Source organism: Temnothorax nylanderi, unplaced genomic scaffold (assembly GCF_030848795.1).
Source record: "Temnothorax nylanderi isolate EJ_2023f unplaced genomic scaffold, tnyl_v1.0 TNYL_tig0173_pilon, whole genome shotgun sequence".
In the NCBI taxonomy this organism is placed as follows: Eukaryota; Metazoa; Arthropoda; class Insecta; order Hymenoptera; family Formicidae; genus Temnothorax; species Temnothorax nylanderi.
In genome coordinates, this window is record NW_027249235.1 from 180478 (window position 1) to 324656 (window position 144179).

The 144179-nt window shown below is 41.9% G+C and overlaps 3 protein-coding genes, 2 long non-coding RNA genes and 1 pseudogene across 7 annotated transcripts in view; 3 read left to right on the forward strand and 3 right to left on the reverse strand.

Annotated features, from left to right (window-relative positions):
- Positions 1 to 175, forward strand: part of LOC139778138 (uncharacterized) — a 1730-nt gene extending 1555 nt beyond the window's left edge. The window contains exon 4 of the long non-coding RNA XR_011719493.1: positions 1 to 175. This exon is cut by the window's left edge and continues 733 nt beyond it. This is a non-coding gene — a long non-coding RNA (uncharacterized lncRNA).
- Positions 176 to 62193: 62018 nt separating this feature from the next.
- LOC139778132 (uncharacterized) lies at positions 62194 to 67223 on the forward strand. 3 transcript variants are annotated; one of them, XM_071715946.1, is made up of 7 exons: positions 62194 to 62429; positions 62683 to 62800; positions 62895 to 63131; positions 63444 to 63539; positions 63690 to 63794; positions 64170 to 64241; positions 64487 to 67223. In XM_071715946.1, exons 1-7 carry the CDS (start codon positions 62279 to 62281, stop codon positions 67029 to 67031), a joined length of 3324 nt encoding a protein of 1107 aa, XP_071572047.1. In that variant the 5' UTR covers positions 62194 to 62278; the 3' UTR covers positions 67032 to 67223. The 3 variants fall into 3 exon arrangements, with proteins under 3 accessions (XP_071572047.1, XP_071572048.1, XP_071572049.1); XM_071715947.1 differs by having other exon boundaries at positions 62961 to 63131; XM_071715948.1 differs by lacking the exon at positions 62194 to 62429 and having other exon boundaries at positions 62693 to 62800; positions 63038 to 63131.
- Positions 67224 to 86716: 19493 nt separating this feature from the next.
- Positions 86717 to 87559, reverse strand: LOC139778126 (uncharacterized). The gene has a single exon (XM_071715941.1). The coding sequence runs from the start codon at positions 87557 to 87559 to the stop codon at positions 86717 to 86719; it is 843 nt and encodes a 280-aa protein (XP_071572042.1).
- Positions 87560 to 92335: 4776 nt separating this feature from the next.
- LOC139778127 (putative nuclease HARBI1) lies at positions 92336 to 94029 on the forward strand (annotated as a pseudogene).
- A 1468-nt stretch (positions 94030 to 95497) lies between these two features.
- On the reverse strand, positions 95498 to 96087 carry LOC139778135 (uncharacterized). Its single transcript, XR_011719491.1, has 2 exons — positions 95943 to 96087; positions 95498 to 95749 (listed from the first exon to the last, which is right to left on the reverse strand). It is a non-coding gene; the product is annotated as an uncharacterized lncRNA (long non-coding RNA).
- Positions 96088 to 96421: 334 nt separating this feature from the next.
- On the reverse strand, positions 96422 to 103284 carry LOC139778128 (uncharacterized). Its single transcript, XM_071715942.1, has 5 exons — positions 103161 to 103284; positions 102594 to 102698; positions 102241 to 102497; positions 96664 to 96772; positions 96422 to 96588 (listed from the first exon to the last, which is right to left on the reverse strand). The coding sequence occupies exons 1-5, from the start codon at positions 103282 to 103284 to the stop codon at positions 96422 to 96424; spliced, it is 762 nt and encodes a 253-aa protein (XP_071572043.1).
- Positions 103285 to 144179: the final 40895 nt, after the last annotated feature.

Here is a 144179-nt window from a genome sequence, read left to right on the forward strand (position 1 = left end):
TTATTTGTGAACGAAATAGAATAGACATATGATATATTAATATTGTTTGCGAAGATTGCTAAACTTGTGCTATTATATATTGTGTGCTGTTATGTATTGCATATGTGTTGCGCAAAGTATTTTTCGTACTTTATTATTATTACTATGTTAATAAACTTTAAACTTTAAACATAAACTTATAAGCTGTGACTGATTTTTAGACAAATGGTAAATAATAACGACTCAGCCATGGTACATAATATCAACGTCAATAATAAACAAATCAAAATTATTTATTATTGACGTTGATATTATGTACCGCTGAGTCATTATTATGCCATTTTTTAGCCCCGGTTATCCTAATGTAATCCTGTACCGCACCAGTATTGTTTGCCGACGTTGGGACCAGTTGTTACCCGATGCTGAGACCAGTACTAAACCAGTAGTTCTACCAATGGTGCGCCGGTATGGAAATCTGGCACTCAGTAGTGGCTCAGTACTGAGCCGATAGTAATACCTATACTGGGGCAGTACCAATAGACAACGGCTGGGCCAGTACTGTCTGTCAGTATTGGGCCGAAGTTATCATCCGGTGCTGCGCCAGTACCGCGCCAGTAGTGTTGCAAGTACAGCGCCAGTACCTAAACTACCACAACCAGTACTGGCCCAATACTGGGCCGATTGTAAAACCCTGTATGGGATCTGGTTTCCTGTCTTTTAAGATATTATACGTCACTTTGGCTTTTTCTATTACTGGTAGAGGTGGTAATTTTCCTTTACGTAAATACTTTGAAAAATGCGTTTTTGCGTCTGTTATCTCTTCATTCGTCCATCGTATTTTCTTGTGATACGTTTTATGGCCTGAAATGCAAATATAGTCATTCATAAAAAAATGGTCGAATAAAATTATAATGTATATAATCTAATGATTATATCACAAGAAAATACGATGATCTCCGTTATCTCAAAATTTGCAAAAGTTATAGCAAACACGAACATTTCTAAAAAAATTCAAAAATTTTTTTTAAAAAGAATCTCTTTATCAATCATCGCCAAATTCAATACCAACCTTCCTTGAACGATACTCTATCGATTAAAAAAAAAACAGCTCGATATCTCAATATTTGCGGAAGTTAGAGCAACCACGGACATTTTTAAAATTATGTTATTAAAAAAAAATGGCAATTTTACCATTTAATAGAGCAAAGTTTTAGCTTTAAGAATCTGTTTTTAGAATTGCTGTACGAGGATTTTTTTGGAATTATAAGCAATCAAAGTCAAAATGTTTATTTCTTCTTCAATCCGCGTTAACTTAATTAAAAAAAAAATTTTTTTTTCAAGGAAAGCTTCAAGCTTTTACGTTAGGAAATCGAAAATTATTGCATTTTTTTTGTGCACGTAACAGGCCTACAAATAAGTGAGAGAAAGATTTTTTATTTTGTCAAACTCAAAGTTTTTTATATATAAAAATTATCAAACTCACAGAAACTAGAAAATAATAGTAACCTTTCGAAAATAGAGATTTTAATTTTTAAAATCATTTTTTAAAATTTAAATTTTGTTTCATTTTGTTTAATTCCTTCGCATAAACGGAATTTTGTCGAAACTTACGATAATTTACTCCGCGTAAACGAATGAATTATTGTTAGTTACCAGAAATAACACTCGCATAAACGTAGTATATAAACTTATATAAAATATATAAAACATAGATACTATTAGTTAATTGTTTGAAAGATATCTGGTCATTTTGTCATTTATCAGAAAATTCAAGTTTTGTAGTAGATTCTTTAATATAATGTTATAATCGTTCTCATTTATATGGTCAAATGTATAAAAATCTTTATTTTGACATTTCAGTTGTTCTCATATCTAGCTAGAATTATAATGAGAACATAATCCTATATATAACACATACCTTAAGGCACACAAACACGGTTAATCACAAACACACGGTTAAAAACCACAACAATAAATCGTATTAAAAACATAAATATTTAATATTTTTTATAAATCTGAAAGTTAGAAGGCAGAATAAATACTATAATTATATTAATGACTACGTTTATTGAATTAATCTCTTTTGATATATATATATATATATATATATATATATATATATATATATATTGTTGCGGCCCCAAGTAGTATTACGAAATAGATTAAGAAATACTGTTTAAAGAAAAGAATTTAATAATAAAGAAGAAAGACCGAGAATAACAATAAGGAACGCGACCGCGAAAGTCCGACAGAATTACGCAAGCCGAATCAGAACGAGATGAGTTGCGCGATCGGCCCACATACGATCGAGCAACTCAGCGATAACGAAGGACAGGACGAGGATACAAAAGGAAGCGACAAAAGGAGACGAGAGGGCAATGTGAGTCAGGGAGCAGACCAGTAACGGGCATCAAACGCGAATAACGATTGTAACGCAGAGTGACTATTAAACGTTATCCTTTATTCAAAAAGTGCTATTTAATTCCATCGACCCCGTACCCTCCGTGGACCAAAAGAATCCAAGTGACCCCTCGCAAAAAGGGGGCACAACAAATGGTGGCAGCGGTCGGATCCATTGGCAGGAAGACGGGAACGACAGCTGAAAAAGAAAAACAAGTGAATCAGTGAGGCAGTGCAACATCCTCAACGGAGACACGGCAGCCAGATTCAAAAGCAGCGGACAACACGGTAGCGGCCGACGAGGGACAAGCAAGCAGCGTAACCCGAGACGGCACCGACCTACCTCAACGAGGGCTCACCGACTGATAAAGCGGCACGAGCACCGACCAGCAACATGCGACTAGCGACCGTAATGTAAGTCGATTAAGCAAATTATGTAAAACGCAATTACCGTAGATGTCGGAAAACGAAAATCCACCTGCGGAACTAAACCAATCGTGGCTCCATAGCGGGACGTCACGACGAGCGCGTAGAAATAGACCGTTAAGCCCCGTGCAAACGACCGAAGAAGTCGTAAGCGATAATCGCGAAACCGTGCGTAGAAATTTAGACGCGTACTACTCAAGCGAAAGCGAATCGGAACCGGAATTACACCCGAACAGCGTAATCGAACGCGAACAATTCGACGATTCCGTTGTAATTTTAGACGCGAGAGTAATAGGACAAAATAACTGCCCCGACGAAGATAGACTCCACCCCTCACACGCGCACACACAATCCGAAGACGCGGACAGTACGACCAGTAGGCTAACACACAGACGAGAGTTTTCATTAACCTCGTATGATAGCAGCGTATTTAATCCGCACGAGTATTATTCTGCCTCGAGAAACGTGAACGTACTCGAGATGGCGGAAGCAACTAATAGCAACCACGACGCGAATAACGTAAATGACAACGCGCCGATAACTCCAGAAGACGTAGACGCAGAAATCAACCGCCTTAATAGAGTGTTATCTCAGAGGAGAACACCGGCGAATAATCGTAACCGAATTCCCGGATTACAACCGGACGATAGAGATGCCATTCTCGACGAGATATTAAATGGAATCCGCAACTTACAAGACCGCGTAAATCAACTAGAAACGGCGAATCCTGAACGCCGCGAATTTGTCGCGAGACGCGAGCCAAGTAACCTCCCGTTCGAAGTAACGTACGGACGAACGTCATACGATATCCGGAACCAAGCGGAACGCGCTATCGGATATCTACGCTTAAAAGAGGCACGAGATATGATACCCGAGTTCGACGGATCCTCGAGTAAGTTACAAGAATTCTTAAGCGCCGCGTCATATGCAATAAAAAACATAAATCCTATGGAAGAAGGAACGCTATTAGAAGCAGTATTATGCACAAAGCTAAAAGGAAGAGCGATGATAGATTTTCAAACGCGAGAAATAAGAGATTTCGCACAACTAAAGAAAGAATTAGAAGTTTGCTATCTGAGCCGCAAAAGCACAACACACTTACAACTAGAGTTCAATACACTCAAGCAAAAACCCGGAGAAAATGCAAGAGCATTCGGATTAAGAGCAGATAAACTAGCAATGGAGCTATACGACTCCATGATAGAGGGAAGAAATCACACGATAGAAAGCAAGCGAACTATATTAGAAACGATTCAACAACAGGCATTACAGAATTTCCAATTAGGATTGAGAGACGAGATCAAGTTACTTGTCCGAGCTCAACATTTCGCAACCTTGCAAGAAGCGATTGCCGGAGCAAGCGCCGAAGAAAAAGTAAACGGGCCAAGCGGAATTCCGCCGCGTCCCAAAAATAATTATGCGTACTCGCCGCAACCGCGCGATAACCGAGCGATAGTACAATGCCAAAAATGCGGAAAATACGGGCATCACGGAAGGGAATGTCGTACCAGTAGATACGCGAACCGTTTCCCCTTACCGAAACCCGATAGGACACCCCGCGTAAACGCGATAGATAAAGTCTGCAATTATTGTAAGAAAGCAGGACACATGCGCGAAGAATGTTGGCTGTTAAATGGTCGACCAAATAAAGAAAGAACAAACCACCACAAACCTAATAATCCGAGAGGACAAAACAAAAACTTTCATCCGAAAACGAACGGACCGAGAAAAAAAGACAGCAATTCAGCCGCGAATAGCGATGAAGAAGACAAAGAGGACACAAAGCACCGCCGACCGGCATTAGAGTATCAGGTGTCACACATGACGAACAAGCCGCGGAAGCATGCAGGACTGGACTTAATCACTCTGCCCATGCGAGAAGCGAAGCGCGAAAAAATAAATTTACTGTTTGATACCGGAGCGGCCGTATCAATAATAAAAGTAAAACATTTGAAAGGCGAAACAATGATAGAAGAGGATAAAATGGCCCTTACCGGAGTAACAGGTCACAAAGCCCATACGATTGGAAAATTTACAGCGACCATAGATTTGAAAGATAGAAAGATCAAGCACACGATATATGTCGTCAAGGATGATTTTCCGATTGAATACGACGGGATACTAGGCGTAGATTTTATAAAGAAGCATCAAGCGTCATATAGTTACGAGTCAAGCTCAATACGCATAGGGAAAAGCATATTAAAATTATATCCGTATAAGAAAATGGTTTCAAAACCGCGAAGCGAGACAATAGTACAAGTCGCGACCGATAAAAATTCACTAGGAATAATACAGGCAGAAGAGACAATGCCAGGAGTGTTCATAGGAAATTGCCTAGTGATGCCAGAAAACTTTCTATGTCCAGCAAGCATATTGAATACGACTGAGAAGACAGTCGAAATGCTAATGCCGCAAGTGACATTAGAGGAGTTAGAGCAAGAAGAAGCAGAAGAGATAGAAGTAAACCAAGTAAACAAGGCAGAAGAAACAATGCCGCGTAGCGAAAGAGTCGAAAAATTGATACGCACGCAACACTTAAATGAAGAAGAAAAGAAAGCCATTATGGAAATTTGCAGAGATTACAGCGATGTATTGCATGTGGAAGGAGAGCCACTGACATGCACTGATATCGTCGCGCATAAGATTACCACGAAGGCGGGCAGCGTACCGGTCAACGTCCGACCGTACCGCTTGCCAGAAAAGCACAAGGAAGAAGTAAATAGACAAGTGAAAGAGATGTTAAAAAACGGAATAATTAGACCTAGCACGAGCCCGTGGAATGCGCCGTTGCTAGTAGTACCGAAGAAAAGAGACGCATCAGGAAAATTAAAACTGAGAGTGGTAATAGATTTTCGGTTTGTAAACGATCTAACGGAGGGAGATTCCTTCCCGTTGCCAAACATAACCGATATCCTTGACCAACTGGGAAAAGCAAAATATTTTACCACGCTAGACCTCGCCTCGGGATATCATCAAATCCCGATGGAAGAAGAAGATAAAGAAAAAACAGCGTTCTCTACACAATACGGACATTACGAGCATAATCGAATGCCTTTTGGACTGAAAAATGCCCCAGCGACATTTCAACGAGCAATAATAGCCGTTCTAGCAGGACTAGTAGGATTACAATGCTTAGTATATCTAGACGATATAATAGTATACGGAGCAAGTTTACAAGAGCACAATAAAAGGTTAGTAGAAGTACTAAAAAGACTGAGAAAGTACAATTTGAAATTACAGCCCGATAAATGCGAATTCCTTCGGAAAGAAGTGACGTATCTCGGACATGTAATAACAGAAAACGGAATCTCGCCAGATCCTTCAAAACTAGAAGCAGTAAAAAGCTTCCCGACACCAACAAAGGTAAAAGACATCCAGGCTTTCGTAGGATTAGCCGGATATTACCGAAGATTTATTAAAGATTTCTCAGCAATCGCCAAGCCACTCACAAAAATGACCAGAAAGAATATCAAATTCGAGTGGAACGCAGAACAACAAAACGCATTTAAAATACTTAAAGAAAAATTAACTACAGCACCGGTATTAAAATACCCGGACTTCTCCCAAGAATTTGTAGTGACGACCGACGCGTCAGACTACGCAATCGGAGCCATACTGTCACAGGGAAAGATAGGTCAAGATCAACCCGTGGCGTATGCGAGCAGAGTACTGTCAAAGGCCGAGCAAAATTACAACACTACTGAGAAAGAATTATTAGCGATAGTATGGGCGGTGAAACACTTCCGACCATACGTTTATGGAACAAAATTTACTATAGTGACAGACCATAAATCATTGGTTTGGCTATTTAACGTAAAAGACCCCGGATCCCGATTAATCCGATGGAGGTTAAAATTAGAGGAATACGACTACACTATCGTACACAAGGCCGGTCAAGAGAATAGAAACGCCGATGCGCTGAGTCGACATGTGCCGACAGATATCAACAAGATAGAGAAGGAAGAGAACAACGAAGAGGAGAGCGAAAGAAAATACACAGAAGAAGAGAAGCAACGTATATTATACGAATACCATGATGCACCTGTAGGAGGACATCAAGGTGTGGAACGCACCATAAACCGAATAAGGTTGACGCATAATTGGAGAGGATTAACTCGAGACGTCGAAGAGTACATTAATAAATGCGAATTGTGTCAGAAGAACAAATTATCGCGGAAAAATAAAGCACCCTTAGTAATCACAGACACCGCAGACAGACCATTCGAAAAATGTGCTCTAGATATAGTAGGACCACTGACGGTGACCGAAAACGGAAATAAATATATCCTCACGTTTCAGGATAATTTATCAAAATTCAGTAAAGCGATACCCGTACCTAATCAAGAAGCGAATACAATCGCGAAAGAATTTGTCACAAAGATCATCTTTGAATACGGTATCCCCGACAAAGTACTGACAGACCGAGGAACGAATTTCCTTAGCGAGATATTTAAAAGCACGTGTAAATTACTGAAGATCGAAAAAATTCAAACAACGGCGTACCATCCTGAGAGCAATGGAGCATTAGAACGCTCTCATAGGACGTTAGCAGAATACTTGAGACATTATATTAACGCGGACCAGACAGACTGGGACGAATGGACGCCATACGCAATGTTCGCGTACAACACGACGCCACACACGGCGACCGGGTTTACACCCTTTGAATTGGTATACGGGCACCGAGCGACACTACCGACGGCACTGTCGCAACCACCAAAACCAACGTACACTTATGACGATTACGCGCAAGAGCTGAAAGAAAAATTAAGAGCGACACAAAGAGTTGCAAAGGAACATTTGCGGAACGAAAAATCTAAGGCCAAGGAGACGTATGATAAGAAGACAAAAGAAATCAATTTCCGAGTGGGAGACAAAGTTCTCTTGCACGACGAAACGGTGCGTAGAGGGAGATCGAAAAAATTAGAATCCCCGTGGATAGGACCGTACGAAGTAATTGAAAAACACTCAGACGTCAATTACACGATCAAAAAGGGACGGAAAACCACGCGAGTACACGTAAACCGACTAAAGCCCTTTATAGAACAGTAAAAAGCGCAAAAGAGCAAGCAATAGAAAGTAGGCGATAGAAAGTAGAAGATATTAAAAAATAAGATAAATAAGATAATAAGTACTTACCGAACATCAAGCACGGCGAACCATCCGCACCACCCGTCGACCGGTGGCCACATCCACCGAGACTTCCAAGGGCATGATGGGCACCCATGTGCCCGGAGGTGTTAATAACACTTCCGCGTAGGAGGGAGGGGGCGACGTCGGCCCCGAACCTAAATTCGCAGCCACCCGCGCACTAGGCGCACGAGGCGCGGCACTCACGCTCACGGCGCCCGCACGAGCGGCGCGTAGCCAATACGTGCGCCAACACGCATCACACGTTGATGGAGCAAAATAGAGGTCACACCGTATGCACCTCATTTTAGATGGTCAGCTCTAAGCGTCAAGAGCGACTAAACGCGCGATGAAAAATTAAGGAGAAGGCATAACAAGGCCAAGAAAAAATTCGAAGAAAAGTAACACGAGTCCTTATCTTACAGGACGCTGATCGTCGTCCAGCACTTCGCGAAAAAAGCGAAACTTGAGACAGCACCATCGTACGAGATACGACAATTCAGCAGCGAGCCGGGAATATACTTTGAGAGAACCGGACAATTACAACAGGTAGAAGCTACATGGAAATTAGCGATCAAAATAGACATAGCAACCCTAGGAAACCGATATCACCAACTTCAGGAATTTCTACGGCAAACCGAAGAGTTATGCGAAACGATAATCGCAAAGGACACGCAACAGGCGTGCAAAAACATCCTCCATACAATAGAGAAAGATAACGAAAAATTAACGCAATTACTAACGCGATTACAGTCAATATATAGAACAACCGATAATAAACGTGGTTTAATAGATGCGATCGGCACGATCAGCAAAACGCTGTTCGGCACTATGGATGCCGACGACGCAAAACACATACAGGAGCAGCTTGAACTGATACAAAATCAGCAACAGACTCTACGGCACACCGCAAAAAGTCAATTAAAGGTGATAAATGCCACAATAGGCCACATGGAGGCCTTAGAAAAATCGTTATATCATAACGAGCAACTGCTGACGAACGTCACGACACGGATACAGGTGGACACAGCACTGTACGCCAAAAGAGAAAAAGTAGACGAACAGTTATTAGTACTAACCACAATTACTGAAGACCTAATAGAAGACGTGAAAGACACGATAGATTACCTCACATATTCGCGAGAAGGAATCATACTCACTCGCTTGTTACCGATAGAAAAAATAATAACGGAATTAAAAGAGGCGACGTCACAATTGACGCGAGGATCTCATTTCCCATTTAAAGTTAGACTGGAGAATTGGAACGACATACAAAACTACGTAGAAATTAACGCGTATTACGATAACCCGAACATTTATACGATAATCAAATTTCCCGTGGTAGCATACCCCGTGTACGAAATAATAAAAACGACACCACTACCTATCCACAACCACGCGAATATTTTTACATTTCTAAGAATTACTCATAACATATTAGCGATAGATAGAGAGAATCATAATTATATAACGCTAGGGGAACGCGAGCTAAATGATTGTAAACGAAACGGAATGAAATATGTATGTAACCGAAACTACCCGGTATACTTCATAAAAGCCGACGCACCATGCGAGGTGCAAGTTTATGTAAAAACGCCAGGATATGTAAATACCTGCGAGAAACGTCAGATACTATCCAATGTAACCCTATGGATAACATTAAGCGAACCACAAACGTGGCTATTCTCAACGCCAAAAAAGCAAAAGCTAACGATTCAATGTAACGATCAGGCGGAACAGAAAGTAGAAATCGAACGAACAGGAAAACTAATTATAAACGAAAATTGTAAACTAACCACACCCGACATTATTATAAAAACAAAAAGACAAACTATGAAACAAATAGAAATGCACTTAGCAGATTTTAACCTAACACTAACAAACGAAATAAAAATACTAACGGACAAGCGAAAAAAGAAATTAGATTAGAACCTGTAATCAGAAATCCGAACGAATTAATGGAATTAAGCCTAGACATAAGCGACATAAATAAAGAGTTGGAAAAACCCCAAGACACCCTAATAAAAAATCCCTACATCATATACCCCGTAGGCTCGACACTCACGATAATAATAATACTAAGCGTAATAGGAATAAGTATCTATATAATAAAAAGAAACAAGAAACGAGCAAGAGCCCAACCGCACATACAGGGCGACCCAGCGATATTATACTAGAAAATAAGAAAAATGTAAACCATAAAGAAGATAAACCACCCTAATAGAAAGAGGAGTAGGATATAAGCAACAAAACATTGTCACGAAAACTACAGACCGTAGTTTCCTTCTCTCAAAGGGGGAGGGATGTTGCGGCCCCAAGTAGTATTACGAAATAGATTAAGAAATACTGTTTAAACAAAAGGAAGCGACAAAAGGAGACGAGAGGGCAATGTGAGTCAGGGAGCAGACCAGTAACGGGCATCAAACGCGAATAACGATTGTAACGCAGAGTGACTATTAAACGTTATCCTTTATTCAAAAAGTGCTATTTAATTCCATCGACCCCGTACCCTCCGTGGACCAAAAGAATCCAAGTGACCCCTCGCAAAAAGGGGGCACAACAATATATATATATATATATATATATATATATATATTGTGACGTTGCAGTTTCGCTGCATCGTGGCAGCGCCCCGCCGCCGTCACAAGGCGCGGGTTTTCGATAATTATTCGTTTCGCGCCCGAGGACGGTTCACAGAGTCAGAGCGAGAGATCTCCAGGGGCATAATTATAATTGCGTTTCCGTATTTTGATCCTTTTTTTTGTTATTTTGTATTGATACGTGGCGCCTCACCGAGCCGAGACTGGAGTTCCTGAGGAGATGCAGCGGATCGTAAAATGCGGAATGATTCGACCGAGAGGAATCGAGCCAGGATATCGATCGACGCGGGCGGACCGCGGCGAGACTCGCAGGCCGGCGGGCGCAAGGGAGCGCGGAAGGACACGCGCGTGGCGCATGATACGGCGAAGGACGGACCCGTAGAGGTTGGGCCCCGGGACGCCGGGGCGGAATAAACTTCGCCTGCCCTTCTTCTTCTTCTTCTTAACTCCCTTATGGATCTCCGGTTATGAGAACCGTAGTACCACGCTTTTTTTACAAGACAACGGAACCAGCGCAGGGGGACGCTGGGGCCCTCTTGTGTATTTTGCAGAAGGCTTCAAGCCATTATATTCTCGCTGAGATCGATAACCAATATAAACGCGTGTAAAAATCTATAGCTTAATTTTACATTCTTTTATGAAAGAAAGAATAGCCTTAACTATCTTATAATTTAAATTGCTAAACAAGTACAAACATAAAAAAGGGGCCAAAAGCTTAAGTTCAAATAGAGATTGCAAAAACTTTTTTCTATTATCTTCAAGTAAACTACATGACCAAAAAACATGCTCAATGTCCTGGAACTCGGAACCGCATGGGCATGAGGGAGTTTCGCCGATACCAAACTTGTATTTAATAACATTAGTATAAGGGTAACCAGCAAGCAGACGAGCCATTATTCCGAAATCGCCTCTGGAGATTCTAAATTTAGAAAGAAATATCAGGTTCAAGTTTAAGTCAGCCAGATTATCCATATAAAACCTGCCCGAACCATTATTAATATGATCCATAAACTTAGCGTCTATATCGATGTATGTTTGCAAAAGATGCGAGGACATGTCTTTATGAGAGACTTTATTATTAAGTAAAGTGCCGTTTATTGAGGCCTCCTTGGCAGCCGAGTCGGCCTGCTCGTTACCCAATATTCCCCGATGTGCAGGGCACCAAGAGAATCTGATCGTACTTCCGCATGATGCGGCAAGACTAAGCTTCGTCTTGATATTCGGAATTAAAGGACTAAGCTTACCGTTACTGAAAGGTTTAACATTAGCAATGGTCTGTAACACGCTCAACGAGTCCGTACATATATTTACATAGTCCCAAGAATTAGAAAGTGTTAGGTCTAAGGCAGTAATGATTGCCAAGGCTTCGGCGGAAAAGGAGCTCGAAAATTTGTTCAACTTGAACCGTAAAGTGATGTCCTGTTGAGGGATCCTTATCGAGCAACCCGCAATCGGTACTCCATTTCTCTCCGATTTAGAGCCGTCAGTGAAAATATCTATCTCCGAAGAGGAAGATCTTTTCAACGAAATTAGATTCGTGAAGGCGAGATTAGGGTTACCATTATCTTTAGCGAATTGCCCAGAGGTACTATCAATGGAAGGATCAACAGCAAAAATATGTTGAGGAAAGGAGAAAACCGGATGTATATCCCAGGTGTATAAATGACTGCAAAACGGGGCGATCATAGGCCATCGAGACACTATGAAAGGAATATTCCTAGGAGCTATGTTTTGGCGATCACTCAGCCAATGCAAATTGGAAACCTTGTTTATCAACCTATTATTACGTAACTGAATAGATCTACCCAGAAACTGATCACATTTGTACGATATCCTCCTAATAAGCGATTTCTGCCCCGAAAACGCCCAGCATACCCTATTGGATGAAGACTTTGGGATATTCACTGCCACTTTATAAGCTGAACATAATAAGCTTTCGACGGTCTTGAGATGAGACCGAGCGGCACTTATGTACCACATAGAGCCCCACTCACAGATAGCTCGGATAGTAGCGTTTATGAAGTTAATAGCTAAGATGGGGCTAATACCCCATGTTCCTCCGGCAAGCCATCTCAAGATATTCACGAATGTAAAAGTTTTTGTTCGCAGAGAAGATATATGCTCCTTCCATCTAAGACCACCATCCAGAACTAAGCCCAGATATTTAGTAAGACGGCTCAGAGGTATGGTGCCACCAGGCAAATCCAGACCCTCTGGGAGGGTCAAAGATCTTTTTCGGTGGAAAACAGTGAACTGAGTCTTCGGGAGAGAGATAGACAGATCTAAGTCGTTTAACCATTCCTCCACCCTGATAAAAGTCAATCTCAGACTAGAGATAATATTGTCCAATCGTTCATCCGAGCACAAGATCGCGATATCATCGGCATACTGTACTGTAATCACGTTATGGGGAATATGAAGTAGAATAGCCCTGACGTATAAATTAAATAATATCGGGCTCAGAACTGATCCCTGAGGCAAGCCTTTTTTCAGAAGCCTGCTGCCATACGAGCAACCTGATTCATAGAAACAGGCTGTCCTAGGGGAAAGAAAGCATTTAAAAAATCTCTTATATCCGGAAGGGATGTTGAGTTTGTTTATCATACTAAACAAAATGCAAGGGTTGACATTGTCATAAGCCGCTTTAATGTCCAAAAAGAGAGCCCCCGTCATATTGCGATGAGCAAAAGCTTTATAGATCACCAGATTGATAAGAGCCAAACAATCGTCACATGATTTCCCCCTTCTAAATCCGAATTGGCAGTTAGGTAGAAGCATCTCCAATTCAATATACTTCTCGAATCGGCCCTTGATCAATTTTTCTAATATTTTAAGGACATTAGAGGCCAAGGAGATAGGTCTAAAATCAACTTTATTAGGTTTAGGTATAAGCACCACATCAAAACATTGCCATTGAGAAGGATAAGATCCATCACGCATAATTAAATTAAAAATTTCCAAGAGAATTGATTTAGCAGAGACAGGTAGTAGCTTCATAAGGTGATAACCGATAAGGTCCGGACCGGGGGAACTAGAACTCTTAGAAGAGGTAATAACAGCATCAAGTTCATATAGAGAAAATTCATCATCAAACAGAGAACGGAACGAAGTATCCGATATGTTTTCAAATTGATTACTCACCCAAGGAGGTGATATGGTATCAATGTATCTGCGAATATTTTGCAATTTACTACTTGAAGGTAAAGTGTTTGGTTTGAAGAAAGTGGAATTTTTAAAAGAATTGATCGTTTTCCAGAAAGTCTTAATGTTAAAATTTTCATTCAGATCATTAACAAAGTTGACAAAGTTCTCTCTCTTTCTGCGACGAATTGTCTTTCTAGCCTCATCAGAACTTTTCCTGTATAGTTCCAAGTTTTCTCTGGTAAAATGTGCTCGGCAGTTCTGAAAAGCTCCTCTTCTACGAGCAATGGCCTCCTCACATTCCGAGTCCCACCTTGGTTTACAGCTTTTTACCTTGAATTTGGGTTTGTAGGATTTACAAGTTTTAGATTTCTGGTCGAAATATTGGATGAGTCCAGAAGCGTCAGAGATTGATGCGCCAGCTTTGAGGGCACAATCTAAGACCGTTGAAGACCATCGGTCGTAAGCATGTGCACCAGATATGTCGGACAAAGTTAGGTCTTTTATAGATTCGTCAATCAATTCACTGAAGTAATCCTTGTTCATTTTAATCAAACTCATCCTAGGTCTTTTATTGGGATTTGTAGAGTTGTGATCAGAGGAAAACTGAATATATATTTGGAAGTGATCACTACCAAAGGGTTCCTCAGAAATAGACCATGAGCAATCATGACATAAAGAGCTAGAAACAAAGGTAATATCAGGTCAACTCTGGAAATGCGGATTCTCAGAAACTCTAGTGGGGTCTCCGTTGTTAAGAAGAACTAAATCGTATCCTGAAATCGCTTCCACAAAAGAAATTCCATCCCTATTGTTCTTAGAAGAGCCCCATGTCTCATGTTGTGAATTAAAGTCTCCACAGAATATCACTGATTCCGAAGAGGCGTCCACGAAACATTGTATGAATTCCCTCCAACCGGCTTGATTGATATGCACGTCCGGAGGCTTATAGACCGAAACGACTAGGATTCGCTGATCGGATAACTTACTTTTCAGAAGCGAAATGCACGTAAATTCAATGCCCGGATTATTATAAAAATCAATATTTATAAGAATAGGATCCAGATTAGATCTGCATAAAATGGCTGTACCGCCACCATTAAAGGCATCTGGTCTATCGTTTCTGAAAGAGTGGAAGTCTTTAAAGGAAAAATAGGATTTTCCGTGAAGCCAAGTTTCCTGGAGACATACTATATCAAATTCAGTAATCATATTAGAAAATTCATGGAATTTACCCGTAATGCCCCTGCTGTTCCATTGCATTATCCTCATACTGAAAGCTTAATCAAGGTTCAAGTTTGCTAAACAAAACGCGCAAATACTGTGATACAGTATGAGCCCTTACGTGTTCGGAGTTTTCATTATTATATAACATTCTAATATCATTTAAAATAATTTCAGGAGCCGGGTATAAGCCAGACAACGAAGGTAATACATAATCAGAGATCAAGTTCGAAGAAGCAGAATCAATCTGGTAATCCATATTTTCTCCAGGCGTAGGCCCCTCGCCGGATGGGCGAATAGTAGTTTCCTGATCAGGGGGAGGAGGGGATAAGTCGGATCTGTTGCTAACACTAACCGAGCGATTCGATCTCTTACTCTTACGATGAGACCCAATACCCTCGACAATGCAATTAGGAACCACTTTGATCCAGGCGTAATAAGCCTGGGATTTAAGTTCGTTAATGGCCTGTTGGCAAGATTCCAACCCTCTGGATCTAACCAATCTCTTAGCCTGAGAGAAAGAAGAGTTCGTGTAAGCCATAACAGTGTTGATAATCAAGTGTGATGTATATGAGAGACAGGACGGATCAGTTGAATTATGTTTGCCCCTGCAATTAATACAACAGGGGGTTATAGTACATGGTTCAGTCGCAGGATGCGACACACCACATTCAGCACACAAAGATTCCCCTCTGCAAGCAGCCGCAGAGTGTCCCCATCTATGACAATTAGCACAGTTACGAACCCGGTTAACAAATGGGAAAACTCTACATTTGACTCTCCATATATAAACGAATTCCGGAAGGAGATTGGATGCAAAAGTGGCTTTAATTGATAGTGAGTCTTTAATTTCATCACTTGTCTTGTCTCTATATTTCATCCTCTCTAAGGAGAGAATTTTAACCGAGCCGTCAGGCCATGAAATCCCGTCCAGAATCTCCTCGCAGGAGAGACTAGCATCCACGTTTCTAATGACACCAGTCCTCAATATCCTATAATTAGGTATATAAACACACAAATCCGGGGGAAGAAGATTCTTATTTTCTACAAACGCATTCGCCTCTAAATATTCCTCAAATTCAACCTTTATTAGATTTTTCCCAAGTCTTTGCATAGTATTGATGTTGTTTTTTCTGCATAATAATTTACCGATTTTCATTGGGTGAGCGTTACCAATGTTGTCAGTGTTGGAGACGCTCTCAATATGTACCGAGAAAGGAGAAAGGGATCCAACTGTATATCTATTCTCCAATTGAGATCGAATAAAACGAAGTCTGGGGGAGATGGTATCATTAACTGGAACCTTCTCGTTCGCGGCTTGTAACCCCACATTGTCGTTCTTCCTAAATCTCTTGGGTGAAATGCCGTTTTTATCCTCTTTAGGAGAGGACGAAGAGCGGTTCCCCTTATTCCCTCCTTTAGTCATCATGAAACAGATGAAAGACACCTAAATTCAAGTGTAAGCAATATTGAATATTATACGAGAATTATATTATAAACTTTTAATTCCAACTGTACACACTCAAGAGTATTATGCTTCCGAGTGTACTCGAGCAATGTATGCACACAATAACACCGCCGTCCGTAACATAGAGACACACAGAGACCAATATGTAAACAAGCCGACCGGCTTTCAAGGCGAGCTCGAGAGCGTGAACAGATCAGACGTACTCATACCGACAAATAACATTATTATTATTATAGTATTAAACCCCCCCAGTTGTAGGAGGAGTAAATTTTGTCTTTAAATTCCAAAGCAACACGAAAGTCAACGCATGTGATAATTAAATAAGACTATCGGCGCATAAATATAATGTTATAGGATCATGAGTGCCCCCGTGAGCGCGCCCGAATCTGTGTACATAAACCAGCGGACCCAAGGGAACAATCCGACCAAACAAACTCCTCCCAGCAAACAGTCTTATGATATTAAACCCCTCAGTTTAAGGGAAAATAAATTTTAAACTTTAAGATCTAACGCAACATACAAGATAAAGCATGTGTTAAATAGGTAACCCATTCAATGCTGAGACAGCATATAATAAATAGGTAGCCCATTTAATGCTGAAATTTCCTTAGACACATAAATTCTGGAATGATATCCGAAGGACGTGAAAGAATATAAACATACATAACAAGCTAAAGGAAAGCTGCCTGTAGGAGAGAGCAAGAATCGTTATGTATGTAAACAAAACGAACGGTCTCTCAAAGTAACATACTCGTTAATTTTACATTATTCAGCCCTCGGGTATAATGTTCTCCGTAAATAATGTAATAAAAAAAATAAATTAATTATAAATAACTCTATATAATAATAACACGTGCGAACTATGTTATAAGATCGTGAAATTTCATTAAATAACGCATACAATAATGAAAATTCACTAAAACCAGAAAATACTTAGGTATCTAACGAAAATATAATATTATAAAACACCAAGTAATCTAGAATAATTATACGCGTGTATAATTGAAAGTTTGGTAACAGCGCAACCGTACCATACCAAAATCCGAATATGAAAAATATAACTAAAGAGAAAGGTAAGGCATAAGATTGAGAAGAGCAAAGACAATAGGATGTGGTTATCTCACTCAATTAGCAAACGGATATTTTCACAGAGTTCAGCTGTATGATCCTTGTGGTTTTCAGTTAATCTTCTCAATGGTATTTGTAAGTGTGGCTTCCAATTATATATTTCTAGGCTCTCCTACGACTCAAGTTTTCCTGTTGCGTATAAAGCCCTCCATCGCACACGTGACGACTTCCAAATTTGTTATGGATCACAGTAGATGACGGCTGACTGTCGCTTCGTAAATATTTAGCAATAAATATTTGATAAATGTTGAGATCGTCACTTTCCCGACATTCGGATAGATTCCGCCCGAAGAGAGTACATAGGATTCACGTCTGACCCAGACGGTGTCCCAAGACGGAATCCCTTCGCCTGCCCTCCTCACCTGCAAAAAGGACTCCGGGGTGGATGGCCACCACTCCCGGGCCGAAACGAGAAACACGGGGACGTTAGCGTCTCGTCCGCTACCGGAAAGGATCCCGGCGAAATCGTCGTACGCGCGAGGAAACCTTAAGCGCCCTGCGGGAGCCGGAATTGTCGGCCCTGCGCAAGGATACGTCGCGAGCTTGCGGGCTCGCCCCTAATTGGTCCGCGCGTTAACGTCGAGCGGCTGCGTACGCCCGGGGTGGGGCGCGCAATCGATTCCGCCATCGAGCGAAATTTCGGGAGCACTCCTGGATCGTCCTCGATAGCCTTCGCACGCGTAAAAGTTGTCGCGATAATACTTCTTGGCGATTCTGTTGGTCGATTTGGCGATTCTCCTGACCCTTGGGGCGACGGCAAGGAGCTTCCAGGGAGAGCAGAAGAACGGTGAGGTTGCCTCGGTAATATTCAGCATGTAAAGCCACGATGCCGCCCTCCGGGTTGCGCTCTCGCTCGGGAATAATTCAATGTCGACGTTGCTCGCCGACCAGGCGTAGATTTCGCGATTGAGAACGATAGCGAGGGGCACCGGAATGGTCTCTCGTGGCCACGGGATCTTGACCGAAGTTTGCGGGCCTCTGGAGATCACGGTCGATGCGTCGATGACGAGTTCCGATATCGGGAATTCGCCCCGTCTCGCGACCTTCGCGTTCGCGTCCGCGCGTTTTCTTTATGCGTCGCAATTCGTACGGTCGGGACTTAGATTCCACCCGCGGCAGTAATGGCGTTCGAATATTTCATGTTCGGCAATTTCATGCATTAGGATATTCGCGTCAGAGTAACATTTAATTCGCATTCGGTTATTTTTCGCGTTGAAGTAATTGCGTTCCGCTGGTAATTGCGTCGAGATATTATTTGCGTTAGATTAATAATTGCATTTGGTCGTTTCTCGCGCTGGAATGAGTGCGTTCAGAGATTATTCGCGTTGGAATGTTACTCGCGTTCGGTGGATCTTGGCGTTGGGATGTCAAGTGCGTTAGAAAATAATCGTTGGGCTGTTTCCGGCGTTAACGTATGATTCGCGGTGACTTATTATTGCGTCCCGTTTGATTTTCGCGTACGAATGACTGCGTTCAGCCCGTGTTTGCGTTAGGATACGATTCGCGTTAGAATGGCATTCGCGTTCATTATTGCGTTCCTCCGTCGCTCGCGGTAATTTCGTGTTTTCGCGTTAGTTATAGTATTTTGCGTTGTTACTCGCGGTAATTTCGTGTTCTCGCGTTAGTTCTAGCACCTTGCGTTGTTACTTGCGAGAATTCCGTATTTTCGCGTTAGCTACAGTATTTTGCGTTAGGTCAAGGGCCTCTGCCTCTCATTCTTCGCGTTAAAGTATTGCTGGCAATAACGTGTTGCGCTTGGACGTGGCTTGCGCTACAATTATCGCTCGCGTTAGATTAAGATATTCGCGTTAGATTAAGATACTTGCGTTAGAGTAGGATACTTTGGAGACAGAATTCCTGTGCGGTTTTGGACGTGGCGTTCACGCACTCCGAGCGTGGCCCACGACACTTTCGCGATACTTCGTGTTATTGATACTATGATTTCGCGTTTATCCCGGTTATGTCATATTCGGCTGTGTCGTTTTGCCGATATTCTATGTTAGTTGTAAGTTTAATTTTCTGGATCACGACGCATCCCTCGCGTCTGCTGTGAATTAACGTATGATTTAATCTGTTCCGTTACTGTATCTTATCCAAGCTCGAGACTAAAATCTTTCATGCTACGCTATCTAACTGCGTTCATTTACAATCGGAACAATTTATCTAAGGTCTGAGTTTGATATTCTCATCTTCCTTTTTCTTATTAATTATAAAATTAATGTCTGCCTTTCATAATTGCATTCTTCTTTTGTTCAACAATTACACGACTCGTTACAATAAACCTTGTTTTCTCAATTCATTAACTATGTGAGTATGATTTACGCGTCACCCCGCCGAATGTTGCGCTGCCCTTTTATCATCCCCGCCCACACTCAGTAGTCGAGCTGGCCGCTCTCTCGCACGCCGGATCTCTTGCGTTTTGGTGTTTCCGGATTTTTCGCGGTTTTGGAGTATTTCGTGGACGCGTGTCTACGCGTCTGGCGCCCAATCTTAAAGTTTCGCGTCGGGTTACCGAGCCGTGCGAGGAGTCGTCGGAGAGGCCCATCACCCTTTCTCCCCGGACCCCTTTTGATCCGTCGCACGCCCCGGGTACGACCGGGAGTGAAAAAGACGTGACAATATATGTAGATTTACACACACACACACACACACACACACACACACACACACACACACACACACACACACACACACACACACGCACGCACGCACGCACGCACGCACGCACGCACGCACGCACATATATATATATATATACAGGGTGTATCAGAATGTTTGGTACTTTTTTCATATTTAGATAGAGCGAGCCAAACTGAGTCGAAAAGTCATGTACCATTTTGCAATTTTCGCAATAGTTGATGAGTTATTAATGATTAAAAATCGCCGTATTGGCCCGGACCACCGCCAAATCCAAGCGCGCGGCGAGATGCGGCCGCTTCGCGGTCGGCGCGCGGGCAGTTGTTTACTTCAAGCGGCACGAGCGGCGCGTAACGCCGGGCCCCCGTCCTGAGCGATGATAGTTTCTCGCCTTTTTTAAATAGAAATAAAATTTTCTAACAACATAGAAAAATTTTTTGTGCGTACTTATGTACATACGTGTGTACATGCATACACAGTAAAATATCAATTGTACTGCTTAAAAAAGCGATTACTCAATTTACTTTTTTTTCTGTTAGTAAGTAACGGTTGTCTTTAAGAAAGAATATTTTCTTGATAATAGTCTTAAAATGTACAAATTTTAGAAAGAGTCTTTATCATGTACTCGAAAGAAGAATTTATACTCCTTCAAAGAACATAATAAAATTTTATTAAAGAAAAATCAAAATAATAAATAAAGTAATATGAGGACCCTCGAGATTAAAATAGGAGAAGTCAAGGCTATGAGGGTCAGACGCAGATCACAGTGCGTAATATCAGAAATAACTGATTTATTCGTCGTTTTGATACATTACATCGATTTGTACGTTTCGGCTCAGTTTTGAGCCATCTTCAGCGGCAGTTACAGAAATTAAGTTACACGTTCTCCGTACCGTATGGTGAGTTTACTGATTCAAAGTATCAGAAACATAGACCAATTGATCCATATCTGTAAATTTGTTCAATTAATGTTGAGATATTAAAAAGATTCCTTAGGAAACTCACCATTCGGTCTGAATAACGTGGAATACAGAGCCACGTACATAATGAATACTCTCTGGGAGAAGACTTGACGATCTTGTCGACACGACACACAATGATATGAAAGGTCTTGCAAGAAGAGGCATGTCGTAGGTCAACACATCGGCGAGGATTATAACAAAGCACGATTTGACACCGTCACAATATTGCATGTACCAATAGTAAAACTCCGATTTGCCAACGACCAAGTTCATGAGCATGGATTACAATTTGCTTAAAACCGTGACATATGCATGATGCAAAAAGCCGTGTTATTTTGAGACGGTGTCAAATCGTGCTATGTTATAATCCTCGCCGGTGTGTTGACCTACGACATGCCTCTTCTTGCAAGACCTTTCATATCATTGTGTGTCGTGTCGACAAGATCGTCAAGTCTTCTCGCAGAGAGTATTCATTATGTACATGGCTCTGTATTCCACGTTTTTCAGACCGAATGGTGAGTTTCCTAAGAGATCTTTTTAATATCTCAACATTAATTGAACAAATTTACAGATATGGATCAATTGGTCTATGTTTCTGATACTTTGAATCAGTAAACTCACCATACGGTACGGAGAACGTGTAACTTAACTTCTGTAACTACCGCTGAAGATGGCTCAAAGCTGAGCCGAAACGTACGGATCGATGTAATGTATCAAAACGACGAATAAATCAGTTATTTCTGATATTACGCACTGTGATCTGCGTCTGACCCTCATAGCCTTGACTTCTCCTATTTTAATCTCGAGGGTCCTCATATTACTTTATTTATTATTTTGACTTTTTTTAAATAAAATTTTATTATGTTCTTTGAAGGAGTATAAATTCTTCTTTCGAGTACATGATAAAGACTCTTTCTAAAATTTGTACATTAAGACTATTATCAAGAAAATATTATTTCTTAAAGACAACCGTTACTTACTAACAGAAAAAAAGTAAATTGAGTAATCGCTTTTTTAAGCAGTACAATTGATATTTTACTGTGTATGCATGTACACACGTATGTACATAAGTACGCACAAAAAATTTTTCTATGTTGTTAAAAAATTTTATTTCTATTTAAAAAAGGCGAGAAACTATCATCGCTCAGGACGGGGGCCCGGCGTTACGCGCCGCTCGTGTCGCTTGAAGTAAACAACTGCCCGCGCGCCGACCGCGGGGCGGCCGCATCTCGCCGCGCGCTTGGATTTGGCGGTGGGCCGGGCCAATACGGCGATTTTTAATCATTAATAACTCATCAGCTATTGCGAAAATTGCAAAATGGTACATGACTTTTCGACTCAGTTTGGCTCGCTCTATCTAAATATGAAAAAAGTACCAAACATTCTGATACACCCTGTATAGGTATATACACACACACACATATATACACACACAAGAAAGAAATTGTAGTTTAAGTATAATAAAATCAATTGGATCAGATAGTATACAGATTATTAAACCGGATTATATGCCGCTGTGTAAACATGGTCATTATTAATATTTATTCCTTATCAAGACCGACAAATGATCGGCGCGCAGTTAAATAAAGTTGAAAAAATATATGTATGTAATGTTTGAAAAAAATTATATATACACACACAGAAACTGACACAAACACTTTGTTACGGCTTTATGCCCCTTATTCATACGTTTATTTAATCTTTAGAGCCTTATAAGATTTTTATCCTTACTAAATCGAAATACTTGCTCATTTGCTTCTCCTTTTGTCTGTATTGTAATTCTCTTTGATCGCGCGATCCTTTTATTTACGCATCCTCGACCATTAACCCAAAAGATTATGATAATACCATAAATAATTCCAGTCAATAATCATGTATTGATAATACGTACTATCGATTTTATAAGAAGGGAAGTTGTGCATATTGCAATAAACCGTGGAAAACAAAAAAAACGGTAAACCTGGCGTTAAGGGGACCCACTTCCGATGACCTTGAATTTGACATATATTGTCAAAGACACCCTTCCGAAATTCTTCATATAATTCCTCATCTCCGCATCTCTCAATCTGCAAATTTTTTGGCTTCAATAGGATGAATGTAAGTACACATTTATATTTATAACATTTTACGAGTATAACATTTAACGAGATAACATTTAACGTTTTTTATGTTATAGGTTGATGTCGTTGATAATGACAACAGCATCTCAGAGAAAGATGCGAAAATAATCAAAATGGAGGCTGAGATTGTTAAATTACGGCGGCGACTCGCTGCAGCAACTCAGCCACCGCCGTCGCTGCCGCCGCTGTCGCCGCTGCCGCCGCTGCCGCCGCTGCCGCCGCTGCCGCCGCTGCCGCCGCTGCCGCCGCTGCCGCCGCCGCCGCCGCCGCCGCCACCTCCACCACCACCACCACCAGCAGGCCAACCACTACCATCATTAGCGGCACAAGCAGCACCAACAACAATGGCAACATTATTATCAGCGGCACAAGCAGCACTGACAACAACGGCAACAAGAATGGTGCCACTAGGAACATTACCTAAGTACAATCAATTAACCATTTAATCATTAATCATCGTGTAATTTCAAAGTTACTTATACTTTCAATTATATCCATTCAGTCATTTATTGAAAACTCACAATCTCGAGTACTCGCAACTCGTCGCGTCGCGTAAAAGAGTCACGGCCGGTCTCGTTCTGCGCGTACTTGATATACAGTCTGTTTATTTAATATTTCAACAAGTAAAGTTAATATTTCTACAATAAATTTATGTTTATGTTACAGCGAAAAGATGGCAAAGAGCGGGGCGAAAACAATTTAGCGGAAGAGGAAATAACCGCGGAAGAGGAAATAGCCGCGGAAGAGGAAAAACTTTCGTGCAAACTATTTATTTTTAAAAAATAAATAGTTTTCATGATCGATTGAAAAATATTCATGATAGAAATAAAATGTTAAAATAATACAAGTTAAGAATTTTTCGTTATAATTAAACTAATTATTACATATAATTAAACAATATAATTAAACTAATTATACAATATTATTATACAAATTATAAATTATACAATATAATTAAACTAATTACGTAATAATTAACCTTCCACGATGAGCGCAAACACGCGTAAGTGTGTGTGTGTGTTTGTGTTATATTATAATTTTAATAAATTATAATTTAATAAATTATGATTATAATTCAAATAAATTTTTTTACTTACTGTAAATAAATTCTTCCATTTTCTGTCAATTACGTCACCAATCTGTTACTTATGTGTCGTAGAACGTATTAATATTCTGTTAAAATGACAATTATTATTTAAAACTATAAGCTTCGTGTATAATTATCGTATATAATCATTTTTTATTTAAAAAATACGATAATTGTGTAAAGCAACGTCCACATCTAATTCCTTCCCAGCATATTATAATTGGTCTTCAGTAATATAATGGGCAGAATACTAATTGATGTTTGAATGTTATATCGGCTAATATAAATGCGTTTCTATATTCCTGTGTCACGACTAGTAATTTCATCCGTCGATAACCGAAATAGAGGGGGCAATTACATATACAATATTTATACTTACATATAGAAGAAATAAATGTACTCAGGGCAATAATTTGTAAATTATATAAGAAATAAGATATATAAGGCATTAAAACTATACAATAACACATGTAAAACGAGAGTATAAAAAAATAGAAGTGTCTCCTTTATACTAGAGTTATCTATATATATATATATATATATATACATATCCTTATCAAGATATTGATAATACGTACTATCGATTTTATAAGAAGGGAAATTGGTAGAGATTTTATAAGAAGGGTAGTGGTTGGCCTGCTGGTGGTGGTGGTGGTGGAGGCGGCAGCGGCGGCAGCGGCGGCAGCGGCGGCAGCGGCGGCAGCGGCGGCAGCGGCGACAGCGGCGGCAGCGGCGGCAGCGACGGCAGCGACGGCGGTGGCTGAGTTGCTGCAGCGAGTCTCCGCCGTAATTTAACAATCTCAGCCTCCATTTTGATTATTTTCGCATCTTTCTCTGAGATGCTGTTGTCATTATCAACGACATCAACCTATAACATAAAAAACGTTAAATGTTATCTCGTTAAATATTATACTCGTAAAATGTTATAAATATAAATGTGTACTTACATTCATCCTATTGAAGCCAAAAAATTTGCAGATTGAGAGATGCGGAGATGAGGAAATATATGAAGAATTTCGGAAGGGTGTCTTTGACAATATATGTCAAATTCAAGGTCATCGGAAGTGGGTCCCCTTAACGCCAGGTTTACCGTTTTTTGTTTTCCACGGTTTATTGCAATATGCACAACTTCCCTTCTTATTTCATATATAAATCATTAAAATTTGGTTGATTAGCTCTGGAATTATAGAAATTTCGGTAAATTTGGCTTGTTTTTAAAAAGAAATCGGTAACCCCTTTATTATTAACAATTTTTATTAATTCTATTATATTCTCCAGTCTTTTCTACCCCTATTTCATATATAACTTATTAAAATTTGTTTATTTAGAACTAATTTTATACGTCATCAAAAATTTATATACGAATTTACGAAAACAAAGTTTCCTCTATGAGGAAGCAAAAAATTTTTTTAAAAAGAACCCCTTTACCGATCATCGCCAAATTCAATACCAACCTTCCTTGAATGATACTCTATCGTTTAAAAAAAAATTCAGCCCGATATCTCAATATTTACGAAAGTTAGAGCAACCACGGACATTTATAAAAAAATTAAAAATTTTTTTTAAAAAGAACACCTTTACCGATCATCGCGAAATTCAATACCAACCTTCCTTGAATGATACTCTATCGATTAAAAAAAAATTCAGCCCGATATCTCAATATTTACGAAAGTTAGAGCAACTACGGACATTTATAAAAAAATTCAAAATTTTTTTAAAAAAGAACCCCTTTACCGATTATCGCCAAATTTAATACCAACCTTCCTTGAATGATACCCAATCGTTTAAAAAAAAACAGCCCAATATCTCAATATTTGCGGAAGTTAGAGCAACCACAACATCAAATGTGCACACACACACACACACACACACACACACACACACACACACACACACACACACACACACACACACACACACACACACACACACATACGGACATGCGATTTTAATGCGATATTTCGACATTTTAGAACACTCTGAACATATTAACATCAAAAACTCAAAAAACAATCTTTTCTTTGGTTTCTTCTACCCCTATTTCATATATAATTCTTTTAAATTTGGTTGACTAGACCCAACTTTATACGCGATCAAAGGTTCATATACGAAATTTACGAAAACAAAGCTTCCTCTATGAGGAAACAATACAAAGTTTATATATGTATTTTAAAAGATTTAATCGCAAAGAATTACAGAGGTAACAGTACAATATACAAAATAAAAATATTTTATTAAAATACATGAATTTTTCTTATAAAAAAACTTGGCGCTGCTAGACCTCGAAATTAGGTCAGCGTGGTGTGTATGTGCGAGCGAGTGATATAGGTGTGGGTGATGTGTGTGTGTGTGTGTGTGTGTGTGTGACGGTGAATAATGCGGTTAAGTATAGGATAAGTTTAGACTTTTAAGGTGCGTTAAACATTGTAAAAGCGATTAGAATAAGTAATATTTACATTTGTAAGATCTCTCTCTCTCTCTCTCTCTCTCTCTCTCTCTCTCTCTCTCTCTCTCTCTCTCTCTCTCTCTCTCTCTCTCTCTCTCTCTCTCTCTCTCTCTCTCTCTCTTAACGCTTATTCCTTTCGTGGACATATCGACTTGCTTGCACGTGAAATTGGATAACATTGTTTCTGGTATAGAACGTCTAGTGCTTTCATTCCTTATTATTAGTTCGTAAATTGCGCTGCGCCTTAGTTCTTAGTTTTATATACACTATTTAGTTCTCTTTAGTAATTCTGCTCCTTATCTTATTCTTTTTCACTGTACTTATTATTAGTTAAGTTGCGTTAGTTCTTAGTTTTTTTACAGGGTATATTATTGAGATTGCTGCTGCTTGCCTTATGAGAGAGAGCATGCACATCATACTAACTTCTGACCGCTATATTTCGCTTTTGTTTACATCTCATTGTATCTCTGCATCTTGTAACTGCTATATTATTGTAATTGCTGTAGTATTGTAACTGCTGTAGTATTGTGATATTATTGTAACTGCTATATTACTTTTTTGCCCTTTAGCCTTGCTTGGGCATAATAAACCTAATCAATCAATCAATCTCTCTCTCTCTCTCTCTCTCTCTCTCTCTCTCTCTCTCTCTCTCTCTCTCTCTCTCTCTCTCTCTCTCTCTCTCTCTCTCTCTCTCTCTCTCTCTCTCTCTCTCTCTCTCTCTCTCTCTCTCTCTCTCTCTCTCTCTCTCTCTCTCTCTCTCTCTCTCTCTCTCTCTCTCTCTCTCTCTCTCTCTCTCTCTCTCTCTCTCTCTCTCTCTCTCTCTCTCTCTCTCTCTCCCTCCCTCCTGTCCATGCGGCCGGCCCCCTGTGTTACTCTCCACAGCTCTCGACTCGCCTCGATCGTTCGATCGATCGATCTGTCGCGACGACTCACTGTTCCGTTCCTCACCAGTCGCGTCACCATCGGCAATCTCTTCGTCTCGTGTCAGCTCGATCGATCGTCGATCGATACTCCATGCTGCCATCTCACTCAACTCCCTCGTCTTGTAACATGGGCTGATACCTGCGTTCCTTCATCGGCTCGCTCGATCCTCGATCGAATTCTCGCCGTCGATGCCTCAGCTCTCCACCTTACCAAATCCCCGGCTCCCCGCCTTCCTCTCTCATCCCGTTGCTCTCAACCTCCTCCTCAACTGCTCCGGCGCCTTTGTACCTGGCAGGTAAGCATCAGCACCCTCGCCTTCTTCTCTCTCCCTACCTCCAATCTTCACCCGTCTTGAATCCCCCTCCTTGCTTCTCTGTCTTCTCTTCTCAAAAACCCTCCGTCATCCTAACCTCTCTCTCATGCCTCTTCTTCTCCTGCCAATTCCTGGTGCTCCGCTCCACTTTCACCTTCGCCTCCACACACTCCGCCTCCTTTCCACTTCCTTCACACCTTCCTTTCTTCTTCCGCCTTCCTTCTCACCCACAACACCTTTTTCCAACACCCAAATCTTCCCTTAATGCTCTCCACCTGTTCCCCCGCCGAGGGCTACGGGGGAACTCTATTTATTTACTTGTATATTTGAATATTTTGCCAACCAACTTCTCCTTCCTCATTGAAGTATCTACAGAATTCTTCGCGAATGTTAGCTGCGCGTAACGAATATGTTCTTTTTGAGTACATCTAATGTTAATATATGCACGAAAATCTTCAACATTTTGTCTCCAAGAGCCGTTTTCAATATCTTCATCTATTACAGGCCTATCTACAAGTTGTTGTGTTATATACGTTTCTTGCTCAACATCATGCTTTCTCAGCCAATTATGAAGCCAGACAATTGCTTGAATCATTTCTATTGCATTTGGTACTTTTGCTAAAATTGGTCGTCTCAGAAGTCGCCATTGGCTGGCTAAAATGCCGAAAACATTCTCAACCGTTCTTCGAGCTCGAGATAAACAATAGTTGTAAATGCGTTTCTCTAATGTCATTCCATTTTTTCCTGGATATGGTCGCATCATATAATCAGTTAACGGAAATGCCTCGTCTCCTATTAATACGTATGGTAAAATTGGACCATCTTCATTTCATATAATGCTTCGGGTAATGGAAGATTAAATTCCTTTCTTTCTAATAACAGGCCCATGGCACTATTCTTGAAAAGACCTGCATCACCCTGCTTTCCAGGGGCACCAATGTCAACGCAACGTATAATATAATTAGCATCACTTATTGCAAGTAAGATAATGCTGTAACTGCCTTTGTAATTATAATATTCTGATCCTGCGTTGTCTGGACACTGAAAAAATATTATTATGGTGTAAGTTTATATTTCAGTTTGAGTTACTATATACATATCTTTTATAATTTAACAATTACTTGAATAACGATGTGTTTCCCATCTATCGCACCAACACAGTGAGGGAAGTTCCATTTATTCGCAAAGTCGTTTGCGATTTCTTTCCAGTCGTTTGTATCACATTGTGAAAGCACAATAGGATACAAATGCTCCTATATAAAGGGACATGTTTCACGTATAATATTTGTAATACTGCTTACTGATATTAAAAATTGATACGACAATGATATCATGCTGTCTCCTGAGGCAAGATATCTGTTAGCATTATAAAAAATACAACAATTATAACAACCATTCTAATATGTACAATTGTACAATTATTAAATTTTATTAATTACATGTTATTTACAATGAAATATTGTTAATTTGAGTTTACCTTAAAGTTACTATTAAACGTTGCTCTTCGTTTATTGGCTCACGCACAACATAATGTTTTTTTAAATCGTGTCCTACTATTGACAACAGTTCTTCCAATTGTGTCGGTGTCATTCTTGTATAGTTTCTGAAACGAAGATCTTCCAACCTAATATTAGGAAGTACTGCATGATAGAATCCATGTCTCTGTCTTTCTGCAAATACTTTTGAAACCCAGCATCTCCTTTTCCTTTTATTTTTTTATTTTATTACATTCGCAATTATTGAAATTGCTGCAATTAACTCTGCTTGTTTTTTTTTTTGTGATAGTGCTGATTAACAATGGTATTACATTCTAATACCCACTGATGTAACCGATAATTAAATGATATCTTGTCTTGAAATATGTGAAATCGTGTAAAATCAACTAACTGATGGTGCATTTCAGCATCAATATAATTGGAGCCGTCAGATTAGAAATAAAGCTGTAAAATAAGATATGTTTGAAATTAGTGATCATAAAATTTATATTAATATACATTAAATATATGTATAATATATTATTATAAGAGAACGTAAAAAAAGTTTTTTAAAATTAATCTCTTAATACTTGGTTAGATTTTAATATGTGCCAATTGTGAAATTCTATAATAAATATTATCAATAATAATAATAATATTTATTACGTAATATGAATAAATATAAATTTTCAATATATAACCTCTTTACCTCTACGACGTTTATCGAGTCGTGTCACTAGCCACTTTATTAGCGTCAAGACGCTGAAATCTACACGTTTGGACATCTGCGCAAGAATGCTGCGCGCGTGTTTGACGCTTGACGCTCGACGCTCGATGCTCCCATCTAAACGCACCTTCAAGCGTCACGTGACCACTACACTCAGGTGTGACTTGGTCGCTCTAACCTATTGTTTTGGTTGACTTTACCAAGAGTTTGCTTCGAGCCGCCATACGCGACGGACGGGTGACCCGCGCTTATTCCGCCTTGTGTCCTGAGCATCTTCCTTCTTTTAGTAGTGCACCTAGTATTACTATTTCGAGGGATCTTTTTCGAGTTCCTTTTTTGGAGGAAACTTTGTTATTATTAGTTTTGTTTGCTCCTCTTTCGGAAGGGGAGCTCAAGGTCGGTAAATGGACGACGGCGTAAAGGAAGGTCTTCTCACCCACTTCAACAACATTGGCACCAAAATGGCGGTCGCTATCTTACAGCTGTTCAAAGTAATAGTTTCTTTGCCAGAGCTGTCAGTTTAAATAGAGGTTAAGGGTAGACAAGAGTTGTTCGAAAAGTAAATGCAATTAAAATTACAACGAGAAATGGTAAAATAAAAGGAAATAAAGTGTTTTGATAATAAAATTAATGTAATGAATTGTTAGAAAATTTAAATATTTATTTATATTCAGCAATTGTTTGAAACGTAATTATTATAAATTGTAACGATATAGTAATTTTGAAAATATGTAACGTATGTGTTATTATTTTATATAAAAATAAAAAACCATGACATATAAATTCTCAGTTATATTTATTTTTCTTAACATAAAATATGTTATTATAAATTTAATATCACATCAAAAAGTATATAATTTATGAGAATTATTAACTGAAATTGTAATAAACGCTTGTCTGAATGCACTTTTTGAACCAAAAGATTTATGTTTCGACTGTTTAATTATTTGCTTTTGGTTATTAACATGAATAATTTGACGAATGTGGATATAGCGACGGACAATATTTTGAAATGCATTACAAGATTTACAGGGTGGTATGGTAGAATGTACCCAAGTTTTAATCATAAGTAATAAGTGTTCAAATAATTGAGGATGTAGCGCACATTGATGCAAATGCACTTGAAGATGTGCTTCGACTGCAGTTATGTATTTAAAAAGTGGAACGGAAGGATTTTCTAAAAATCCGAAGGAGAGAACTTTGGTATAAATCGAAAATCGATTGCTGTCATTCGTAGTAAGTGTCATTGCACATGATCGACAAACGTAATGTTTGCGGAGAACGTAAGATATGGCACTTCCAATAACATTATTGATGACATTACATTGAATTGTATTTTCTATGGGTTTAACATAGCTATAATCTTCCTGCCGCCCACCTTCAAATTGTGAATCGTCAAAATAAAACTGCAACGACAACAAATATTAATTGCTTATTTATTATATTTGTTAAGAATTGCAGCAAATGTTTAACTATACAATTTTAAAACCTAGTATATTAATAACACACTTGCTAAGTCTCGATACCTATTATGTCTTAGTTAAATAAAATTTAATAATTTTTGATTTGCAAATTGTCCTGTACTAGGTTTTACAATTGAACACCATAGTATAAAATTATTATTTACATCAAATAATATTATCAATACCTCACATAACCTCGAATTCTTTTTCGGATATGTATTACATTACTTGCTCCAAATTTATTTACGCTGTTTATCGCGAGAAAATCTAAATAGACGAAATCCTTGTTCCGCACGATTACGACAATTCTTTGCACAACAAGCTGGCATTATTAAATGTATTTCCGTTTCGAACTAAATATTTCCTTCCTTCAACAAATTTCACACTACCTCCTATTTTACACAGTCGCTTTTCTCGTAGTGTCACCGTGACTGCAATTAATAATGCTCGATAATAATGCTCGATAATAGTGCTCAATTGCATATGTATAGAATACAGACCTGACAGACCAATACAGACTACCGCTCTCGTACGACACACACTCACACATACTTCGTGGACCCAAAATGGCGCCCGTGAGAAGCCTTTCCTTTACGCCGTCGTCCATTTACCGACCTTGGGGGAGCTTAATTCACTTATAAGAACTAACGGTTATGGCAGATCTAAGCGATTCGCAATTAACGCATGGTAACCCACAAGCATCTGACGATGAGACACCAAGAAAATCTAGCAAGAAGATGAAAATTAGTGTCTCGGAACAAGAATTCGATTCAGTCACTAAGGAATTTATGGAAGAGGAACATACTGCTGAGACGGATTGGTGCGTTACGAGAAACCGGAGGAATCTCTCTTCCAAGAAACAGAACTTAACAGAAGACGCAATATAGCCCTCAACGCCAGCGAAAATCCTCCGGATGACGATATGGAGGTTGATTTAGGAAATACTGACAATAACAATGACGCTCAGGACCGCGATCTTTTAATAAAACAAGTGGCCCTGATTAGTAGTTGTAGGAGTAATGACGACGGTATATGTATAGCGAATCAAGATAGTAATAAGAATAACACGGATAACGGCTCGGGATCACGTGATACGGTCGTGATCAACGACCCTCTCGACATTCGGCATGACAAGGAAGTTTACATGGTATGCGGCTCCGAGCTGAAAAAATGCTCACAACACGTATATTCGCCGGTGACCAGGTATGACGACAGCTTCCGAAGTAAAGCAAGAATTACGTTAAGGCTCCCCCCAGACCAGACCTCTACTAGAAAAAGTAAGAACTTAATAAAAATTTGGATGGTCCTATCTGAATGCCGTATTAGCCCTGTGTCGATGGTCATGTCGAATCATTTTTCGGCCGAGGCGGAATTTAAGGATTACACTGAGGCAAATTACGCTTTAAATATTATTGAAAAGCTCCCGGATCCAAAAAAATTAAAAGCCATCATGGAGCAACGGTCTGTTGTATGTAGAGGCGTTGTATCGGATTGGCCTTCGTCGATAGCGGACCTTTGGTCGGTAATTCAGGATAAGTCGGGTATTGTCGGTCTCGAACGTATGTACCGTCGTAAATGGGACAGCGCGGAGAGGAAATCGGTCTTATCGGAGACGGATAACATTATCGTCACGTTCAGAGGCACCGGTGTTAGTGATCTAAAAATCTTCGCAAACGATATCGGCCTTAAGGTTAGGCCATTCGTTCCTCAAGCCAGGCAGTGTTTTAACTGTTATAAATTTGGTCACACGAAGGTTTCTTGTAAAAGCGAAACACGTTGCATTGTATGCGGGGATAAAGCCCATGGTATCTGCGATAGACCGGTTAAGGTCAGCATAAATCCACGTATAAGAGTTGCCCTGTCTTTGAAAAAAATAAAAACATAAATATTGTTATGGCTTACAAAAATGTGTCTTTCTATAGCGCTAGACGTATAGTGGAGGGTGGAGAGATGCCTCATGACACCTCATGACATATTCTCAAATTCGAAGGCCTGACCGGAACTCCCCCCCCAGGGATAAGTCCTTTTCTGAGACAGTGAAACACAGTAATATTTCCGATGGGGGTCGAGCGGTTGCCGCCCCTGGAGGGGCTTGTACGAGCAACGAGGTGACCCCTCGCCACCGTGCCCTTGATATCAACAGACCAAATAGGCCTCACGGCGTCCCACACAGGTCTTCCCATGACTATTACAAACAGTTCGACCTGCGCGCTGAGGATATTAGTAAGGAAAAGAGGGGCATCCTTTTGTCGGCTGCCCGCAATGGGGCCTCCTGGTCGCGGACTGTGTCTGACGGGATTGGTGCTGATGCAGCTAGTGATGGGCTGAGCCCTGCTTGCAACGATACCGAGCGACTCGGTGACTGGTTTTCGATTAAGGAGGCGATCTCCGGTATTCTTCAGTTGTTGCAAAGAGGCTCGTGGTATGCTCTTAAACGCCATTATGAATGACCACGACCAAGGAAGGGGTAAGTCTCTCTCTTTTGAAAAATATAATGAGGTTAGAGAATCCAGGAGAAATGTTCCCATAAATCAAGATATAACGGATATCAGAGATAACGAGAGGTATCGTACGTCTCTCTTCTTACATTAACATTCAAACTCTTATTGTGGAATTGTCGTAGATGTAAGAGCAGCAAGTGTGAGCTCTCCAAGCATGTAATGGACTTCGACATCGTCGTTCTCACAGAGACTAAATGTTCGGATCATAATCATGCATATTTTGCAGGTTTCAAAACGTTGCACAGTAATAACCTTCTTGGTAGCGATGGTGTTACGGTGTCCGTTCGGTCTCATATCGAGTTCGAGACCATTTGCGGCTCTGACACGGCTCTTGTCGGATATGACTCTATTGGTATTAGAACGAGGAATCTGGCAACAAATCTGAACATTCTTGCCGTATACAGGCACCCTCGTGACTCTGTGACGTCACGGGATTTAAGATCTATGTATGGTCATATTGATAGCAACGAAGACACAATCATTCTGGGGGACTTTAATGCTCACAACACGGTCTGGAATTGCGACACGACTAATGGCAATGGTGAGACCCTGTTTGACACGATGCAAGATATGAGTTTTTTTTGCGTCAATGTTGACACTAAATCAAGAGTGGGCCTTCGTGGCCAGCGGGACTCCAACCTGGATTTCCTTTTTGGATCAGAAGGTATAATTAGTAGAATCGAATATCAACAGCACGATGAAACATGGGGTAGCGATCACTACCCCATCTCTTTTCTCTTTGACGATCCTGTTGTACCGTATAAGAAAATTACAAATAGAATCACCACAAACAAAACGGTCTAGTCGCTGTTTCATGAATCGGTGGACCGCGACATTAAATCTGATTTACTCCCTCACATTAATTCGTTTAAGAAAGATTTTGATGACTTCTACAATAAATTTATTGCCATTTTGAGGAAGGCGGTGGACCGCGCCTTCGGTAGAGGTAGTGGTGCCGCGAGAGGTGCTCGCCGGTCTGACCCTAGTAAGCGAAGAAGATCTCATAGATGGTGGGACGGCGAGTGTGATCGAGTTATACAGGACAGAAAACTTGCATTTTCTGTTTTCAAGAACAGTAAGAGTATTCACGCATGGGTTGAATATAAGCGTCGATGTGCTTTGGCCAGGGAAACTATCAACTGTAAGAAGAAAGAAAATTTTGAAAAGGGCATAGGGGGATAAGCATGTAAAAATGCCCCTGCAAGTATGAAGTTGACTTGGCGTCGTAAGTTAGTGACCTTGAACTCCTGCAAATATTGACCTTGAAATTATATTTTTGAAGGAGTTATGGAGGAAAAAAAAAATTTCTTTCTCGAAAACGGCTCGACCAATTTTTATAAAAAAAATATATGTTGTAGGTATCAATAATGGTGTTTAAAAGAAAATATTTTGTAATTTTTGAATAAATAATAAAGCTGAAAAAATTTTTGAATTTAAAAAAAAATTTTTTTTTGTATTCTTTTAGAGTGACACCTTTAATTTTTTTTGCAAAAACATTGTGCTAGTATCTATTTTATCATATAATTTACCCAGATTTTTAAAAAATATAGTTTTGGAGTAAAAAAATGAAAATCATGGTCGTGTCACCTGATGCTCAAGCGCCGGTCAAGGAAACTGCCGCATATATATATATCCTCTAAAAAGACATTAAAAATGTGAAAAAAAACGCCAAGTATGTTTCACGCAAAATAATTTTATGAATAATATTAGAAAAATAAAGAAAATATTTACTTAAAAAACACAAAAAAAAATAAATATAATGGCATAAAAAAGAAGTGAAATCAAAATATTATTCCAAGTATATTTATTAGAACAAGTAATATTATTTAAAAAATACAAAAAATAAATATAACAGCATGAAAAAGAAGTGAAATCAAAGTATTATTCCAAGTACATTTATTAGAGTAAGTAATATTTCGCAAGATATATATTTTGTGCGTGAATTAAAGGAATACAATATTTTATTGATAAACTATCTCTCAAAATTGCAGTAGACCTAATGTAGGATGCAGAAGACATTTAAAATGTATGAAATACAACGGCATGATAAAATGAAAATATAGAATACAATAGATAGCGTAACGAGAGGTGCAGAAATTAAAAAGGGTTTAGTTACATCGATAATAAGCAGAGGCAACAATCAAAGATGGACATAATCTCCAGCAGCACCCCAACGCCAAGGATGCTGCTGGAGATTATGTCCATCTTTGATTGTTGTCTCTGCTTATTATCGATGTAACTAAACCCTTTTTAATTTCTGCACCTCTCGTTACGCTATCTATTGTATTCTATATTTTCATTTTATCATGCCGTTGTATTTCATACATTTTAAATGTCTTCTGCATCCTACATTAGGTCTACTGCAATTTTGAGAGATAGTTTATAAAATATTGTATTCCTTTAATTCACGCACAAAATATATATCTTGCGAAATATTACTTACTTTAATAAATGTACTTGGAATAATATTTTGATTTCACTTCTTTTTTATGCCATTATATTTATTTTTTTTGTGTTTTATAAGTAAATATTTTCTTTATTTTTCTAATATTATTCATAAAATTATTTTGCGTGAAACATACTTGGCGTTTTTTTTCACATTTTTAATGTCTTTTTAGAGGATATATATATGCGGCAGTTTCCTTGACCGGCGCTTGAGCATCAGGTGACACGACCATGATTTTCATTTTTTTACTCCAAAACTATATTTTTTAAAAATCTGGGAAAATTATATGATAAAATAGATACTAGTACAATGTTTTTGCAAAAAAAATTAAAGGTGTCACTCTAAAAAAACACAAAAAAATTTTTTTTTTTAATTCAAAAATTTTTTTCAGGTCTATTATTTGTTCAAAAATTACAAAATATTTTCTTTTAAACACCATTATTGATACCTACAACATATATTTTTTTCATAAAAATTGGTCGAGCCGTTTTCGAGAAAGAAATTTTTTGTTTTTTTTCTTTTTTCCTCCATAACTCCTTCAAAAATATAATTTCAAGGTCAATATTTGCAGGAGTTCAAGGTCATATGGGTACTAACTTACGACGCCAATATCAACTTCATACTTGCGGGGGCAATTTTTACATGCTTATCCCCCTATGCCCTTTTCAAAACTTTCTTTCTTCTTACAGTTGATAGTTTTCCTGGCCAAAGCACATCGACGCTTATATTCAACCCATGCGTGAATACTCTTACTGTTCTTGAAAACAGAAAATGCAAGTTTTCTGTCCTGTATAACTCGATCACACTCGCCGTCCCACCATCTATGAGATCTTCTTATTTGCAGATCGTCAATATTTGCAGGAGTTCAAGGTCACATGGGTACTAACTTACGACACCAATATCAACTTTATACTTGCGGGGGCAATTTTTACATGCTTATCCCCCTATGCCCTTTCTGTAAAAATATTAATAGATTCACAAGCTTAAGTTATGTGTGGAATTCTATGAGAATCCTGAAAAATGCAAAAAAAAACGTGCTGTGGAACAATTGGCAGACTAAGAACAGAGAAGCAGAAATTAAAAGATCCATTGATAACCTTGCCCCTCCATTCGTCGGCTCGGATCCGGTCTGTAAGTCGTGTCTGCCCTATGCGGACTCGTCTCTCGAGGCTCTGTTCCAGCGCTCCGAACTGGACAGAGCCATCGACGTGATCAGAAGAAACTCCGCTCCGGGACTTGACGGTATAGAATATAGAATGATTAAGGAGCTTCCGGAGTCTGGTCGATCTTGTTTGCTTGAGTTATTTAATATTATTTGGTCTTCAGGTTCTTTGCCGGGAGAGTGGTTGCAGTACCAAGTCGTCTTCATCGATAAGCCTGGTAAAGAGAAGGTTCGGCCTATCTCCTTGTCATCATGTGTGGGCAATCTATTTGAGCGCATGGTCAATGAGAGATTGATTTGGTGGGCCGAAAAGGAAGATAAATTCAGTGCTACCCAGAATGGCTTCCGGAGAGGTAAATCATGCATTGACAATCTGGTCAAAATTACGTCGGATATTCGGGCTTTCCTGTGTGCAGGCGAATACACGCTTGCGGCCTTTCTCGACGTGTCATCGGCTTATGACAACGTGGACTACCGCATTATGATGGATAGATTGATAGCGCTTGATTGCCCCGCAGGTATCGTCAGATTTATTAGTAAATGGCTTTACCTGAGATCGGTTCGCTTCATTGTAAATTCTCAGGAATTCGTTGAACGCCTCGTCTTTAAGGGGCTTCCGCAGGGCGCTGTTTTAAGTCCGGCTCTGTATTCCCTCTACACGGGGGGCCTATGCTCTGACTTACCAGAGGGTGTGGAAGCAGTGGAATTTGCTGACGACGTCGGACTGTACGTTTTTGGCCCTAACAGACGTCGTAATCGGATTCTCCTCCAACGGGCTGTTAATCTGATCGCAGAAAGATTACGGGCAATCGGTTTAGACATCGAGCCGAAAAAAACGGTCTTAGTGGAGTTCAACAAATATGGTTACTGTGATAGATCTCTGAGCATCCGGGTTCAGGACTGTGAGGTGTTTAACAGCGGGGAGGCCAAATTTCTCGGTATTTGGCTCGACAACGGTCTCAGATTCTCCCGTCAGGTCCAGGAAATTAGGGGCAAGGTCGATAGAGCTAACTCTATCTTGAGATACCTATGCAAAGTCTCGAAGGGTTTGGAAGTTAATACGGCCCTCATGCTATACAAGAGCCTCGTCAGATCTGTTACCGACTACGGTAACTTCGTATATCATCCTAAGGACAGGGCCCTTCAGGACAAGTTAGAAAGAGCTCAATATAAAGGCATTCGGACAGCGCTGGGATACAGGAACAGTACCCCCAACAACGTTATTGTCGCTGAGGCTAAAGTCAGACTGTTGAGGGACCGAGCCGACATGCTCGCCAGAAACTTTATCTGCAGAACTGCGGCTTACAACGTCGCCGGCTTGTGTAACAAGATACAGAGGATGTACGACCTCGAAGTTGTCGTCCGTTATCGTCAACCCCCGTACAAGTTATCTCTGATGTCTCTGGTTTGGAAAAAATTCCTCCCTTTTAGGGCAAGTATTGGCCAACCTAGAAAACATGAGATTTTTCAGGGTTCTTTTGGTGCGCACATATAGGGCTGTGATTGACACTACAATAGGACAAGTTAGAAAGTCAAATAATAAGTATTCCGATGAATCTCTCATCTGTGATGTTTTGGCCAGGTATGATTTGAATTCCTCGTTGGAGAACATTTTCACCGATGGATCATATGACATAGCGAGTTGTGCGACGGGTGCGAGCTTGGTCATTGACAATCAAGAAATTGCGTATAAAATAAGCCTATCTAGGTTTTGCTCATCTTTTACTGCTGAGGTTTTTGCCATTAAGGCTTCTCTGGAACTGATGATTCTCCAGAACGAAATCAGAGACAAACATATTGTCATTTTATCTGACTGTAAATCGGCTCTCTCAACAGTAAGTAATAATCACTTAAATGTACATGAAAACCGCTATGTTACGAAGGCTAGACTCTATCTTTACAGATTGGAGAGGGAATATGATAAGAAGGTGTTTTGGTTTAGATCCCGGCTCACGTCGGTATTGCCGGTACTGAAAAAGCGGATGAGTTGGCCAAGGAGGCCGCTCGTGAGGAGGCTGATGCTGGGATTGAGATCCCTGTTGGCGACCTAATGGCCCTCGCCAGGAGGGAGACGTGGGAAGCTACCCAGGAGTCAATAAGGAGAGACTCTGCCCACAAGGGCACGTTTCATTTTGACAATTTCTACGACAATGATGCAGTCAAGCCTTGGTTCAACAAAATCAACGCCGAAAGATACTTTGTTACTCTTATCAATAGATTGAGAGCTAATCACTATAATCTGGGTGTTTCTCTCAAAAGAAAGGGATACGTGGATGCCGAGAGATGTGAATGTGGATGCGAATGTGAGGATTTAAGTCATGTGCTGTTGCGCTTTTGTAAATACGACGAACTAAGATTCAAAATAGACGAAGAACTCAGAGCTGAGGGTTACCTTGCTGAAATAGATCTGTACAGGCTTATTAAGGGAAGGAATTGGAACTTGACACACATAATTTTTAAATTGTTAAAAAAGATTGGTAAAGTGATATAGGGTCATATGTGCACTGGTGTTTGTATTTCTTTTGGAAAGGCTTAATTTGTTTGGGTATAAGACACCTTAATCCTCCCTCACCCGAGGGAAAATCTAAAAACCCCTTGACTTTACCAAGTTAGTTGGTTGATGGAACCAACTATCATGGCTGATGCAACCAACGGCCGTAGTTAATTTAACCATCTTTATTGATGAAATTAATAGACCAAAGCACTAGAAAATTATACATTTTTATGTGAAATATTTTTTATAGCTTAGTTTATCCGTAAAAATATTTTTTCTTATAATAAGAACAAATATTTTCACGGATAAACTGAGTTACAAAAAATATTTCACATAAAAATGTATAATTTTCTAGTTAATTGCGGTTTCTGTTGTTACCTATATAAATATGAAAGTATTTATAAAGTATTTAGTATTTATTTATTTATTTAAATTACATATTTTAATGTGACAAATAATTAACCGCTTGCCATTCGGTGCAGGATACATGGAAAATTAGTAAACAATGCGTCAAGTTGAAAGAAATTGTAATTTTTTGTACTAATTATAGAAATGAATCATAGGAATGTAGGTTTTCATTAAATCCAATGTTTGTGCACATGTTGTGTTACGTCCTGCAAACTCCACGATTTCCCTTTTTCGCGGATATTCCTATTAAGTGCTTAAGATATCCCTTAAGGTAAGGATAAATAAACTGAGCACGGACGGTTATCGATCGGCGAGTGAGCTTTGATCTCCTCACATTCCTTTTTTATGATCAAACTACCTATTTGCTTGGGCAACTAAAAGCAACCTTCCAGATGACGAATTACTAACAGACGGGGCATACTTGACCAGATTCTCATCAGCTTTGTCTGGCCCACTACTATAAAACACGGCGACATGACGCGCCAAAGGTGGCCTTAATCCCAGACGGAGTTTGCTTAGGATCTTTATTGCATCGCGCGACTAGCTCAAAATTGCCCGCGCAATGTTCCGACAAACAGAAACGAGATCTAAAATGTACTTTTGGAAATCTTGTAAGAGCACGTGGCGAAAGTTTCTGTTTGCAATAAAACTGTAATTAAGATTAGATGGAATGCATTTGTCTGTCGGTATTGAAAACAGGGTCGCGAGATAAATAAGGGACCCTAATAAAAGAGAAATCGGCGATAGTCGAAAACAAATGAGTCACTGGAAAAAGCGATGGGTTACACCCCCAATAAGACAGTGGGGGCCTTGCGAGGGGACTCACCAATGGAAAACCGGAAAAATCAATAACCGTCTCTAGCTCTCTAGGATAAGCGAAGACTTAAGAATCTAGCTCTTGGGTGAGAAACATCTCGCCCAATAAGAAATCCTTTAAACCAAAAATTAGAAACATTCCGCCAACCAGAAGTTCCCAAAACGAAAACCAGACACCTTCCACAACGAAATTCACCCTTTCCATCATTGGAACTTTCCTATATAAATCGCGACATCACGGGACTCGCTCTCTTAGTTCAGCTCCTCTTCAGACAGTTCACTTCTTCGCCCCGGTTCATCTCTTAGATCAAATTCTCTTCCCTCCGGTTCATTTTTTAAGTTCAATTTACTTCGCCTCTCTTCCGTTTTACGAATAGTATCACATTCAAATCCGATCTTAAGCTTTAAGTTAAATTCTGTGCGCAAACTTAAACTCATTGAGTATCGACGAGAGCCTATCCACAGGGCCCAAAGAGATCCAGCTATTCTACTTCAATTTGATCAGCGCCAAGTAGTAAGTCGTATACACACTTCTTTTTATTACCCTTATTTTCTTGTGTTCGGAAAGTCTCTCGGGTACATGTTCCTTCAAATCCTCTAGCCCTTTTTGATTTCTCATTACTCCTGAATTAGCTGATTTATCGGCGGACTCGGAGTAATCTCCTTTCCCTATTACTTCCGAATTAGCTGATTTATCAGCGGACTCGAAGTAATCTCCTTTCCCTATTACTTCCGAATTAGCTGATTTATCGGCGGACTCGGAGTAATCTCCTTTTCCTATTACTTCCGAATTAGCTGATTTATCGGCGGACTCGGAGTAATCTTCTTTTCTATTACTTCTGAGTTAGCTGATTTATCGGCGGACTCGGAGTAATCTCTTTTCTCATGCCTCAGTAAAATCCAACATAATAGTTATTTTAAAATTAAATGAATTATATTTCCAATAATGTCCTATTAAACGTCAATTAAATCGACGGAATCGACGGAACAAGCTGGTTATGGAATCAGTAAAATCAAACGTCCTAAAACCTTAAATAACCTTAACCTTATTTCAATGGCGGTATCCTTATTTTCCATGCATAAATTCTTGTCTCTCTGTTTTCACGCCGCGAACATCTCTTTATATTTTATTTTAATTGCGACTTAATTTAGTTTCAAACACACATATACACCACACGTACACTTAGTTGAACCATTATGTAATTCAATGCCGATCTCGATGTAATAATAGCGGGCAGGATGTCCATTTCCAAATAGGTTTCCCCTTCAAGAATCCTGCCCGATTGCCCCCGCACTAATGTAACACCCGCGATAACTATACTCACACACACACATACACACACACACACACACACACACACAAATAACATACACTCTGCTTTATCTCAATACCTGATTATCTACTCACAAGGGAAGGGTCAACCCTTGGGGTCACCGATTTTGTCGAAATTTTACTAAAATGTAGTATTAATATAGAAGTGACAAATGCTGTACGGAGACGATGCGCTTCTCAACCGTTGCCGAGAAATCGCGATGTGAATTTTAGCACGCTCCTTTCATACCATTGTAGTAAAGCGTCTTTCAAGTGTCAGCGTGGCGTAGCGAACTAGGCGTCGGACTACAAGCGTGAAGGTTGCTGGTTCGCGTCCCGTTCCTTTTATATAATTTTTTTTCTTTTTTTTTTTACTTATATTACAGCATACATCATATACAATATATTTATTATTATTATTATTACTTTTAGACAAAAAAATGTTTATGATTATAATTTTAAAACTGTGCATAAAATGTTCGTAAAATATTAGCGATTTTGAAAGTAACATTTTCAGGCATGCTTCTTGTAAAAAATTATTTATATTCGGTTATAATATTATTTTCTATGCATTCAAATTGCCTTGCATTGGAATTATGATGCATTGGAATTATAATGCGGTATACAGCACAGCCTCTTCCTAGAATTTTACGTCTTATATTTCAAAACATTAGGGACTGCCTTTCAAACCTGATCTTTTGTTGCCTGTTTGCCTGCTCATAGTATTTTTAAAAGAGCGCTCGGGCGCTAGGGTCGCATTTCAAATGCTGAACCGTTAGTCGATCGTTTACTGTCGTCGAAGACACTCGTCTGTTCCTGAACACTAACAATAAAATAGTGAATTGTGTGAATATTCTGCGCTAAAAGTTTTCAAAATGGAACAACCACCGGGTACATCTACTGCAAAAGAAAATTTAGAAGATGAGCGCGAACGATTATTAAAAGACGAAGATGTTAAGGGTGAATTAACAAATGCCCTGAAGTATTGTGATAGTTTGTTGCAAGCAAAAGATCTTCTAACAGATACACCTCCTGATAAAATAAGTTCTGTGTCTGTAGTTATGGGCGAAGTAATTTGTGAAAAAATTATCAACATTTTGGCAGATCGACAAATTGTTATAGAAGAGGATTTAATATTATTCGATGAGAGCGATACCGAAGGAGAATACGAAGAGGTATGTTAAAGTATTTCTATTATTGGCAATGAAATGAGTAAATTTCTCAAAATTATAGAAACAATTATGTGCTTTAACGTATATTAACGCTATTTTATTTTACATTGTTAGTCAATGTGCTAATGTTTACAGCATAAACATTCATAATTTACTCATGCAATTTTATTTTTATTCGCAGTGTAAAATTAATGAAGATGAAGATTACGAGCCCGAAAAATTTCAAAAACCACCTTTCGATTATATTTCTCTAGAATATAAAATGAAAACCGTCGCTCTGGCTGAAGCTCATCCAAAGTGGTCTTTAGCAAATTTGCATAAAAAAGGCTGCAGTCGTTTGAAGAAAAAAGAACATCTTAAAATATGGGCAGAAGATGTGAAGAAGGGTGGAACACACTTTGATAAGTGGACATACATTGATACAGAAACCTTCGAACGTTTCAAGGAAGCTAGAGCCTCTTATGAGCAGGTAAATTTATTGTTTTATCGAAACGGAAAAATAAACAAAAGTAGATAAATTTTTAAAACTATGAATATATTGATTTTTAACTTTAATAGGTGACAAGCAGGACAATCCAGCAATGGTCAATGGCAGCAGCATTTTCTTATATTTCGGAACAGTTTACTTTCAACGCTAGCGAATCATGGGTAAAATATTTCAAAAGAAGGCATAGAATAAAACAGCGGAAAATCACAAAATACGTTAGTGAAAAGGAATGCGCCACAATGGAAGAAGTACTAGTAGCGGCAGAAAAATTCCAAACGCAAACTAGAGCTCTGATTTCTAAATTTCAAAAAGATTTTGTTATTAATACCGATCAGACTAGATGCCAATATGATAGTACCTATAATAGAACTTTTGAGCATAAAGGTGCGAAAACAGTTTTGGTACAGAAAAAACAATTAAATAAGATTAGTCACTCTTATACTGCGCAGTACACTTTGACTGCGTCGGGAAAGATTATTCCTTTTGTATTTTTGTGCTTGCAAGAGCCCTCGGGAAAGTTTGGACCTTTAGTTCAAAAAAATGTTGATAAGTTGATCGATGAATATAAAAACGTTGTTGTCACTTGTTCGAAATCCGGAAAACTTACAACCGATTTATACAAAAAATTTTTGACAAATGTTATCTTACCATATGTTAAAAACAACAAGTTTTTATTCATTATCGATTCTTGGGGAGGCCAAACTAACCCCGCTGTACACGATGAAATTTTTGAAAATGAACAAGGAGAAGCAACGTGTACATTAAAAATTATACCGCCGAAATGCACACCGCTGTGCCAGCCCTGCGATGTGTATTTCTATCGTCAGGTTAAAAATTTTCTCAAGCGCTTGCAGAATGCTCCTATATTACTGCAAGAAAAAAGAGAAATAGCATCTCGTGAATATGTTATAAAAATTCACTCTTTAATATTGCATCAGTTAAATGCTCCGGTATTTTCACTTATGATTAACTACGCATGGTTTGCATCAAAACTGACGAGCGAACGGCCGAGCTTTTTGAATGTTAATGACGTGTGTTTTCCTGTCTCATTATTAAAAACAAAATGTGCTTGCGAAAAAATTGGATTTATAAAGTGTGCTTGGTGTAAGTCAGTTCTATGTTTCACTTGTTTTTTTTATTTCAATCACTCTAAAGTTTGTAAAGTTACAGAGCAAGACGACGAATAATCGCAATCATTTTATTATAATATTCTCTTTTTGTACGCCTTTTTTTATTGTAACCTTTTTTTATACCTATACAAAACTAATAAATAAACCAATAAATATACATACAATTTTTTTAATATTATGTAAATATCTCCGCCAATATATATATATTTTTATTTACTTTCAAAATCGCTAATATTTTACGAAACATTTTATGCACAGTTTTAAAATTATAATCATAAACATTTTTTTGTCTAAAAGTAATAATAATAATAATAAATATATTGTATATGATGTATGCTGTAATATAAGTAAAAAAAAAAAAAAAAAAAATTATATAAAAGGAACGGGACGCGAACCAGCAACCTTCACGCTTGTAGTCCGACGCCTAGTTCGCTACGCCACGCTGACACTTGAAAGACGCTTTACTACAATAGTATGAAAGGAGCGTGCTAAAATTCACATCGCAATTTCTCGGCAACGGTTGAGAAGCGCATCGTCTCCGTACAGCATTTGTCACTTCTATATCAATACTACATTTTAGTAAAATTTCGACAAAATCGGTGACCCCAAGGGTTGACCCTTCCCTTGTCAATGTCAGTAACAAGTATTATTCTATTATAATGAATGTTCAATTTGTTCAATGTCAGCAACAAGTATTATTTTATTGTAATAAATGTTTAATTTGTTTGATAAGATTAAATTAAATGTTTCTTTATTTTAAATAAGACCTCCCTCTCAAAACCCTTCCACCTCTCGAAATCGCACGAGGTCCGATCCTAAGTTAAAGGGATTAATTTCCCTGACTTAAAAGAGGACCGACGATCGCACCGCTCACGGAAGGCGTCCTACCGTCCCTACGGACGTTGACCCTTCCTGAGCCATCGAAAGTGCGTTCGGCTCGCGCCACGCGCCTCAGAGCGTGTGTGTACCTGCGAGCAATATTCTTAAGCGTCTGGTTGCGTTCTTTCGTACCCCCTGCTCCACTGGTTAGCCTTTCCTTCGCTTCCCAGTTTTCTTACTTTATTCCCGGGGTTGGACGTAACATGTTGCATTAAACGATTACTTTTTTTTTTCTCATTGCAGATAATTGTTTTAATAATGCCGAAAACAGGTAACTCATCCGAATTAAGTTTCAGAACTAAGCAGGTATTTAATTTGTACGAAATACCCACGGCACGTCGATATAAGTAGTTTGGAGTTCTGCAGCAGGTAATGAGTTTTCAATGTCCTCAAGGCATATTCGGTCCATAAGACTATGAGGCCCTACCTCAAATTTTGAAACGAGTCCTCGCCCGCATAGCTGTCTGAAAAATAATCTAAAAGTTTCTTTCAAAGCGAGAGTATATGTTATATTCCGTCGAGAGTATGTGGAATTAGCGCTTTGTTTGAATTGTCTATTTTTCGATTCGTTTCTTATTGTGCTTAGAGTAATTATTGGTCCTGACTTTCGCATTATTCTGGCATAGTGCACCATATTATGATGTTTAGCTTTTAGATTATCTTTAAATAATTTAATATATAATTAATCTATAATGTTCAGTAACGTAGTTGGCGAGTTGAATGTATCATCCCGGTTGAATGTCTTTTGCTGCAACAATGTCATAAATGTTTCTGAATGTCAAGTAAAATTCCCACATTTCATCCGGAGAAACATAATCGCCAATGAGCAGAGGAAAAATGTAGACAAAATTTACCATTTCACTACCTGTCATTGAGAGCTTTTTGTCTTTGATTTCACTATAACGAATAAGCGGCGGTTTATTAGTTATGTTATTGGCATTATAGTTGAAAGTGCGCATTCTTTCGTTTAATACTTCGAGTGGTATTTTTTTATTTGCATTAAAAATGTAGTAATGAAGTACATGAGCCATGCTATATTTAAAAGCTTCTTCAGACAAGTCATGTAACGGATCCACATAAAAGTTTTCGTAAATGTGGAAGAAATTTACGTCATTCCAAATTAAGCGTTTTTTTATACCACTCGAAGTCAGTCCCATTTCGAGGTCTTTTTCATATTCTCCAACACGTCTTAATTTTTCTTTCCTTTCAATCAAATCAGTAACCATCTCTTTGCCAGAAAGGTTGCAAAACCGACAGAAATGAGTTCCCCTGAAGCTTTCCACGAAATCGAAACGTGAATTCATCCCCAGATTATCTCCAGTGAACAATCCCAAGGCAAAGAAAATAGTTTTATCTATTCCTTTCAACTGTAAAGTAATTCCGTACTCTTGTAAAAAATTTATTTCATCAACGAGGATACGATAAATACTTTCATTTCCGAAAGCTTTTCGATCATCCGTGTGGAAAAGCGACACGAGAAAAATATTTTCAAGCGTGGATTTAAATTCGGGTGGTAGGCATGGGATCACCCCAGGGGTCGGGGGAGGTCACCGGGGGCCTTTAGGGTCCCTAGGAGCCTTCCCCGATACGAGTCTTGCGCACCCGGGGTCCCGAGCACATCAGTACCGTAACCTTCGTCAGTCTTCGGGCTGGCGGAGGCCGGGGAGTCCTTCTCAGGATTTGCGAGGTAAGCGACCTCTATAATAAGTTCGCCTGGTCAGGACGGGACCGTGAGGGATGAGCCTTTGCTCTCCCAACCGCCCTAAGGGAAGGAAAACCCTGACAGAAAACCGGGGGACCGGCTGCCCTGCTTAGGAGTCTGGGTCTGGCCTCGGCCACCCAGATTCCAACAGCCGGTAGGGGATGGCGACCCTGACTGCAAACGCCCGGTCGGCCGGGACCGTTAGGGGATTGTTATTCTTTTATCGGCAAAACAGGATGGGGTGGGCCTACCCACCGTCCATTGCACGCCGGTGCTCCGGCAGGACGGGGGTCAATCTCACGACCATTGCACGCCGGTGCTCCGGCAGGTCGTGGGATTGCGGGCACACCGGGGGTTGTCCGGGCCGCTCGGAAATGATCCGAGGTTGGGGCCGGGCAGGTCCAGAAGGGAGGACCCACCGGGCCGCCCGGACGTTTCCGGGTTAGGGCCGGTGGCGTCCTGCTGCCGGACGTAAAGGCCGTTCGTGTTGTGGTCCGTCGGTTGGCGGCTGCGACAATTGGGGGAGCATCCTGTGCCCTGTCCTCCCGCAGGCGGCGGGAGACTGGGATCGAGTTTACTCGGCCGGTTCTCTTGCTTGCGCGCGGGAGGGGTATGGTGGGGGCTTCCCCGGTCCGATTCGTCAGCCGATGGGCGGTGCATTTCCCAGGGGTCGGGGGCGGCCTCCGGGGGCTCTACGGGGCTTCTGGTGGGCGTCCCCGATACGGGCTTGGCAAACCCGGGATACCTGAGCTCGGGCAAGCTGGGCTCGTGAGGCCAGAAAGCCCACCAGCCTAGGAGAAGGAAAACTCCGAAATTCGCAATGTGATTTCTGCCCAGTGCTCTGAATGTCAACGTGAAGAAATTCAAGCAAGCGCGGGTAAACGGCGGGAGTAACTATGACTCTCTTAATCAGCTACCGGGCTGATACTCTCGTGGGCACGGCGAGAGATGCTCTACTGACGGGGGTGGTCGACGTCCAGGCTATCGAGAGATGGCTGGGCCTGATCTTCCCGCCGTCAGCTGTGCGCCCTCCACAGCGCGCCTCGAGGAAGCAGCGCAGTCCTCCTGACACAAAAGAGAGTAGGAAGCAGGAAAGAAAGAGAGAATATGCACATGTGCAGTCTTTCTATAAGAAGAGCCCAAAGGCCTGCCTATCGCGTGTCCTCGGAGGCGGCTCGGTACGTGAGCGGCCGTCCGCTGTCGAATTCGATGAGTACTGGCGTCCCGTTATGGAGGCGTCCAGTGGCGAGGATGGAGACATGACGGCCCTGCGCGAGTCGTACGGGGTAGCGGGGCAGGTAGCGTGTACTAGCCGGAGCCGTTCACCGACAGCCAGAGGTATTCATCTCGAGGGCCTAGGTGAGGGCGCCGCCACTAGCCCAGCTCGGGTGGCGGATAAGGCCTCGCTCTGGGATCCTATAAAACCTGTGGAGGTTCGAAGGATTTCGATCAAGACTGGTACAGCGCCCGGATTGGACCAGATTACGCCGAGGATGTGGAACGCCGTTCCCCTTGCTCTTCGTGCGCTTCTGTTCAATCTGCTGCTCTTGGCAAGAACGGTACCCTCGTCGATCGCCACAACAAAAACTGTATTCCTGGAGAAGGGGGGGCGTCCGACCGGCCAGCACCGGCGGACTACAGACCTCTCAGCATAGGATCAGTTGTGATAAGACACTTCCACAAAATTCTCGCTAAGCGATTAGCGGCCCTGGACGTGTTCGACACTCGCCAAAGGGGTTTCCGGCCGGTCGATGGGGTGTGTGAGAACGTCACAGTCCTGTCGGCCGTGCTTGGCGATGTCCGGAGGCGGTGTCGAACGTTACATCTGGCGTGCATTGACCTGTCGAAGGCATTTGACACGGTCTCGCACCCAGCTATACATAAGACTCTCGAAGAACTGGACCTCCCTTGGGAGTTTAGAGAGTATATCAGGGCTGTCTATTCGGATGCGCAAACGGTGTTAGCATCCAGCACCAGTGGAGTGTCGGCCGTCAAGATCGGCCGTGGCGTAAGACAGGGTGATCCGTTATCGCCGCTACTGTTCAATCTGGTCGTGGATAGAGCACTAGCTATTCTCTCGGAGGATGTTGGCTATCAGATGGGGGATGAGCTGATCAGCGCCTTGGGCTACGCAGACGACATTGTGCTCCTTGCTTCTACCAGGTCTAGTCTGCAGGAGAACCTGACACGGCTTCAGGCTGCCTTTGCGCGGAATGGACTAACTATCAACGCTAAGAAAACAGGAGTGCTGTCCATGGTGGCGTCCGGTAGAGACAAAAAGGTGAAAATTGACACAACACCGTACTTCACCGTGGGGGGAATGCTGATCCCACAAAGATCCCCTGTCGATATCTGGGCGTACCTGGGCTGCATGTACGAAGGTGCTAGGGAATATGCCAATGATCCACCCCTAGCTCAATCCATCGAACAACTTACGAAAGCGCCTCTGAAGCCGCAACAGCGGCTGAGGCTCTTGCGTGACTTTCTTCTACCACGGTATTATCATCGTTGGATAGTGGGAACAGTCACGGCCAAAACGTTGAGGGTGTTGATATTTTGGTGCGCAAAGCCATTAGACGGTGGTTACGTTTTCCCCATGATGTTCCTGCTGGATATTTTCATGCGCCGATACAGAGTGGCGGGCTTGGTGTGCCTCTACTCAAAACTTTAATCCCTATTCTGAAGTTCGACCGACTGCAGCGGTTGTGTCGCAGTACTCTGCCCGCGGCGCGCGCCGCCGCCGAAACCACTTTTGTGGCTAGGCGGCTGGTCTGGTGTGAGAACCAGATGCGCATCCGGGGTAATAGGGTGCAAACGACCGCTGAGCTCAGACAACAGTGTGCTGCCTGGTTGCGCGAGTCGTGCGACGGGAACGGGCTCAGGAAGGTGGAAACATCGAAACTGAGCTCCCACTGGGTGTCGGCGGGGGCCGACCTCATTCCCGGAGCCGACTACGTGCACTATCATCACATACGGGCCAACTGTATTCCGTCTAGAGCGAGAGTCTCCCGAGGTCGTGATGGGCGCGAGGTTCGTTGTCGTGCTGGTTGTCCCGATGTCGAGACGCCGGCTCACTGCGTTCAGCGTTGCTTCAGAACGCACGGAGAGATAATCCTACGGCATAACGACCTTTGCCGTCGAGTAGGTGGCTTCCTACAGCAGAAAGGATTAGTAGGGGAGCCCAAGAGGGGATTTTGGGATTTACTCGAGCGCGACAGATTAACATATAGGGGGATACCTTGCACCCTGTTGAGTACCTCCACTATATATAAGCCCTTAATATAGGATCGCGCGTCTAGGGCAGCCGATCAGAATAGTAAAAAAAAATCGATCGTTAGAAATACTCGAGCGCGTCAGATTAAGGTAAGGTGGGTTAATAACATGCTGAAAAGTGTGCATTTCAATAATCTGACGATTTGAGCGTGACGTAAGGGAGTGGGAGGGTCACAAACTTGCAAAAAAAAAACGTCACTTTGACATTCTCGAGCGCGGTTGAATTTTTTTTTATTTTGAAGGAAATAATTCAAGAATAACGGAAAAAATATAATCTGCCGATTTCCACAAGCCGAAGCAGCACAAATCGTCAGAAAAGTTTAGTGCGTGCAGCTGTAGTGAAGCATGTATTCCCCACTCTACGCCTCTATTTCCCTTTCACTTTTTCTCGATCTCTTACTCTCTCGCACCGTCCCCACACTACTTTCCGTCGCCATGACACCATCACAGCTGATCACACGCGTTCGTGGCAGTACAACGCTCTAGCTTGTTTGTCTGTTTAAATATTATAATATTTGTGTTAGTAATTATCTAATACGACGATGAGTGATGATACTCTAAAGTGTGTATTTTGTATGTATTTTCCACGGATGAAGATGAAGATTAAAAAAAATTTTTTTAAAGTTTTTTTTTTCATTTTACTATTTTTTTCTTTTGCATATATTATAATTGAAAGAAATAGATTTTTTTATTTGCATTCTATTTTCCATGCATTTTATTTGTCACATTTAGTAATTTAAAAAAAAAATTTTTTAATTTAACAATTTTTTTTTAATTTGTCAGATTAAGAAAATCCCTCCAAATAATCGTCAGATTATGGGTCAGCACGACTAGGACATCAAGCTGAATCACCTGTATAATAATCTGACGCGCTCGAGTATTTCAAAATGGCGATTTTTTTTGCATTATCAAGAAGCCGCCATGAGCTTGCGTCATGTCCGAATCGTCAGTCTTTTGAATGGGAGCTTCTTTCGGGTTCACTTAACATCCCCTCTGAATATCTGACGCGCTCGAATAAATTTTTTTTTCCCGTTTTCAACCCTTCCGTACAGCCACCCCCACCATGCAAACCGGCAGATTAACATACCTCCAATATCAGAGACACGTGGGGCGTATACACTATCAATATCTGACGCGCTCGAGTATTTTCATGTGACTATTTTTTTTTACATTTTTGAAAACCTGTAGACGCTTCCCCCACCGGTGAAAGGGTGTACATTATATAACCTTTTTTTCTTTCTACCATCTAATCTTCAAAATCCAATAGGTTCCTACGACGCTCGAGTAAATCCCCATTTAGCACTCTGGGCTCCCCTACTAGATGGCATGTCGATGCGGAGTTAGCCTATTCGACCTCTGCCGGCCTGAGGCGGCCCGACCTGACCATTGTTAAGGGTGATGAGGCAGTGGTCGTTGACGCGCAGGTAATTTCCAGTGAAACTGCGTTGGAGGTTATGACCGCAAGGTGGAGAAGTACCGATCTTGTGATGATCTGGTGGACCGGGTGGCGGAGCGCACAGGAGTGCCGCGTAATAATGTCCGTTTCACCGCCATTACGATCTCATGGCGAGGTGTCTGGAGCCCTAGGAGCGGGGGTGAGCTGCGTAGTTTGGGCCTAACACCTGCCCAGCTGCGTACGCTTACGACTCGGGTCCTCTAGGGCTCATGGCTAAATTGGAAACGATTTAACGGCATAACAACCCGTTATATGCCGGGGCGGAACGTTACCGCGATTAGTGGTGCACATCGGAATGGCACGTAGAGTTGGGTGCCTCCGCATCAGCGGACGAGTAGTAAGAATGTGTGTGTGTGCATGAGTAGTAGAGTGAGAGCTGCTAGACAGCTCTTTTCAAGCACTTCCAGGGTGTCCGCTGCAACACCGACAACAAACCACCTTGCAATATCGTTGCAGGTTTGAAATGACTGTCCATATTGCAGTCGTTTTGCCTTTAACGAAACAAATAGCCAAATGCCTCGTCATCTAATTAGTGACGCGCATGAATGGATTAACGAGATTCCCACTGTCCCTATCTACTATCTAGCGAAACCACTGCCAAGGGAACGGGCTTGGAAAAATTAGCGGGGAAAGAAGACCCTGTTGAGCTTGACTCTAGTCTGGCACAGGCAAACCAAATTTTAAAGAATCATGACAATGCACAACGAGGATCAGAAGAGACTACCTTCCCAGGGTGAACGGACACCCAGGGACCGGCGAGAGGGGTACCGTCCCAGCCCCCCTCCCGTCGTCATCCAACGATGGGCTACCCGGCGAGTTGGGAGCGAGCTCGCCAGGGGAAACGGCTATCGCTGCCGTTATTGGGAAGGAGAGGGATGGACAGATGGGAGTGGCAGACTCCCAGGCTGGCGGTTCTGGCTCTCTTAAGAACCAAGAGGGGACACGCACGATTAAACCGGGCAAATTTGCTGGTCCGGCGTGCGTCAAGGCGAAAAGGGATGGATCTCTGGGGTCTGCCTCCTCTTCGCGTGATGCGGGTGAGGCCTCCATGACCGGGGGCGGGGCAAAACTGTCCCGCAGCTCGGTCAAAGGGGGTCGATCAGAGGGCGCGAGCAGGGGCGCATCCGTGTCCCGCATCAGGTCACGGTCGCGCAGCAGGAAGAGAGATACGTCCCCTCAGACTGACGCTTCCACCGATGCGGATGCGCGACCCATACGACCGAGGATTTATATCGAAGACTCGGACGAAACAGGGGACCGGGATGAGCCGGCGGGAGGCAGGAGTAGTGAGGAGATCGACGTCATCCGTGTTAGCGCTGACGAAAATGCCCCCGCTCCCAGGAGAGACCCCGTGCCAGCGGGGAAAAGGAAGCTCCGCAATGACAATGCGGAGCTCATCAGGAAGCGAGGACGCCTCGTTACAACGGGCGTCGGACTCAGGAAGGAGCTCCTGAAGAACAGGAAGGAGCTCGTCCTGTTCCAGCAAACGATTAAGGACTTAGAGGACCCCGCAATAGTCCCGACTCTCTCCAAGAACAGAAAAATCTTGGAACTTGCGGAGGCTCGGAGACTTAAACAGTCTCCGACCGCGGAATTACTGGGCCTTATTATTGAGAGCCTGCGTGGCGACGACAAGGTGGCGAGAGATCCTCCAACTTGAACGGCACAATGCGGAAGGTGCTGAATGAGGCAGCGGCTAGAATTTCTGCCGCCACCGGTCAATTGATCCAGAGGATCAGGGATCCGGAAACCGGTGCGGGCAGGGATATAGAGCTGGAGGAGCTAAAAGAGAAGGTCTCCGCACAAGAGGCGGAGATCGAAAGTCTTAGGGCGCTACGCGAAACCAACGCGCGGCTGCAGGTGGAAATGCAGAACCTGCAGTCACAAATGGCGCAGATACAGCAGCAGCAGCAACAACAGCAGCAGCAGCAGCAGCGCGAGTACGTGCCACAGGAGGAAGAGAAGCTGCGCAGGGCTAACAAGCGCAAACGGCGCCAACTCGTTGACAGCTCCAGCTCAGAGGAGACGGCGGCGGTTGCGACCGAGAACACGGTCATGGACGCGGATGTTAACGATGTTAACATGGAGCTGGAGACGGAGGAGCCGAAGAGCACGAGGGACGAAGTGCTAGCGGGGATCGCGAGGGACGGCATGCCGGCGGCGATGAGACCGGCGATCCAAGGTAGGATCAAGGTTATCGACGAAGCGATACCGCCGATGACCACCGGAAAGCCGACGGATGCCACGCTGCCTGTCGACGGAGCCCGAGGAAACGAGGGCGCAAAGGAGCGGATATTCCGATCCCTCTCACAGAGGATAGATTCCAGCTCCCCCGGGCGAACAGGCCCCCAGTGGAAAAGACCTCGGCGCAACCGGAGAAGACGCGGGCGGAGAAGCCCCCCGCTCCTTTGGCAATCGGGAGGCCCATCATTAAAAAAGGAGGGAAGGGCGCTAGAGCTAAAGCCCCCTCGACGAAGAATATGGCGCCCGTAAACACGAAAGCCGAGAGGGGCCGGAGCGCTGGCAGAGGGGCGCAGCCTGCCACTCCCGGTGTCCCCGGCACCCATCAAGAGCACCACGGTTGGCGAGACGTGGTCAACCGTGGTGAAGAAAGGAAGGAAGGGAGGTGCGAATAACGCGCCCCCTAAGCCAGGCCCGAGCGGTACTACGACCCCGAAGCCGGATCCCACGCCCCGTGGGGCAGGTACTACGGCCAAGAGTTCGGTTCCCAAGCCCGGTCCTGGCGGTAAGAGCAAAACCGGGGGTGCTGGAGCTAACGATAAACAGCCCCCAGGAAAACAAAGAGAAGGGTGCCGCGCACAGCAGCCGTCACCCTAACGTGCCCGGATGGAAAGTACGAGGAGTGCATAAGGCTAGCGCGCTCCTCGATCAAACTCTCGAAGCTTGGAATCACCCAAGCTCCTAACATCCGAAGGACGGTTACCGGGGCCATCAATTTAGAAGTGGCCGGCCCGGATTGTGCAGGTAAGGCGGACGCCCTAGCCTCACGTATGAGGACAGCCCTATCAGGCAAGGAGGGCGTCAGAGTCGCACGCCCGGAGATAAAAGCGGAAATTCGTCTCACCGCGCTAGACGTCTCGGTCGTGGAGTGCAAAGTCAAGGCAGCACTGGCAGAGAAAGGGGGAGTCGACCCCTCTGCCATCCTACCAGGGCCTATGCGGCGGGCGTCTAACGGTTTAAATACCGTTTCGGTTTCGTAAGGTGCCCCCTCGCTGCCGTAAACAGACTTAGCAAGGAGACGCGCATTGATATCGGGTGGGCCAGGGCCAAAATTGAGGTCCTGGACAAACGCCCGATACAATGTTATAGGTGCCTAGAAATTGGGCACACAAGGGCCACGTGCCAGAGTGCGACCGACCGCACGGGCACGTGCTACAGGTGCGGCGAGGTCGGGCACGAGGCTCGCAACTGTGAGGCCCCCATTAGGTGCGTCATCTGCGCCGAGGCGGGGCGCCCGAGCCAGCACAGAGTAGGGGGCAAATCCTGCCCTAGTGCTAAGAAGAAGAAGGGGGGAGGGGCTCCACAGACCAAGAAGGGCGGCAGTGGAGTGGCTCCTCCCTCCACAAAGAAAAGCGGCACCTCCCGCAAAAAAGCCGGCGGCGAATAACGCCGGAAAGAAGGCGGGTGCGGTGTCGACGTCGAAGTCCGTACCTCCGACCAAGAAAACGGAGAAAGCTCCCCTCACCAAACCTGTGGTGACGGAGGAGATAACGTTGGTTGACCACAGGGTGGTTCTTGTGAACCCTGCGGCACCGACGGACGATGTCGAGATGGCATGGCCGGCGGGGGGGAACACCACGTGGTGGGTCCCCCAACCACGGCCGAGGGGCTCACCAAAGAGCCCGAGGCAGGCACGGCCCCTCCCACGAAGGAGCCAAATGCAATGGAGGTGGAGGGGGAGGACCTCATTGAGAGTTCTCAATAATGCCCCTTCGCCTCCTACAAGCGAATCTGAACCACGCCCGTGCCGCCCAAGACTTGTTCTTGCACACTATGGCAAAACGCGGGTGTGGTCTGGGGGTGGCGGTGGAGCCCTTCCGAGTCCCAGTGAATCACCCATGCTGGGCCAAGGACGCGACGGGCTCCGTTGCTATAACCTGGCGGGTCCTTCCCCACTCCCCTCCGTGTTTGAGGGACAAGCATGGTAGGGGATTTGTGGGAGTTAAATGGGGATCCATCTCCATCGCGGGGATATACGCCCCTCCAAGGTGGAGCCTGGCGGAATTCGAGGAGGCGCTGCGTGAGGTGGGCGAGTATGTCCGCAGGTGCCTCCCCGGTCAGGTGATGGTGCTGGGGGACTTTAACGCCAAGAACACGCTATGGCGGTCCCCCCGCACCGACCAAAGAAGACATGCCTTGGAGGGGTGAGCGTCGGTCCTGGGCCTGTGTTTAATTAACACAGGCCGAGAGAGCACGTGCGTGCGCCGGCAGGGGGGCCTCAATCGTCGATCTGACGTGGGCTAACCCCCCTGCCGCGCGGTTAATACGCAATTGGGGGGTGGTCACTGACAGGGAAACTCTGTCGGACCACCGTCACATCGAGATGGTGGTCCATGCCACCCCCCCGGAAGTGCTGGCCCGGCGCCAAGCCGCGAACGACTCGCGGCGGAGATGGGCCCTAAAAAAGTTGGACCAGGACCGCCTGATAGCGGCGGTCTTGGTCCTGACATGGGGCGATGAAGAGGGGCGCGTCGAGAGGGGGGAGGAGTTGGACGTCGATGCGGAGGTCGGTCGATTAGGTAGACTAATGTCGACGCTTGTGACGTGGCGATGCCTCGCATCAGAGGGTTCCCCCCCGACGCGCGGCCTACTGGTGGACGGACAGCATCGCCGAGCTCAGGCGGCTGTCCGTCCAAGCAATGAGGAGGTTTCTAAAGGCCCGCGCTGGACGCCGGGCCCTCGATATTGAGGAGACTGGAGAAGCCTGGCGTGCTGCCCGTCAGGACCTCTCCAGGGCGATAAGAGCGGCCAAGGAAATAGCTTGGAGAGAGCTGCTCCAGACTCTCAATGAGGATCCGTGGGGGCGCCCATATAAAATGGTCCTTGACAAATTAAGGCCATGGGCGCCTTCGTTCACGAAATCCCTCGACCCCCTGTTTGTCGGCAGGGTGGTAGACACCCTATTCCCTGCCGACGTGGGGGTGTCGTGCTCTTCCCTGATACAGGAGACCCGGGGTGGAGCGCGGAATTGGGGGTAACGAGAGAAGAGCTGGAGCGAGCTCTCCGCAGGGTCAGGAAGCGTAAGGCTCCTGGCCTTGATGGAATACCAGGCAAGGCCTGGACCTTGGCCGCTGGGGGACTGACCGACCACCTGCTCCGGATCTTCACGGAGTGTTTGAGGGTCGGTCGGTTCCCCACGAGTTGGAAGAGGGCCAGTAAGCCCGCGGACTTCCCGTACGCATACCGGCCGATTTGCCTGCTGGACGAGGTTGGCAAGATCTTCGAAAGGATCATTGCCGAACGCCTCGTCCAGCACCTGTCCCGGGGCGAGGGTATGGGCCTCTCCGAAGACCAATTTGGCTTCCGTGCGGGAAGATCAACGGTCGACGCGATCCTTCGCGTTCTTTCCCGCACAGAGGAGGTCACTAGAGAGGGAGAGATTGCGCTAGGCGTTTCATTCGACGTCTGTAATGCGTTCAATTCCCTCCCTTGGCCCATTATCGGAGAGGCCCTGTTGAGGTGCGGCGTGCCTTTGTACCTCGTGCGAATAATCGCCAATTACTTCCGGGACAGGGACCTGATGTTTGTCGACCGGGACGGGGTGATCCGGATCAGGTTGATCGAATGTGGCGTTCCACAGGGGTCCGTATTGGGACCCCTGTTGTGGATCGTGGGATATGACCTGGTCCTGCGGGCTCCTCTCCCCACGGGGTGCCGGCTCTCGGGATACGCTGATGTCGTATACCTGGGAGTCAGCGGGAAGAGCTGGCAGGAGGTCATAAGACGGGCCAACGTGGCGGCAGCGTGCGTGGTGCGCGCAATCAGACAGTTGGGCCTCCGGGTGGCCCCGCAGAAGACCCAGGCCTGCTGGTTCTTTAATTGGTTGCGGCGCGGCCGCGTAGAATTCTGACGAATAGACCGGGTCGACCCGCCAGGGAATACAACATGGTGCCTGCCGTAGCCGAGCGAGCTCTGCGGGAAGCACCTCCTGGAGGTCTCTGCCTGAACATAGAGGGCGTCCGCGTCCCAATTCAGTCCCAATTAAAATATCTGGGACTGTGGCTGGATGAGGCCAGAAGTTTCAGCGAGCACGTTGCCCGCGTGGCTTCAAAGGCCAGAGGCGCCGCAAACAGCCTGGCAAGGCTTTTGCCCAATCTGGGCGGAACCAGCGGGAGCGTGCGCCGCCTCTATGTGGCGACGGTCCATTCCGTAATTCTCTATGGATCGCCCGTCTGGGCCGAGAGGGTAGCGACCAACCCTCGCCTGGTAAGGAAATTGACGGCCGCCCAGCGAATCATCGCTAACAGGGCGGCCAGGGCATATAGGACCCCGTCTTCCACGCGGGGGCGACGACCCTCGCCTGCATTCCCCCGATCGCCTTGATCGCCAAGTCTCACGCGTCCCGTTATAGACGCGTGGCGAGAATCAGGGCCGGGGAAGGCATAATTGTGCTTAGGGCGAGGGCCGTGCTGAAGCAGCAGGCCGAAGAGGCCCTCCTCCGTGAGTGGAGCGAATGGCTCACGATCCCCCAGCTGGGGAGGAGGAGGGTCAGAGAGGCCATCCAGCCACATCTGAGGGAATGAGTGGAAAACCGCCGGGGACGCGGACTCACCTTTCGCGCGGCGCAGGTGCTCACCGGGCATGGTTGCTTCGGTGAGTATTTGTGCCGCGTCGTGGGAAAGGAGCGCACCACACGCTGCCATCATTGCCCGGAGGAGGCAGACACGGCGCAACAAACTCTTGAGCACTGTCTCCCTTGGAAGGAACAGCGCCGTGTCCTCCGGGCAGCGATCGGGGATGACCTCTCTCTCCCGGCCGTCATAGCGGCGACGGTCGGGGTAGGGGAAGGCGAAAATGGGATGCCTTCGTCGCCTTCTGTGAAAGCGTCATTGCTCAGAAGGAGGCAGCGGAGCGCATCAGGAGGGGGGAAATTGCCCCCCTCCAGAAGAGGAGGATAATAGCGACGGGGGTGGACCACCACCACCACCCCAGCCGCCACCATCACAGCACAGGGGTCGTCGTGCCGCCATGGGTGGGGCCCGCGTTAGAGCTCCCCCTGTAAGGCGGGCGGCGGCTGTCGTTAACAGGCGGAGGAGGAGGGAGGCGAGTATCCCTCCTCCTACTTCCAGCGAGGACGAGGAGGAGGACGTGGTCCGGCGGCACCGGCCATCGAATCGTCGGCGGTGCCGACGGAAACCGACAGCGAGGAGGACCACACGGAGACATGATACTAGGGGGATGGAGGGGGGCACCGCCCAGAGATGTGTCCCTCTGACCCCTCCCCTGGCGATTCCGACTGAGGTCGGATTCGGACGAACGAGGGGGATGGACGACGGCAGGGGGGCGGACCTGGTCCATCCACCTGCCGTTTTTCTTTTGTGCCGAGCAGGTCGGCGGTATTGCGGGCCGGAAGGGGCTGGGCGGATTCCCCCCGGGGTTTCCGCCACACGCGCTCCTCTCGGCCCGTGGAGGGTGGGGGTCGCGACCTGGGTACGCCCGGGCCTCGACTCACACCTACCCTCTATAGGGAAACGCAGGGGGAGGAGGGGACGGGTGTTTTCACCCTTCTCCCCTCCTCCCGCCTGCCTGGAGGGCGGGGGTGTGGCTTGGGGGACCATGCTCTCGCAGCTAAACATAATCAGCACCTCCAGAAGGGGGGGTGACGGATCGGTGCTAGTCCCCCCCCCGATTCGTCACAAGTAGCATTGTCCAGTAAGGACAAAGGGGTTCAACCCCGTGGGGAAATGGACGTGGGGGGTTCTCCGGATGTATGCTAATAGCAATTCCTGGGTTCCCCCCTCAAGCGTCGCGAGGGACTCGTGGGTGTTTTAGCTGGTAGGCCATGTACGTGGTATCTTCCGATGCACGCGCGTGGAATCCGGCACTCCCTCTGCCTCTCCCCAGAGGCGGAGGGGTCTTTCTTCCCGATAGGGGGGCTACAGGGCAGGCTCAGGGGCGGAAACGTCCCTGGAGTATCCCTGTAGTTGAAGATTTCACCAACGAAAAAAAAGGCATGGGATCGTACAGTAAACGCCTCCTAATTTTTGTATTCCAGCGTGACTTCCTAGGGGATTATTCACTTCAAAATCGTCATAATAAATAAATAGCGGGATGACAGTTTTTCCAGAGAAATTATGTTTGATTTTTTTGTTGCCACAGTTCTCCCTGAATAAAATTCAACAGAATCCCAGACTGTTCTGATAGGTCCGTCATGTAGTTGAGAACAGATTCTAGCACTCCTGGGAAACTGAAAAAGCAGTGCAGCGTTTTCCGCAATGGTATGAACTGTGCATATACGGGACTCGTTTCTTTTATTATTCTGCCATTAACAAGTTTATCTTCTACAGTTTCGCCCACAACGTAACTTTCGGGAAGTATAAAGCCGCCTTTCTCTTTGAACATCGAAACGTCGATGTTCAGTTGCTAGCAACTCAAAGGGTGCAGACATTGCATCCAAAGCTGCTGTGAACTCCGTTATTGTAACGTTACATTCAGCTCTGTTTTCCGATGTTGAGCTTAACGCTGATTTTGTAATGGCAGTCATGTGTTTGGCGTATCGCATTGTACATATTTTGTAGTTAATAGTTGATTAGTATTACATGTAGATTTAGTTAGATTAGTCGTACTATTGTTCTTTTTTTTCGTGCGAAACGTCGGTGGATCACGATCGGCAGAGATCATGCGACTCACCAATTGGTGCTGCCATCGTCCATTTACCGACGGCAGCAATTACCCCCAAAAAGGGAGCAACTACTCGCCCGCGGCACACGTTGCAGGACCGCGGGCACTCGCCGTTAAGAAGTCATAAAACGCGCATCTAAACTTTGGGAACGCCCGGCCGCACGCTCACCGATCTCTCGCTTGCCTTGCCCTGCTTGCTTGTGCCTGCTTGCCATTGCGAATCTCGCTGCTCTATATGCAATGGTGTGAATGCATGCCGAACTAAGTACAATTAGCCACGAGACCATGGTGTAAAGAAACATGGTGTGCTCAATATTCAGTGACTTTTCAGTTATTAGTCTAAAAAACCTCGGAGAAGCTCAAATTGTACCAACCTCTAGAAAACAAAATTAAGATATAAATATTGGCACACCTGATTGTATTCGTCCTTGTCACACTCACTGCAGTAGAGAAAGAGATACATAGCATCGAGATCGAGAGTATGTAATACGTGTGGCGATATGAAATTTTTATATTTATGAAATAAAAATGGTGCGGTGTGTAGTACGAAGTTGTAGAAACAACTCGGCACAATGTCGTAAAGACATAAGTTTTTTCAAATTACCATCCAACGATATAATTCGCGAGGGATGGCTACAGAAAATTGGAGAGGTTAAGTTACCAAACAAAATTGAATTCGGTAAGTTTGCAAATTTCATAACTTTTATTAATATTTAGTTGAATTAACAGTCATAGATTAAATTTCTGTTATTTTATGTGGAACTTAAGTTACTCTTCAGACCATGGCTTAAGTTGTTCTTGATATTAAATAAATGTAACTACTATGTTAAGAATTCGGAGCAATCTTCTTAGCATAGATACATGTGAAAGAATTATGTATCATAATTTGTATCGTATATGTTATTAATTTCTATATTTTTTATAACATTTAGCACGGATATGCTCAGACCATTTCAATGAAGAATGTTTTGGCTATGGGAAGAAGTCCAAAAGACGAAACCTTTTGCAGACTGCATTACCAACGTTGTTTTTAACTTCCCCGAAAGTTAGGTAAGTTTTAATATATAATGTACATATACAAAGTGTACCAAAAACAATATTTTAATTTATTTTGTATATTAATGTATATCTTTTCCTACGTTAGAGTCGACGAAACAAATTTGAATTTCAATATAGTTCGACGAAATTTTGTACTTGTTTCTACCAATAGTGGTACAAGCACCAATGATTCAAGTACGATCCAAAGAAGTGACACTCCCACATCTGAAAATGATGAATGGTGTGTAGCAGGTCCGTCAAATGCTACTCCTGGTGGCTCTAATAGTTGGAACGAGGAAAGTGCAATGGACAACATTGATGAGCAGAATACATCATCTCGAAGGTACATACATGCATAATGTTATCCCTACGAAAAATTTTAGATACGATTCTTGTAATAATCACATGCCATAATCTCATATATCTTATGACATTTTGACATGTGATTCTTATGAGAACCTATATTTTTCACAAGGATTAAACGACATTTTTTGCTCTATTATAACATTGACATTTCTTATCAATGATTATTCATAATTTCAATTAATGTATAAAGTACTTTTTAAAGTGTTCAACAAAAGTATACTTTTCTCATGAAATAAGCAGGCAAATACTATCACTTGTAAAATTAAGTAAAAACGTAATTTTTGTTTAGTAATCCATGGATGGACATAACGTTTCGAGCCACTCGAACACCACCAACCTCATCGGAAGAGCTGTGTCATATGCCAGACCGAACGTTTCCAAGAAGGTATGAAATATATAATATTAAATATTAAATTTCAGTTTTTCCAAAGGAAATACTTGTCGAATAAAGGAAGTAGATCTAAAATGTATCACCGGTATTCAAACTGTACTTGTATTTTTTAATTATAATTACTGAAAACGTATATTTGTACAGATCTCAGAGATCGAAAGTCTTCTGCGGTCGTCTGGGAGTTTTACGTAGAAAAAACACGAAAGAAGTGACGAAGATGTTGCATTCGATTTTGAGAAGAAGAAAACGGTAATTTTAACTTTACTGTACATATTAATGATTAATAATTAATTATTAATGATATTATTATTATTATTAATAATATTATTATTATTATTATTAATTATAAATTATTAATGATTTTTAGCGTACATAATCATGATTTCATAATGTGAATAAAAGTACAAAATACGCTTGACATTCGTGATCAATTTCATGGAATTTTTCAAAAAATATTAAAAATGTCGAAAAATGTTTCAAATTAAAGTTGTAGATGTTATTAAAACAGACATTTTATGTTGTATGCATTTTTACTTTAAGAGTGATTGATAATTATGATAATTATGATATATTATAGTCTTAATGTCTTCTATTTTTTTTATAAATAAATGTTCATAATTTTAGGACTACATCAAGGGATGAACTACTGGAATATGTGAACGAAGATAACGTTCCAATGTTAAAGCGAAGACGGTTGTACGTATTTACATTTTATGTAACAGACTCATTATGTTTTATTGAATATATTTCTATTTTATTAACTTTCTTTTCAATTACTTTTTAACTATATTATACATCGATATTATATATTACATCTATATTATATATTCTAACTATATTATACATCGATTGATTATATATTATATATTACATCTATATTATATATTCTAACTATATTATACATCGATTGATTTCCTAATGAGTTAATTATGATATTAAAGATTCATGGACGGAAATGAGATCGACCTCGCCAACATAACGCCACGGACAGAAGGAGATGACCCGTACGAGACTATAAAGTCACTGAAAGCAGAACTGCAACACTATCGAGAACTAAATGATTTTCACCTGAAATCAAGATGTACTTATGTACAAGTGGAAGAATCGTTTTATGACGAAGTGAAAGCGTTGAAATTGCAAATGTCGGAGAAAAACAAAGAAATTGAACAACTTGTAGCAGAAGTAAAGGACATGAAGAAAATTATTAAAGACTTGCAAGCTAAATTGGAGGCAACTCATGAAGATGAGAAGAAGATAAAGGAAGACAGCGAAAATGAAATGCGAGAGCTATTGAGGACGTATTTCACGGAAGGACAGATAAGATGCATCATTAAAAAGCGGAAATGGATTCATTGGTCTATTGACGACTATGCTGCAGCAATTTCATTACGGAGTATCAGTCCGAAAGCTTATCGGTACCTTCGATTGAAGCTAAACTTCCCTTTACCATCACTTTCCTCTTTAAGACGATGGGCACTTAAAACTTTTGACATCCGTGAAGGCTTCTTAGCAGATGTTTTCGCTGTTATGAAAGAGAAGGGTAAAGATCTGTCACCAATGGAAAAAATTACAGTTTTATCTTTCGACGAAATGGGCTTATCACAAGAACCGTTCTTCGACACGAAACTGGAAAAACTCATTGGTCCATGCAGTAAAGTACAGGTTATTATGTGCCGTGGATTGTTTGCCAATTGGAAACAACCTATTTTTTACAAATTCGACCAGCCAATGACGAAAGATATCTTAATGGAATGCGTGGTGCATTTGCAAGAAGCTGGATATGAGGTTGTTGCTGCTGTTTCCGATTTGGGCAATAAAGGAGTATGGGGAGAACTGAAAATAACTCCTGACAATTACTTCTTTGAACATCCGTTGATTGAGGGTGCACAAATATTTGTTTTCGCTGATGTTCCTCATTTATTGAAACTTCTTAGGAATTGGTTTGTCGATGAAGGTTTGTCACTTGGAAATTGCAAAAATATATTCACTGCCGACGTTTTTGAATCAATCATTAAACTGGGCAACTCTGGTGATCTTCGAGTAGCTCATCGTATCACTGAACGTACATTACACGTGGTTGGTTCCGCGAGACAAGCTGTCAGACCTGCAGCCAGAATTTGGTCCCACACGGCCGCGAAGGCAATTGAATGGGCCGGAAATCAAGGATTGTTGGACATTCCCGAATATGAAAAATTTTCATACTTCGTGTCAACAGTGAATAAATGGTTTGATGTCCACAACTCGTATGCAAAATATGGAGCACATCCAGGAGTTAATGGCTTTGGAATCGACCTAGAGAATCAGATGCAATTGTTGGTACTCATGTCAATGTACATTGAGAACATGCGAGTGGGCAAGAGAAAATCGCTAATGCCTTTTCAAAAAGGCATAATCATCAGCAATGCTTCTCTTAAAGGGTTATTTAATTACTTGCAAAGTAAATACCCTGAACACTGCAAGTATATATTGACACGGCGGCTCCAACAAGATATTTTGGAAAACTTCTTTTCTTATGTTAGGGCGATGGGTTCGGGCAAAGATAATCCATCGGCTTATGACTTTCGATACCGTCTTCGGTGGTACATTCTTGGGAAACATTCCCATGCAGTGTTCACCATGAATAAGAATACCGAAGAAGATGAAAGCACAGTTTGCCTATCTTCGTCAATATGTTCTTCACGTACAACTGATTCACCGTTTGCAGCTGTTACACCGAACGATCCACGTGCTACGTCGACTCCATGTCCTGGTATTACACTTCATGCTCCGGAATCGACGAATGTGGATTTGGATAACGAATTCAGTAATGAACTTGACTGCACTCAATCGGACGATCAAGTAATTCTTACCGAAGAATTATTTAGAAGCATTATTGACATTTCACCCGATGACTTGTTGGAAGATGCACTGGAAAACGAAAAAAATGACGAATCGGATATAGATGTTTGCAATGACACTATCGACGACGATGAAGAATTGACAAGGTTCATCAAACGCTATTTTGAAAGCTCCACGCCAATTCTTGGCTGCAAAAATGCTTCTGACATTGTTCAGGAAGCTGGTCTGGAGTACGTTGCAGGTTACGTTGCTCATTGCTTTAAAAATATTTATTCGTTTTTAGGCGACAAAACGAAGGATATACACGATAATGACGAACAAAGTTGGGTAAAAACTGTTTCTAAAGGTTACCTTACATATCCGTCTGAAACTTTATTACTTGCGAGTAAAATAGTAGAGAAATGTTTTTTAGACTTTCATGGAAATGACTTTTCGAAAGAAGAGTTTGTCATCCAAAAAGTTGTAAAAATGGCAAAGAATACCAAACACTATCCTTCACAAATTCCTGACAAAGTTTTACAGTGCCTCGTAAGAACGCGAACTTATATTAGAGTTAAGGAAATTGGTAAACGCTTGTTTGACGAAAAGGAACAGCGAAAAAAAGACAAAAAAATGAAAAAATTTGTTGGTGCTACGAAAGCTACATGATTTTTATTGTAATAACACTATTATCATTGTACATAACACTCTACTATATGTTCGTAAAAAATGTATATACCGACTATATTTCTGTACATAATAATTTTAATGAAATTAAATGTCCTATTAATTTTTATAATTCAATGTAAAATTGTAAAAAAGAATATAAAAAATAAATTTTGGATTTTTGAAAGTACAAAAGTTTCCTATACAGTAGCAGCAATGAAACTTTGAATTGTAAAGTTGTAAAGTCTCCCAGATAGCCAAATGTTCTGATTTTGCAATCGTGTTGTCGACAACCGTTGCAGAGTTGCAGCAAATTGTCCCGGTCAAGCCATTAAATGTCCCGGTCAACCCGCTAAATTGTTAAATTATATTTCATTTTATTTAATTTTACGACATGCACCGATTTGTTTTTTGTTTTTTATTTTCGTTAATTTTACTTATTGACGAATATAAACATTCTAAATAATATATTTTAAAGAATATATTTTTATTTGCGTCAAAAATAAGTTCTTTATTAATATAAATAAATTATCTTGACATATAATACGGTCTATTTGCCTCCCTTCCCCTTCTCCGTCATCATCCTTGTCCCGGTCGCTTCACGACAATATGGCAACCCTATATTATATATATCCCCAGATTCTAGGAACTTTTTTAAGGTTGGTACAATTTGAGCTCTTCGAAGCCAGAAATCAAGAGAGAGAAACGATTTCCGAGAGAGACACGAAACCAAATGAGCACACCATGTTTCTTTACACTATGCACGAGACAGAACAAGAATCGGTGGACTTCTCCAGGAGACGACCGGCGGACCAATGGTGAGTCGCTTTTCGTTATTTCGTTGCATGCGCATCTTCGCTACTTTGCTTTACAAAACTTAGCCGTGAGGGGATTTAATCACCCCCCTGTGGTCCTTCGAGCAACCATAGAAAATCTCGCCTCCGGGGAACTGACACCCCCCCGTACATTAGTCCTTCGAGCCGGATTTTCGCGTTAGAAAAATACCGCCGACCTTTCGCTCATCTCGCTTTATTCGCTAATATTGCTAATCTCGTTCGCTTTTGTAATCGCGAATTGCAATAACGCGTGGCGTGTTAAGAGGGGATCCTGATGTAGCGAGTCAAAAAAGTTAAGGTATTTTCAGGATTTTTTTTAAAGGTATTAAAAATCTCCGACCATTTCGGCAGTGGCCCAGTATATTGTACCATATTTCAAGAATACAAAATGATTTTTTTTTCATTGGCGGAAAGAAAACAACTCTTGAGATATATCGCTGAATGTTCGAAGGTGCATGTTCGAAGGTTCACCGACAAACTACAAGTTTAAGCTTTAAAACGGTGCTGGAATTTTTTGTTTCAGACGACCCTGCGCCGAGCTATTACGCCCGCCAATTTCCTGGGAATTTTCTGCACCTTCGAACATTCGGCGATATATCTCAAGAGTTGTTTTCTTTCCGCCAATGAAAAAAATCGTTTTGTATTCTTGAAATATGGTACAATATACTGGGCCACTGCCGAAATGGTCGGAGATTTTTAATACCTTCAAAAAAAATCCTGAAAATACCTTACTTTTTGGACTTGTACACCAGGATCCCCCCTTAATAATATCTAGTTTTGCGCGATATCTCTCGCTCGCAATTCTCTAGTTTCGCTTCGCGACAAGAATACTCGCGTGAATTTCTCACTCGTCGTAACACGTGTCATTGTCGTTATCTGCATTAGTCGTGAATTTCGCAATTGTCGCGGTAATTAGTCGAGAATAATAATCGTTCATATAGTACCCGAAATATTCAAATCTAGAATATTCTCGGACAAGCCATACGTTTTCACCTAACTGTCGGCGGCCTTGACGCTCGGTCGCGAGCCGGGCCGTATGTACACAGTTTTTTTCTACATAGACTCGCGCTCAATAATAACGCGCTACATTAGTTCTCGTTGCTGTTAGGTCTGTTTTCGGCACGACTCGAAATACATACTATTCCGATCGTTGGAATTCTTCCAAACATATTTGCCATCGATCGAAAATATTGTTTGTCGGCACTGGTTTCAGGTATAGAATATCTTAGCACTCTGGTAATCTTTCAAGTTTAGATATTAGAATTGCAATTATAATCGAGTCAAAAGAAGTTGTTGTAATTAATGCTTGTGTCGTGGATTATTGCTCGTGTCGTATATATACTGCTTGTGTCGTAACACCACGCGCAACATATCCTATTGCTGAAACTTTGATCTAATCATAACGCCATAACTACTTGAGTGCATTTCTCGTCGTAACCGGATACCTGTGCCAATCTGTTTGATATAGTTTTGATTATTGATCCAACTATTATTATTTTGTACACCCTTTGCAACCATCTTACTTGATAGCTATATACTGTGTTTGATTCTCGTTTCCTGTAAGCGTTCGCGTGACCTTGCGCTCGCGTCCCACTTTGGTTCACGTAGTTTCGCTTCGCGACGAGAAGACGCGCGCGGAATTGTCGTTAATTACTCTTGCGTCAATCAAATCGTCATTTTCGTTATCGTGCGAACAATACGATTTATATATTATAGTTGAAAAATTCTCTCGCGAATATTCCATCGTGCTTTCGAAGAAACTCAAACCGAGCCATCCGTTACTCGTTGCCTTGGCGAGCGGAACAGTGTTGTTTTACCTTTTTCTAGCTTCCGAACTCGAAGCCTATTGTGCTTCGGAATATTTGAAGATGTTTTCGTACTGAATTGAGTTGTCATTGCCTCGAGCTCACGTTAAACTTTCGCCGTCCTTCAACCGTTCCTGCTTCGTATATCCTAAGTCGACATAATTGTTGCGTTGACTTGCCGGTCCGCGGTAAAGAGACTCGCGGTCTCGCTCTTGTCGTACTGCGTGCCCTTTGTCGTTAATCGTTGTCGTTAACTGCTATTGGTCGTATCAACTCAACATGTCTAAGTCAGCTCACTCTCGTCGCGAATTATGCGTCCGGCAGATGCGGGAGATTCATGATCTTTCCCTGCAGGCCTCGACTGAATCAGCGATCCGAGCGAACTTTCTTGCCTGCTACCCGAGCGTGGCGAAGATTGCCGACGACTTTGAAAACGCGCATCTAAAGGTCATACAGGAGACTTGCGAATTCGAAACTGAAGACGTGATCCGTGCAGAATTCGATAAAATGCACTACGCCGTAAAGGGACGGTATCACGTGATCACGGGCGCGTCGCTCGGAACCACCCAGGCTCAGTCCTCGGGCCAAACGTCGGCTATCAACTTGCCTAAAATTACGCTTCCGCAATTCTCGGGCGATCTCGCACTTTGGCCTTCCTTTATCGCGCTGTTCAATACTTCGATTCACGATAACCGGCAGATCTCCTCGATGAAAAAATATCAATATCTGCTGGCCTCGTTAAAGGGGGAAGCCCTCAACGTAGTTAAGAACCTGCCTTTTTTTGCGGAATATTATACGATAGCCTACGACTTGCTGCTCGCCAGATATAGGAACAAAAGAAAGTTAGCGGGTCATCATTTAAAGTCGATACTCGAGGCTAAACCGTTGAAATCAGAATCGGCCGATGCTCTCCATATTTTGTTAGATACGTTCACTGAAAATACGCGCGCGCTAGCCCTGATGAAATTTCCGACCGATTCGTGGGATTTCATTTTACTAAACTTCTTTTTAGACAAGCTTTCCCGCTCATTGTGGGAAAAATTCGAATTTGCACATCGGGCTGAAGAGATACCGCGATATGCTCAACTCACTGTTTCTTTCCGAGCATTGTAAAGTTCTTGAGGCCATCTCGGGTCCGTCAACCATTTCGCTCAAATCGCAGTCGTCTTCGTCGAAAAAATCCGTGTCGGTTTCATCGCTTGCAACTCGAACTGCCGAGTGTCCGGTGTGTAAAGAACAGCACCTCGTTTTTAAGTGTCCTCGATTCTTGAAATTGACTCCCAGGGAAAGGCACTCAACGATAAAAACCTCGAATTTGTGCCTTAATTGCCTCCGCGCGGGTCACGGCGTTAACAACTGTCCATCGACGTGGGTGTGTCAGTCGTGTAAGGCTAAACATCATACGCTTTTGCACTTCGAACGGAATTCGAGTTCGACGAGTACCCCTACGGATACCGGAACCTCCTCCGAATCGGAAGCGGAAAAGAGTTCGTCGCCGCAAAATAGTGAGCACCTCGTCACCATGACCAGCGTTGTGGAATCGAGCTCGATTGTATTGTTGTCAACGGTGCAGGCCGAGGCTCTCGACATCCACGGAAATCCCTTCCCAGTTCGCATTCTTTTGGATAGTGCTAGTCAACTGAACTTTATTTCGGAAAACTGCATGCGAAAGGGTGGTTTCGGACGAACCAAGCGTCGTACCATAGTTCTAGCGGTGAATGATACTAAGGCGGCTGCCACTCGAGGTAGCACTTCATTCGTGATTTAAGCACAAGGCAATAGCAATACCCGCATTCCAATAGAGGCTACGATTCTTCCACGCATCTCCACCCAATTACCTAGTAGTCAAGTTGAACAAAGAACGTGGAAACATCTAGAGAGATTGAAGCTTGCTGATCCGCAGTACCACCGACCTGGTCCCATCGACATCTTGATTGGCGCAGAGATCTTTGCGTCATTGCTTCAGGATGGTCGTCGTGTAGGGAAGAAAGGTGAACCAGATGCCTTTAACTCTATTTTTGGCTGGGTTCTTGTCGGCTCGGTGTCGACGCAGGCATCCCAGTCTACACATTCGTTTCTAACTCTCGACTCTTTAGATGCATCTCTTAGTCGATTTTGGCAATTAGACAAGATTCCCTCAGCTCCGCCGTACTCACAGGAAGATAGACTTTGCGAGGAACTATTTGCGCAGACCACGCGTCGCGATGTATCTGGTCGCTTTATAGTGTCGTATCCTTTCGCGAAGGATAATCCTTGCTTTGTTGGCACGCGACAAGTAGCTTTGAATAGATTTCGCGCACTTGAACGTCGCTTTAAACTAGATGCAGAGTTTAAAATGAACTATAGTAAAAGCAGGATTATTTAGATTGTCACGTTCTGTCAAGTTAATGTAAATTGGTCCGTTTTTGGGTCAAAACATTCAAGTAATTTACCCGGGATTTGGACCAGGTTGTGCGATTAATCCAGTCCGAAGAGAAAACGAATTTTGTATATTTGATAACGAGGGTCAGATTTGTTTATTAAATTATAATCTGGAAAATCTATTTTTAAATCAAAAGGGATTAATTTATATGGAGTGCAAATTCTATTATCTTGAATTTCTTTTAATTTAAGAAATAATGAAAAAGGATCTTGATTAAATTGAATGGCTTGTTTAATCTGAAATTTAATCTTTTTAATTTGCGACCTTTTGCCCCTTTTTCTAGGCATGAAACTAGATTAAAGGAAAACTCCTGTTGCCACGCTATTTGGCAGCGACAAGAATCAGGAAATTTCTGTTGCCACGCAATTTGGCAGCGACAGTAAAGGGTTGTGGAATTAAAGAATTTATCGAAAAATTGGTTTCAAGAATTAAAATTAAAATTACCTTTATTTGGGGAAGAATTTTCTTATAACAGTTATTTAAGATCTGGATTATAATTAAGATCTGTCTTGAGATTTGCAGAAGTCAGAATTTAATTAGCTCAAGTAAAGATTGTCGTAAGGAAATGATTAACTGATTGACAATTGAACTGCCGACTCCCAACAACTACTACTATCGATGATTTTTCGCGCTTATTTATATTCAAGTGGCAACCCAAGCAGCAAAGCAGGGCATCTTAACCAAACCAAAATCAGATTGCCCTAATTAAGTGAAGAATTACCAACTTTCGACATAAAAAATGTCTTAAAAATCAAATAGCGTTTGAAGTCTTAAGTACAGGTCGAAAATTACGTAGTTCAAACCTACAAAATGCCTTCAAAGTCGATTCAACTTATAAGTCAAAATTAGAGTCCCATTTGAAGGAAATGTGACCTGGTTGTATTACCTAATTTCAATTTCGTAGGCGATATGACTTAATTGGTCAGGATTACCTAATTTTTACCATATATAAGTTCTGTGTGTTTGACTTGACTAATAGGGAATATTTTAGGCGCGAAATAAACCTCGCGGCCGTCTACGAGTTAACTACAAAGTTGAGATTACCACGGAAAATGACCTATAAGGGAAATTGGTCCGAGTTTAGGTCGAAATGCCCAGCAAAATTGCCCTGAGAGTTAGTTATTGGTCTTGGACCTTAAATTATTGAAAGTTACCATAACCTATCTATAATTATTGCACGTATCGATTCCTGTTTGCTGGTAAATAATTATCCATTTTGTAAGACCTTTTGTAAGACGCATTATCGAAGAAAATAAAGATGCCGAGAAACATAAAATATAAACCGTATCGTTTAACGACAAGTTATTATCGGAATTTAAAGAAAAATAAAGAAAGTAGTAAAAATATAAATATATGTGCACACACCAGTCATGATGTTGTAAGTACAAATAGTGCTAAAGAACAAATAATTACGGAACCACAAGATTTGGACGTCCACATAAATGATGCACGATATAATCCATCAACTGAAGAATTCTTTGAAACTGATCTCATTCCTGAAGAAGATGAGTTTGACGGAAACGAAGAAAAAATATTAGAAGATAAACTGACATTATTAACCGAACTCTATCATTGGGCGATCTCACACAAATTAACATTGGCTTCAGTTACTGATTTGTTGAAAATATTGAGAAGTCATGACATGATGGAACTGCCAAAAGATGCCAGAACGCTTTTAAAAACTCCTAGTGTAACAGAGATTACAGAGATGGGTGGAGGCAAATTTTGGTACAATGGAATCAGAAGCAATTTGGAATCAGCGCTTTTAAATTATGATATTCAACAACAAAGAACAATTAAATTACTTTTTAACATCGATGGAATGTCACCGTTCAACAGTTCACTGTATCAATTTTGGCCTATTTTATTCATTGTTGAAGACATGCATCAGTTGCAACCAATGGTTGCAGCAGTCTATTACGGTGAAAGCAAACCTCCACTTCAGTTATACTTGAAACAATTTGTACATGAATTGAATGAAATTCTTAGAGATGGATTAATCATAAATAGACAGAAAGTAACTGTCGGCGTAAAATGCTTTGTTTGCGATACACAAGCTAGAAGTTATATTAAAGGTAAGTTATTGTAAATAGTGTTTGATATATGATATATTGATACGTTTCATGAACTGAAATGTTTAATTTATTTGATATGATAATATAGGAACTCCTGCTTGTAATGCCGAATATGGAAGTTGTATTAAATGTACAGTTGTCGGTGAATGGGATAAAAGGGGAAGGCACATGAGCTACCCAAGATTTGATTGCCCTCAAAGAACTGATGAAAGCTTTCGCAATAAAACGGACGAAGATCATCACAAAGAAAACACACCTTTAACAGATTTACCAATTGATATGGTGAAAGACTTTGTAGTCGCAGATTCCCTTCATTTATTCGATTTGGGTATATATTAAATTTTTAATAGTCATATGTATACTACTGTTTTATTTTTCATGACATAAATAAATAATTTTGTACAGGTATTATGCGCAGGTGTTTATATGGGTGGCGCGAGGGAAGTTATAATTTTCGTACGAAATTGTCGAAGAATCAAGCCGATGAAATGTCACAGATGTTAAAAGCCTGTAACGATATGAAACCGATGGATATCCAACGATCTATACGTACTCTGAAATGCCTTAAATTTTGGAAAGGTTCGGAATATCGAGTTTTTTTATTGTATCTTGGTCCTGTAGTCTTAAAAGATTTTTTATCGTCAGAAGTTTATGAGCACTTTCTATATCTCAGTACTGCGGTTACAATACTTTCCTGCAAATACTATTCTCAGTATTTAGATATTGCTGAAACATTATTAAATTGCTATGTTGAACAATTTATAGACATTTACGGAATCGATTCAATAAGTAGCAATGTTCATAATATTTGTCATGTCATAGATGACGTTAGAAAGTTTGGTTCTCTACCTGAAATTAGTTCGTATCCATTCGAGAGCCACCTTGGACACATAAAGGCGTTGGTTCGTACTGGCAATTTGCCACTAAGTCAAATAAGCCGAAGAATTCTTGAGTTATCCACATTGCATCCTTCAAAAAGTACAAGAAATTGCTGCATATATGTCGAAAATAAAATTATTAATCATGTTCATGATATACCAACGTGTAGAAACGCTTATAAGCGGCTACATTTAACAAATAATTTTGTTTTGAGCAGTGATAATAAAAATAGATATTTTATGACAAACAATGGACAGGTTGTATCGATGATAAATGCAACTTATTTCGAAGATAAAATCCACGTTTATGGTGCTAATCTTAAAAGCAAATATGATTTTTTTGTCAAACCTTTTTCATCATCTCGACTCAATATTTTTGCTTCGAAAGGAATAATCGATAAAAATTCAGATACAAAATATATATGCGATTTTAGTGACCCGACCTTGTATTCGCTAAGTAATATAAAGTGTAAATTATTTTGTCTTCAGTATCATAATGAATTTATTTTTATTCCTTTACTTCATACATTAGGTATTGAACACAAATTGTAATTAACAATTACTATTTTAATATCACAGCAAGTACGTATTTGATACATATGTGATGTACATTATTAATTGATAGTAGTAATAATTAATATAGTATTAATATAGTAATTAATAATAATTAATATAGTAGTAATTAATATAGTTGTAGCAATTAATATTAAAATTACGATTGCACACTAAATTATGTATTATGTATTGTTTATACGATCTCTTCTCCCTCTGCATGAACGTTATTTTGTAACGGAAGTTCTGCATTGTCTGCATCGATAGCATCTGGCACCTTATCAAATTCCTCTTGTCTGCCGCCAGGAATGTTTCTTTTTCTTTTTTTTGATGCCTCATTTATTTGTTTTGCATGCTTCAAAATTCGCATTTTGAACAAATTATCGTTCTTAGTGGTATTCCAGCGTGAATCTGCCAGTAAAACTATTTCAGTAAAGAAATTAAGGATTCCGCAGCAAGAATGAAATGCTTCTTTCTTCTCCACTCCCGTGGTTCTGGATATTCCTGTCCACGAAAAGTTAGTCAATACCTCTTTCGTGAAGAGAATAGCCAACAAATTTCTAGCAACGGTTTTCCCTTCTTCGCCTCCTTCAGTACCTCCAATTGTTTTGAAAGTATTGAACTGAAAAGGTAAATCATCATGCAAATATAAATTAAAACTTAATTTATTGTTTTATTTTAATTAAAACTATTTCATCTATTAGAATAAAAGTTACAAAGTAGTCTGTGATGAGAAAACATTGACAGATAATCTTAACTATATTATATATTCATTTATTAGACTTATGTTTGTAAGTGCAAAAATATTATATTAAATTCTATTTGCTATAATTTCCAGATACATTATCAGGATTTTTATTAAGACGTATATTATTACAACAAAGAGCCGTTTGTGCAACAAAACACAAAATTGATATTTTTTTATTTTGAATACGCTTCGACTTTGCTTCCGACGAAACCACCTCTAGCGATACCTGTTCCGACAATGAATAAAAAGTAGCTTTAGTTCAAAATTGACTGCGTCTTTGATAAAAATAGAAATGTTGATTTTGGTCTTATGTTTTATTATTCTGCTTTCTATGTTACAGATCATGTGTAACAGTGTGTCGTAATCGTCATTGTTCTACGCCACTTTTTTCTATGCATATTCAAAATAAAAAATATTAATTTTGTGAGTTTTGTTCTAATTCAAATGGCTTTATTTGAAATATACATTATAATAGAAATCTTTGATAAAATGTGAAAAATATAATTAATTTGAATAAATAAATAAAATAAATTTATAGGTTAGTATATTATCTGTCATATTTACCCATCAGTGGCTACTTGAAAACTTTTATTCTGAAAGGCAAAATTAGGCGAATAGAATAAGTGCAAACCAAATATTTTTTGTAGTCCGCATTCTTTTCGATTTCTGAATTAAACGCCTGTACATCAGTAACAGTGCTTAATGGGAAAATAAATTTGCTCGCAAACCCAGATTCGTTTGGCTCTTTGTGGCTGGTTGTCGGCTTTGGAATATTCCCGTCGTGCAAGTTTTTTATCATATTATATATTTGGTCTAATGTTAATTTCAAGGCAGTATTGTCGGACTGTCGCATTTCCAACATGCGTGATTGATCTTTTTCAATTTGTAGTTGACGTTCTTCAATCCTCAAAAGTGTTTGAAATACTGTAAAATATCATATTAATGACTATAATAAATAAAATTTAATATTAAAATAAATGACTATAATAAATAAATGACTATAATAAATAATATAATAATAATGTACTATAATAATAAATAATTATAATAAATAAAATTTAATATTAAGATAAATTAATACTTACTAGTATTCAGTGACACTTCCTCTTGATCTTTTGAGATCGGCACATTATCTGCAGCGCCGAACGTATTATCATCGTACTCTGGAACCAAGATTCCACCTTCGTTTCGAAACGATAGATTTATATGCTTTGATCCTATATTCGTTGAAGCAGCAGCATCTATATTTACGTTTGGCGTTGATGCAACGATATTGTCGAATAGTAAATCAATATTTGATTTATTGATTGTCGTGGCCATTATTTTATTGCCATTGTTGTTAATGGCCAAACGCTGCTGATTAATTGACAAACTACAAAAAAGTTCACAATTATATTACATTACTTTTGTAACATAACTTTTGTAGTTAAAGTTGACATTCGACAAAAATGAATTTGAAGAAAACTGACAATAGGTGTTACTTACGTTTCTTCAGATTCAGTGCAAGAAGCATTTAAGTACTCTTCTTCCCACAGTTCGGCTTCTTCTTTTCCAACAATGAAGTCTTTTTTTACTTTACACTTGAATTTTTTCCACTCGTGTTCAGGAGCACTTGATGGGTCATCTCTCAAAGTCAGGCATTTGTTAGGTGGCCAGAACACAGACCCATTTTTTACCCATTGATGGGGAACATATGCATACTCGACTTTTGTTGCGGTTCCTCTTTTTTTTATTATAGCAACAATTGTAAAATGATCTCCCATTTTGCCTATTTTATCGCCTACTGTAATTGATTGCCTGTTGTAATTTCCATGTTATGTTTATCAATCGAGTTCAAATGTTTGTTGGTACTCACCGCCCGTAAGAATTATATAACGTTCCGACTATTATACGTACAATAACCTGTACCAACATGTATGGGAGCTAAAGCTCCAAAAAACCAATAAGTGTTATAGAACACAAAGAATATTATTGCCGAGATATTTCGAATATTATCTAGAAGGCGAGCGTCGCACCTCGTGCTTGTAACGTATTGCTCGTTCATTCCACGTATGATAACGCAATATCACAGGTTTCTTCGGACAATCGCAAAAAAATCCACAATGAATTATCAATCGATTCCACAGATACTTCAAATATACCAGGCACATATAATCCTGTCAAACATTATTTCGTAACGTTATAATCTTCACTGTTAATGTACGTGACTGTAAATAATACTTCTCTATGAGACTTACCTGCTACTTGAGAAAATTGTTCCTCATCGATAAATGAATAAATCGAGACAAAATCGGGCGTTAACGGTGGGTTAACGCCCGACACACACTAATATCTTCCTACTGTATTTTTCTCATTGTACAAGGCTTGCGATCGTTACGCTAGGAAACGCAAACACACGGGAATTAATTCGGCGCTCGTCACCCGGAGGGGATGAGATTTTCGAGAAGTTACGAAGTGCAGAAGAAATCTCTATACTGTAATAAATAGAATAATCGAGACGATTCGCGCGAGCAACAGCGAATTTGCGAGAAAGAGTCGTTACAGGACAAAACACGTTCGCACTCGACCGCGTCACACGGTGAACTCATGATCAATGTTTACGTTCGCGGCACAGCCGACCGGCATTTCTCGATATATCGATCCACAGATCTCGAAGCACGCCGTGTCTCGAAGTCGATCTTTGAAGTCAATTTAACTTATAAATAGGGAAATCAGACTTATTAGTCAAAATGCCTTATTGATCGACAAGACGATTTTAAAGTCAACGACTTTGAAGTAAAAATGCCCTAATTAAGGAAATCTGCCCTCAAAGTTTAGTATTTGGTTTTCACAGTAGGGAAATTCGACCTACAGGTCGAAATTCAGACGAAAACGTTAAATCAGCCATTATTATGAGAACCAGTATGTCCGCCATGATACATCAAAACGCTTTCTAAAATTATAGGCATTATAAAATAAATTATATTATATCTCTCGGAGTAACTAAGAATTGAAAAAAAAATCTATTTCGCGATACTTTTCACGTTAGGTGCAAAATTAAAATATTTTTATTGTGCTAAATGCAAAACATATTATTGCTAAATAATTAACGATTAATTAATAATTGCTTAAATTATTTATTTTCGACATCGCGTTGCTTTTAACGAAGTAAAATAAAATTCTGTACAGAAAATTTTCTTTCGCACTTATATTTCTGTTACATGTCACACGATATTCAGTTTCAAAACCGACGTAGTGGTGGATTCTATTAATATTTTATTCCGAGTTTCCATGGCTGGTTGGAACCATATGCTATGACTGTAGCATAGACCCGTCTTGGTAGAACTAATATGGAATATATATTTTTTCGTGATGTCCAGCGCTGCCATCTACTAGATGTCTCAAAGACAAAGGTTAGGTCGAAGAGAGGGCACAAATTGGTCAAAATTACCAAAATATTACCGATATTCGACCTTCTGATAGGTCCATTTCACCAAATCAGACTATGACTTATAAGGCGAAATGCCTTGCATTACCTAATTTCAACCGTACAATTACTTCAACTTTATTCCCACTTACCTTCTTTCGACGTCGATTCGACGTAAGTTGGGCTTGGTCGAACAGACTTTTGAACCTATCAGAAGGTCGAATAAACGTAATTTCGTCCTATTTTGCTGCTTGGGAAGAACCCCCCCCCCCCCCGCGCGAGCTTCTCACCACTTCTATTGTCTTTACGTCTTGAAGGAGGAGGAAGGTCTTATCACTAGGTGTAATTTTATGCCTTGTGAACCGCGGCCTGAGAACCGTCTCCCCATTAGAAATCGGATAATTAATCGATATTGATTACATTCTTGGCTATTTTAAGATTGGTTGAATTTTGCTCGCACGTAACAAGATAGTGGCCATATGAAATTAATTAAGCAGCCGTTCCCGGTGGACGGACCTGTCTTCTATTTGCCCCATCATGGGGTATTCAAATCAGATAGCACAACTACGAAGTTGCGTGTCGTATTTGACGCATCGGCTAAGGATTTGAACGGCGTCTCGCTGAATCAAATGTTGCGATCCGGTCCTAAGTTACAGTCAGATATAGTTGTGATATTGTTGAGATTCCGGATCAGTCCTGTGGCGCTTACCGCGGACGTCAAGCAGATGTTCCTTCAAATCTTTGGAATAGTCGCCGAGAGTGGTGTAGTGATCCGAATGCTTAGCGCCAAATCAAAGGTGGCCCCGCTCAAGGCCATCACAATGCCGAGACTCGAGCTTTGCGCGGCTGTTTTGCTTTCAGATTTATTAGAATATATCGGAAACATCCTCCGGCTTGAAGTTGCCGTCGACGATACGTACGCTTGGTCAGAGATTCTGAGGTTGCCCTCGCTTGGATACACTCGGCTCCACACCGTTAGAAGACGTTCGTGCGTAATCGTGTTGCCCGCATTTAGTCCAACACAGATATCTCTTGCTGGAAACATGTCGATATTAAATCTAACCCAGCTGATTGTTGCTCAAGGGGCCTGTTTCCTCAAGAATTAGTGGATCACCCGATTTGGTGGACTGGCCCTGCGTGGCCTCATTAAATTTGAACCCACTCAAGAAACGATATCGGAAGTTGATGATCTTCCTGAGGAGGAAGAAAAATCTCGCGCCTTTGTCTCCATAAATCCTGCTGATGTCGTAAACTCTGCTACTGTTGTTGATTCGCTTCTCGATCGCTTCTCGTCGTTGGATAAACTCATCAGAGTATTCGCTTATTGTCTACGGTTTGTTAATAGACTCAAATCAAATTCGCTCAATAGAACCCTCGTTGTAGATCAAATTGAATTCCATTCGACCTTGCTATATCTCGTTAAATTCGTTTAATCTTGTTGTTTTGCAGAGGATATCGCTAGATTAAAACGCAATCAAAATTGCTCCAAACCGACTTCCGTTTCCGGCGCTATCGTGACACGTGTGTGAGTGACTGGGCGAAAATCAGGCAAAGAGAAGTGTGAGAGGGTGTGTGAGAGGGCAGCGAGTGGGTGAGAGAGAGAGAGAAGTGGAGGAGTGAGAGAGCGTGTGTGAGTGGACACAGGTCAAAGGGAGAGGATAGGGTTAGATACAGGAAAGGAAAAGTGGCGTAAGGGCAACGGTCAGACAGGTAGGCACGGAATAAATCAGAAGAGAGGGGCAAAGCGTATAGGCAGGGACGTCACGGCGTCACGCTGTCGTGGCGACACGCGTGGGGGCATAGGCTAGTATAGACATAGAAGGAAAACTCATTGAGACATAGAATAGCTGGAGAGATATGACGGAGGAAAAAAGGAAAAAGCGGCAAGATTGATAGAATTAGAGGGGGAAGAACAGGAGGAGGAGGGGAGAGAAGAGAAAGTACAGGCAATGTGGAATTAATAAAGAGAAAGAGAGGGGAGATAGAAAGCGGGGAATCGGAAAAATAGGCCTTCAACAGGAGCAAGAAAGTGCAAAAATCACCGCAAAAAGAAGGCAAGGAAATTACAGGAGACGAAAGAAGCTGGATAGAGGATAAAAAATGAGGTAAAAGCTGAGATGAGAGAAGGGATAAAGGAGATGATAGAGATAATGAGGGAGCAGGGGAGGGAAATTAGACAACAAAGGAAAAGTGTGGAAGAAAAGGGGGGAAGAATAAGAGAAGCAGAGGAAGGAGGCAATCCGGAAGAGGAAGACAAGGAGGACAAAGAAGGTAAAAAGGAGGATGAAGAAGAGAACGTAAGAGGAAAAGACAGAGAGGAGGATAAGGGAAATGAGAGAGAGAGAGAGAGAGAGAGAGAGAGAGAGAGAGGAGGAGACTTGAAAGGTGGTTTTCTGGAACGTGGCGGGCATAGCAAACAAGGATAAAGAGTTCAGGGAAGGGATAAAAGAATGGGACGTAGTGATAATGATGGAGACATGGCTGAATGAGAAGGAATGGGAGAAGATGAAATAGAAGATCCCAAGCGAATACAGATGGAGAGTGCAGATAGCGACCAGGAAGAACAAAAGAGGAAGGGCGAGTGGAGGCATGTTATTAGGAATACGGAAGAGAATAGAAGAGATAAATGAAGAAAGAAGGTTAGAGGAAGAGGAAGGAAAAATCGAATGTAAGATAAGAATAGAAGAAGAAATATGGAGAATAATAGGATTATATGTAAATAATGATATAGACAGGAAACTAGAAGGCTTGAAGGATAGGACGAAAGAGGGGGAGAAGGGAGTAAGAACTATAATAGGTGGAGACTTTAATGCTAGAACGGGTGAGGAAGGAGGATGGGAAGAAGAGGACGAGGAAAGAACGGAAGGAGGAGGGAGAAGATCAAAAGACAAGAAAATAAATAGGGACGGAAGAAGGCTACTGGAATTCATAGAGGAAAGAGGTTGGATGATATTAAAAAGAGGCGTGAAAGGGGATGCGAAAGGTGAATTTACATACACAGGAGGGAGAGGCGAGACAGTTATAGATTACGTTATAGGGGAGGAGGAGGTTAGAGAAAAGGTGGAAAGACTGGAAGTAGGAGAAAGAGTAGACTCAGATCATCATCCATTAATAGTATGGGTGAGGGGTAAACTTGAGAGAAAGCAGGGAAACAGAGAGGGAGAAAGAATAAGAAGAAAAGGAGTATGGAGCAAGGAGGGAAGAACACAATTTAAAGAGAGGGATGATAGAAAGTGGAAAAGGGGAACTACAAGAGGAGATAGAAGTAGGAATGTCAAGGATAAGAAAAGTAATAGAGGAGAATGAAAACGAGAGTGGGAGAATGGCTAATAAGAACAGAAGAGGATGGTGGGACGAAGAGTGCAGGGAAAGAAAAAGAGAGGTGAGGAAAGAGCTGAGAAAATGGAGGAAAGAAAAAGGAGAGGCGGAAAGGTACAGAGAAGGGAGGAGGGAGTACAGAGAAATGTGCGAAAGAAAGAAGAAAGAGGAAAAGGAAAGGATGATAAGAGAAATAGGGGAAGCGAGAACGGAAGGAAAGGTATGGGAGTTGATAGGCAGAGTAAGAAAGAGAAGGAAGAGGATAAACGAAGAGATAAAGCTGAAAGAGTGGAAGGAGTACTTCATGGAATTAATGGGTGGGGTGGAGAATAGGGTAGTGAAAGAGGAGAAGGGGGAAGGGACAGGCAAGAAGAGGAAGAGATAGAACTGGAGGAGGTAAGAAACGTAATAAAGAAGTTGAAAACAGAAAAAGCAATAGGCAATGATGGGATACCGAACAAGGCGTGGAAATTTAGAGAAGAAATGGTGAAATGGATGAGTGTGTGAAGTTGGCCTCCCCAAATCATCCAAATATAGTTCTGTTTAGAGTTCTGGCTTCTTTTGGGCAATAGAAAGAGTTCCTGATAAGTTTTAAAAAGAGTTCTGGCGATTAAGGTAACGAAAACACCTTTTGAAAAAAGGGGGCCAACTTCACAATTTTTTTTATTGAATTTTGTTGGCGAATTTCGTTTCCGGGCGTAACTCCGGTTTGCCAATTAGCGTAAGACGCCGGGTTCGACCCCGACAGGGATCAGGCATGCGGTTAGGAGAAGACACTTATGTTTCGTGGAGTAATGCACAAAATATCTTTAATAGTCTGTCTGTACAATGTAAAGTTACGGTGAACGCACTCGTACAATGTGAGCGCGGTACTCTGCGCGCACGTGATTCAGTGATGTGTACTGGGCGCGCTGATCACGTGTCGCGGGTATGTTAGCCGGTCGCTGTAGCGAGGGCAATTAGTAAGCGCAATTTGGAGCTTGCACTTAACAAACGCACTTGGGGCGTTATACAGCTGTCGCACTTGTGGTCGTAAAGCACAAGACGCGAGAATGTTCATCAGTCGCGGCAGCGATAAAGATGAACGGGCGCACAATGGCGCGGCACGTAGCGCGCACTGAAACGCGTATGTTCTGAAAGAGCAGTAAGACCCGTGTGCACGACGGCGTATATGCGACCGCGTGAAACGGAGTAAAAGTGAACGGATGCACGACGGCAATTATGCTACCTCGTGAACCGGAGTATCTTTCGCTACTACTAAGACCGGAGCTCTCGCGGTTCCGTTTCGAGAGCTTTCGGGCGCGCGACGCGCATCGACCAATCATTCGCGTTTACCGGATCATGCGATCACGGCATGATAGGATCGATACGCGTCGGAAGGAACTCCCCTTGTTCGGAGGGCGACTAAGGGGTGGCGTTACGGGCACTTTATTGATCCGCGATCGCGACGGATTGAAAGATTTCCGAACATAACCGCCCGCCGCGAATAGCAATTCGCAACAAATTAGAGCCGCCCGCCGTGAGGAATGTTTGATCTCGGGCCGCTCGCCGTACAGACCACTGCAAGTGCTGAAACAACTTAAACTAAGCTTAGAGATCTAAATTTACAGAATATGCGGATATGTACAAATATATACAGACGTAGAGTTGCTAACGAGCGCAGCTCGCGTGATTGATGTCGAGGAATGTCACTCGGGATTAGTGTGAATCGGTATTTACGTCAACCGGTAGAAAGGACAACTTGACGACTGAACGTTTATACGTTGATCGGGCCGTTTTTACAGAAACGACTCGCGTTAGTCCGTCATCGCCGGGGTGACACTCCACGATTCGTCCTAACTCCCACTTGTTCGGAGGAGCCAAGCGGATTTCGCAATAGTACTAAGCGTCCGACTCGAGCGAGATTCTGAATTTCACGCCACTTGGGGCGTTGCTGCAACGTGTGTAAATAGTCATTTGACCAAAGCTTCCAAAAGCTGTCGCGCATTTGTTGAATCAGCTGCCATCGAGTGAGACGCGTTTCCTTTTCCTCAAGCAAGGGGGTGGGAGCGCTTGTCAGCGCCGTACCTATCAGAAAATGACTCGGTGTCATTGAATGATAATCGTCACAATGGTCGGACAGTTGAGCTATGGGTCGCGAGTTTAGACACGCTTTAATTTGACATAACAGCGTGCTTATTTCCTCAAATGTTAGCGTGTGAGTCCCGATAACGCGTTTCATATGGTATTTAACGCTGCGGACGCACGCCTCCCATAGGCCGCCGAAATGCGGCGCGGACGGAGGAATAAAATTCCACCGGACGCCTTGAGTTGCAATTTTATTTTGAAAGTCCGGATCGCGAGTGGCCTCACTCCATGCGACGGATATTTCGCGCTGAGCGCCGTGAAACGTGGTCGCGTTGTCCGAATACATATCGCTGGGAACACCACGACGGGCACAAAACCGATCGAAAGCGGCGACGAACGCGGGAGTCGTACAGTCGCTAACTAACTCCAGATGAGTCGTCTTTACTGTCATGCACACGAATACCGCGATATATGCTTTTCTCGATTTGTGACCTCGACCGGGAGTGGATCTGACCTGAATCGGTCCCGCATAATCCACCCCGCAGTGTAGAAAGGCTCGAGAGGTCGACGTAACGCGACACGAGGGCAGATCGCCCATCAACTCGTGAACGGGTTTGGCGCTTTCGCGAGCGCATTTGACACATTTGTGGAGAATCGCGCGGATCGTTTGACGCGCGCGTAGGATCCAGTACTCCTCGCGGAGGAGATGCAAAGTTAACTGTGGCTCAGCGTGGAGGGCACGGAGATGAGTGTCGCATATCAACGCGGTCACTAACGGATGTGCAGCGAGCACAACCGGGTGCTTCTTGTCGTCCGGAAACGCAGAATGCCGGAGTCGACCACGGACGCGAATGAGCCCGCTTTTATCAAGGAACGAGTTTAACGATAGCAGTTTACTGCCTTTCGAGATTCGTTGTGATGACTTTAATTGAGCGTATTCCACGGGGAATAACATTTGTTGCACATTCTTGAGACAGAATTCGCGCGCGAGATTAATTTCTTCCGGAAGAAGCTATTTCGAAGCGGTTTGTGAATGCGCATTGACGGATTTTGAGCGACTCATATCGCGAGCGCGACGAGCGAATCGCATGATATAGGCGGTGACTCGCACCAGCTTGTTCCACGATGAGAATCGTTCACCGAGATTCCATCGTTAGCAAGGTTGCACAAGGTGAGCTCGCTCTTCCGGCAGCGATTCAGGCGAATTTGATTGAGGCTCGGAGGGCCATTGATCGGACGATAGTTTGAGCCAGTCTGGCCCTGTCTACCACAGAGATTGAGTAATCAAATTTTCGGGTTTGACGCCTCGCGAAACGAGATCGGCAGGGTTTTGTTGCGATGGCACGTGATGCCATTCGAAGTTTGGCAAGAGGGTTTGAACCTCATGCACCCGATTGGCGACGAACATTTTCCATCAGGAAGGGGGCTGCGAAAGCCAGGCTTTAGTGACTTTAGAATCGGTCCAACAATGATATATCCGAATCGCAATGGTAAGCGCGGATCGCACTGCGGCGATTGCACGCGCGAGCAGGACCGCAGTGCATAACTCCAAGCGAGGAATACTCATGGGCTTGAGCGGAGCTACCTTTGATTTCGACAGAAGTATCGTAATGTTCCGTCAAGATGCGTAACCTTTAAATAAATAACCGCTCCGTATGCGGAGGCGGAGGCATCGGCAAACCCATGAATTTCCGCGGTAAGCGTATCGGAACCGTAACCGGTCCAACGCGGAATGGTGATTTGTCGCAGTAGCGATAACTGAGAATAATAATCTCTCCACTTACGGAGAAGATCGTCAGGGATGACACCGTCCCAATTGCAGCGAAGCAGCCAGAGCTGCTGCATCAAGATTTTCGCGGTGATGACCACGGGAGCCATCCAGCCGAGAGGATCGAAAATTCGAGCTATTGTCGAGAGAATTGAGCGCTTCGTGTCGGGAACCGACTCTGGAAGCGTGACGTCGAATTGAAAGACGTCCGTATGAGGATGCCACTTGATACCTAGCACCTTGAGGCGCTCGTCGAATTCGAGCGTTTTTGCTGAAGCAAGACCATGATCCTGCGGATCGATGCCTTCGAGCAATAAGGGATTGTTACTCGCCCATTTTCGAAGGTGAAATCCTGCTCGTTTCAAGAGAGAAATTAGTTGATCTCGCGTCTGAAGCGCGAGCGGTATGTCATCGGCGTCGAACACACAGTCATCGACGTAAGTGTGAAGCCGTAATACCGGAACTGCTAGAGGGAAATCAGCACCTTCGTCTTCGGCGACTTGTTCGACCACGCGAAGAGCGACGTGTGGCGCGTTGGCGTTACCGTAGGTGACGGTAAGCATTTGATATGCTATCAAGGGATAGTTTGGCGCGGGTCGCCATAAGATTTTTTGATAATCCACGTCGCACTTGTGGACTAGAATCTGGCGATACATCTTGGCGATGTCGGCGGTGAAGACGAACCGAAATTGACGCCATCGCAAGATAATGAATGATAACTCGGATTGTAATTTACGGCCAATCATTAGGTGATCGTTCAAGGAGAGACCATTGGAGGTCCGTTGAGAGGCATTGAAGACAACGCGCAAACGAGTTGTCGCGCTATGCTCGCGGACAACGGCATGATGCGGTATATACACAATTTGACCATCAGGGGGGTCTTCGAGGGGTATCTTGGTCATGTGGCCAAGACGTATATTCCGCTAAGAATTCGTGGTATTCCTTTGCAAGGTCCGGATTTGCTTTTAACCGTGACTCGAGACGCGAATACAACGCGATTGCAGACTGCTTAGAGTCGCCAATGTTGATAGGGGGCCCCGATTTGAACGGCAGCCGCACTATATACTGCCCGTTGGGGGCACGAGAATGCGTCGACACGAAGTGTTCTTCGCATCAAATCTCTTCAGGTGAGAGATGAGTCTGCTGAGAAAGTTCTTCAACCTCCCAGAAACGTTTTAACTGGTCGGAGATTTCTGACAGCACCATGCAGTGGTGCGTTTGAATGCGAGCCGGCCGTGACTGCAACGGCATAGGCATCGGTCCGGACAGGAACCATTCGAAAATTGAGTTTTGAGCGACGGGCTCATGAGGGGCGCGATTACGGACCTCCGGCAGTAAGATCGCGCCATACAAATCAGCACCGATAATTACGTCAATCGGCGCCGCGCTAGTCGGATCGCTATCAGCTAGCTTAAGTTTGCGAATGTACGACAGTTTCGTTATATCCGGAACGCGTTGCGGAATGTAAGTCGTGAGCGACTTGAGAACAAGAGCGGAGACGGAGGGCGACGGGCCCGTGCCGTCACGCGCTGACACGTGAACTTTAGCTGCGCTGCGTGCTGTGGCAGCCGTCTCGCCGATCCCAGTGATAGAGACGGAGACGCGCGTACGCGGTAAACGCAATCGCTGAGCCAAACGTTCTAGTTAGGGAGCTAGCTGCCATGTCGGTATATGATTTGTTCATGTTTCATATCGATAGGGATTAAAGTTCAGATCAATACGAATCGATTTGGTCCAGTCAATTAAGGTCCTACGTCGCTGCGTTTTTGCGTTACAGAGCTTCAAAATTGTAAAAAAAAAAAGGGTACTAAATCATTTGCTCATGTCTGCCTCTGGGGCTGATGGTCAAAATCATCCTGAAAACGAAGAAAATCCATGAGGCAGACATCCAGGGCTCTGCATTATCACGGGACGTAGTTGTAAAAATGTAAAAAAAAGCTCTACTAACAAGGGAACGGTCGGAAGTGTCCCTACCCGATTTGGATGCGCTTTGGATATGTTGTTGAGCATCAAAAAATATTAGACTCGTATTTTTTTTTGCTGCTTATCTCGACGTTTATTGGTTGAAAAAACCCGATTTGGAACCTACCCGATTTGGATGCGCTTTGAATATGTTGTTGAGCATCAAAAAACATTAGACACGTGTTTTTTTTGCGGCGTATCTCGACGTTTAGGGGTTGAAACAACCCCTCGAAAATAACAGATTTTATAGTTTTTTGCGAATATCTTCGAAAATATAAGGCGTAACGACAAAAAATTTGTACGAAATGTTTATGGCTTTTTGTGCTCTTTACAATGGCGTAATCAGATTTTTCAAATTTGTCACATTTTTTAATTTAACCCCACCCCCCCCCCCCCTATTATTTTTCTCACGCCTTTGGCTCGGGTGGCAAACTTCACACTCGTCTGAAAAACGCTGCTTTTTCTCGGTGCACAATATACTATAGTAGGTGCTTACAACGTGACATTTTATGAACAAAAAAGATTATATAGTCACTGGCAAGACTGGCAAAGATTGAGTAAGAGCTGAATAAAAAGTTATATTCAATATCAAAGAAAAAAGTAACAAGCGTAAGAAAAAAATAAAAGTTAACAATAAAAATGCACTTACATGTTCACAAAACGACAGCGTACAACACAGTTCTTTACACTTCAGACTTATGATCTAAAATGCTTGCTTTTCGGAATTATGACACAAGCAAATGATATTCAAATGCGTGAATTTGGTTGTTGATTTTGTTGTGCCGTAACCGGGATAGTATATTATTGTAGCGGTTAATGTGACGCACGTGTTCGTTCAGATTATGATTTGCGACTGCCCGCCCAATATTACAATTCGGCGGTATTTATAATGTCGGAGTCGACATTCCGTTGCTAGTCTAGGACTCTCGAAATAGCGTTAACCTCTCGCTGTCAGTGCCTTGCGCTGGCCCTTGCATCAGCGCTTTCGGTCATCCCGGAGTTGAAATGGAAATTTTTAAGCGTACGGCGCAATTGAACAGAAATAACGCAACACATACCTACAGCGCGACGCCTATACCACATATCATCTCGTCTTGCCAAAAATCTAATAATGGTATCATAATAAAAATTCACATGGCTGTATTTGGCATTTGACGCTATTAAATTTGCGTTGGAAAAATTGTTATATTTGGCAAAAATAATAGGTGGGGGTGGGGTTAAATTAAAAAATGTGACAAATTTGAAAAATCTGATTACGCCATTGTAAAAAGCACAAAAAGCCATAAACATTTCGTACAAATTTTTTGTCGTTACGCCTTATATTTTCGAAGATATTTGCAAAAAACTATAAAATCCGTTATTTTCGAGGGGTTGTTTCAACCCCTAAACGTCGAGATACGCCGCAAAAAAAAACACGTGTCTAATGTTTTTTGATGCTCAACAACATATTCAAAGCGCATCCAAATCGGGTAGGTTCCAAATCGGGTTTTTTCAACCAATAAACGTCGAGATAAGCAGCAAAAAAAATACGAGTCTAATATTTTTTGATGCTCAACAACATATCCAAAGCGCATCCAAATCGGGTAGGGACACTTCCGACCGTTCCCTTGTAAGTCATTTGTTCATGGTTCTAGTTGCGTCCATTCGATTCATTATGACTCCCTGAATACGAAAAAAATTTGGCAGACATTTTGCTCACTGATTTTGAGCTGTAGGGGAGACCGGGGCCTAACCGTCGCCGGGGTTGAACCGTCAAATCAAATATCTCGGAACCTGTATATTGTGCGAACTCGCTATTAACATTGTAAACGCTGCTTATAGTACCCATGTGACCAACGGAGTTTCGGCAGGTTACCTGCCGTGTTATGATTTTTACGAGGGCAAACGTGTTTTCGGAAGGTGAAAGTTACATTTTCTGCGCGTGGAAATTTTGTAATATCTGCAATAATATTTGCTCTCCAAATCTCGAGGTACGTGATTATAAAGAGTAATGCATGCTGAACACGAATCCAGTGTAGTTTTTTCATTATCGTTGATGTCTAATATTTCGTGGGCGATCAAACCTGAAACTTGTGTTTGGGGTTAATCCGTCAGTAAGCAGTCCGGGTGCATTTCCAAGGCATTTCCGGGCATTTCCAGGCTCACTGCATATGGAATATGGATGAGACGGGAATTACAACCGTTCAGACACCGAATAGAGTCATCGGACGTCGAGGAGTGAAACAAGTCGGGCGAGTGACTTCTGCGGAAAGAGGAACCCTCGTAACTATTTTTTAATAATGTTTCGCATAAAAATTTTAAATAAATTTTTATATTTTTCTCTTAAAAAACAATTATTAAGATGTATCATATCATTTTTCAGGATTAGATGTACGTATATGTATTGAAAATGCAGTGTGACGGTTAAACCCCGGCATTTTTGAGATTTCAATTTTTCCACCGTTGTCGTTATTGCTCTATACCGGTTAAACAAAGCGACGTAGATAAATATTTCCTATATAAATTTTGTAGCTAAAGGTTCACTCTTTACAGTGGTATACCATATTTAACTAAAATTATTTATTTTCTTGTTAAAAATCGGCACCGAAAAAAAACTGACGGTTAAACCCCGGTCTCCCCTACAATTTTTTGAAATTCATGCTGAAATCAAGGGAAAGCTGGTATTACGACTCATTATTGTTATTATTAATAGTTTTACTATTATTATTTTGTTTAGTAATTTTTATTAACTCAACCCAACAGGTAATGAAAAAGTAAAAAAGAGCAAATAAATTTAAAAAGCGTCGAGTTTTTCAAAAAAATATTCAAATGGTCTGCCTTTGGAATATCAGAGGCCTGGATGTCTGCCTCATCGATTTTCTTTTTTTTTATAAGAAATCTAAACATCAGCTCAAGAGGCAGACATGAGCACATGATATAGCACACATTTTTTTTTTACATTTTTGAAGCGCTGTCAATTGACAACGCAGAGGTAACATGCTGGCAGACCATTTTTCTGTGGTCTTTCACATTGTCTTTAATCGAACAATTCAGGTCTGCCAAGTGTACACTTTATATACACTTTTTTAAATCATAAAAAAAACTTGAAAAATTGATTACTACAAAAGTCAGAGCCCTGGATGTCTGCCTCTTCAATTTTCTTCGTTTTCAGAAGGATTCTGAACATCAGGCTCAGAGGCAGACATGAACAAATCATATAGTACCCCCTTTTTTTTAACAAATTCGAAGCGCTGTCAATTGACAACGCAGCGCTACCATGGTGGCAGACGCGGTCCTTAATGTTTCTTATGGTACAATTATCGCTATTAATAATGTCTGCCACATGAACAAATCATATAGAAATTTTGGCAGCCAGCTCCCTAACTATTCGGTGATCAGAGTTGTGTCCGAACCCTGATCCAATAACGCGCGGACTATGCTGGCTGCGTTTCGCTATTCACTGTAAGTACTGACGATGTGACGTCATTGAGCACAGCTGCGAGATCGTTCCGTAATTACTTCTGTTGCTTTTACCGCATATAACGCTGCAATAACGGAACGATATCCGCAGTACTGCGACTGTTGTTATGTATAAGAAAGAAATATAACCTATCTTAACCTTTAGACACGGCGTGACACGACGATAGGAGCACCTATTCTAAACATATAAAAAATAATCTTGTACTTAAATTGTGAGTTAAGTGGACCTTATCCCCGAAATGGATCGAAATAGTGTGCTCCTATGTGAGTTCGCGAGATTTTTGGTGGAATCCTCAGACAGTGATTCATCAGATGAGGAAAACGAGTTACTACTAATGATAGCTAAGCCACATGTAATGCCACATTTTCGTTGCCAAAATTACGTTGAAAATGTTGTGCCTTTATATACTGATAAAGAATTTAAAATGCACTTTCGGTAAGTAAATAAAAAATAATAAAAAAATAGGTGTGATAAAAAATGTGTAACCAAAAAAATAATTATTATTAGATATAAGTAAAAATAAGTAATAGTAATAAATAATAAGAATAGACACATTTATAAAGAAAGATTATTATCAAAGTAATTATGAATTGTTTTAGAATGAGACGGAATACTTTTCAATTTTTGTTAGAGTTATTAAGACCAAAACTCTGCAAACAGACAGAAAGATTTGGCAGAGAACCAATTTTACCTGAGAAACAATTACTTATTGCAATATGGATGTTGGCTACACCAAATTCTTATAGGTAAGCAGCATGCATATGATTGTTATTGTGAATTATAATAAGAAATTACAATGTATTACAAATAAAGTATTCAGATGTGTTTCAGACAGATTTAATGTAGGTAAAGGCACTGCATGGCGATGTGTGCATAGAGTAATAAATGCCTTATATGCAGAAGTAAGGACATTTATCAAATGGCCAACTAGACAAGAAGCAGAGCAAACTATGGAAACCATTCAAAATCAATACGGTTTCCCAGGTGTTATTGGTGCGGTGGATGGAACATGTAAGAATTGCTGCGCCACAAGACCACGGTAAATCATACGTAAATAGAAAGGGATTTCATTCTATTCAATTACAAGTAAGAGTTATTAATGTTTATGTTACTATAAATGTATAGTTTCAACATTACAATTATTATTTTTTTATTATTCTTTATATAATTTTGTTTTAGGTTATTTGTGACGCACAACTACGGTTTATTCATTGTTACACGGGACAAGTGGGATCTGTACATGACATGCGTGTTTTTCGATTATCAAATGTTGAAAGCATGTTCACAGAGGAAAATTTCCCACATGACAGCCATATACTGGGTGACGCAGCATATCGCATTAGCAAATATGTTATGGTACCATTTAAAGACAATGGTCACCTAACTGAAAGACAAATAAATTTTAATAAATGTCAGTCTGGTGCAAGGATGATTGTTGAACGATCGTTAGGTTTGTTAAAAGGTCGTTTCCGAAGCATTCTGGATACACTTCCAATGCGGAAAACTCGTGTAATCCCGAAATATATTATGGCTTGCTGCATTCTGCACAATATCTGTTTGTTAAGAAATGATATGATAGACATTCCTATTATTGTTGATGAGCCAAATATTGCGCAACCTGCACAATTAGAAGACAATGTTGAGCAGAGACAGGGCATTGATAAAAGAAATGCAATTATGTACAATTTATTACCAAATATGTAATTAAGGTTTGTTCACATTTTACATATTATAATATTTACATTTATTATTAAAGTAATTATACATTTATAAAATAAATATTACACAATATTCTAGCTCTTCCCATATTCAAGATTATTGGACTTCAGAGACCTCAAATTTTGATTGGAATGAATATTTGGAAGCATTGTATGCTAGTGCAACGCCTGAAAACTTATTTAGTGAATATACGAGTGCCAATAAGACAGATTTTGAATGTGGCATGAGATTGGAAGCTGTCAATCCAAAACATAAACATGTAATATGCGCCGCTAATATTAATTTTGTAAAACATTTTAAACCTCTGTTACACAAATGTATTGTTACACAGTACATATTTGCCGTTGTGAAACTGATCTTTGTATTGCAACTGGCAGAAAGTAGTAAAGATTATAAGATAAAGAATATGATGTAACAGAGGTTTAAAATGTTTTACGAAATTAATATTAAAAGTAACAAGGTCTCGTCTTTCCGCAAAATATGAGTGCCTGTAATATTATAAAACGTATAACACTTTGAATATTTTACATATTTGTAAGTAAATGACCTTTGTCAACGACAACAAACTGATTTTTGTAACACCCGTAACCTATGTTTACCTAAACCTAAACAGCGAATAGATATATGATGTATTAACAGCATTGGATCTAATTGGAAAATAAATAAATCAATATTTAGTACTATTTTATTGTTGTAGTTATATAGAATATAAAGCTGATCTTTTTAAAGCTCAGAGGATTAATGGAAAGTACAAGGATTCGGAATAAACTTTATGATCAATTTGTATATAAAGTTATATAAAATGTATGTATTCTCTCTCGTTTCAATACATTGCGCGTATTAAATAAAAAAATGTCAAATTATGTCACATATAATACTTAAAATATGAAAAACCAAACTCTTATCATTAGTATCACATAATATAATACTTAACCCTCAGGGTACGGACTATAAAAAAGTTACGTTCCGTACGGACATGGGTTAGCCTAACCCGACGACTTTGATTGACTGTATATCGGGCTATAATTTGTCAATTGAAACAATTTTTTTTTTTGGATCGGAAATTTTCTCAAAAATACAATGGCGTTGATAGATTTATTACATTATTTGTTTAAACAAAGATACATTTGAAAATGTCAACGATTCTCAAAAAATTTTCATAAAAATTCATATTTTTTTTAAAATTGCATAACTTTATAAAAAAAAAAGATATCGACATTTTATAAGTCGCGTTTGAAAGCTAAAAAGTTGTTCTTTAAAATGGCTGAATTCGTTTTTTGATCCATTCCAAAAAGTATATTTTTTTTTAACTATGAAAATACCCGTTTTTTTTGCGATAGCGATATAACGTTACTTGCTTGATTTATCGTAATAACGCAAAAAAAAATATCTTAAAGTAAAAATAGTTCTTTTGGATGTTGTTGATTAGTATAATATAAATAAATAACAAAAATTGATTATTAAATAAAATTTTTATTGTATAAAATTAAAAAAAAAGAGAATTACACGGTGTTTCCGCATTCACAGCATATTTTCGCTACATGTTCTTTGCACATAGCCTTGTCACATCTTAGGCACTTGTAAAAAGTTTTACAAGTACAAGTACGTTTTCAGTTACACTCTCATCCTCGGTTTCTCTGTATAATTTTTCGAGAGCTGCAACACTCCGAGTTCTCCGACGCGATGCCATTTTCACAAAAAAACTCTGCAATGATAGATCGTAAAAATAAATATTAGAAATCGTTATTCGACGCATCGTACGAAGAGTTATGCTAAGAGTAGCACAACTCTTCGAGAAATAACATGCATGCACGGATACGTTATGCTGGTATGCTACAGAGCATCATTTTGAGGTTAGAATGCATAAAAGTATATTAAAAATAGTAAATTATACATACCAGAATACTCTACTGCAGCAAATACTCGAAAAACACAAATTTTTTTTTTTGAAAAACGGATTTTGTAACGTTCCGTACGGACTGGGTGTAGACTACCCGAGTTCAATTTTTAAAATCGTATAACTTGAGCACCAAGCGTAGACTGACGCTGCCCCTTGGCGCTCACATAGTAGCTACCTCAAAGATCCCCCCCCCCCCCGGTACGGACCCCCACCATTCACTTCCTTTGAAATGGCGCTACTTTCAAAATTCGCTCGGGTTACGCTAACCCAGTCCGTACCCTGAGGGTTAAACTCAAAATATTGCATCACATCTAATGCTTAAACTTAAAATATTGGTTAAAACACCAAACTCTTATCGTTAGTATCACATAATATAATACTTAAACTCAAAATATTGCATCACATCTAATGCTTAAACTTAAATATTGGTTGAAAACCCAAACTTTTATCATTAGTATCACATAATATTTCACATAATTAATCTTTTTTTTGTAACAGTTGTTCCATTAAATTATCAATCCGCTTAAACGCACCCATTCTTTCATCATGCTGTTGTTTTCGAATCTCTCTTCTTTTCTTTCGTTCTTCCTTATTGTCTATTATATATTGCTCTATAAATGTGTTTAATTTCCTTTTTTTAGTACCTAAAATTATAATTATAAAATATTTATATCTATAATAAATTTACTTTATATGTACATAGGTATATTTAATCTTACACTTTTCTGGCGGATTGTCCTCTTTTTCTTCTTCACTTTCATCAACATGAGATCCAGCCACTGCCAATGGTTGCACCCACGGCTTGTCCGCAAATAATTCCTGCATAATCTAAAGCAAAAAGAAGGAGAGAGTACATTATATTTAATTTCTACATTTATGTCTATAATTAGATATAATTTCTATAATTTTTATAAGTTTTTAAAGATATATAATTAACAACATGCATACGTCTTTACATAAAAATAAGTTTTAAAAAAATATACAATATGTTGTGTGGCGAAAGTCACCGCGCCCTAATTGCGACACCTAGCTGTCAGCGCTACTTCCGGATCTTGCCAAACTCACCTGAGGTGGCATTCCGGGTTTTGCAAGCGGCATCCAGGTCGCTCACCCGGAAGCAAAAGCGCTGACAGCTAAGTCAGCATCGCGGAAGCTAATGCGCGAGGAGATAAAAGCCCGCCCTTCCAAGAAGCGGCGGGCAGTCTAGAACGAAAGGCTATATCGCGCACGACCGAACGTAACCTAATATATTGTGAACGCCCAACGCAAGTCAGGGCAGCGAAATAAGAAGATATCTGTATCATTCAAATAATAACTTTATTAAACATCGTTTGACCAAGAAACTGGCTGAGTTATTCTCCTTCCTCCCGGCGGATCCAAAAGAACTCCGTGCCGACCCTGCGATCCAAGGTACGGCACAATAAATTGGTGGCAGCGGTGGGATCTGCCAACCGGACGCGAGGACATCCTGCCAGAAGGTACGCCTGCAAAAGGGAACGGGTCATAAGACGGCAGCAATACATCCCGGAGAGGAACTGCCAGCAGATCCCGAGTGAGTGAGTGAAACGACGGTAGCAGCCGCCGAGTGCCCCATCTCAGCAACACCGGAGAGGCCCCGACCTACCGCACAGACTCGCCAGCCCGAGGCAGCGCCACAGGGACGCACCGAGCCAGCGAAGCAGCGCAGCAGGGAAACCGCGAAGCAGAGACGACACAAAGCAGCGGAGCGGCCCTGCAGGACTCCGACACAGCAGAAAGCGGACACCATGCGTTGCGCGGCAGTACTGTAAGTCCGAAACACTTTGTAAGCCGACCACGGCACGCGCCGAGCGTAGAAATAGTGAGCGTCCCCCGCGATCGAACGCTGAGAATCAATTTCGCGATTACAGGAAATACAACCGCAAACGCCGAAAGAAACTTCGCGATTACAGGAAATACAACCGCGAACGCCGAAAGAAACTTCGCGATTACAGGGAATACAAGCGTAAACGATAGATGTCGGACGACTTATCCCGGCATCTCCCTGTCAGCAACGCGTCCTTCGTGCTAAGCGAGCGCGCCCAGCGAGCGATAGAAAATAGCATCCGAAACCGTTTTTGCGCCGCACGACTTACGAACAACGAATTAGACCGCGTGCGCCGAAACCTAGACGCGCAACCTGACGGCGATAATACGCCTGTGCTCGAGTTACACCCTAACGTCGTAGTGGAACGCGAATTCGAATTCTTAGACGCTAGCCTCTATAACGCGACCGAAAACCCGCGAGATAATGTAGCTAACCAAAGCGGCGACGAAAATAGCGACAATCACGACAGTGACGCACACAGATTGCCCCCGACCGACGGTGACGCACGATCGGACACCTCGGCCGATACGCAGAGCGAGAACGTAGGGAGAGGAGAATTCTCCCTGACCTCGTACGACAGCGATACATTCGACCCCGCAGAAGAGGATTATACCCCCCGGGCCAACACGATGAGCCAGCCACGAGCTGCAGCGACTATCGCACCGCGTGAGGACATATCACCCGCGCAGATTAACGCAAAAATAGAGCGGCTCAGACCCGCGACAAACGGGCGACCGTCCGAGATTGATCAAAGTCGAGCCCCCGAGCCGACGCGAACAAGCCCAGGAGCAATAGACTCCGTGCTCAGCGACGTGCTACGCATGATGCGCGACATGCAGGAACGCATGGACCGCACAGAGGCCGCAGAGTTCGAGCGCTCTGTAGAAGTCCTTCGCGCAATCCGCGAGATGCAGGAACGCATGACTCGGCTAGAATCCACCACTTACAATTGCTCCGACGCACGAGAGCGACGCGTACGCAGCCAGGGCCCGCTGGACGTCACCTACGGACGAACACGTAGCGACGTCCGTAGTCAGCCAGGGCACCACGTCGGATTCCTTAGCCTAAAGGAAGCCCGTAACATGATTCCCGAAATAAACGGAGAATCTAGAGAGCGCGTTCGCGAATTCATAAGCGCAAGCACGTACGCAATGAAGAATATTCAGCCCGTAGATGAAGCAATGCTGTTAGAAGCAATATTATGCACCAAATTCAAGGGCAAAGCAATGACGGATTTCAACACGCGCGACATTCGCGATTTCGAACAACTAAAGCGCGAGCTAGAGTCAGAATATCTTAGCAAGCGCGGCATGACCCACCTGCAACTGGACTTTAACTCCCTAAGACAAAAGCCGGGAGAAAGCGCGCAGGAATTCGGGCGACGCGTGAAAAAATTAGCACGCGAATTATACGAGGCCATGGAAGAAGGCCAAGGACACTCACAGGAGCAGCAAAAAGCTATCCTCGAAAGCATTAAGATGCAAGCACTGCACAATTTCCAAATAGGACTGCACGACGACATAAAAATGATAGTCAGAGCGCAGCGATACCGAACTTTGCAGGAAGCAATAACCGGCGCCAGTGCGGAGAAAAAGGTAAAGGGCCCCTCCCCGCGGAACGGACAGACGACAAACAAAACTAACTGTAACACGGAAAACGCGCGATATCCGGGGAATGAGGCGATACAGTGCCACAAATGTGGAGAAACAGGCCATTACGGGCGAGATTGCCGTACGAGCCGACATGCAAATAGATTCTCGTTGCCGAAAGCGGACAAGCCCGGCGGGATAAATACGATCGAGTGCACCTACTGCAGAAAGACCGGACATAAGCGAGAAGAGTGTTGGTCGCTGAACGGACGACCCAACACGGAACGATCAAGCTGATCGAAAACGGACGCCCCCAAAAAGGCGCCAGTAAATGGTTTAAAAGTAAGAAAAAAGAAATCGCGAGAAACGAGAGATGAATCTTCCTCTAGTAGCGGCAGCGAAGAAGACGAGAGACCAAAGAAGAATAAGGCACGAGCCGCCGAGGAGTATCAAGTGTTGCAGATAACGGGGAAACATAACATACATACCTTAAACCTGATAACACTGCCTATTCAAGAGGCCAAGAAAGGCAAGACAAATTTCTTATTAGACTCAGGAGCGATCCTGACGCTAATCAAAGTAGGAAATTTAAAAGGCGACACTATGGTGCGAGAAAAACGCCTGACTTTGACCGGAGTGACGGGACACAAGATCCACACTCTCGGAAAAATAAAAGCAACCGTAGACTTCGGAAGCCAGAAAATACGCCATACCATGTACGTGGTAGAGGATGATTTCCCGATCGATCATGAGGGAATACTGGGGAATGATTTCCTCACAAAGCGCAAAGCCGTTATCTCACACGCCACAAAGCAGGTACACATCGGAAGAGTTACATTTAAACTCCGACCATATAAAAGAAGGTGAACTCACCACCCCGCAGCAGAGTAGGTATCGTAAAAGGTAAAGAACCTACACCAAGAGTATTCATCGGACACTGTTTGATGGAGCCGACAGATTTCGAATGACCGATAAGCATGTCCAACGGCGTGGAAAAATTAGTAGAGACACCCATACCGCGCGTAACTCTAAAAGAGAAGCCGGTAAGTGACACAACTGACGTACCCACGTTACACGCGACCAAAAAACGCGAATCCATTTCAGCGCAATTCAAAAAATTATACGCGCAATTGCAAACTGATCATTTAAATAGCAAAGAGCGAAAAGCATTAGAAAAAATTTGCAATGTATTTTATTTAAAAGAAGATAAGCTGAGCGCGGCGACGGACGCATCAGATTTCGCCACCGGAGCCGTGCGTTCTCAGGGGCCAGTAGGCCAAGTTCGACCGAACATCTACGCCAGCAGAAAATTAAGCAAGGCAAAACCACCAGACAAGAAGAGTAACAAGGACACGTTTAAAGTAGGTGACAAGGTACTATTACATGACGAGACAGTACGACGCGGACGATCGAAAAAACTCGAGTCCCAATGGATCGGACCCTACGTGATCCTCGAAAAGCATAGCGACGTGAACTATACTATTAAAACAAAACGAAAGACGTTACGCGTCCACGCCAACCGTTTAAAAGCAGTTATAAAGGAGTAAAAGCAAAATATAGATACATATTAATAAATAAAACAAGGAAAAATCCTATTTTAAACGCGAATATTATAATATTAATAGGATAATCATTATTAGCGAACATCACGAAACGAGTAGAACAGCGAGTATCGAAAATACTACGCCGCGAAGAAATAGACGAACCCCTGTTAGTAATAACCGCCATAACCACTGACCTAATAAGCGACGCCGACGTAGAGAATATCATAGAATATTCTACCTATACGAAAAACGGTGCAATACTCGTGCGATTACTACCCCTCGAAACCATTGTAGCGGAATTAAAAGAGGCGACTTCTCACCTATCCCGAGGATCACATTTTCGTTTCGAAATACAAATTGACAATTGGAATACCATTCAAAACTATGTGAAAATAAATGCATACTATGAAAACCCTAACGTTTACACCATCCTAACCCTCCCGATTGCCACGTATCCGAACTACGAAATTGTACGCAGAACGCCCTTTCCGGTGTACGATAATAAAAACATATTTGTAATATCTAAAACCACACATACCCCCCTTGCGATAGATAAAGAAAACCGTAACCATGCACTAAAAGAAAGCGACCTAGATAAATGTACACACATCGACACAAAACTTGTATGCGACATAATAAATTATCCCACGTATTCCATAACCGCGCACGCACCATGCGAGGCTCAGATATATGTAAAAATGCCAATGTAATTGTGGTAACGATCATGTGGATAATAAAGAAAAGAACAAGGAAAGACACACGACGCGACTTCCGCAAACAACTAGGAAAATAAGCTGTAATATGATGTAACTTCCATGGAAAAAGGAAGCAGTGACGAAAACTTCATACCTCAGTTTTCTTTTTCCACGGGGGGAGGGATGTTGTGTGGCGAAAGTCACCGCGCCCTAATTGCGACACCTAGCTGTCAGCGCTACTTCCGGATCTTGCCAAACTCACCTGAGGTGGCATTCCGGGTTTTGCAAGCGGCATCCAGGTCGCTCACTCGGAAGCAAAAGCGCTGACAGCTAAGTCAGCATCGCGGAAGCTAATGCGCGAGGAGATAAAAGCCCGCCCTTCCAAGAAGCGGCGGGCAGTCTAGAACGAAAGGCTATATCGCGCACGACCGAACGTAACCTAATATATTGTGAACGCCCGCAAGTCAGGGCAGCGAAATAAGAAGATATCTGTATCATTCAAATAATAACTTTATTAAACATCGTTCGACCAAGAAACTGGCTGAGTTATTCTCCTTCCTCCCGGCGGATCCAAAAGAACTCCGTGCCGACCCTGCGATCCAAGGTACGGCACAACAAATACCTTAAAGTATTCCCATTTCTTAGGGTTATTGCCACTTTTGTTATTGTGGTCTACAATTCCTTTGTACGTACGTTTTAGGGCTTGAAATTTCGTAGAGCATTTTATGCCTGTTACGTCATAACCTTTGTCTTGCATAATCTTTGCTATATTCTTCCAGTATTGTTTTACAGTACATTTGCCGTTGTGATACTCATCTTTATAATTATTATATATACTTAAAAGTAACAAAGTCTCATCTTTGCTCCAAATATGAGTGCCTGTAATATTATAAAACGTATAATGCTTTGAACATTTTACATATTTGTAGGTAAATCTGTACAACAATTAGAATATAAGGATCAAGTTTAGCTTACCTTCCGTATTTTCATTACTACTATTGCTGGTACTACTGTCCCTACTGTCACTAGTACTGTAATTACTGTCACTATTACTGTTACTACTGATACGTGTACGTTTACCTAAACATCAAATAGGCATATAGACATATAGGAATATAGGCATCAAGTTTAGCTTACCTTTCACATTCCAACAATGCTGGTACTACTGTTCGTACTGGTACTCGCTGAAATACATAAAATAAATTAACATAACCTGCATATGATATTACTCATTTCATGATGCATCACATAGCCCAAAGGCAGGGCCGAAGGCGCCTACGCTCATAATCCAAGGGGAGCTAACCTCCAAAAAAGAAAAAATTACTCATTTCATATATTTATATTTAAGTATACCTATTATGATATTTACGTTTATTGGTAGTAAGTGATGCAGCATTGCAAGCCTGCACGGGTTTTTTCCTTCCTTAATACTTTTCAACAATAATGTTGCAAAAGTCATGTCTATAAAATAAATAACAGTATTCAGATTTATGAAAATATCGAAATTATTTATTATTATATTAATTACATTAATTTAGTAACCTTTTCGGGCTTTTTCCGCATCTTCGTGACTAACGATTATTCTATATTCCTCGTTGTTTCTTTCCACGTCCACAAGGACCAATTCTTCCAAAGGTGCCGCCCACGGTGCCGCCATAGCCGCCATGTTCTTACTGCGAATGCCTCACCTCGCGAGCCGCAGTAATGAAAGTAGGAAGTGACGACAAAATCTATGACGTCACATGAACACGAAAACGCTCTGACAGCTTACTGCCGCGTATATTGGAACGGATTTACAGTGCTGCCAGTACTGCGAGTGAATAGCGAAACGCAGCCTATGTCGACCGTTGAGCCCGCTCACCTTAATCCAGGCGGTGGCTAACAGAATATTCGATTTCGAAAAGCTAGTGTGAGATAATAAATGCGAAGTTATCTCGGCATTCGTGTCTGTTTTCGAGTCCGTGCATGAAGGTGAGCTCTCAGTTATCGAGCCATTATTATTTACATCGGTAGCATGAAGCAACGTATGGTGCTTTTGCTGACATTGACGGCACGTGTTCTTGCTCGAACACGCATCACGAGTGTGCCGTGTACTCAAACAATTATAACAACAATGGAATTTCTTCGCGAAATCACGCCGTTGAGCGATGCTCTTATTATGAAAGTCCGGACACGCGGACAAGAAGTGCGTCTTCTGACACATGGGACATTTGTTCGAACATGCGTTAGCTGCGTGAGCTTGAACCGAGGAATTTTGTTTACTGCTCTTGGCAGGAGACGAAGCCGGGAGAACATTTTCGAGCGCACGTATTCGTGATAGAAGAAATTTGTCAAGCCAATTGTATGTTGGATACTCTAACGTATCGCCAAGTTACAATTCCGAGGCCTTTCGTGTGCCTTTATCAAGTTTTTGAACGAGCAAATAAACCAGAATATTGTCCCATGTATCAACAGACGGACCGAGGTTCCTTAAAGATTGTATCGCTATGTTCGCCTTATTGCGCAACGCGGTGAGAGCCATGGCGGAATCAGAGTTCGCTTGGGAAAGCGTATGAAGAGCGTGTACATGATCATGTACCAAACGACGGCAATTATCATACCGCGTTATTAGCAAACTCCAAGCTATCTTAAAATTCGCGTCAGTTAATGCCAGATTGCGTATGGCATCGCTGGCTTCACCCTTCACACAAGAATGCAAATATTGCAAACGATTAACGTCTAACAATTCGCGATTGTCAATAATCAAGGCAGTAAATTGATCTCGAAACGCTTTTCACTGGCGAAACTCCCCCGAGAATTTAGGAAGACTTATACATGGAAGGTGCGAAAGCGAAAACGCGGATGCGTCCGAGCGCATAGTTGATGCGGCGAATGACTGGTTGTGACTCACGACTGGCTCCAACTCCTCCAGGCACTCCGACATGTAATCGGAAACGTTCTGATACCTCTCCTCATAGGTCTCGTACTGCTGCTCCCTGAAGTAGGCGAAAGTCGTCCGCTCGGTGTCGGGAATAGCGGCCAGGAGTGTAAAGTGTCCATCTTTGATGTCAGCCCAGACATCCCTCAAGGCACCGATGCGACTGCGAATCTTCGCCGCAGTCAGATTGTTTTTGCCAATCTTCTTAAAATTGTCCAGCGCGCGGTCAACCGTTCTCAGTCTCTGGGACTGTCTTTCTAGGAGTTGCTCACTCATAGTTAGCACGGATGTGCGTGTCGTACTCTCCTCTTGACGAGAATTGCCCTCAATCCGTTAATTGTGCGAATGAAAAGTTGCACGCCGATCCGGCTCGAAGGACCAGAATTTATGTTGGCGAATTTCGTTTCCGGGCGTAACTCCGGTTTGCCAATTAGCGTAAGACGCCGGGTTCGACCACGACAGGGATCAGGCGTGCGGTTAGGAGAAGACACTTATGTTTCGTGGAGTAATGCACAAAATATCTTTAATAGTCTGTCTGTACAATGTAAAGTTACGGTGAACGCACTCGTACAATGTGAGCGCGGTACTCTGCGCGCACGTGATTTGGTGATGTGTATTGGGCGCGCTGATCACGTGACGCGGGTATGTTAGCCGGTCGCTGTGGCGAGGGCAATTAGTAAGCGCAATTTGGAGCTTGCACTTAACGAACGCACTTGGGGCGTTATACAGCTGTCGCACTTGTGGTCGTAAAGTACAAGACGCGAGAATGTTCATCAGTCGCGGCAGCGATAAAGATGAGCGGGCGCACAATGGCGCGACACGTAGCGCGCACTGAAACGCGTTCTGAAACGCGAACAAGACTTTAAAAGTCTCTCGCGTCGCCCCCCACTCGCCACTTGCTGCTTGTCTACCGTCGCTCGTTGACTCCACCTCTCTTCGCCATACCGCTCACCGCGTTCAATCCAAGCGCTCATTTGCTCTAATATTTAAATTAGTTACTCGATAACTAATAGGAATTTTGCAAAATGGTACATAATTTTTCTTCTCGGTTTGACCTAATCTACCTCCAGTTTTTGTTTTGGCAACCTTAAATCAGACATTCTGTATAACATACAACATAAATTAAAATATTAAAATAAATGTAAACCATATAACATACATTTACATTTTATTTATAGATTATTTCTAACAATTAAGTACTTACGAGTGTTTTGTTTTTCGATGCTGTGATGAGATAATGATTTGTTATGGCTAGATGACCTGTGTGAGGATTGAGATTTATGGCGGGACATTTTTTTTTCTTGCCATTTGGTATTTAGTTTTAATAAGGTATTAAACTGCTCTTGAAGATCTTTATGCTTTTGTTGTAATATCAAAAAATCGTTCTTCCACTTCTTATTTTCTTTCTTTTCCAAATAAAGAGTTTCTATTAATCTGTCTTTCTCTTTTAATTTTTTAGTTAAATTTTCAAACTCCACTGAGAAACTATTATCTTCGGGTTTTTTTCTTTTCTTTTCATTAGGAAAAATATTCGCAAACGTTGAAAAAGTATTTAAGTTTTTTGCATTATTAGCAGAAGAGTTTTCTTGTTTTTTAAAAAAGTAAAGCTCAGTGTCAGATAGATTAGCCTTAAAAAAATAGAAGTGTGATTAAAAACAATATGTAAAATAATACTTGAAAAAAGAAATGCAGAGTAAAATACAGGATTAGATTCTTCACTTTCACTCTTAGACATATAGGTAAGAGATTGCGAAGATTCTGTTTCCTCCACGGTTGATTGAGTGATGCGATCAAGATTAAGTTGTCTAGCCCTTTCACTGCAAGACTTGTTCTCTTTTTTAATTTTGCCCTTCATTGACTGTCAAGGAAAATCAAGTACAACTAATGATTGAAAATTGGACAAAAGCAAACGTTCACTAACTTTTAATCATACAAACAGAATGTACCTGCTTTTTAATCTCACTAGAAGTTGAATTAGCATTGGGTTTCAAAGGCCGGCGTCCTTTTGGTTCTTCAAATAAAGCCAGAAGTTCTTTTAGAGATCCTGAAAACATACGTAAATGACCGACGATACATGCTATCCTTAATCGCATCTTTAATCGAGTTTAGTAACATTGAGTTGTGAGCAGACTAACTGGTCAATTATAGCCATTTCATTCCTTCTGAAGAATGTCTGTAATTAGACCGTCAAAGAACTATCGATGCTATTTAACCTAATTAAGGACAGTGTGTAAATGTAATCAATAAAACAACTCTGATGTAAACTGGTTATTTTACTTGTTGTATGTGAATTTATATTTGGATAACTATATTTTATATTAATCCGCACAAACCTGCAAATTGTATCAGCTTGGCATTGTAGTATCCTGTAATAGGACCACTTTTCTTCCCACGTATTATTTTTTCCACATCGAGAATTCTTCCTTGTTCTTTAAGCATCTTTGCTGGAGTATTGGATGATTTTTTGCTCCAAAATACTTTATATTCTGGTCTTCTCACATTGTTTTCCAACTCTTTCACTACAACTTCATGATCTTGAAAAAAAGATATTGGCACATCCACTTTCTCCTGGTCAATTTCGTACTGTACACGTGCCCACATAATTTCTTCTTTTACTTATTATTCTTGAATATTTTTAGAACACATTCTTGATATTCAAAATAATTCTAAAATAAGAATTATTGCAAAAACCGGCTTTTTGTGATAATCAAGTCACTTAACCTAAAATATTTAACTTACAATTAACAGAGCGGCTAGATTATCGAACACTACATGTACAATTGTACAAATATATCAGTGTAGCCAATGGCCATTGGCCATCTCACCGTCGCTACATTAATACATTACGAGCATTTAGTACACTTACTACTTTACTGACAATGAGCTCAGTGAACGGTCGTAATACTGAATGCATCTGTGTGGTTATGTCTCATGGAGCCTGTTCTTTTTCGCTACACTGCTGCACTGATTGCATCGCATATTCCCAAGGAACATGGGTATGTCCCCAAGGGACATGAGCATATTTCCAATTCTCATGGGTATGTCCCCAAGGGACATGGACATATTCCCAAGGAACATGGGTATATCCTCTTGGGAACATATATCCTCTTGGGGAAATACCCATGTTCCTTGGGAATATGCCCATGTCCCTTGGGTACATACCCATGAGTAGTGGTGGGCGATGTTTAAAAAAAGCATCGATTCGGAAATAATCGATGCAAAATAAAATCGATGTTTGGACATCGATGTTTTGCCGAATACATCGATTTTAATCGATTCTTTTTTTACCGGAATAAAGCGCGCTCGATTTGAATAGCTGCAGTTAAAACGGGAAAGAAAGTTAATAAAGAAGCTAATAAAAAGCGACTAAAATATCGACAAACAAAAACGTACTAAAATAAACAAAATTAATTTCAAACTGGTGTGCATACTGTGCATATCTTAAGTAGTATTCTTTTTATTCATGGCCATGTACAAAATTGAGCATGAGATGTTGATGTTCCTGGTTCCTGGTGATTGGTTTGAGTGGTGTATGACACTGTATGATGATTTATAATTCCAACTTCGTTTTTGTGATTCCAGAATTGTATCTGCCTGCAAATATATACCTACACAAAGAAAACATTAATGAGTTCTACATTCATAAAAATAAGTTTTATTAACAGTGTTTATGCGATACTCAATCATTATTGCCTGTATGTTAGAAAATGGATTATACCTGGATAAAAAATAGCGCAATAGGAGTGCAAAACACAAAAGCTTTAGAAGCAGGTTATAATTTTAAAAAACTCAAGAAATTTGATATTATATCATGTTATATTATTAAAATTCTTGTACATATCAATTTTATGTACAGTAAGAACATTAGTTCATGCGTCTTAAACTAACACCTTAAATAATAAGATCACAGAAAATACAGGTTATATTAAAATTCTTGTACATATCAATTTTATGTATGTACAGTAAGAACATTAGTTCATGCTTCTTAAACTAAGGGCGGTATTCATAGTCGGATCTTTATTTCAAGACCGCCTTAAGTAATGTCTTAAGTTGCTAATACGGTCATTTAATTGGCTGGACGTAGTCTTAAGACTGCTTTTGACCAGACTTAAGATGATCTTAGATATAAGATCCGACTATGAATACCGCCCTAACAGCTTAAATAATAAGATCGCAGCAAATACAGTAGGTGCACAAGTTATCACATGAAGAAACTTAGTTATAAACGCCGTTTATAAAATATGCCAATATTCTTTGCTGAGGGAACTAAGGAATACTAAAGTATTAAGTCTGTCTCCCGTAAGTTGACTACGACGTTCAGCCTTAATCGCGCCGGCTTTTGAGAATAATCTCTCTGACGGAACGGATGTAGCAACAATGCTTAAATATTTTAGAGCGCATGAGTGTAGTGTCGGATACGCAACTTTCAACTTGTCCCAGTACTCGATGGGGTTTTCGGATCGCGAGACAACCGGCTGATTCAAATATTGTCTGATTTCGAGAGTGAGCTTGTGGCAATCGGAAGGTATTGTTTGATTCTCGGAAACGATGAGTTTATCGTGAAAACTCCACACGCAATCGTTTTCTATCTGCAAATTATTTTTGTCCTCCATCCGCGTGATAGGACTTCCGTTTTGATGTAAAGCCGTTTCAATAATCGTATTGATCTTCGTGACTGCAGTCGCGGCGAAAACAGGCTTTTGAAAGTGCAGCTTTTTAAACCGCGGGTCAAGAATAGTCGATATCGCGAGCAGCTCGCCCTTTACACTTAAGAGAAATCGGGTATACGTATTCGTGGAGCTCCAGAAATCGCTCGATCATAAACAGAGTGGAATTCCACCTTGTGGGAACGTCTTGTTTAAACTTAAGAAGTGTTGCTTCCGTTTTTCCGTCCCGTTTTTGCAAGCGCCGCAATTCGTCCGAGACGACCACGCTGCGTTTTGTTAACGTAACAATGGCTTTTACTTTCGCGATTGATTGTTCGACCCCAGGCGTAGCCTTTATTGCATCGGGCACAATATGTGATACGGCGTGAGCAAAACACTGAATGTGTTTGGAAGCACCAAAACAGTCTATTACTGCTTTTTTAATGTTCGCGCCGTTATCAGTTACGATCGCTGTCACGTTTTCTTGATTGATCCCAAAGGACTGAATTCCCTTCATAAGAATCTCCGAAATGTAATGTGCTGTGTGGCTTTCTTCTAACGGCAATACGCCCAAGCATCCACTTTCCATTTTATTATTACGTAAGTAGTGCACCGTTATCCCTAAATACCCACGATTTGAAATATCGGACCAGATATCACATGTGAGGGTTAGTGCAGTAGCTTGAGAAACCTCGCGTTTGAACATGCCATGCAGGTGTTCGTACTTATCGTCCATGAAGCGAGTGATAGTGCGTCTTGATGGGACCTTGTACCGCGGAGCTGTTGTCTTCATGAGAGTGCGGAACCCTTCGTTTTCGACGGTAGAGAGAGGGCAGTTGTCGGTAGCGAGCATATACAGTATGGTGTTAGTGATTTTTTCGGACGACGTTCCTCCATCTAACAATCAAGAATATAAAAATATAGTCAATCACTATAATCATTGTGATCTTTAATCACGTTGATCACGTTGCCACAAACGTTATTTACAGCCCCCGACGAGAACCGCGACGAAAAAGAAAATTGCGCCTCCTAAGTAGAGAAAACAGCGGTACGCGTAGGCACGTCAAGCTTTCCATGGTAATCACGGTATATTGTCAATGAATTTATCAAAGAATTTCCCATAATTAGAGGTATAAGACCTAAGCGAAATGCTTGGAACGAATATCGCAACTGAACGAGCATCAATCGCATTAGAAGAAGCTTGTAAGAGGGAATACATCTCTCGCTACCAATCGATATCTCATCGACGTTTAAGCGAGTAATTGCTTTTCTGGCACGCTCGTATACCGCTGTCAAACGGATACTCAGTTTTCTGAATACTGAGTATGAGAGGATTACCGTAATATCGGAATAGATGCGCCATACTAAATTCATAGACATACTATAGCGAAAGACTGGTACTGTCAATTTTATAAGAGAACAAGAAAATAATATATGCAATCATGTAATATTCAAGTTCAATTATTTTAAAATAAATTAATTGCAAATAAGGTCAATTATTTTAGAATAAATCAATTGCAAAGAATTTAAATAAAAATAAATTAATCAAATATTCAATTTTTTAAATATTTATATATTGTTCTATTCTTACGCTTTTTCTTACGATTCTGTTACTTTTATAACTATATATATTATAACAGAAATTAAAAATCGCTATTTCAATATATGTACTCAATATATGTATATATCTTTACCTGCGAATGAGTGGGCTCGTCGAAATACATTGTCGATTTGTTGATCCCTGCCGACTGGCTTGACCTGAGAAAAGCCCTGAAATTGATTTTTATTAAAGTTATGGACGATTGCAAAATTTGTCCGATCTCGAATAGATTTATGTACTTACAGGCCTTAGAACGTTCTTTTGCATCTCTGTGTTTTTCGAAGGATCATCTTCACTCTCCGATTCCAATCTCTTCTTTTTATTTGCCCCTGTGTCTAATAAGAAAACAGTCTTCTGCTTGCTTCCTGTGGGTGTTCTTGTAAAGTGCTTTCGAGCAAGATGCTGCGTTAAATTCGTTGTGTTTACACCGTGTTTGTAAGTCTTCGTACAGATTTGGCACCGAGCAGTTGTTGCGTCTACTTTTGTAAAACTGTCCCAAACATAACTTTTTAACTTAGAGGTGCGATTTTTAAGCACATCTCCCCTGTAAACAGTACATATTATTAGATATGTCGAAGTGTTATAAATTAAATATATATTTTACTTACGACATCGTGCAAGTTGTAGCTTGGATACTGTCTGCGGACGTGCTGGTACTGCTGGTCGACTCGGTAGACAACGGCGTTGAAGATGAAAAAGCTCTCGAACTTTGTGTAGAAAGAACTACAGAATATAATAATAAAGACAAAGATAAAGACAGACTAACGGAAATAAACGATTATATTTAACTATACATTCATAATACAAATTACCGTCTTCCGATATACGTGAGGGCCCCGCTTCGGTTCGAAAACGCTCAGTCTGTGCGAGTGCGGTCAATTTCTTTACGGCCTTGGTACCGACTCTCGATTTCTTTATATTTGATGAGCGATCTGATGATGATGTATCCATTACGGACGATTTTTTAGGGATCGGAACGTCAATTAGAGTTTGCGACTGCTGCGGTGACCCAACTGAAATTTCAAACTCAAAAGTTTGATTTTGTGTGTTTGGGGTAGTAGGATCAGCTTCTGTAATATGCCTAATATTATTAATACATTTTTTTAAGGCCGAAACAGACTTTTACATAACGCATAATTCATAAATACAAGAAAATGGATTAGCCTATTTCCTTATGCATATGTATATGGACCAATCAATTTTCTTATGCTTATGCATTACGCGTTATGCAAAAGTCTGTGCTTCGACATTTAGTAATTTTTTATATAAATCTTGAGAATACAAACCATTGATATCCGGATCAAGAGCCTCAAGCTCCTCTAGAGGTACCATGCCCTGAGATAGCTGCTGGTTTTCCTCGAAATCCAGTAATGATAAGTCGATAGACTCACTGGAAGAGAAATATGAGTAAATATTACATCGTGCAGAAAATATTACGATTCTCAGAAAATCAACACAATAACATTGCGCTTACAAAGTCACGTCGTCCTTTGACCGTGAAATGGCATTGATGTCTTCATCCGCATTATATATCGCGCCCGATGTGATCAGGCCTTGAATATAATTCAATGTGTGCTGATCATCATCTGTAAAATTATATCCGTACATATATCATCTAAAAAGTACTATTCAACACATCAATCAACTGTATAATAGTAGATTACTTACATTTTAACCGTATATAGTCGTGTAAGGAGAGATTGCGAACGCAAAACGAATCCTGGTTGTTTATTCGAAAATAAATGATACATGGACAACTTTTAACTTTTTTCTCTAATGAGGGATCCATTCTTTCGTTTTTAAGAGACGTAATGAGAAACAGTTTAATCGGAGACGGTGATCGGAATCGGCCCTTTGAACACTGGCAAAGAACTGAAGACTCGAAGAGCACTAGTCACATCACAATCACAGTAGTCACTTATACTCACTACCCGGCAGTCCCAGCACCCGACAATGCGGTAATATGGAAAGGAAAAGACAAAAGACTTTTTCGCGGGACTGGCGTAGAAAGTTTCAAAATTGTAGCTTTTCGTTATTACGTCGTCTCAGCCAATGAGCGGCTTAGATAATTTCTATTCGCCGATAAAATGTAAGTCGCTACAACGTGGCGACATCTGTACATTGCGAAGCGAAGTTAGTTCAAGAAACATCGATTTTATTATTTATTAATCGATTCTTACTCGATGCATCGATTAGTAAAAACATCGAATTAAAATAATTGATGTAGCAATAGAAAACATTGATTTTCTAAACATCGAATGAACATCGCCCACCTCTACCATGAGGATTGGGTACTTTAACTTAGTTCCCATAGGTACATTTCCACTAGGGCGTGAACAAAGTATCTTTCGCTACTACTGAGACCGGAGTTCTCGCGGTCCCATTTCGGGAGCTTTCGGGCGCGCGACGCGCATCGACCAATCGTTCGCGTTTACCGGATCATGCGATCACGGCATGACAGGATCGATACGCGTCGGGAGAAACTTCGCGGTCAGGGTTGACGGGGGGAGCGGCGCGAAATCCCCTCGTTCGGAGGGCGACTAAGGGATGGCGTTACGGGCACTTTATTGATCCGCGATCGCGACGGATTGAAAGATTTCCGAACAAATTTTGAGATCGAATAGTTCTGAATGCCTTAAACGCTTTATTTTGCGATTACCTAGAGTTCCTGATACATAAAAATTTTTTGGTTTGATTAAAAACAATTTTTTGGCAAAAGAAAATTTTCAATCATCTTTCGATTAAATATCGGTTATCTTGCAAACCGTTGGCCTAATCGCTTTGAGCCATAAGACTTTTCGTCACAACTCGTCGAGAAATGTCCAAAAGTCCCATCAGAACTATTCGGAACTCTAAAAAAATTTTCGACCCCGGAACTTATTTTTCGAATAGTTTTTATTAATTTATTTAAATAAACCTGAGAACAATATCGCAGCGTAATTCTAATGACGAAAAACGGTAAACGAAAAGGAAAAATAATTTAAATTTTTTACCATATTATATTCATTTATTTGTCATGTAGCGCATTATACATGGTCCACTCATCAAGATACAGATCCATCATCTTCCCGGCAAGAGATATTTAAGCATTTTTTATATTTATGCAATGACTTCACCAAATACATGCAAAAGTGCAAATCTTGCATAGCGCCGATGTACGGCTGCTGCAGTTGTACAGATTAAATCATCATAAGTCAATGGCACCAAAAATGATACCTTTTTCAAGGACACATTGCAACGTGTCTCATAATGACTTCATCGAACACGTGCAAAACTGCAAATTTTGCAAATAGCGCCGATGTATGGCTGCTGCAGGTATACAATCAACTGCTATCGAACCGCTATCAAACATCTTTAAAACATCTTTAAAACAACTATCAAACAACTAAAACATCTTTAAAACATCTTTAAAACAACTATCGAACAACTAAAACATCTTTGAAACATCTTTAAAAACAACTATCAAACAACTAAAACATCTTTAAAACATCTTTAAAACAATTAAAACATCTTTAAAACAGCAAATGAACAACTATCAAACAACTAAAACATGTTTAAAACATCTTTAAAACAACTCAAACATCTTTAAAACAGCTTTTGAACAATTATCAAACAACTAAAACATTTATATTATACTACAAACAATGTGAGAAAAGGAAATAAAACATTGTAACATTTATATAATTTATTTCAAAAAATCACAATTCTTTCTGGCGTTGCGACCACCAGTAAAATATTTTTAAAACATTTTGTAATGCGCAATTTTTAACATGTTTTTCACATCTTATAGTATTAGCACAGTATATACAGTAGCGCAACTCCATGTCGGCACCTTTGATATTGGCGTGTACGAAATTAAACTGCACATGCGCGAGCTAAGTAAGTAACCAATCAAAGATCTGTTCTTTTTAGCTGACCTTCTTGCACCGTTCATCTTACCTCTTTTTCTCTCTAACGAGGAGAGAGAAAGAGGAAAGATAAACGGTGCAGAAGCTAAAAGAACAGATCACATACTACTGATCTTTTATATTACTTTCTCTGCTTTTCATTATTTCTTCTTTTTTCTAACTTATTATATATATATATATATATATATATATATATATATATATACGCTGCAAAATAAAATAAACATGAAATATATATTTCTGTACTATTTTTACTTCTTTATCCTTTTCTCCCTCCTCACACACAACCAAAGCACTTGTCTAGGTTATCTTGTTTTTCTACGAAATTTAGCCCGGTGAATGTACGGTATAAGGCCTACGCATAAGGATTGTCGTAATTGTTTACGGTTTTATCGTAAGTCGTAAGTCGGTGTCGGAAGTCGACGCACAAAGATTACGTCTGTGGACAGATGCAGCGCCATCTCTCGCAAGATCTGTCACCTACTGTTGACACGGTTACTGCTCTGTTTAGCTTTCTATATCTCCGCTAAGCACACATATTCGCGTAAAATACACTGGGGAACAAAATTATCGCAACAAAAATTTACGTAAAAAATTTGCCCAACTTCAAATAAGTATAACTCCGCGAAAAATTGTCATATCTGAAAGATTTTTATTTTATTTTAAAGGGTGAAGTCTGTACTTTAAGGAACCATTGTTAGATTTTAAATTTAGCCTCCCCCCCTCCCGCCGTTCTTCCAAAAGTAAGGACGTGTTACGTCTCCAAAAAATTGCATACTTTGACACATTCTACGGAGTAGAATGAATTTTTTTCATAACTATCATGGCAACCATCGTAAAATCTGGACTTTTCTCTGCAAATTAAAAAAAAATTAAGTCCGTACGATTTTTTTTCGCCGAGTTATGGCTTATCAAAGTTACCTATGCATTTTTGTGCATTCAATCACCGCCAACATTAGCATACCCGATGAACACTACGGGGAGGTTATTGGTCGGATTTTGCCTATCGTGTATGTGTGTGTGTGTGTGTGTGTGTGTGTGTGTGTGTGTGTGTGTGTGTGTGTGTGTGTGTGTGTGTGTGTTAGCAGAGATTTGCGCAAACTAATTTTTATTCAAACGAGGCATTGTTACGATTTTGTCTTTTGTTTTCCGAATGAGCAATACAATACAGTGACTGCAATACTGTGAAGTTTTGTAATACTGAAGTAAGTAACTTCACAGTACATTACTTCTGTAAGTAACTTCACAGTATTGCAATCACTGTATTGTATCGTTCATTCGAAAACAAACGACAAAATCGTAACAATGCCTCGTTTGAATAAAAATCAGTGTGCGCAAATCATTGCTCTTCTGGAAGAAGGATTGAGCAGGAATTATGTGGCAAGAAGAATGGACGTTCATCGGTCCTCCATCTCTCGAGTTTGGGCTCGTTATCAACAGACAGGCAGATTTAGTTGGAGGAGAGAACAAGGTCGAAGACGAGTAACGTCAGCTCGAGAAGATCGGCTTATCGTCAATGAAGCAGTGCGAAATTCGACAATAATTGCGCGACAAATTGCGAATGAAGCTCTCCCGCACAGACAAATCAGTGCTCAAACGATCAGGAGGCGTTTGCACGAAAGAGGCTTGAGTTCGCGGGCTCGTGCTCGAGTGCCAATGTTATCTGTAGCTCATCGATGTGCTCGTTTGCAATATGCACACACTCATCAGAATTGGACTGCGAGACACTGGAGCAATGTATTGTTCACTGACGAATCACGATTTTGTCTCTTCAATTCCGATAGAAGAGTCCGTGTTTGGCGTCGTCGTGGACATCGATTTGAACGGAATTGCGTCGAGCCTGTCCGAGCATTTGGTGGTGGTTCCGTCATGGTATGGAGTGGAATATCGACGCATAGACGCACAAACCTCTTACCACCTCCTGGAATGACAGCGGTACGCTACGTGGAGGACATTTTGCGTCCTCAAGTAATTCCGATGCGTCGTCAAATGGGTCTCACGACGCAATTTTATTCTAATGCAGGACAATGCTCGCCCACACACTGCCAGAATTGTTCGTAATTTTCTTGAAGAAAACAACATCGAGGTGCTACCACATGTGCGTGCGTGCGTGCGTGCGTGCGTGCGTGCGTGCGTGCGTGCGTGCGTGCGTGCGTGCGTGCGTGCGTGCGTGCGTGCGTGCGTGCGTGCGTGCGTGCGTGCGTGCGTGCGTGCGTGCGTGCGTGCGTGCGTGCGTGCGTGCGTGCGTGCGTGCGTGCGTGCGTGCGTGCGTGCGTGCGTGCGTGCGTGCGTGCGTGCGTGCGTGCGTGCGTGCGTGCGTGCGTGCGTGCGTGCGTGCGTGCGTGCGTGCGTGCGTGCGTGCGTGCGTGGTGCGTGCGTGCGTGCGTGCGTGCGTGCGTGCGTGCGTGCGTGCGTGCGTGCGTGCGTGCGTGCGTGCGTGCGTGCGTGCGTGCGTGCGTGCGTGCGTGCGTGCGTGCGTGCGTGCGTGCGTGCGTGCGTGCGTGCGTGCGTGCGTGCGTGCGTGCGTGCGTGCGTGCGTGCGTGCGTGCGTGCGTGCGTGCGTGCGTGCGTGCGTGCGTGCGTGCGTGCGTGCGTGCGTGCGTGCGTGCGTGCGTGCGTGCGTGCGTGCGTGCGTGCGTGCGTGCGTGCGTGCGTGCGTGCGTGCGTGCGTGCGTGCGTGCGTGCGTGCGTGCGTGCGTGCGTGCGTGCGTGCGTGCGTGCGTGCGTGCGTGCGTGCGTGCGTGCGTGCGTGCGTGCGTGCGTGCGTGCGTGCGTGCGTGCGTGCGTGCGTGCGTGCGTGCGTGCGTGCGTGCGTGCGTGCGTGCGTGCGTGCGTGCGTGCGTGCGTGCGTGCGTGCGTGCGTGCGTGCGTGCGTGCGTGCGTGCGTGCGTGCGTGCGTGCGTGCGTGCGTGCGTGCGTGCGTGCGTGCGTGCGTGCGTGCGTGCGTGCGTGCGTGCGTGCGTGCGTGCGTGCGTGCGTGCGTGCGTGCGTGCGTGCGTGCGTGCGTGCGTGCGTGCGTGCGTGCGTGCGTGCGTGCGTGCGTGCGTGCGTGCGTGCGTGCGTGCGTGCGTGCGTGCGTGCGTGCGTGCGTGCGTGCGTGCGTGCGTGCGTGCGTGCGTGCGTGCGTGCGTGCGTGCGTGCGTGCGTGCGTGCGTGCGTGCGTGCGTGCGTGCGTGCGTGCGTGCGTGCGTGCGTGCGTGCGTGCGTGCGTGCGTGCGTGCGTGCGTGCGTGCGTGCGTGCGTGCGTGCGTGCGTGCGTGCGTGCGTGCGTGCGTGCGTGCGTGCGTGCGTGCGTGCGTGCGTGCGTGCGTGCGTGCGTGCGTGCGTGCGTGCGTGCGTGCGTGCGTGCGTGCGTGCGTGCGTGCGTGCGTGCGTGCGTGCGTGCGTGCGTGCGTGCGTGCGTGCGTGCGTGCGTGCGTGCGTGCGTGCGTGCGTGCGTGCGTGCGTGCGTGCGTGCGTGCGTGCGTGCGTGCGTGCGTGCGTGCGTGCGTGCGTGCGTGCGTGCGTGCGTGCGTGCGTGCGTGCGTGCGTGCGTGCGTGCGTGCGTGCGTGTGTTTTGGGTGGGAGGGAGAGCTGTAGGTACGTTTGCACTTAAAACTGCGTATTCCCGCCTCGTCTTTGAATGACTTCTTGCAGACGTTCACGCATATTGATGCAGCTTCTAATTGTGGCTTGAGGAATTTCATACTATATTCGCTGTAATGCCGTTTCTAGTTGTCGGAGATTTGTTGGCGGTCTCTCCAAATCTCGAAGCCTTCTTCCCATCATACCCACACATGTTCGATAGGATTTAAATCTGGGCTTACCGGTGGATGTGGTAGTGTGACCGGAACAACGAATGGAAATTTCAAAATAATAAAATATAGCCACTTACTACTTGGGCTGAATATACGGTCGCCACTGTATTTTAAGGATCTAATACAGAAACCTTTCTTTACTGCGTTGCCCCGTCCTTCCTTCTCGGCAAGATGGCTGTCGATTCACGTCGCAGGCGCGTTCAAGGCCGTCGGCCACGCCCTTGTTAAGCAAACGTATTTACGAGGATAGGATTTTCACTGGGGTCGCGAAATAATGCTTTTTGTTTATTATAAACAAATAATAGTTTATTCTAATGCTAGGTTGTACAGCAATCTCCTCTAACGTACGTATTCGCTCGATCGCGTGTTGCTACGTCGAGTTTTTATCGAAACGCCGTTATTTCGGTTAAAGCGGATCTTAACGATCAATATAAGCGCAATAGGATATCCCGTATCACGCACTCACTGCTTCTAATTAATATTCAATCACGCTACTGACGCTAGCGGATAACGGGATAAGACCGCCTTTGTTCGATTTGTATGACGAAACCGTGGTACGTGTTATCGTCTCGAAGCTTCGCGACGGACTGTCCGGGAGGAACGGGTCGAGTTCTCCCACCTTAGACTCACGCATGCGCTGAGTCCTCGTTTTAGGCGCGCAGCCTTCGCGCTCGCGGAACGCACCTTCGGGTGTAGATGGTACGACTCCATCTGCACTTCGCTTGCCGAGTCGTTGTTGGGACTCGGCACCTTTTCGTGAGATGCTACACTAAAGTGCAACGGCGCGACTTGGCTTTCGCACCCGCGTGAACCAAACGCGTCGCTGCACGCAAACTTCGCGCAAGCGAACTCAAAGTCACTCGATTATTATCGAGTGACTCTCAACGTCACAAAAGACGAATCCAATGTAAACCAGGTAAGTATTAATTTCTCTTTTCTTTCAGGTACCCAGGATCGCTATGGAATCGTCTCATCTAATCACCGGAGTCGGTGTAATAAAGGTAAGTATAAAAAGTAAGTATAACGCGGCTTAAAATTACCGCACGCATAATCGCGTAATAATGAATTTTTAAATTGACAGGGAATAATGTTTAAATATCAAATTAATGAATATAATATCAAATCGGCTCAATGCCGTCTAAAAGTGTAGAAAGTACATAAAAGTGTAAGAAGGTGTAACTGAATATAATGAAAATCATTGCTATTCGCAATGTTAAATAAATCTTTGCCTGGAACAACTCCATTTGGCTTGTTTCTCTTCCTCGAGAAGTAACTGTAAATAATATGTTGAAAATTCAATGAATTTAATGTATCTGCACCCGGAGTGCTAAAAGTGTAATAAAAGTGTAACCGCCTTCGTTGGCTCATCTCGCACGCTTATCCTAAGTCGTCGAGTGTAGAAAGTGTAAAAGTGTAGCACCTTTCGGTGACTCGGTCTCGCACGCTGAAATCTAACATGCAAGTGTAGAAAGTGTCGAAAGTGTAGTAAAAAGGTGTAACTCTTCAAAATGCTTTAAAATATTGCAAATAATGTAATCGAATGTTAATTGACCCCAAAAGGTCATTTCTGTAATGAAACCTTTAGATAAATTGAATAAAGTGTGAATTTAATTGTACTTGTGCACCGTGTGCATCTCATCGGCTGAAGGCCTTATTATCACTGTTTAATCGTTTGGAATGTTAATGAAACTTTATAAAATTGTTAATTATGTTATTTGGAATTTCTTCCATTCACAGATAATCTCTGCGTTCTTCGGTCGGCTTACGGCCTGTAAAGTGTAACTGGTGTAGTGGAGTGTAATTGTGATTATCGCTCGAAAAACTTAAATAAAATATATGTTAATTCAGGAATATGTCCTGCTCGTTAATAACGCTAAAAGTGTAGCTCGAATATAATGAATTAAAATGTTTAATAAGACCGTCACTCGCGGATCGGTCGTGGATCTATCTCCGCTCCTAAAATTATTATGTAGAGTGTGAATAGGGCGTATAGTGTAATTATGATCTCCGTATCTGGGAAACTTGTGAATAATGGAAAAATATTATGAATGAAACAATTATGTATTCTTTAAACTTCATGGTGAGCAATGTGGCTCTGACTCTACTTTATTTGAATATACCAGTAACAATATACTAACTACTGCTATGGCAAAAAGGATAAAAATAAAAGTTAATATAATTATCTTGAACTTGTCTGAATCCATCTGAATGAATGTTATCTTTAATATTATTTATTTTATGTGCTCGTCGTATCGATGCTTGTATGGGATTGAAGGAATGTTTGTGGGTAAGTATTTTGTATGTGTTTTTATGTGTAAACTCTTTTTCTCTTTATTATTAATATTTCGCTTAGCTTATGCTATCCTTTCGGCTCGCTGCCGTATATCTTCTTTCATGCAACACATTATTAAATGATTAAAATAATAAAATATATAAAATGACTCTAGTGTCTGAATAAAATTCTATATAAAAAAAATAATAAGACTCAATCTTTGACTAAAATATTCTGTCGTACATTAATAAAAAAGTATATATCTTCTGCTGCTTTACAGCTGTGTGTAATCATTCTGGTCCTTTTGGCTGCTCTCCTCCTGTTGCGTCTCCTGCTGCACTTCCACTTCCACAGCGAAGATCTGACTGCCTGGCGATGTTGTCTGGACGATGTCTGCTCCGCCCCTCGCCATCAACCTTTGGACCTCCTCGTCGGGTAGCTCCTCGAATTGAGGTGACTCCCTCGTACCCTCGTCTGCCGTCTGGCTCGCCTGTGACAATACCTGTCGTTCGGCCTCCTTGTCGGGTTGTCCACTCGGCTGCACTTGAACTGACTGCTTCGCCCCGTTGTCGTGGGACATTGTATGTGACAGTCCGGTAGATTCCCGGCTCTCAATAGAAATCGAGGGTGAAACCTGCGATTTCAGTAGCACCTCGATGTTGTTTTCTTCAAGAAAATTACGAACAATTCTGGCAGTGTGTGGGCGAGCATTGTCCTGCATTAGAATAAAATTGCGTCGTGAGACCCATTTGACGACGCATCGGAATTACTTGAGGACGCAAAATGTCCTCCACGTAGCGTACCGCTGTCATTCCAGGAGGTGGTAAGAGGTTTGTGCGTCTATGCGTCGATATTCCACTCCATACCATGACGGAACCACCACCAAATGCTCGGACAGGCTCGACGCAATTCCGTTCAAATCGATGTCCACGACGACGCCAAACACGGACTCTTCTATCGGAATTGAAGAGACAAAATCGTGATTCGTCAGTGAACAATACATTGCTCCAGTGTCTCGCAGTCCAATTCTGATGAGTGTGTGCATATTGCAAACGAGCACATCGATGAGCTACAGATAACATTGGCACTCGAGCACGAGCCCGCGAACTCAAGCCTCTTTCGTGCAAACGCCTCCTGATCGTTTGAGCACTGATTTGTCTGTGCGGGAGAGCTTCATTCGCAATTTGTCGCGCAATTATTGTCGAATTTCGCACTGCTTCATTGACGATAAGCCGATCTTCTCGAGCTGACGTTACTCGTCTTCGACCTTGTCCTCTCCTCCAACTAAATCTGCCTGTCTGTTGATAACGAGCCCAAACTCGAGAGATGGAGGACCGATGAACGTCCATTCTTCTTGCCACATAATTCCTGCTCAATCCTTCTTCCAGAAGAGCAATGATTTGCGCACACTGATTTTTATTCAAACGAGGCATTGTTACGATTTTGTCGTTTGTTTTCGAATGAACGATACAATACAGTGATTGCAATACTGTGAAGTTACTTACAGAAGTAATGTACTGTGAAGTTACTTACTTCAGTATTACAAAACTTCACAGTATTGCAGTCACTGTATTGTATTGCTCATTCGGAAAACAAAAGACAAAATCGTAACAATGCCTCGTTTGAATAAAAATTAGTTTGCGCAAATCTCTGCTAACACACACACACACACACACACACACACACACACACACACACACACACACACACACACACACACACACACACATACACGATAGGCAAAATCCGACCAATAACCTCCCCGTAGTGTTCATCGGGTAATACTAATGTTGGCGATGATTGAATGCACAAAAATGCATAGGTAACTTTGATAAGCCATAACTCGGCGAAGAAAAATCGTACGGACTTAATTTTTTTTTATTTGCAGGGAAAAGTCCATATTTTACGATGGTTACCATGATAGTTACGAAAAAAATTCATTCTACTCCGTAGAATGTGTCAAAGTATTTTTTGGAGACGTAACACGTCCTTACTTTTGGAAGAACAGCGGAAGGGGGGGAGGCTAAATTCAAAATCTAACAATGGTTCCTTAAAGTAGGGGAGACCGGGGCCTAACCGTCAGTTTTTTTTCGGTGCCGATTTTTAACAAGAAAATAAATAATTTTAGTTAAATGTGGTATACCACTGTAAAGAGTGAACCTTTAGCTACAAAATTTATATAGGAAATTTTTATCTACGTCGCTTTGTTTAACCGGTATAGAGCAAAAACGACAACGGTGGAAAAATTGAAATCTCAAAAGTGCCGGGGTTTAACCGTCACACTGCATTTTCAATACATATACGTACATCTAATCCTGAAAAATGATAGGATACATCTTAATAATTGTTTTTTAAGAGAAAAATATAAAAATTTATTTAAAATTTTTATGCGAAACATTATTAAAAAATAGTTACGAGGGTTCCTCTTTCCGCAGAAGTCACTCGCCCGACTTGTTTTACTCCTCGACATCCGATGACTCTATTCGGTGTCTGAACGGTTGTAATTCCCGTCTCATCCATATTCCATATGCAGTGAGCCTGGAAATGCCCGGAAATGCCTTGGAAATGCACCCGGACTGCTTACTGACGGATTAACCCCAAACACAAGTTTCAGGTTTGATCGCCCACGAAATATTAGACATCAACGATAATGAAAAAACTACACTGGATTCGTGTTCAGCATGCATTACTCTTTATAATCACGTACCTCGAGATTTGGAGAGCAAATATTATTGCAGATATTACAAAATTTCCACGCGCAAAAAATGTAACTTTCACCTTCCGAAAACACGTTTGCCCTCGTAAAAATCATAACACGGCAGGTAACCTGCCGAAACTCCGTTGGTCACATGGGTACCATAAGCAGCGTTTACAATGTTAATAGCGAGTTCGCACAATATACAGGTTCCGAGATATTTGATTTGACGGTTCAACCCCGGCGACGGTTAGGCCCCGGTCTCCCCTATACTAATTATTTTATTATATTTTACAGGTAGGTATTATTACAAAGTATAAAGCAATAGATATGTATGAAAACAGCTATGGATGGTAATCGTAAAGCCAAACACGTTTACACAATCGTGAAGAACAACAGAAAAGGCATCTTATGATAAGACATGATTTTGCATTCATTTTCCATACGCATACATACCATTACACTGCACATTTTCTGTATCGATAGACATTTTATAGAAAAACAAAGCTACAAGGTAAGAAAATATCATTGCATGTTTAAATTACTTTACATATTCAATATAAGAGTGTTTTTGCTTTTTTTGTATCATATATAATAATCATGATGAAGACAAAACCACGGTTCTTTTCCAGCATAAAGTCTGTGCTAATTTCTCTTACTATGCCGGTGAAGCGCATTACAACACGTAGTTCGGTGAAAAACCGTTCGACTTCATCGAAGGTATAGATGATGTGCGCGAAGCAGGGGACAAATTTTCTATGAATGCCGATATTGCTGTTCACAATGATCTTTTACTTGAAGATCCTTGTGCTAACAGACTGGAAAAAAGATGCATATTTATTTCATATGAAGCATCCACAGGAATGGAGAAGAGTCGTGCTGGTGCAAGGCAGATGCATTTAAAGCTAATTGCATCTTTACTGATATTTCAAAAAATGACTTTATTATTCTGGCCATATATAAGTATTAGAATTAAAACCAAGATATAGATGAAAAAGATTTCTAGTTCAAAATACATTTAAAAATCTAATAGTATAGTAGTAGTTTCAGTAATACGAATAGGTTTTAGTAGTAATAGGTTTCATTAGTTATAGGTTTTTTAGTTAATAAAAGTCGAATAGATTATTCGTTATATATACCATACATACATATATTTATTCGTTAGTTACATACATAATAGAATGCGGTGTTACAATTTTATGTGGTTGCACGTAACTCTTTTTTGTTTGCAAGTCATTGTATTCATAAAATGCAAAACCTGTATATACCACAGCTGTGTAATGACCTAATTTCGTTGGAGATTTGTCTCGATTTCCTTTGTAATCTATAATACCGCATAATGTATAACTTTTTTCTCCGAGTTTGATCATTCTCGTTATATTTTCAAGCGTAACGTTTTGTTTGTATGCGATATTATAACGTGAGTCTGAAATGACACTTGTATCAAGAAATACGTGTGGACCATAATCGTGTGTTTTTTCTAAATTACTGCCGCATTGTTTACATAATGTTTGATTAATACGTAAATTCTCCGTATCATCAATAGCTTCCTGTACATGGTTGAATCCTTTTCTGAATAATATGTCCACATTGATACACAAAGTGGGCAAGTACCTGCAATGCTTATAGTAACAATTAGAGCATTTCGTTAATCTAGTCACACTTGGCAAATCTTTAAACACAAAGTGTATCAATTGATCTACGTTACAATCAGCATTGAGAAACTGTATATGTCTGGTATGTAAGAGTTTACAAAGTTTTGATTCTTGTAATATTTCCGCGCGATTTTTATAATCGTTTATCATAATCTTTCCACGCGTTAACATATTTTGTGCTAATTTTAGTATCGGTAATTCAAAATCTTGAACACAACTCTTGTAAACTTTCTCTTTTCCTATTGCATGTGCTAATATCTGTACGAAAGAATCGAAAGCACACGTATTTTTTACACTTACATACTTATCTTTAAGTTTAATGCTATCGCATAAGTTACCATTTCTTAATCATGGGATATCATTTACCACAAATTTATCCGACTGTACAAAATCCCAGTCTGGAAAAGGATCTATATAATTTGGACGTTTCTTTTTTTTATCTGGTGTAATTTTTCCGCCCCAATTTTCATTAGCGTTAAGAGGATTATTCGGTTGCACATCGCATTCGTTAGCGTTTTCTAAGCTTTTATCATCTACCATCTCATCAATTTTTATGCTTTCTTCATGCACGTCCGTATTTTCCATGCTGGGATTCTGTACATTATCGCTCGTACTGTTATATTGTAACGAAACATTAGACAAATAATCAACTTGTGACATATTGTCCGATATCAACTTGTCACCACTTGAATCTTTTGTAATATTCAATTCTTTTGTAATACTCGAGTCTCCAGAAAAATTATTTTTGTTCTTTATATCAATGTATGCGTTTTTATTTGCAGATTCTCCTAAAATATCCTTGGAAAAACAGTTTTCTTTAATAGATTCTTTTGACATATTAATTTCACTCTTTATATCAGTATGTGCGTTTTGATTTGCAGATTCTTTTACAATATGTTTGGAAAAACAGTTTTCTTCAATAGATTCTTTTGATTTTAATGTAAATTTTGCTGAAGCTTCTTTAATGCGGCCATCTAAATAATTACAGACCGACAAAATTTTGCGAAACTCCAGACCCTGAGACCAGACTATACTTTCCCAAAGGTTTTCGGTCCGCTGAATCCGAATCCGCCAGCGGAATTGCTCCATCACATCAGGTTTTCGAAATATCCTAACCTGAAAGTGCAAAAAACACAGTTTTTCGCTATATTCGGGGTTATATTAAACCGCGAATTAATTTTTCTCCACAAAACTCGTTAACGGCATCTGAAAGTACTACTCTTCGCCTTCAAAATGCTTTTTGAATTTTTTAGATATCTTATTCTTTCTCGGAGATATCGTCCGTTGAAATTTTTTAGTTTGACGTTTTCGTTACAACCTTACAAAAAAAATAAGTTGATCCGGCAGGCGAAAGTAGTGTAATTATATGTTTTTTGGGACGCTGAATCCGAATTCGTTGTCGGTTTAACCCCATCAGTTCATGGTTTGCCCCTAACCTCGAAAAAAGTCTAAGATTTTCGAATTCGCCTTTTTTTGGTCAATTAGGCAGACCACAGTTATGTATTCTTATGTTTTTGGAGAAGCTGAATTTGAAATTGCAGTCTGCTTACCCCATCAAGTCATAGTTTGTCCCTAACCTCAGAAAATTCAAAATGGCGGATCCAATATGGCGGGTAGGAATTCTGAAAAGTCTAAATTACTATAAAACTCGATATTTGTTATATTTTTCCCTCAAGTAAAGTAACTTTGACAAGTTTCTTTGTATGAACGATCGCATATTACCGCTCTCAGCTGAACCCAGAGTAAAAATTATTTAAAAAATCATAAAAAAAAGAAAAATGGTTTCATCACCGCCACGTCCTCGTTTCGTGACTCTGCTATTCACATATCATGCTATTGTACATACAAGTGAAAATCGTACATTATAGCGCCAAAGCTTCTTGCGGCAACAATGTCGATATTATCGACCGCTAATGTAGCTTGATGCGTACGTACGCTGTAGCATAACGTTTGTGAGCGTGATGAAACGCGTGCATAGAAGTAACGCGTTTACAGTTAGAGAAATCTTACTTAAATTTAATCATATTAAATAATTATATAATAGACTAATTATTTTAATATATTTGACAGGTATCAGCAAAAAGTATAAAACAATATGTATGATATTGAAAAATTACTGAATGTATTAACCAATCCGTCGTATAGAATAATCGATGAAAATGGTAAAGTTTTCCCTCCTTCAAACGAAATTCATTCGTTAATTGAAACAGCTATGGATGGTAATCCTAAAGGCAAACACGTTTACACAATGGTGAAGAACAACAGAAATGACATTCATGATAAGCTTTTGCGTTCATTTTCCATAATTTTAACAACAGACGAAACTGTGATTGACGACTCTTTCAATTTAAATATCTCAGCTGCTACGGTTGTAGACAAATTTGATGTAACAATATCAGCAGCAGAGTGGTCTCTGATAAAACCTGAGGAAACCGTTTATGGTGATGGTAAAAATTATATCACTTTCAAATCAGGATGGACTGATTTATTTGCTGAAAAAATTTGGAAAAAATTACGTCTGCCTTGTATTTGGTCATTTAAACGTGTCAAAGGATCTCTTCAAGAAAAAGGAAAGAATACATCAATCAGAATAAGAGGAAAGTGCAATAAGTGTAACGCAAAAGTATTTTGCATCGTTGATAATAATTGTTCAGTTAAAAACAAAGATATTCTCTCCAAAATTACAATTAAAAATTTCAAATCCGATTTTATCCACAAAGGAAAGCGACAACTAAGAGAAAAGTGAAGACAAGATGTAGCGAATCATCTTATTAATACGAAAACAGGTGCGATTACTTATATAAGAAATGAAGCAAAAAATTTAATTCAATTTGGTGATCCTTATCCCCCTACTTTACCAAAATCTGATGTTTTGCGTAAAGCTAAGAATGAGGTACAGGAAAAACGTCTTGGTATCACAGGTATATAATTACTTTTTCTTCTTTATCAGAAGCAGTAAACATTTTTAAGTAGTAGTTGAACAATTGCATTCATATAAAAAAATAACTGTATCCAATAAAGTAACAAATATATTGTTTATTTGAGATATGCGACTATTTTGTGTATTGCGTTCTAATTTGCAGGATCACTACCTATAAGTAATTTGGTCGAGGCACAACATACTACAGAAGCGGGTATCATAAAAAAGATTGGAGCATCACCATTTTTCTGTCAGTACTGGACAAAGGACCAAAAATTATTCTACAAGTTAAACTTGAAAAGAAATGATTCATTCATGACAATTGATGCCACGGGATCTATAGTAAAAAAAATTAAATATACACATACAAAATCAAAGTATATATTGTTCGGGAAGTCGAACCTACGCCCCGCGCGCCTGACAATGCGCGCCCGGCCACCCCGCGCTTATCAGGTGCCGCTATCTGCCGCTGAGCGTCGCCGGCCCATGTACATTAGCTCGTACTTAAAGTACGATCATGCGGCGACTTAATGCGGGCCGCGCGACGCCCTACATTCGCATCCTTTCTCTGTACTCCACGCCGGCCGTGTAGAGGAACGCGTTGAGTGGATCGAAACAACCAGCGTTGAGTGAGATATCATCTCCTCCGCTTTATCATAATCAAGCGTCGAGCGACCTTTCCTCCGCTTAAACAGCAATCCAGCGTCGAGCGACTTTCCTCCGCTGAATTGCGTCAAGTTTTGGCCACAGTGGAGACCGCTGCTCCCTCGAGATCGGAGGCCCCATCTGGCCCCGGTACTCTTGAGGTGGAGGCGCCAAGCGGCTCCACTCCAACCATTCAAAAGAGACGATGGTGCAGGACCAGGCCGAGGAACAGAAGGAGGAGGAAGCCCCTTTCCTGCCAACCAGTGCCGCAGGAGCGGCACGAGGAGAAGCCGGGGCCCCCTGAGACGCCTACTCCTGCCCCGCCAGCGCCGCAGGAGCGGCTCGCGAAGAGGCAGGAGCCCTCCAAGGGTCAGACGTTGCTTCCGTGGAAACTCATTCCACTCGAGCTCCCGGAAGCACGTCTCACCAGGCCTGCCGGACTGCGGCTCGCAAAGAGGGATTGCCGCATATCGAGGCCTCCAGCGCTTCACCTGATTCGAATAACGCGGACTCGGACTTCGGCCACTCAGACCGTGGGCACCCGAGCCTTCCTGGCCCCTTGGTCACCACCAGAGCCTCCGGAGCAGCCGACAAACAAGCCGCCGATCACCCCGGGGTCCAAGATAGACCTCAACAACAACGAGGAGCCATCCAAGCCCCCCCTTGTGAATGAAGCCGTCCAAAACCTTAAATTTTGAACAGTACTTTCAGTACTTGCATTTTTTGATTAGGCGCCTTCAAGGCGCCGCCTGAGAGAACACAAACACAAACATGTACATATAGAAGTTAAAGAATATATTGTTTGTTAATGACTTCTGTCTCGATGACTTGATACCACCTGCCTGATCCTATTGCGACTCCACTATATCGAACAATATTTTTATATCAATGTATGATTGTATCATCTATAGAAAGTGCACCTGTTTTCCAAATACTATCTGCCGATCATACTGCGAGTGCCATAACTACTTGGCTTTTGACGATTTTAAGTGATAATATCGCGATTCCTAAAATGATTGTGTGCGATTTCAGTATGGCCTTGTCAATATCTATTGCAATTGCATTTGGAAAAAAGGCTGATTTGCAGGATTATTTGAATACTTGCTTTCAAATTATAATGAATAAAACGCAAAGATGTCTTGCAACTTATATTCGGATAGACGTTAGTCACTTGGTAGCGATAGTATGTAGATGGAAATGTATTAAAAAGCACCCATTTACAAAAGTACGACAATTTTTTATAAGATCAATTTGTAACGCATATCAAATGAATAACATTGAAGACTTAAAATATTTTTTGGAATCAGTTTTAGTTGTAGCACTGACAAGGGGAGGGCGCGAGGACCGGGAAACGGATCTGAATGAAACTTATTCCTATAATCCTTCACTAACAGTAAAACATAGTAAAGCGCTAGCGCGCAACTCTCAGCCGTTTTCGAGATAAAAATTCGTGGAAATTTTGCGACGCAAGTCTACCGGTTCGCTAGCGCAGAGCTTCGACGAAGCGGCGTAGCCGCGCAGCTAAGGCGCGCGGCTGCTACGCCGCCGGCCCGGGTTCGATTCCCGTTGATCTTTTGCAAATTCTTTTTTTTTACTTTATTTTTTTTCTTTATTAGCATTAATAATAAAAATGTTAAATTGAAGCAAAATAAATAAATTTAATAATTTTAACCAGAAATAAGCAAAATAAAGGGAAATGCTTACCTTACCTTTACAAAATGTTTTCAATACACAGTAATTAATAATAAATTATTTCTCGCTGCTTCAAATGTTATAAATAAATTTGAGGACAATGATTAATTGTAAGTTGGAGCACTTTTGAAATAATAAAACATAATGAACTATTTTTTATACTATTTAATCAATGAACAAGAATAAAAGAAATATATATATATACTGATATTATATGGAAATATATTGTTTTTATCTAGAAGGCTTTTAATGAAACTTATTGATTGTTACTTTCGATGCCCTGCGGATATCGTTCACAATGTCCTGCATGATAATTATCGTAAAAACATTTAAAACAAAGATATATCATACACCAGGCACATTTTATAAAAGAAATTTCTTTACAGACGCTACAGTTTTGCTTTCCAAGCGTTATTGGAAAGCAGATTTCGTTGACATTTGAAAAAAAGGTTTTCTCTTCCACTAATTTTGCAGCATACCAGGCATATTTTATCATATTTGTGAAAAAAGGAGCGCTTAATTGGTGGTGAACTAGAGAATGAATTTTTATAGCATTTTCACGAGATGCTATTTCCCTTTGTTCTTCCTTACTTGTTGAAGGTCCTAACTCCTCCATTATTTTTGTTGTTAAACTCTTACAATTCGTAGGAACAGCTAGAAAAAACTGACGCGACGCTCACTCTGCTTATGACGCTCGTCGAAAGATTTCGTCAGAAGTAACGGTTGTAGCTTACGTCACAAAGGGATATAGTTTGGAGGGGGACTCACCACAAAGAGCGTTCAAGAAAGAAAGATACGTTCTTTATTCAAAATAAGACTGACAAAAAATTCTCATCTCGTTTCAAAAGTGCTCCAACTTACAATTAATCATTGTCCTCAAATTTATTTATAACATTTAAAGCAGCGAGAAATAATTTATTATTAATTACTGTGTATTGAAAACATTTTGTAAAGGTAAGGTAAGCATTTCCCTTTATTTTGCTTATTTCTGGTTAAAATTATTAAATTTATTTATTTTGCTTTAATTTAACATTTTTATTATTAATGCTAATAAAAAAAAAAATAAAGTAAAAAAAAAGAATTTGCAAAAGATCAACGGGAATCGAACCCGGGCCGGCGGCGTAGCAGCCGCGCGCCTTAGCTGAGCGGCTACGCCGCTTCGTCGAAGCTCTGCGCTAGCGAACCGGTAGACTTGCGTCGCAAAATTTCCACGAATTTTTATCTTGAAAACGGCTGAGAGTTGCGCGCTAGCGCTTTACTATGTTTTACTGTTAGTGAAGGATTATAGGAATAAGTTTCATTCAGATCCGTTTCCCGGTCCTCGCGCCCTCCCCTTGTGAGTCATTCATTCACTTCCGCTTCTGGCGAAGCACTTCCATCTCAGACACGATTTCAATATGTAAATTCCATTATCAAAGGAATGCCAGCTTCTAAAATCAACGAAGATAATAATGAAGAAATAGAAGAATCGGAAGAGAATGAAATGAAAGATATAGATGAAAAAGATTTTAACGATCAACGTTCTGAGGCATGGATAATGTGGTCAACAAAAATTTATGAACAAGCTGAGAGCATTTCATTGCAGTGTTGCGATGGCGAAACATTAAACGCATATTATAATACTGAAGTTGCTAAAAATATCAAACGCTTAATGTACTATCTTCCTCAGTAGGTAAACTACGACAGTTCCAACTCGGGTGCCTGAGGGGGGGTGAGGGGCGGGGGGTACCGCCGGGGTGGTACCGCGGGGTGTGGGGGAGGGGGAACCGCGTTTTCGTGCGCCGCGGGGGGTAGGGGAGGGGGGAACCGCGTATTTCGTGCGCCACGGGGGGGGGAGGTACCGCGTTTTCGGCCGCCGCGGGGAGAGGGGTGACCGCGTTCGCGTTTTCGCCGCGCCGCGGGGAGGAGAGGTGACCGCGTTCGCGTTTTCGCCGCGCCGCGGAAGAGGGGCCCGCGTGCAACGGCCGCGTCGGTCCGCGTGACGTCACATGGCTTGAACCAACTCACCTACAAATTAATTCGGCATATCTCCGAGCCCAACTTCTTTGAAAAACACTTCCATGTCACAAGTTTTTTTCAACACTAAATTCAATATCAAAAACCACGCCGAAAATCGTTGGCAGCACCTACTTGTGATTTTCGGTGGGCCTTGATATACAGTTGGTAGGTCGCGTAGAAAAGTTTTTTCAGTGTCCACACTGTAAACAGTGCACTGCCACGAATCATTCACCAACAGGTTGGTATGAGTCCCGCGACTCCCAATTATCTTCAGTTCTAATAACATACAACACAGAATGATTGGGACACCATGTCTTATTGCCACGTAGCACTTTCAATCACAATGTCTTTCACAAATGTCTTCAAATATTGCAAATGTCTTCAAATAGTGCAAATAGGACACAGATTACAGGGCATTATTTGAAACAATGGATCGTTACATGCCGAACAGAATAGCCCATCGATAACTACATATGGACGGGTGTCATGTTTTCGAACAGCGTAAAGTTATGAAAATAGTCCGCTTATTCTCACGATACATAATGAGCAAAACTTTGCATGACCGGGAGTGTAATAAAAGTATATACAGCACATCTTTTTCAAATTATCTAATTTATTAACTTTAGCTTGGTTTAAAACTCGAAAACTTTCTTCTGACACATCTTCAAACCTTTCGCTGTCGTAACAAGAATCATCTGAAAAAATTGCATCATCAGACATTTCTTCTTCAGACATTTCTTCTTCATTCACTTCAACTTCCATTTCTTCTTCAGACATTTCTTCTTCTTCATTCACTTCAACTTCCATTTCTTCGAAATCCATTTTACTTTATATACTTTGTTGCACTCACGCGCTAAAATCGAAAATATCCGAAGGTTCTCTTCCAATATAGTTGGCAATTGAGAAACTCCCGGTTCGATTGGAGATCGGCGATTCCGATTTCGCGACGGATCAGATATCTCAGTACGTCGACTCTCCACAAATACGATGTGCAACAATTTCTCATGAGCGGTTTGCCGATTTTTACGATCGGTTTCCTGATTTTAGGATTGACCACCGGTTTGCACAATTCTATGTACTCGTCGCTCATATCACATTAAAAAGAAAAAATGTTCAATCATAGAATAATGATGAAACCGCGGTATTGCACTCACGACTTCCAGTTCTCGACTACTGAGCGTACCCTCAAATTCATCCTTTTATATCTCACTAATGTCGCATCGTTTGTTTTTTTTATCATATCTGATTTTACCGTGATCTCAGCATCCGTACGGATGCGCCTTCCGAAAAATCTACGATGTGCAGTTTTGCACGTGTGCGATGAAATCATCGCGAGACACGTATGTTCTTGAAAACGATATCGCGCCATTGATTTTCAGTGATTTGATCTGTATAACTGCTATCAAACATCGTTAAAACATCTTTTAAACAACTAAAATATCGTTAAAACATCTTTAAAAACAACTATCGAACAACTAAAACATCTTTAAAACATCTTTAAAACAGCTAAAACATTTTTAAAACATTTTTAAAAACAACTAAAACACTTTTAAAAACAACTAAAACATCTTTAAAACAGCTTTTGAACAATTATCAAACAATTAAAACATCTATATTATACTACAAACTATGTGGGAAAAAGAAATAAAACATTGTAACATTTATATATACATATATAGTTTATTTAAAAAAAAAATTATAATTATTTCTGGTGTTGCGACCACCAGTTAAATATTTTTAACCCTTTGTAACTCCGTGTAACAATACTGTTACAAACCGGCAAAGTTCCCATCAACATTCTAAATCATGAATTTATCTGTTGTAAATCAATTTAAAATAGTTGTCATATTTTTTATTTTTGATAACATGAGTTACAAAGGGTTAATACATTTTGTAATGCGCAATTCTTAACATGTTTTTCACATCGTATAGTATTAGTAACATCTAGATTATTTAAAGATTCGATATCTTTGTAATCTGCATCCAAAGTCTCAATGTTTAGATTTTTTCTCGCTTTATTCTCAAGCAGATCCACCAGCCATTCTCGTTTCTGGCATCCCTTGACGTATACAAGAGTCGACGTCTCGTCACCCTCTCCAAGCACAGCCGATGTAATTAGATGTTTCGCCATGCTATACGGCACGTTTCCATCCTCCCATCGTAGTCCATGATGATTTGCAATCAACCAAGAAGCGCATGACTTGTCGGATTTCATGAGGAGACTCCATGGCATGGGACATGTAAAAATGTAATGCGCCAAAACGGTTCCGTTTCTCAGAACCGCCACCTCCTTTACGACAAATTTCATCCCGACGGCGAATCCTTGCAGATCGACAAACGTCGGTACGATCATGACGAAACGACGGAGCAATCTGTATCTTATCGCAGTACATCAGTGCCTCTTATATCGCAATATCTGCTGATATTGCAATTTACATGATTTTGCGCACTACGTTCGACAATGGACAGTATTCGATTACGCGATCGTGCAAGATGAGACAATAGGCGGTAGTATTTGCCGGTACATTCTCTTTACAGTCAAATTCTATTCGCACATCCACGGTGGCGCTCTTGACAGATTCGTTTTGTCGCGAGCAATCAATGACAACAAAAGGTCCTTTTGTCAGGAATGTAACCACGGTGCAAAGCGTATCGAAGCAGTCGTATCCGTAATAAGCTTTACGAAAACGCGCATACATATCGAAAAGGACGGCGTATCGATTTTTGCCAAAATCCAGATTCAAGTCATCGTACGGATAAAATTCAGAGTTTAGATAAAGTTTCACGTTGGTCAAGTTACAGTCATCGAATACGCTAACATCTTGCGACATGATATTCTTGCGCCCGGTCTGTAGCGCAAAGATAACGTACCGCGGCTTCTCCAGCTAAGTCGCCGTTTTGACGGCCCACGAATGCTTGGTCGTGCTCTGCAACATGGGGTACTCGTACAGATCCCACGAACGGAAACTAACACTAAGATATCGCCCGCTTTCCAAGGTCCGTAGCATGGATAGCTTATTGACCTCGTTTAATGTGACGTGAGGCATTCGCCACTGTACTTTAAACAATTCAATTTCCGGCTCCGTCGCCGGATTTCCTACAATGCAATTGTTATCGCTGCGCGCTCGTATCAAAATTAATTCGTGACGAGCGTTAACAACCACGCGTTTGTAATCCTCGCAAAAGCCCAACAATGTGTTGAGCGGTACGCAAAAGTTGAAATATCCCTCCGGGTGAGAAGATGAAATGTCCCATCCAGCATTTTGTATAATTTTTGCTTTGTCATTTGTAAACGATACATAGTTCTTGATAATACTGGTTATTCTAACGTTTCTGTTGCGATCAATCTCCACGCCATTGAGCTCGTATTGAATTTTATCAAACATGAACGCCACGCAATTATTCGCAAACGTTGTTTCAGACTCGTCATTTTTTCTCTTTATCGTCAATCTTCCTTCAACGTAGAGAAAGCTCTCGCACGGCAACGTGTATAAATCCTGATTTTGTATAGGTATTCTTATATCATCGTTATGTCCAAACGTTGTGTTGGCGTACGGATTGTACGTGTGTCTCAATCTTGACGACGCTGTCGTCAAAGATCGGTTCACCTCCAATGTTTAAGATATTAGCCATTTCGTACGACGAAACCCTATGATTTCAAAAATTCAACGTTCGACGCAGTGAGTTTCTTCTTTGGCGATCGGATTGTCTCTCTAATTTTGTTTCTCGTCTGTTGCACCTGCTCAGCTTCGTTCAGTACGAGCATCTCACGTTATCGCTGTCGTCTTCGTACATGCAGTCTAACGGTGATCTCCTCTCCACGAAAATCAATCAATCGACCGTCCTGATCCACGACGCGAAGCGTCAAGTCCGAAATGCTCCGTACGATAATCGGGAGGTAAATGATCTGTGCCGGCGTTTCCAATATCTTATATCCTGGAGGCACACTCGGTGAAAACTCGTGTATCGTGTGCACGTACTTGTCGTTGCTGTACGCACCCGCGGTCACGTTACAATCTATGCGAATGATGTTTACGTTGATGATATTTATCGGAATATCCGATTCGTGCCGTTGTCGCGACTCCAGCACGCGATTCGCTGAAAATCCCAGCAGCGATCCAATGTTGTTCGGTTTGGTGAAATTTATCCGATAAGCGCACTTGATCTCGCTCTTCATCGTATTGTTATTAGCCCGAATAATAATCAATGGGTGCGGTTCATTTTCGTTTGTCGAGACATTATTGGATTGGTCCCATAAAAGAGCGCGTTTCAGATACATGTCTATATCACGCAGTTCGTACGATCCTTCGGGAATGGTAATCTCCTTGTCGTCGTCGTCATAGTAGAATTTATTGTTCGACGAATTTACATTCGGTATCGTGTGATAGGTTTCAAAATCTGTCAGACCGAGCTCGTAATCGCCATCGCTTAAATCCACGGCGGGAAAGTAGCTTACCGCGAGGATGTTGCTCTTGCCGGTGAGCGTAAATGTCAGTGACATGTTTGAATGAATACTGAGATTAAACAGCGTAACGCCGGTCTTTAAATTGATTGTCAACCGACTGTAGAAAACGCAGACACAGTTGTCCGCAATTGTTCTGATCGTATCGCTGATAAGGCGATTACCTCTTGCCAATCGTGTTTCTAAATGAGTTCCCGGACCGCAAAATTGATAGCCGGGGATATGTAATTCGATCGGAAGCGCGTTTATCGCGCGATTCAACAGACCTCGACCTATCTTCGGTGGCATTCGCCGCAGTTTTTTTATCAACAACGGCGGACCGTCGATGTGCGTTTGCTGACACGGCAAATTATAATGTATTAAACAGCGATGATATTGCTGAACCTCCAAATCTGCCTTGATATATTCGGGAAACTTATCCCACAAATAATCTATGTCATTATAAAACTGTCGTAGTAGAATGACCTTTGGTATATACTTCAACTGCTCGGCGGTTAAATCGTAAATATCGCTGTTATCCGACATGAGCAAAAACATTTTAAAGACTGAGCTTCTCAGCTCTACGCGCCTCTATAAATAGGCCAGCTTTCTCGATACTGTTTTTCATTTGTTGTGGAGGGGAGGTAAAATGCGGTTCGTACGACAATCGCGGACAATCAAAGTGACAAACTTTGACGATAGGATACTGTTAACGAAAGAGGTACGCAAACATGGAGACATGCTACCGATTTCTATACGCGGTATTATCTGCGATCCGTCGAATTGCGGCAAGACAAACGTCTTGATAAGCTTGCTGGAAAGTCCGCACGGTGTAGTTTTCGAGAACGTGTATGTGTACTCGAAATCGTTGCAACAACCGAAATATTGATATTTGGAGAATATACTAACACCGATAGAAGAGATTGGCTACTTTACGTTTTCGAATAACAGTGACGTCATTTCACCGAGCGAGGCGCTCACGAATTCTATTTTTATCTTTGATAACGTGGCGTGCGACAAGCAGGATACGATAAGAGAATACTTTGCAATGGGCCGGCACGCGGACGTTGACTCCTTCTATCTTTGTCAGACGTATGCAAAGATATCGAAGCATCTTATACGCGACAACGCGAATTTATTAATTCTGTTTAAACAGGATGGTACCAATCTGAAACACGTATACAACGATCACGTAAACACAGATATGTCTTACGATGATTTCAGTAAATTGTGTCATACATGTTGGCAACAAAAGTATGGATTCGTGGTGATAGACAAGGATAGCGCGATTTCGAATGGTCGATACAGAAAAGGATTTAACGACTTTGCGATACCGAAACGTGGTTAGTTGTTGTCGACGCGTCGATTGAACAACGTTATCGCAACATGGACACCGGCGAGGAGATTAGAGAGCGCGAGAGGATAGCAAATCAAATTGCGAAAACGAGCGATTCGATTCGCAAAAAGTATCACGCCTTGAAAACTGGTAAAATGGAGGAAGATATCGCGTTGGAGAGACACTTTAAGCTCATCATCGAGCCTCTAAGGCAGATTGTCAAAAACACCGTTGGCAAAGAATCCGATGTGTCAAAGATTGAGAATGAAACGGCGTGGGAAGACGAAGAGCCAAAGCTCAAACGAAAACGACCAAACGCCTCGTTTAACGACTCTGTAATGGCTTCAACTCCGGTTACGTTAAAACGATTGATAAATGTGCCAACTAATTTGAGCAAAATAACCAAAATTTTACAACCGCGTAAATCGAAACGATCGAAAGGTCCATTGAATGAACCACTGATAACCTCTGCGCCTTCCGTACAACCCACAATGCTCGAATCACTCGCAAACGAGGATGTTTTCGAAACCACGGATGACTCACTCGTGACGTCCGTTCGACAGCAGTTGCAAACATCTGAGGGTCGAGAAACGTTGCGAGATCACTTGGGCCTATTGAGCCAAAAGTACGTCGGGGCAGTTCTGAGCGGCGATCAAGAAAGTGTATAGACACCGTGTATAGACACCGTGTACGGCGTTTATTTCAGCAACGATGGTATGATGCTCAGTAATAAACGTTTTGACGTGGACAACGCGGACAACATAATTATCGACGGCATACGATACGCTGGCACACGCGGTCTTTACGAGTTGATCTTGCGACCCGTTTTCCTTCGGTCTCGCTAGCCGAAGGGACGCTGCCGCAAATTAACTGCCAATAGACGGTAGCTCCGCGGTATCCGCGGTATTACTTTCTCGACGAAACTCGATTCCCGGCCCACACGCATGTAGATATCACGTGAACGCTAACTCAGGGTGTCGGTTACGGAAGGAAGGTGGGGAGGAGGCGCAGCACAATTAACACAGATTTAATAATAAAAATGATAATAGTATATTTCAGATAGAGTCCTGTGGGAACGTCATACATCCTACTCGCGAAACCGTGACTCTCGATGATCACGCATCTCACACTCTAAATGGGCGCCAGGTGCGATTACGCGCACCACGTTTCAATAGATTACACACGATGTTGGCCGCGGCTTCCACGCGGCCGCAACAACGCAATACTTCCGCGAGATTCCCGTCCGAGCGAGCGCGACCACATTTGCCCGCCCGAATAACAACTCGAAACATACGCAAGACTCCCAACACGCAATAATACACAATAAGACGAGTACAACGCAATATCTCACTCAATACGTCCGCGAGATTCCCCGTCGAGCGAGCGCGACGATACTTGCCCGCACGAATAACGACGCAAAGTATCTGCGAGGCTCTGCATGAGTACACGCAATATCTCCCACAACGTACCGACCGCGACACGTTTCCATTCGCGACGCGTTTCCATCAACAATTATCCCGACAAATTCTCAACCACTCATACGATACACGCAACAATACACGACAAACACGAATTGACTGTCGACCGCCTAAGAGCTTCCGAGGAGGGCTTCCTAATACTTTCTGGGCTCCATCTCGGCCGACCCCGCGACCACACGTTCTACCAAAATGCAAAGGTAATCGGCATTCGCAATAACGGGAACCGGTAGCCACACGCAGAAGATAATCTAATCGATACAAACGATAATCCGATCGATATCTGCAATCACCAATATCGGGTCTTGGCCGAGATTGAGCTCTAATTACCGCGATAGTACCGGAGTGGAGATCTTACAAATTGCTGCTCGCTGCTGCTCGGCTGCGTCGGGACACTTTTCCGGGGGTGGCTCCTCGACGGCGGCTGGTTCGACAGTGACGAGTGGCCGGCCCGGCGGGACCACGCTGGGCCCCCGCGCATGCACCCCAAGCTCGCAGCTTTCCGCCCCGCCGATTTGTCGCGCGTGCCGCCCTGCTCGCGGCGCCGCTCACAATGTCCGCCCGCGGCATTTTCAATCGGCTGTCACGTATGTGGGCCCATCTCAGTTTTAGGCTGGCCAGGCCATGGCTATGCTGTTCGACGCCCTTGGTACCGGCGGAGGAGGCGTCCGGGGTCGTCCACCCGCTCTAATTGCTGCGGCGGGGCCAGGGATGTGCCGTGCGAGACATTCCATGCGCTTCCGCGGCGGCGGGCCCCGGTGACTTGCCCGTCAGCCAACCACTCTGTCCAGCGTCCTCCAAGCATCCTTCTTTCCCTCGTTGCGACACAGGTCGTTACATTTTCGCGTCGTCGCCGATCACACGCTCCGGCACCACTTGTCGTACCTACGAAATCTAACTTACAAGTAATTACCCGAGAAAAAATGATTAGATATAATCACATATGATTATATAAAATCGACATTAGATATAATTAGATATAAAAAATGGCCCGATATAATTGTATATAATTGTATATAATTATATATAACCACATATAATTATATAACCATATATGGTTAAATATATTTGTATGTGGTTATATGTAATGTGACGTTGCAGTTTCGCTGCATCGTTGCAGCGCCCCGCAGCCGTCACAAGGCGCGGGTTTCGCGACCTTTTTCACGCCCGAGGACGGTTTAACGAATCGATGCGAGATCTCCAGGGGCATATTGTAATCGCGTTGCATTTACTGATCCCTTTTATTTTATTTTGTATCATTTGCGTGGCGCCTCACCGAGCCGAAGACCGGAGTTTCCTGAGAGGATGCAGAGGATCGCGGAAAACGGAGTCGACGGAAAGGACAGAGGCGAGAAATCGGACGACGGAAAGCGGATCGAAGCGACAGCTCGCGGGCCGCCGAGAGCGACGGAGCGCGGGAAGACACACGCACGGCGCGTGACACAGCGGCGGGCGGATCCGTGATGGCAGGGCCCCGGGACGCCGGGGCAAAATCAGCTCACCTGCCCTCCTCGCACTACTGACCGGATTCCGGAATGGTTGGCCACCGTTTCCGGACCGAAAAAGGAGGAAAACGGAGGCAATCCCGTCCCGTCCACTGCCGGGAAGGATCCCGAAAATCGCCGCGCGAACGAAGGGCCGTTTAGCGCCCTGCGGAAAGCCGTAATTCACGGCCCTACGCAAGAATCCACCGCGAGCCTGCGAGCTCACCCCTCATTGGTTCGCGCTACAACGTCGCGGGGCCGCGTACGCCCGGGGTGGGGCGCGCTATCGATTCCGCCATCGAACGGAATTTCGGGAGCATTTTTGGATCGTCCTCGATAGCAGACGCGCGTAAAAGTTCCATCGCGATATCTCGCTCGTCGCCCTTGAGTAGCACTTCGAGGTTTCGTACGACTCCCGGCAACTACCTTCTCGACCCTTGGGACGACGGCGAGGATCCTCGGGAGAGAATCGACCAACGGTGAGGTTGCCTCGGTAATATTCGATGTAAAGCCACGACACCGCTCCTCGGGTCGCGCTCTCGCTCGGGAATATTCGCGATAATTAGCGTGTTCGCCGACAAGGCATGTCTAGCGATCGATAGCGAGAGCGAGGGGCACCGGAATGGTCTCGTGGCCGTGGGATCGCGACCGAAATTCGCCGACTCCTGGAGATCGTGATAGGCGCGTTAATGACGACTTTCGATATCGTGAATACGCCGTTCCCCGCGACCTTCGTGTTCGTGACCGCGGATTTCATGGTGCGTAGTAATTCGTCCGGTCTTAGATTCCACGCACGACATTAATGGCGTGAGAATATTCGCTGCGTTCGGTTGCGTCTCGCGTGGGGAATAATTGCGTTCAATCATCTGCGTAAGAATAGTATTTACGTTGAAATGTCGTTCGCGTCGACATGTTACTTGCGTTGTGATATTCGTGTCGACTAACTTTCTCGCGTTAGAAAATCCTTCGCGTTATTAATTGCGGTAGAATATTGCTCGCGTTGACTGATTAGTTACGTTAAGCCATTATTGGCATTCGGATACTACTTGCGTTTATTCCTTATGGCGTTCCTCCTCTTACTCGCGGTAATTTCGTAATCTTTCTCGCGTTAATTCGAGTATTTCGCGTTATGCTGAGTATCTCGGCGTATCATTTTTCGCGTTGAACTGTCGCTGACGATCGCGTGTGTTGCGTTCGATCAGGATTACTTGTGTTAGTTTTAGTTTCCTGCGTTAGGATAAATCGGTAATTTCGCGTTAGTTATAGTATTGCTCGCGGTAATCCCGCTTATTTCCTCGCGTCCGTTTAGTATTTCGCGTTACGTTGAGCGCCTCGGCGCCTTATTCCTCGCGTTAGGATATCCTTGGCGATATCACATGTTCGTTCCGTCTTGCGTTGGGGACGCTACTCGCGTCACGTTCGTTCTCTGCGTTAGATTCCGACTATTACTCGCGTTAGATTAAGGTTATTACTTGCGTTAGATTAAGATTATTACGTGCGTTAGATTAAGATTATTACTGGCGTTAGGTTAAGATTCTTCTGGCGACAGAATCCCTGCACGGGTTGGGGACCTGGCGTTCACGCGTTCTGAGCGTGGCACACTATCATTTCGCGGCATTTCATGTATTATTTCGTTTATTCCAGTTACGCCGTATTCGGTCGTAATTTGACCGCTACTCTATATTATTTGTCCGCGTAATCTTCTGCTATTATTATCTGTGAACTTCTATAATCTCGGTGATGTAGAAATTTAGTTCTCTTCTCGCGTTATTTCGCTTACTAACGGCGCATTCCGCGCGTTTACTGAGTTAACGTCATTCTCCGTTTATTTCTGGCGTCCGCGTTATCATATTTGGTTATTCAAAATTTGACGCCCGCGTTATCTACCACCTGCTATTTGCTTTTTTTTGAAAGCCAAATTGGCCTTTACTGTTTCATCCGAGAATTACTACAGAATAAATGTTATCTTTTATTTGTTAATCGCTTGAGTTCGTGATCTTAATTATTTTGCGTCACCCCGCCGAATATCACGCTGCCCTTCATCAACCCCGCCCTGCTATTAGGTCGAGCTAGCCATTCCCTCGCACACCGACTTATTTCGTTTTGCGTCTCGTTTTTGGTTTCTCGCGATTTCGTGGACGCGAATTTACGCGTCTGGCGCCCAACATTAAAATCGTTTCGTGGAGTGTCGGAGGTGCGAGAGAATCACCGGAGAGGCCTACCATCCTGCTCTCCTTTCCCCTTTTGATCCGGTACACGCCCCGGACCACTCCGGGAGTGGAAAAGTCGTGACAGTAATTATATACAATTATATCGGGCCATTTTTTATATCTAATTATATCTAATGTCGATTTTATATATAATCATATGTGATTATATCTAACATAATAAATATTTTATATATATTAAAAAAGAATTCTGTTAACTTCGATTAAGGAATAAAGCATTGATAAAGGACCCCGCACCAAACAGAGGAGAATTTGGTTCTTGGCCAAATTTGCTGAAACTGTAGTATGTTATTCTTTATGACCTCCTGATCAAAAGTCTCAATGAACACAAGGTCCAAAAATCAATGGTTTTCGAGATACTGTGCTTCAAAAGTTCGATTTTTAGCTTTTTGCATGTAATCAAGTGAATATACGAAATCGGGTTTACGATCGTAATATACGCGTAACTGTAAACATGTGAGCACAGATGTGTATGCGACGGTAGTATTGAATTGACAAGTATACTGATTTTAAAAATCAGCTATTGTTTATAACCTATAAGCGACACAATTAATGCCCGCTCTCAGCGCAATCCAGGACCAACCACGAGGAGGTGGCGAGCATACTGGTCCCTTTGTGTGTGTGTGTGTGTGTGTGTGTGTGTGTGTGTGTGTGTGTGTGCGTGCGTGTGCGTGTGTGCGCGTGTGTGTGCGTGTGTATGCGTGTGTGTGTGTGTGTGTGTGCGTGTGTGCGTGTGTGTGTGTGTGTGTGTGTGTGTGTGTGTGTGTGTGTGTGTGTGTGTGTGTGTGTGTGTGCGTGTCAGCAGAGATAAGGACCCCACGGTTCGTCACTTCCGCGGTAGTTAACGACTCC

Excerpts from the sequence above, each read along its gene's own strand:
- LOC139778132 (XM_071715946.1), top strand. The coding sequence starts at position 62,279 with ATGGTGCGGTGTGTAGTACGAAGTTGTAGAAACAACTCGGCACAATGT. Across the intron at positions 63,540-63,689 it reads GACCGAACGTTTCCAAGAAG|ATCTCAGAGATCGAAAGTCT; the intron begins GTATGAAATATA and ends ATATTTGTACAG. Across the intron at positions 64,242-64,486 it reads ATGTTAAAGCGAAGACGGTT|ATTCATGGACGGAAATGAGA; the intron begins GTACGTATTTAC and ends ATGATATTAAAG.
- LOC139778126 (XM_071715941.1), bottom strand. The coding sequence starts at position 87,559 with ATGTATCGCCAGATTCTAGTCCACAAGTGCGACGTGGATTATCAAAAA.
- LOC139778128 (XM_071715942.1), bottom strand. The coding sequence starts at position 103,284 with ATGGCGGCTATGGCGGCACCGTGGGCGGCACCTTTGGAAGAATTGGTC. Across the intron at positions 102,498-102,593 it reads TAGTAATGAAAATACGGAAG|GCACTCATATTTGGAGCAAA; the intron begins GTAAGCTAAACT and ends ATAATATTACAG. Across the intron at positions 96,773-102,240 it reads AGAAATGGGAATACTTTAAG|ATTATGCAGGAATTATTTGC; the intron begins GTATTTGTTGTG and ends TTTTTGCTTTAG.